This window comes from Sminthopsis crassicaudata, chromosome 6 (genome assembly GCF_048593235.1).
Source record: "Sminthopsis crassicaudata isolate SCR6 chromosome 6, ASM4859323v1, whole genome shotgun sequence".
Lineage (NCBI taxonomy): Eukaryota > Metazoa > Chordata > Mammalia > Dasyuromorphia > Dasyuridae > Sminthopsis > Sminthopsis crassicaudata.
In genome coordinates this window covers 194,849,077-194,993,255 of record NC_133622.1, presented here as the reverse complement: position 1 = coordinate 194,993,255, position 144,179 = coordinate 194,849,077, and the positions used below count along the sequence as shown (strand labels likewise).

The 144,179-nt window shown below is 37.9% G+C and overlaps 2 protein-coding genes across 11 annotated transcripts in view; one reads left to right on the top strand and one right to left on the bottom strand.

Annotated features, from left to right (window-relative positions):
• Positions 1-27,433: 27,433 nt before the first annotated feature.
• On the top strand, positions 27,434-123,055 carry PCGF3 (polycomb group ring finger 3). 10 transcript variants are annotated; one of them, XM_074274452.1, is made up of 13 exons: positions 28,344-28,655; positions 43,301-43,383; positions 57,194-57,284; positions 70,449-70,488; positions 71,178-71,330; positions 79,068-79,185; positions 83,197-83,293; positions 86,643-86,698; positions 90,717-90,827; positions 95,765-95,853; positions 104,166-104,303; positions 107,120-107,200; positions 108,981-109,398. In XM_074274452.1, the coding sequence occupies exons 6-13, from the start codon at positions 79,077-79,079 to the stop codon at positions 109,026-109,028; spliced, it is 729 nt and encodes a 242-aa protein (XP_074130553.1). In that variant the 5' UTR covers positions 28,344-28,655; positions 43,301-43,383; positions 57,194-57,284; positions 70,449-70,488; positions 71,178-71,330; positions 79,068-79,076; the 3' UTR covers positions 109,029-109,398. The 10 variants fall into 10 exon arrangements, with proteins under 10 accessions (XP_074130555.1, XP_074130554.1, XP_074130559.1 ...); XM_074274454.1 differs by lacking the exons at positions 28,344-28,655; positions 43,301-43,383 and adding an exon at positions 27,434-27,574; XM_074274453.1 differs by lacking the exon at positions 43,301-43,383 and having other exon boundaries at positions 27,434-28,655; positions 79,031-79,185.
• An 18,705-nt stretch (positions 123,056-141,760) lies between these two features.
• The window catches only part of CPLX1 (complexin 1), a 111,502-nt gene continuing 109,083 nt past the window's right edge, over positions 141,761-144,179 (bottom strand). The window contains exon 4 of the mRNA XM_074276647.1: positions 141,761-144,179. This exon is cut by the window's right edge and continues 1,407 nt beyond it. The gene's annotated coding sequence lies outside the window, so the exon portion shown is untranslated.

Sequence of the window (144,179 nt, the reverse complement as noted above, 5' to 3'; positions counted from 1 at the left end):
ACTGAACAGGACTAAGTGCTGCCATTGAACTCTGATCAGTGGTGAGAGTGGCAGGAGATAGATTAAAACTCCTGGTCTCCACTCCTCATTTTTTTCTCCAGCTGTTTTCAGAATCTGTCTCTATGAGTTCCAAACATGGAATTCCTTCCATTATCCTTTCCCCCATCCACCAGCTCGGGGAAAATTAGTGGTAAAGCTGTTTCTTTGCCATATAACTTCTTTTAGAGTTATTCACTATGTGATTTGTAGAGGTATAAAACACAGTATGATGCTTTACACATAGTAGGCCCTTGTTAAAAGCTTACTTACTTTACTTGACTTAAACAGGCTAGTTAATGAGACCGAATTTCCCAAAAATGGATTCAAAGTAGAGTGAGAAGCATTGTCATACCCCTAGATCAATTTTGATCCAGGTTTCAGTTTCACAAATCTAGCAAGCTCAGCGTACTTGGATGGGAGTGGGGGGTGGAGAATGGATAGTCTAAAAATATTAGAAGAGTAACCTCTGGTGGGCAGAGGGGATAATTTAGCTTTTGGGAAAGCCGGCACATGTGCAATAAATATAAAAATAGCAGTTTAAGAGTAGTGCCACCTTGTGGTCACATTTATTCATTATATTTCCTTGGAAGTTTATTGATAAGACTCCTATAAAATTGTCAAGTATAGACAGTTATTTCTGTTCTCGTGTCTCCAAGTATACATTCAGACCATTCCACTGTCATCAGAGCAAGGAATATATCTGGGGGTGTGCTGGCAAATGTTAACGATTAAATGAACAAGCTTTGGTGTATGATTTGGATGGAATACTATTGTGCTTTAAGAAATGACAAACAGGATAATTTCAGAAAAACCTGGGAAGATTTACATGAACTGTTCTAAAGGGAAATGAGAAGAACCAAGAGAACAGTGTACATAGTAACACCAATATTGCATGATTGTCAATTATGGATGACTTGGTTCTTCTCAGCATTACAATAATCTAAGACAATTCCAAAAGACTTTTGATGAAAAATACTATCTACCTCCAAAGAAAGAACTAATGAAGACTGAATGTAGATTGAAGCATATTTCTTCTTTCTTTCTTTATGGTTTGGAATTTTTGTATGAGTTTTCTTTTGCAACATAGCTAATATGGAAATTTTTGCATGGCTGCACATGTATAATCATACCAAATTGTTTGTATTATCAAGAAAGAGAAAGGGGAGGGAAGAAGAAAATTGTTTACAATAGTTTACATTTACTTGTAATTAAGAAAAACAGATATAAGTTAAATATAAAAAAAAATTTATATCAGTTCTTATTAGCTTTAGTTCTAATAATAATTATTACTATTTAATTTTAGAATCAAACAGTTTTTTTTTTTTTTTAAGTTTTTATTTACCAGATATTTGCATGGGTAATTTTACAACATTGACAATTACCAAACCATTTGTTTCAATTCCCCCCCACCCCAGATGGCAGGTCGACCAATACATGTTAAATATGTTAGAGTATAAATTAAATACAATATATGTATACATGATCAAACAGTTGTTTTGCTGAACAAAAAGAATCGTACTTTGAAATAGTGTACATTTAACCTGTGAAGGAAATCTGAAATGCAGGCGGACAAAATTAGAAGGATTGGAAATTCTATGTACTGGTTCATAGTCATCTCCCAGAGTTCTTTCACTGAGTGTAGCTGGTTCAGTTCATTACTGCTCTATTGGAACTGATTTGGTTCATCTCATTGTTAGAGAGGGCCTCGTCCATCAGAATTGATCATCAAACAGTATTGTTGTTGAAGTATACAATGATCTCCTGGTCCTGCTCATTTCACTCAGCATCAGTTCATGTAAGTCTCTCCAGGCCTTTCTGAAACCATCCTGTTGGTCATTTCTTACAGAACAATAATATTCCATAATATTCTCTATACCACAATTTATTCAGCCAATCTCTAAGTGATGGGGATCCATGTAGTTTCCAGTTTCTGGCCACCACAAAGAGGGCTGCCACAAACATTCTTGCACATACGGGTCCCTTTCCTTTCTTTAAGATCTCTTTGGGATACAAATCCAGTAGCAAAGCTGCTGGATCAAAGGGTATGCACAGTTTGATAACTTTTTGAGCATAGTTCCAAATTGCTCTCCAGAATGGCTGGATGTATTCGCAGTTCCACCAACAATGTATCAGTGTTCCTGTTTTTCCACATCCCCTCCTACATTCTGCATTACCTTTCCTTGTCATTCTAGCCAATCTGACAGGTGTGTAGTGGTATCTCAGAGTTGTCTTAATTTGTATTTCTCTGATTATTAATGATTTGGAGCATCTTTTCATATGACTAGAAATAGTTTCAATTTCTTTATCTGAGAATTGTCTGTTCATATCCTTTGACCATTTATCAATTGGAGATTGGCTTAATTTCTTATATATTAGAGTCAATTCTCTATATATTTTGGAAATGAGGCCTTTATCTGAACCTTAGACTGTAAAAATGTTTTCCTAGTTTATTGTTTCCCTAATCTTATCTGCATTGATTTTGTTTGTACAAAAACTTTTCAATTTGATATAATCAAAGCTTTCTATTTTGTGATCAATAATGATCTCTAGTTCTTCTTTGGTCATGAATTCATTCCTCTTCCACAGGTCTGAGAGGTAAACTATCCTATCTTCCTCTAATTTATTTATAATCTCATTCTTTATTCCTAGGTCATGAACCCATTTTGACTTGATCTTGGTGTATGGTGTTAAGTGTGGATCAATGCCTAGTTTCTGCTATATTAATTTCCAATTTTCCCAGCAATTTTTGTCAAATATTGAGTTCTTATCCCAAAGGGTAAGATCATTGGGTTTGTCAACACTAGGTTGTTAGAGTTATTAATTATTTTGTCCTTTGGACCTAACCTATTCCACTGATCAACTAGTCTATTTCTTAGCCAATACCAAATGGTTTTGGCAACCACTGCTTTGTAATATAATTTTAGGTCTGGTACAGCTAGGCCACCTTCATTTGATTTTTTTTTTCATTAATTCCCTTGAGATTCTTAACCTTTTGTTTTTCCATATGAACTTTGTTATTTTTTCGAGGTCATTAAAATAGTTTTTTGGGAGTCTGATTGGTATAGCACTAAATAAATAGATTAGTTTAAGTAGTATTGTCATCTTTATTATATTTGCTCGCCCCATCGAAGAGCATTTAATATTTTTCCAATTGCTTAGATCAGACTTAATTTGTGTGGAAAGTGTTTTGTAGTTTTGCTCATATAGTTTCTGATTTTCCCTTGGCAGATAGATTCCTAAATATATTATACTATCAGTAGTTACTTTAAATGGAATTTCTCTCTGTAACTCTAACTGTTGGACTTTGTTAGTGACATATAAGAATGCTGATGATTTATGTGGATTTATTTTGTACCCTGCAACTTTGCTAAAGGTGTGGATTATTTCTAATAGCTTTTTAGTTGAATCTTTGGGGTTCTCTATGTATACCATTATATCATCCACAAAGAGTGAATCAAACAGTTTTTATTAAGCATCTGCTTTGTGCCAATAGACTAGGCCAAGTGTATACAAAGAAAGGCAAAGAATAGTCCTGCTCAAGAAGAGCTCACGGTCTAGTGGGGAAGGCAACAAATAAGACAATTATGTACAAACCAGATATAAATATAAAATAATCACAAAAGGAAAGCATTGACATTAAGAAGGCTTAGGGACAACTAAGTGGTGCAATGGTTAGAGCACTAGCCCTGGAATCAGGAGGATCTGAATTCAAATAAGGCCTCAGACACTTGACACTACTAGCTGTGTGACCCTAGACATGTCATTTAGCCCTGATTGCTTCAGGGAAAAAAGGAAAAAAAAAATTAAGGACACCTAGAGAAGTTTTTGTTAAAGGAGATTTGAAACTTGAAGGAAGCCAGGAAAGCCAGAAAGTAGAGGAAAGGAGGGAGAGATTTCTAGGCATCTGGAATAAACAGTGGAAATGTTTGATGTGGGGAAATGTCTTATTTGAAGAAAATTGAGGAAGACAATCTTATGAGCTTATAGAGTATATGAGGGAAAAGGACATAGGAAGAATCTAAGATATTGAGGACTTTAAAAGCCAAACACCAGGTTTTTTATTTGATCCCAGAGGTACTAGGGAGCCATGGGAGTTTTTTGAGTGGAGATGGATTTATGATCAGATTTGAATTTTCGGCACATCAATTTCAGAGCTGAGTGAAAGGTGGACTATAATGGGGAAAAACTTGAGGAAAGAAACCAACTAGCAGGCTATTGCAATAATCCAGGGATAAGATGATGCATCAGAAGGGTTGTAGTGCCCGAGGAAGGAAGAGACTACATACAGAAGATATTAGGAAGGTAAAAATTGCATAACTTTTTCTCTGGCCAGATATGAGGAACCATGAATAAGACTTAGGCTGTGAGCCTGAGTGACTAGGAGAATGACAGTACTATCAAAAATATAGAGAAGTCTGGAAGAAGAGAAGATTGGGGATGGGATTAATTAGTTCATTTTTGACATGTCTTAAACATGTAAATTAAGAGTTTGCAGGATTATTTCATTTGAGATGTCTAATTGGCAGTTGAAGATGCAAATATGGAGGTTAGAAGAGAGGTTAGAACTGAACAAGTAGATCTGAAAGCCATATGCATAGAGAAGGAAGCATCTAAGTGATGGAAGATGAATGTAAAGGGAAAAGAGGAAGGAACTCTTAGAAAAGTGTTTGTTTTTTTACTGAAATGTTAGGCAAGGAAAAAAAAACTTGGTCAGGAATCAGATAACCAAAGTCATGCATTGCATCCTGGGCTAAAACCAGTTGTGTTGACTTTTGTTTTGCCACTGGATATGGATGACTTTGGCAGAGAGAATAAAGTTACGATACCTTGAAAAAAAGAAAAGAAAAGAAAAGAAATGTTAGGCAAGGTTCTCAGATGAGAAGTTGGTGTGGACGGAGCTATGGGAGATTTGAAAAGGGATAAAAAGTTTTGGAAAAACTATAGTGGTGAGAATGAATCAGTTAAGGATATATAACAAGATGACCTTGCTGCAGTCCAATTGAAATCATGATAAATAAACTTGCAGTGCACACTTTCATAATTTTTTCTACCTTTTTCTACCTTAGTTGAACAGCATATGAATAGGAGAGTACAGAGTGAAGTAGTTGGAGCTTAGCAGGGTAAGATCTTTTAGAGACTAAAGGGGCAAGGGACTCAGAAGAAAATGAAGCAGAGTTAAACTGCTTTATTATGAAGTAAAGATGAGGAAAGAAAGAAAGAATAACCAGTTGAAGAATGATAGACTGGAAAAGAACTAAGGGATAGATAAGAACAGGATTTAGGGTTGCAAGGCAGAAAGAGAGATGGAATAACAACAGATTATGATCAGATATAGGAATTTCATAGTTCATAAACATGAATGGAGAACATTTTTTGGATAATGATAAGATCAAAGGCATAACCATTTCTGTGAGCTACTAAATTGAAACAGTATTTAATGGGAAATAAGAAAGGTGAAGAACTGGGAGGTGAAAGTGTTTGAGGGAATATCAATATGTATGTTGAAGTCCTCTAATATGGTGACAGAAGTTGTTATTGTTTGTTCTTCATTCTTTAAAAGAACCATGACATCAGGGAGGTGATGCTATGACATGCAAGTGAGTGATATTTAAGTAAAATAGGTCTGTGCAAAGTCACCAGCCTCATCTTCTCCTTTGGAGCCATTTGGGTCAACTGGATACAAAATACAGATACAAGATACAGATCTGGGCCACTGAAGATGGTCCTGGATGTTGGGAGACCTTGGCTTTTTTAAGCTAAGTTCTTTAATAAGTCTCAGTTTGACTGAGACTAGTCAGTGATTAAGGTTATATAAGAAATGAGGCAGAGAAGAACCTTTTTTCCCTAGTCAAAAAAACCAAAATATCCAATCTGGGAAGGGAAGACCCTCAAGGTCTGGCCAAAACAGAAACAATTGCTGTTAACATTCACTTTAAATCAGTTTGGGCCCAAACCATGACTAATTGGCACTTGATCTGAGACCTATTTCTGGTCAGTCAATATGAGCCAGCAATTTGGGTTTAAAATATTATCCTTATGAAAGAAATCTAGCTGTAAAAACTCACCAACCTTACTTTCTCCTCCAGAGTCATCTGGATCCAATAAAAAGATATAGATCAGGACAACTGGAGATGACCCTCATAAAACCAGGTGCTAAACTCATTGAGAAAGGAAGGAATGTGAACTGCATATGTGTAGACAGTAGCTACCAGAATCTTGATTTGATTAGGTGATAAAGAGGGATTCATTTAACTTTAAAGGAGGAAAGATTGGTGACAGCTGGTAGGAAAGAGAACTAACTGGACGTGTCGTTGTGGAGCAAGAAGTTATTCACCATAATCAGTGAATCAATCAGGGGTATGTGGGAAAATGTCTCTAGTACTAGAAATTGTAACATTTAGGAACTAGCCTCAATTCAGGGAGTATGATGAGGCTGGACATCAAATGATGAGGTTCAGGTAGCAATTCCTGGTTCAAATTATGAAGCTCAAGATACATGTAAAGAATTCACAATGGCATTTTCTTTGCCAAAAGGTATCTTTATCAGGAGGGAAAGGGACCCATATATGCAAAAATGTTTATGGCAGCCTTTTTGGTAGTGGCAAGGAACTGGAAATTCCATGGATGTCCATCAGTTGGAGAATGGCTGAATAAGTTACGGTATATGAATGTTATGGAATTATTGTTCTGTGAGAAACAATCAGCAGGAAGATTTCAGAGAGGCCTGGAGAGACTTACATGAACTGATGCTGAGTGAAATGAGCAGAACCAGGAGATCATTATACATGGCAACAACAAGATTATGTAATGATCAATTCTGATGGATCTGGCTCTTCAACAGTGAGAATAGTCAGTCCAATTCCAATGGTCTTGTGATGAAGAGAGCCAGAGAGAGGACTGTGGGGAATTGAGTGTGGATCACAGCTTTTAGTATTTTCACTTGTTTTATTATTGTTTGCTTACATTTTGTTTTCTTTCTCATTTTTTCCCTTTTGATCTGATTTTTCTTGTGCAGTAAATATTTGTGGAAATATATATAGAAGAATTGCACATATTTAACATATTTTGGATTACTTAGTGTCTATGGTAGGGGGTATGAGGAAGAGAGGGGAAAATTGGAGATACAAGGTTTTGCAAGGGTGAATGTTGAAAATTATCTATGCAGGGCAGCTAGGTGGCTCCGCTCAGTAGATAGAGAACATCCCTGAAGTCAGGAGGACCCAAGTTCAAATCTGGTCTCAGACACTTAAAAAAGAAAGAAAGAAAATTATCCATGCATTCTTTATACCTAGATCATGAACCCATTTCGACCTTATTTTGGTATATGATGTTAGGTGTGCGGCAATGCCTAGTTTCTGCCATACTAATTTCCAATTTTCCCAGCAGTTTTTGTCAAATGGTGAGTTCTTATCCCAAAAGCTGGAGTCTTTGGATTTGTCATATACTAGATTGCTATAATCATTGATTATTTTGTTCTGTGAACTTAACCTATTCCACTGATCAACTTCTCTATTTCTTAGCCAATGCCAAATGGTTTTGGTGACTGCTGCTTTATAATATAATTTTAGATCTGGTACAGCTAGGCCACCTTCATTTGCTTTTTTTTTTTTTTTTTTTTTTTTTCATTAATTCTCTTGAAATTCTTGACTTTTTATTCTTCCAGATGAATTTTGTGATTATTTTTCTAGATCAGTAAAATAGTTTCTTGGGAGTTTGATTGGTATAGCCCTAAATACATAGATTAGTTTAGGGAGTATTGTCATCTTTATTATATTCGATTGACTTATCCTAGAGCACTTGATGTTTTTCCAGTTATTTAGATCTGACTTTATGTGTGTGAAAAGTGTTTTGTAATTTTCCTCATATAGTTCCTGACTTTCCTTTGGTAGATAGATTCCCAAATATTTTATACTATCAACAGTTAGTTTAAATGGAATTTCTCTTTATATCTCTTGCTTTTGGGTTTTGTTAGTGATATGCAAAAATGCTAATGATTTCTGTGAATTTATTTTGTATCTTGCAACTTTGCTAAAGTTATAGATTATTTCTAATAGTTTTTAAGTAGAATTTCTGGGATTCTCTAAGTATACCATAACATCATCTGCAAAGAGTAATAATTAGGTTTCCTCATCCTACTCTAATTCCTTTAATCTCTTTTTCTTCTCTTATTGCCAAAGCTAACATTTGTAGTACAATATTGAATAGTAATTACAATGGTCTGGTCTAGCTCCTCTGAAGGGCTCAGAATAAGTCCTTGTCAGGATAAGCAAAAGTCCTTGCCCCACGTTGTGGACGCCAATATGTAATGTGCTGTTGTCTCCAGAAATTGCCAATCGTTCTCTGGGAGGAGGTCTGCTGTCAACTGCCATTAACAGCTGTCAATTCTTACCTCTTGTAGAGACTCTTTCTCTCCTTCCACAGAGCCACCCCAGGTCTGGCCCAGACAAGACTCTCAGTTTCTTGAGTGCCGCCCTCTTTTATCCTCCCAGAGAATGGGTGTGGGATAACGCAAGGGCTTCTGGGAAGAAATACTTCAACCAATGAACTTGCTCTTCCTAAACATGTAAGCTCCTCCCCAAGAGTTCACAGGAGTAAAACTCCCCTAAAGGCCGGAACTAGAGAATTGTTAAGTACCGACTTAGCACTTAGTAAGAACCTAATATCTCATTATCTCATTAGCACTTAGTAAGAACCTAACATCTCCCCCTTTCTTTTGATTTAGAACATAGGGTGGTCATGACCTTGAAACATAAATCCATCAATATGGGAGGCATTATACATAATTATATAGATTACATAAACACATAGTAACATAGTAACATAATACATGCTAGAAGTATGTAACAAATAACATGATCAAATAATCATAAATTGAGAATTTATAAATGTCCATAAGTCCATTGTCCATTAGTCTCATCTTGTGTTAGGAAATCCAATGATTCCTGATGGTTTTTAACAGTCTTCTTATTAGCCATGCTCTTTCAGTGTCAGATGTTTCTTAGATTTTCTCCTTTGTTTTGAGGTCTTTCTCTTTTTCTGTCTCTCTCCAGGCGCTTGTTGCCACCTATCTGTTTCCTTCTTCATCTTTTTCCTTCTGTCTGTTAAAATATAAGCAAACCCTCTCTCCCAGGCAGTTAACCTATCTAATTTCCTTCTATTTACCACTTTCTAAATCTCTTCTCATCATCTGGCAATTACATTGGAGTTGTTTGCACTGGACACAGCCCTGTTGGTTTAAAAGGCCTGTATTCTCCCCAAATGTAATTCATTTTTGCAATCTGATTGCCTTTTGGCTGACTGATCAGGTAATCCCTTTCTGCCATGTAATGGTGATAGTGGGCAAACCTGTTTCATCCCTGATCTTGTTGGGAATAGTTTCAGTTTATCACCATTACATATGATGTTTGCTCATGGTTTTAAATAGATGCTACTGACTATTTTAAGGAAAAGTCCATTTATGCCTATGCTCTCTAGTGTTTTTTAATATAATGGATGTTGGATTTTATCAAATGCTTTTTCTGCATCTATTGAGATAACCATTTTTTTTTTGTTAATTTGGTTATTGATATAGCAATTATGCTAATAGTTTTCCTAATTTTGAACCAGTTTTGCATTCCTAGTATAAATCCTACTTGGTCATGGTGTATTATTCCAGGGATGATTTTCTGTAATCTCTTTGATAATGTTTTATTTAAGATTTTTGCATCAATATTCATTAGGGAGATTTGGTCTATTTCTTTCTCTGTTTTCATCCTACCTGGTTTAGGTATCAGTACCATGTCTGTGTCATAAAAGAAATTTGATAGGAGTCCTTCGTTGCCTATTTTTATATTATAAACAAATTAGAGTAACATAGGATAGTTTATCTTTCAGATCTTGGAGGCAGAAAGAATTTGTGACCAAAGAAGAACTAGAGATCATTATTGATCACAAAATAGATAATTGTGATTATATTAAGTTTAAAAGTTTTTTACAACCAAAACTAATGCAGACAAGATTAGAAGGGAAGTAATAAACTGGGAAAACATTTTTATATTCAAAGATTCTGATATCTTTGTGGCAGCCCTTTTCATAGTGGCTAGAAGCTGGAAGATGAATGGATGTCCATCAATTGGAGAATGGTTGGGTAAATTATGGTATATGAATGTTATGGAATATTATTGTTCTGTAAGAAATGACCAACAGGAGAAATACAGAGAGGCTTGGAGACTTACATCAACTGATGCTAAGTGAAACGAGCAGAACCAGAAGATCATTATACACTTCAACAATGATACTGTACGAGGATGTATGCTGATGGAAGTGGATTTCTTCAACATAGAGAAGAGCTAATCCAATTCCAATTGATTAATGATGGACAGAATCAGCTACATCCAGAAAAGGAACACTGGGAAATGAGTGTAAACTGTTATTTTTACCTTCTGAATCCAATTCTTCCTGTGCAATAAGAAATTCGGTTCTACACACATATATTGTATCTAGAATATACTGTAATATATTTAACATGTATAAGACTGCCCGCCATCTGGGGGAGGGGATTGGGGGAGGAAGGGAAAAAATCGGAATAGAAGTAAGTGCAAGGGATAATGTTGTAAAAAATTACCCATGCATATGTACTGTCAAAAAAAAAAAAAGTTATAATTATTAAATAAAACAAAAATTTAAAAAAAAAAAGATTCTGATAAAGGCCTCTAAATATAGAGAATTGACTCAAACTTAAAAGAATTCAAGCCATTCTCCAATTGATAAATGGTTCAATATGAACAATTTTCAGATGAAAAAATTGAAAATATTTCTAGTATATGAAAAGGTGCTCCAAATCACTGTTGACCAAAGAAATGCAAATTAAGACAACTTTGAGACAACTATACACCTGTCAGATTGGCTAAGAAAACAGGAAAAGATAATGCCAAATGTTGGAGGGGATGTGGGAAAACTGGGACACTGATTCTTGTGGGTGGAACTGTGTATGGGATCCAACCATTCTGGAGAGCAATTTGGAACTATACTTAAAAAATTATTAAACTGTGCATACCCTTTGACGCAGCAGGGTTTCTACTGGGCTTATATCTCAAAGAGACCTTAAAGAAGGGAAAGGGACTCACATATACAAAAATGTTTGTGGCAGCCCTTTTTGTAGTGGCAAGAAACTGGAAACTGAGTGGATACTTATCAATTTAAGAATGTCTGAATAAATTATGGTATATGAATGTTATGGAATATTATTGTTCTATAAGAAACGATCAATAGGATGATTTCAGAGAGGCCTGGAGAGACTTACATGAACTGATGTTAAGTGAAATGAGCAGAACCAGGAGATCATTATATACAGCAACAGCAAGACTATATGATGATCAATTCTGATGGATGTGGATCTCTTCAACAGTGAGATGATTCAAACTAGTTCAATGATTCAATGATGAAGAGAGCCATATATATCCAGAGAGAGGCCTGTGGGAACTGAGTGTAGACTACAAACATAGTATATTTACATTTTGTGTTGTTGATGTTTGCTTGCATTTTGTTTTCCTTCTCAGGTTTTTTTTTCTAGATCCAATTTTTCTTGTTCAGCAAGATAACTGTATATATATATATATATATATATATATATATATATATATATATATATATATATATATATGTATATATATATATATATATATATATAGAGAGAGAGAGAGAGAGAGAGAGAGAGAGAGAGAGAGAGAGAGAGAGAGAGTTTAATGTATATTTTAACATACTTAACATGTATTAGACTACCTGCCATCTAGGGGAAGGGGTAGGAGGAAGGAGGAAAAAATTTGGAACAGAAAGTTTTGCAAGGATCAATGTTGAAAAATTACCCATGTATATGTTTTGTAAATAAAAAGCTTTAATAAAAAATGAATAATATTTTTAAAAAATAAAGAAAATTATCCACGCATATGTTTTGAAAATAAAAAGCTTTTATTAAAAAAAAAAGTACCTTTATTTATAAGAAGTTACAGACAAAATGAAGAAGCAAAATAGACAACAGGAATGGTAAATATAAATAGTATCAAGAGGGCATATAGATAGCAAGGAAAGGGGTTTTTAATAATTAAGGGAAAAGACAAGCTCTCTAGGGGAACTATCTGTGAATGTATCCTTGGATTGTCCTTAGGTGGGTGGGCTCTGGGATCATCAAGCCTTGGATGATCCAGTGGAAGGGGTGAGGTTCTGTTAATGACATAGGGCTAGGACACTCTGATTGGCCAGGAAGGTAGGAAACTGCTTCCAAGCCTTCCAAGACTTGGTCTTCCAAGTCACCAAGGGGGTCAATTCTGTGTATTACAGGAGAATCTCAGGTTGTGAGATTGGATGCTTTGAGAGGGGACAGTCCAACTCAAATCTTCAGAGTAAAAAGAAAGGGAAAAAAAAAAACTGCACTTGGGTATTTCTGTTGTGTGGGGAAGAAATGGTTCTCTTCCATGAAATTTTTATCTGTGTTTGTGTCTTTGTGCATAATGTCTATGTCATGTCTATTTAATTTGTTAAAAAGAGAAAGGCCAACTTTCCTATAGACCCCAACTCAAAGTTGGAACTGCAGGAAAGAGTAATGATTGGGGAATTTGGCAAATGGTCATTTCAAGATTCCAAACCAATTCAATTAAATTGGGGCCTCCTAGAGGAGGATAGTGCAGAGAATGAAGATATTCTCTTTCTTCCCCTGTAACCCATGTGAGGCCAGAGGGAGAGAAAGAAATTAGGCATGATCAGTTAAGTGAAATTTGTTATTTGAGATATGATAGAAAAAGCAGTTTTATATTGGGAATTTAAAGCTGTATTTGATTTGATTTTAAGTTAAAACATAGGTTATTAAAATAAAGTTCCAGTAATTTATTTTAGGGGAGGTCATGTTTGTATCCCCCTAATTAGATGGTACATTGATTTCTAAAAGTATATTGGGTAATTTGTAAAATTACGAATTATGCCTTAAAATTTGGTCGGCTTTGCTGGATATACGTATAAGTTTTATGAAATTTGGTCCAAAGTTATTTAATTGTGAATCTTAAAGTTTAAAGTTGTTTTTCTTTTAAGTGATTTAAAAACAAGGGACAAGAAAGATTGATTTGCAAAAACAATTAATAGTTTAAATGGACATCTAATTAGAAGGGTTTTTGGTTTGGGAGCATGTTAGAGATAGGGAGAGAGTATGTTGGAGAGAGATGGAATGTGTTACAGGGGGAGAGATGGTGTGAGAGAGAAAATTAAAAAGAAATAGGAAGAGAGAGAAAAGCACATGTTGGAAAAGAGAAGAAGAGGTAGGTTGGACAGAAAGGAGCAAGGTCCTAGTGGAACTTGCCATTTGCCAGGGAAAAGGAGGCACCCCATGAGATTGGGGCATGTCTTTTGGCTGGTGTACTGAATCCTGGGGGAGTTGGTATCCTAAAAAGATTAGCTGTGAGAAGTGAGGGTCAGGAAGCGGTGGAAAAAGGGATAAGAGGATCTTGTAAGGTTAGATTTTCAGATGACAACCTGATTTCCCCCTCCCCCACTAACTGTGGCTGCTTTTTAACAAATTGCAGTTCTTTAGAGCTCCTCTCCTTGATCATTGAAACATTAATTGCTTATGTTGTTTAAAGGAACTGCCTACATTAACATCAAGTGATGTTAATAACTGAATGTTTTATTTTTGTTTCTCAAGTCTATAGCTGCTCTAAGAGGTTTGTTGGAACCACACGTTTTTGAAAGTGATTTATTTCTACTAAGGTGTCTCATCTGTCTTCAGCAAATTATTTAATGTTTATCTAAGTGCATAATGGTCTCCTTGTTTAAGGGACTTAACAAAAACTTAGAACAGAATTTTAATCTGATTTGATAAGTTGATAGATAGGGCTATTTCCAAAAAGTTTATGGGGATTCTTCAATTGGAGAAAGTTGACAACATTTTTTTTTTAAATGAAGAAATTGTTAATTCCCATAAGGTTCTTTTATGTGAAATTAAGATATTCTATAGTCTATATGAGTTTTAATTGATTGTATTTAGTCATCTTAAAGTTGTATCTGTTATTTAAAGGGACTCTGGGAATAATAGTTTTTGCCTTTGTCCCTTTGAACATGACATGCTTCTGTTATGGACAATATGAAATGTAGAGTTTTTCTATGTATTGGACATTTTAAAAACAAAATGATTTGTATAAGGTTGAACTTAACCATCTACTTAGTTATGAAAAATAAGCTATGAATCTCTTACTGTGACTCTTGAGAGCTAAATTTATCTGAAGCTTTGATTAATGAGAGTTGCTATTAGAGATAAAATCTCTTGGGACTGCAGCTGATATTTATTTGGAGTTTTAAATTCAGATATAACTGTCTGATTGTCAAGCCAGTGATCCACCATCTGAAAGGAATATGCCGCAAGCTACTCAGGAGACTAATTATTCCCAAGTCTGGCTTAGGATAGAATTGTTAAAACTAGGACAGTTACCTGAAGTAAAACTGAGTTAAGGATGTTTTATCCTATATGTGCTCTCAGGTCAAGACTTAAAGGATCAGTTTTGATACTATTTAAATCATGTGCCTAATTTTTCCTCTTATAGCAAATTTCTTTAAACAAAGCAAGTGGCCAGTGGAAGACACTGTATGTTGATGGAAGCAGGGGTAGATCTTAGGAGTCTCTGGAACCCTATCTTAGACCCCTTGCTTACTTATCAAAGATCTCTACTGACTTCAAATTTGTTTTTAATGTTTTGCACGATCATGGGGACTATATGGAAAAGAAGGGGATTTTTGACAGCCAATCTCCATTAAGTATGCAGGGTTGTTTCCTAAAGGAAGGGGAATTCACTTCAGGTGAAGGGAAATAGCCTTATAGGTCAGCTGCCCATGTTGCTGATTGTTTGCCCCTGACCATGGCAACTTTAATTCCCCAATTCCTGACTCCTGCATTCCCTCATATACCTCCCAGGAAAGTAAATTTTAAAAGGACTGTCAGATAGGCCTGCACATGTGCCCCTTGCAGGGGCTTCACACTGTGTTCGATTTTGTTAATACCTGTACTAATTGGGTAAAAGCTTTCTCTTGTAAGACTATAGGGTTTTTGCTGGGAAAGATCATACTCATTGAAGGGCACAGTGTTCTACCTATTGTACCTACTCTTTTGAGGAAACAAAAGCAAGAATTTTGGGAAAACATTCTTTGGTTTAGATGAGAGGCATTTATGATAGTTTCATCTCCCCCCAAGCTTTCCTCTGGGCGGGGTTCCGTTACTTTCCCTAATAGCCTCCACATTAACTCCATTTTTGTTTATTCTTTCTCTTTTGCTTATATTTAGTCTTTTTATTTTTAATATTCTTGTGAGAGTTGTTTCTTCCAGACTCTAAGTCGTGAAATTCCAACCACTTGGTCAACCTGAAATCACTTGAGACCGGATTCTGACATTCAGCACCAGACGTTCCTGCCTACAAGTCACTCATCTCCCCTCCTCAGCCCGGACCCCACTAGGCAGGGCCTGTCCTCCTGCATTTCCTCCACTGAAACCAAGCTAGACCAGGACCCATGCAAGGAGACAGTAAAGAACTTAGACTTTAACACCTAGCTATTCTTGGGGTGTTTATTTTACTGAAATGAAGGCTGGTCCAGAGACCTCCACAAAACCAGATTACAAAACACTACAGATTACAATTAGTACTGAAGAGGGACCAGCCTGAAGGCCCAAGTCACAAAGATGCCCTAGTGAAAGATTTATATATTGGGGTGAGAAATCTTCAAATGGATGAAAAAGAGGGAGAACTGAATGGGACTGATGGGATGAAGTTTTCTCTGTTTGAAACTAAGTCACATGATCTCTATTCTCAGAATGGGAAGATCAGGACTTGAACTCTTCTGGGTTGCCTGGAATCACATGGTCTCCAAAGGTCAGACCCCTGAGAAGTGACATGACCCACAGGGAGCAGACAACATTGGTGACCATTGGTCAAGGATGGTTACATCCTTTTAATCTATCCAATGAAAAGGCTTGGGTTTTTCCTATTTAAACCTTCTGAGAAGCTGGAAGCTGGTCAGGTTCCATGAGCACATGGCAGGAGCTGGGATGAGCCTCTCCCTGCAAGGACTAAATAAATGCTTTATCTTTGTACCTGAAGATGTCTCTGATTAGTTAATTTGGGAAAGGGGGTCTAGCACCCATCCCACACAACATGAAGTCACTCTCAGCCCCTCATTATAATTTTCATTCTCTAATTATTTGTTAATTAATAAACATTGATTCTCACCCTGGGAACGCCTACTATTCCAAAGGATGTATAAACCATGAGCCCCTCCTGCCATCCCCATCCAAATAACCATCTTTTTATTAAAATGCTGCCATTATCCTGTTGATAGAGTTGTGAACTGATTCAAACATTCTGGAAAGCAATTTGAAACTATATCCAAAGGGCAATCAAATTGTGAATACCCTTTGATCCAGCAATGCCACTACTAGATCTGTATCCCAAAGAGATCCTAAAAAGGGGAAAAGGACCAATGTGTCCAAAAATATTTATAGCAAATCTTTTTGTGGTGGCAAAAAATTGGAAACTGAAGGAATGCTTATAGATTGAAGAATGGATGGACAAGGTGTAATATATGAATGAATGGAATACTTTTATGTTATGAGAAATGACAAGCAATCAGATTTCAGAAAAACCGGAAAAGACTTACATGTATTAATGCTGAATGAAATGAGCAGAACCAGAACATTATACACAGTAACATCTGTGTGATGATCAAGTATGACTGACTTAGCTTTTCTCAGCAATGCCATGATCCAAAACAATTCCAAAAAACTCGTGATGGAAAATGGAGTCTGAGTTACACACCAACTATTTTCACTTGTGTGTGTGTGTGTGTGTGTGTGTGTGTGTGTGTGTGTGTGTGTGTGGTTTTCCTCTTTTGTTCTGTTTCTTCTTTCACAACACGACTTAATGTGGAAATAACTTTCCACTATTGCACATGTATAACCTAATCAGATTGCTTGCTGTATCAAGGAAGAAGAAAGGAGAGAAGGGCAAAATTTTGGAACTCAAAATGTTATAACAATTAATGTTGAAAACTACCTTTACATGTAATTGGAAAAAATAAAACACTATTTACATGAAAAAGGGATTTACCAAAATAAAGATTGAGTTGATTTTTTAAAATGCTGGTATTATTAATAAAATAATTATTGTCTTTGAACCAACTTAAATGCCACATAGGTTATCCTACTAATCCAACTATCCTACTATCTAACTATCCAACTAAGACTTAAACTCCTATTTAATAATGATAATGATAACCTATGTGGCATTTAATTTGGAGTTAACTGAGGGCATCAAGTAGTTATGTATAGCTAAAAATTTATATAAGAGGAGTAGAAATATATAGCATACCTCGGCAGGGGCAAGCCAAGCCCTGTGGAGCTATAGGTGAACAGAAAGGATGCCTAAAACTCACTGAAAGGTGAGCCCTAGAAAATGACATCTTATGATCCAGATTGTCCCGACAATGAACTATTCTTAAGTTTGACTGGAGGTTCATACATAATTCTATACACAGTTCATACACAAATTTCTATAGTTGCTACCTACCTTTTTCTGGTGGATGCATACTGTTGATAAGCCACTGAGGGTACCCAAGATTCTGCTTTACTAATTCCTTGTCTATTTAATATATGAAACATGCCTAGGGCAAGCAATTGACAGCTGTATTGTGGCCAAAATATAGTAAAGTAAAGTAAAACCGTTTCTTGATGATGTCATAGCCACCCAGACTTTGGTCTTCTTGAAGTGACTTTCCAAAAAGATGATTAGGAGGATTCTCAATAAAAGACTCTTGGAACAAAAACTGCTGGGAAACTGGAAAATAAACTGGAATCCATTATATAGCTATTAGATATAATTATCATAATAAACAGTTATCATAAACCCATAATCATAATCCTATAATCATAATTAATATATGAGCTCCTAGAAGGCAGGAATTATGTCTTTTTTTTTTTGGTATCCCTAGCATTTAGCATATAGTAACCACTTAATAAATGATTGTTGACTAATAAGCTCAAAATCATAACAGGTCATATCACTTAAAATTACAGGACAACGAGAGACCTTTCAGAACTATGTTGGGGGAAAGAACTTTGAACAAAAACAAGGAAAAAAGGTCATCATAGGAGACAATGAATAATTTTGATTACATGAAATTGAAAGATTTCTGCATAACCCAGGAGGAAGCATTCTGATAAACAGGGAAGGGCTGGGGTCATGATGTCTAAGATAGAAGGTCTTTCTCTTTATCTGGATCAACATGATTAGGAGGAAGAAATGGTTTTGCAGGATTGACCAGAACAATTAGGAACTGAGGCAAAACAATTCAGGGAAACTGAGGCAGGACAATTTAGGGAAACTGAGTCAGGATAATAAAAGAGAACTGTGGCATAACAAAATGCAAACAAAATCCAAACCAAAACAAAAACATGTGAAAAATGTTCCAAATCACATAATATGAGAAATGCAAATTCAAACAACTCTGAGGTTTCTTCTCAACTTTATTCAGATTGTCAAAGATGACAAAAGAATGAAAATGACTAAATGGTGAAGGGACTGTGGGAGGATAGGCACACCAATGCACCAATGGTAGAGCTGTTCTGAAACAAATGTTCTAGAAAACAATACCCCAAAGTCACTTTGCACAAAAAGCACACATAGTCTTTAACTCAGCAATACCAGTACATGGCATATATCCAAAAGAGAGTAATAAGTTCATTTAAGTTGACTTTATTAATTGAAAGCAGAGGGAAAGGACATGTATGTATATGTTTGTCTCTAACAGATTGTTCTTTTTTTTTTCCAAGTGCTTGAAACAAAGTGGGTGTCCATTAATTAGAGAATTGGTTACTAAGTAAAAAAATTGGTTAGAGAAGGGTATAATGGGGTATTATTTCACTGTAAGAAGTTAAGAATATGAAGAAATCATAAAAATGGAGAAATCTATATAAACTGAAGCGGACTGAAATAAGCAGAACCAGAACAATTATATTATGACCACTATAATACAAAGAAAAATTGAAAGACTTAATTCTTCAAGAATATCTATTCTATTGGGCTAATTAGATACATTCAAGGTTGATATAGAGAATATGAAAGGTGGAGGGAGGAAAGGGGGAAGAGGAAGGAAAAGCATTGTAGTGTGGAGAGATCTAGAAAAGCTTCCTTCAAAAAGTGAGATTTGAACTTAAAAGAAACCAGTGGAACTAAGTGGTAGAGGTGGAGGGAGGTAATTTTAGGCATAGGAGACAGTTGTGCAGAGGGATGGAGATGGAGAGTGCAGTGGAGTGTATAGTTAAGTATATAGTTAAAAGGTGGAATGTGTGGTGAGAAAATAAAGAGCAACACTAGACAACTCTCCCTTTTCTTTCCTTTTCTTCTTTCTCTTCCCTTTCCTCTGTCTACAGTACATCATACCATTACCTATGGGTGCTCTACCCAAAGGAATGTAAATTTTAGTCATTGGATATCTTGGAATTTACCAGCTAGGATCAGTCTTAAATCCAAATCTCTCTGGCTCACATTGATTGACTAACAATAAGTTCCAGACCAAGCCACAATTGGTCATTGTTTGGTCTTTGATTGGCTTAGAGTGAAGGTAAATAGCAATTATATCTGTTTTATCCAAAAACCCTGAGGATCTCCCCTTCCACATTGATTTTTTTTCAACTAGGTAAGAATCCATTCTTTGTCTCAATTCTTACCTAGCTTTAATCAGGAATCGGGTGTTTCAGTCATACTGAGATGTGTTAAAGACCTTAGCTTAAAAAGGCCAAGGTCTTCCACTGCATCCAAGACTATTTTCAGTTGTCCCGATATATATCTTGCCACTGGACCCAGATGGCTCCAGAGGGTAAAGTGAGGCTGGTGATTTTCCACAACCCTTCTCACTTCAATCCAATTCATTTTTATGTCATAGCATCACCTTCCTGGTATCCATGGTCCCTTTTAAGAATGATGAATAAACAACAACCAGCAACAGAAAGGGAGAAGGATAGAGCAAGTTATGAAGAGCTTTGAATGTCAGCAGAAGGGTTTACAGTTAGTCCCTTTATAAGGAACTACTGAAATTCGAGTTTAGGAGTAACAGGGGCAGACTTGCTTTTAGGAAAATCCCCAACCAGGCAGCTGAGTGGAGGATAGCTTGTAGTGGGATTAAAATCTTTCCCTGGCTTCATGAGCAAATCTACAGTTTTTGGTAGGACACTTGTCTCTTATAGTAGAATTGATCAAATTTGGCAATAATTGAATTGAGAGGGGAAGTGAGGAGTAGATGAGGATGACACATCACATCACAGGTTTCATGCTTGGGTCCCTGGAATGAGAATTAGCAATACAGAAATTAGGAAGAAGAAGGTTTAAGAGAGGGTAAATATTTTTTTTTTTCTTCCATGTGTAGTTTTAGATGCTTGTAGAATATACAGTTTGAGATACCCAAAAGGCATTTGTTGACATGGCTTTGTAACTCAGGGGAGACTGAATGCATAGACTTAAAAAATATCTTCATAAAGATGATTATGGAATGCATGAGAATGGTTGAGTTCTCTAAAAGAGAATATAGAGGTAAAAAATAGAAGGGCTCAGGACAGACAGGTTCTTAGCAGACACCTGTGGTTAGTGGTGCAACATAATTGCAAAAATATCAAAAGAAATTAATAAGGAATGGTTAAAGACACAAGAAGAAAACAAAATAGGTCAAATCAACAAGCATTTAAGTGCCTATATTGAGGATACAAAGAAAGTCAAAAACATGGTTCTTTCCCTCAAGGAATTGACAGGGGAGACAACTATGTATATATGAGATATGTAGTGTACAAAAGTCAATGGGAGGAAAGGCACTAGCAGAGATGGGGCCTGAAAAAAGACTCTAATAGTAGATTGGATTGGAGCTGAGTCTTCAGGGAAACCAAGAGGCAAAGGGAAGGAGAGAAAGCATTTTAGGCATGGGGGTAGTTGATGAAAAAGAATAGAGTCCAGGGATAGAGGACCAAGTGCAAAGAATAGCAAGAAAGTGAATTTGTTTGATTGTAGAATGAGTGGAAGGGAGGACAATGTAAGAAGACTGAAAAAGTAGGAATGGATAAGGTTTTAAATGTCTTTAAAAGTCAACTGGAAATTTTCTATTTGATCTTGGAGGTCATAGGGAACCACTGGAATTAATCAAGTTGGGAGGTGACATAGTCAAAAATCAGTTTGGAGCAGCTAAGCAGACCTGGAATGGAACTAGGCTTGAGGCAGGGAAGAGACTACTACAATAGTCCAGGCTTGAGGTGATGAAGGCTCATACGAGATTAATGTCAGTGTCAAAAGAGAGAAGTTGAAAAAGTAAAATTAATAGGATTTTGGCAATACAATTGGAATAAGAAATCAAGAATGACATTTAGGTTGCAATTAATTGATAATTAATTGGGTCATTGGGAAGAGGTAGTAATAGAGAAGTTGGATGAAGGAAGGATTTTTAGGGAAAGATATGCTGAGCTTAATTGTCTACACCCAGCTTAAGATGTCCAAGGATAGCTAATGTGGTAGAATTAGAAGTCAGGGGAAAGTTTAGTGATAGACTAATAGATATGAAAATCTTCCTTTTTTAGTTGAATTTTAGTTTGATCCATTTTGGTTGAATTTTAGTTGAAACCATTGGAGCTAATGTAATCACCAAGTGAAATCATATTGAGATGGAAGAAAAATGGGCCAAAGACAGAGACTTGGGGAACCCCAGTTAGTGGACATCCCTAAGAGACACCCATATTTGGTTAGCATGACCTGGAAAAAAAAAAGTCCAGCAAAGGCAAATGAGGATTGATGAAATATGCAGGAGAACCAGGAAAGATCAGTTTCATAAAAACCTAGAGAAGTTAGCACATTTAAGGGAAGAAGGTATTAGTAGTGCCAAAATGTTACAGAGATGTCAAGAAGTGGACTGAGAAAAGGGTATTAGATTTAGCAATTAAGAGGTTTTCATAACTTTGGAGAAAACAAATTGAATGATGAGGTTGAAAGCCAGATTTCCAGATATAAAAGAAATTGAGAGGAAAGTAGTCAATACCTTAGTGTTGACCTCTTTCTCAATTTTAGTAGAGAATAAATAAATGAGTGAAAAAAAAGTCAACTCTCAAGGAGTTCTATTCTACATTCTAATGGAGAAGACAACACTTAAAATAAGTTTCAGCTACAAGTGAGATGGAAAGATTCCACAGACCTTGTAAAGTGACCCTCGTCATAATTGTTTATTTTAGGGCTAGGAAGCAATTTAATGACCTCTAGAGAACCATGTGGTTCCATCCTCTTCAACTTCAAAGTTTATTTTAGATTAAAAATTATGAATTTAATCACAATCTTTCCAATCATGTTGTTAAATTCCTAACATTTAAGCAAAAATTGGGTCTTCTGCCTAAATTTATATTTATACTTATCTCTAGTTATCCCAAGCCTCTTTGTGGTTGAGGTGAAAATCAGGTTTACTGGAAACCTTTACATAATGAAAAGAAAGTTGACAGTCTCCATCATGTCCCTATTCCCAGAGTGTTTTCTTCCTTTAGCAACCTGAAATGGGGTTGATATTATTCAGCTTCTTTCTCAAAATTGGAAGCCAGAAGCACCTGAAGTGCCCGAGAACCTTTAGAGACTGAAAAGACTGTTGAGATGTCTCTCTTGCTCTTACCAATTCCTCTCTGCCTCTCACACAGGTGGAGAGACATAGTGAAGTTTTACTGATCAAAATTTACATTTCTTTGGGCGGAACATGGCAGGAAAGGAAAGGAAAAAAAGACAAGGAAGGAAAGAAGAAAAAAAGGGAGGAAGTTGTGTTATGTAGTCCCAAGTCAACAGCTTCATTTTCTCTTCTAGAATTATCTGGGTTCAGTATCCAGATATGAATCAGGAGTGGAAGACTTTGGCTTTTTTAAGTCAATATCTTAAACAGATCTCAGTTTGATTGAGGCAACTGACCATTTGGTGATAAAGATTAGGTGAGAAAGAAATGAAGCAAAGAATGATTGATTTTATTAGTCAAAAAAAAACAAAAACCAGTCAGGAATTAGAAGATTCTCTGGATTTCTGAAGCAATTGCTACTTATATTTATTTTGAACAAATCAGGCCCAAACAATGACCAACTGGGGCTTGGCCTAGGGCCTATTGTTGGCCAATCAATGACAATCAGTGATTTGGATTTAAGGTGGTCCTTAAGAAAGAAATATAGCCTTGGGGTTGAATCCTTGAGGTTCATTTTTCTTTCATAAGGACCACACCTTTCTTTCTTTGCCCTCCCAAAGGACTTAAAGATTTGCATAGCTTTTTACATCCTTATAAACATGCATTTTTTTGTAGGTAGATACTGGTGGTGTCAGCTTGGATCTTCTAATTAGAGGAGTCAGTAGAGTTCATGGCTCTTTTCTCCACTAAAATTCAATTCTATTTTTTCTTTCTCTTTTTGTTGATTCTTTCTGTTATGGTTTCCTCCACCTCCACTCCATTTCTTTGCTCAGCTGAGTAGGACATCCCTCCTGCCCCCATTTCTATTTCCTTCTAGCCCCAGGATTCTTTAGGAGATGACTAAATCTTCTCAGTCAATGGCTTAGATTAATTCAAGGAGGTAGAGAGGGTCTGGTTCTTTGTTATTGTTTGACCTTTGTACTTCAATTACACCATGAGGGTGGTGCTTTGATTAATTTGAGGATTAGACACAGCTATGAAAAGTCTTTAGTCTCTTTCTCTTCTCCAGAATCTTTGAAGTCCAGTTGATATAAATGATAAACTAGCTTATTCTCAGGAATTGCTATTAAAAGAAAAAAAAATGCCCATCCTGTTCCTTCATTATAATCAGGTCAGTTCTCCCAGCCTGTTTAGTTTTTATAGAATGATGTGAAGCCAAAATCTATTGTTAATCCAGCTATCTTGTCTCCAACCTTTTGAGACAAACTACAAGAGAACTCAGTTTTCCCAGATGGTCTAATTAGCATCTTTAAAGACAGTCACATCTCAATATACAACCATATCACTTTCTATAGTCCTCCTTTATTTCTCCTTTCAGCCTCAGAGTTACCAAACTCCTTCCTGGTCTTTCCTACTATTGCCTTGATCCTGATCTTCTCTTTCCCCCCCACTTCCCCCACCTCACCTCCTCCAAAAGCAAATTGCTCAATCACCTATGATTCTAATCAAAATAAATAGCGAATCTGTTACCTGTGATGCATGTTGCTGACATAATTTATGCTGAAAACCAAATCTCTGTTATATTTTATAAATTTTTTTTAACAATTATACTCCCCCAAATTTACTTCATATATTCTCTTTTATATCACCACTTCTGGTACCTTTATTACCACTTCACAATAGTAAGGCAGCAGTCAAGGTGACTGGCAATAGTCCAGGTTACACCTGGTGATTGTGGTCTTTCTAAATTAAGGTCTTTCCCAGATCTCAATTTGCCTGAGGCCACACCCAATCAAGACTAAATCTAGGTAAAATCTGAGTCAAAAGATGGCTCAATTTACCAAAGATATCAATCCCAGTGGGGAAGGACCCTCTAAGTTTGAGACCTAAGAGAAAACAATTGCTATTTACATTCTTCAAAATCTAAATAATGAACCACCCAAGGTTTGGGTTGGGGCTATTATTGGTCATTCAATGAAAACTAGAATGATTTGGGTTTAAAAGTGAAGTTAAGTCTCTCCATTTAAATCACAATAGGCGTCTTTAAAAGCCTGTCTTTTCAGAACTATAAATCAAGAAATCCAAAATGAAAATTGAACAAAAAAGAAATTGTTCCAGCTTTCTGGGGAAAAAAAATAGAAGAAAGAAGGAAGGAATTCCAATTAACTGATTCAATCAAGAAATCTTGGGTTCTGACCTTATACTTGGTATATTTAGGAATATATCTGTTTTACTAATAAAATCATATTCTTCTTTGATACTGAATTATTTGACAATGCCAAGGAGTTTAGTGGTAAAAATGCCTTTTTCTGATTCTTCAATAGCTGTGGCTACTGAGGAGTCAGGTGGTGTAGCACCTATATAAACAGATACCAAGTGGCATCTCCACAAGGAAGCAGAGACTGGATGGTAAATAATAGAATGGGAGGGATCAAGTGATGGGTTTTTTTTTGGGGGGCGGTTTAAGAATGGTAGAGACTAGGGCATGTTTGTAGACAGCACAGACAGTAGATACAGTGAAATTGAAGATAACAAAAGAGAAAAGGGATGACAACGAAGGCAATCTGCTCAGATCGAAGTTGTCCATAGAGAAGTTTGTCTCAGCAAGAAGGGCCATCTTTTCACCTGAGATCACAGTTCAGGAAATGTCTTTATGAGGACATCCTGTGAGAAGAGAAGAAAAGCTCTCATTGAATAGCTTCAATTTTTTCAGTTCAGTATGATTTAAGATCCTCAGCTTAGAGAATAGTGGCAGGGATTTCTGGAGGAAGTTTGTAAAAAGAGAGATTTAGGAAAGGTTGCTATAAGGTTCCAGTTGAGATTAATTCATATAAATTTCTAGTGGACCCAGTGGAACCTGGGTTTTGCATTTTGTTTCATTAATTGTTGGAAAACATCAATTCTTTGAGGAAGAACTGAGAATATTTTGGAGAGGTATTTAGGAAATAGTCACCCAGATTTCATTTGGGTACTAAAAGTAGATTGGATGAACCAGAAAGTTGAAGAGATTCCTGAATGGTTTGTAAATAGCAATGAGGAAAAAGTATTCTGACTCCCCTCCTTTAACCTAAGTCTATGTGTGTGGAAGGAGGTGAGAGTAAGAAGGTGGCAAATTCATCTGGTGGCTAGAAGGGACTTATTACCAGGCCAGTAAAAGAAGCACTCCACTAGACCCCCAAGAATGACTCAATTCATTTACACCGAATTTTTCAGAAATTTGCATTCCATAAAAGGGGAATATTGGCTCCATTTAATGGAGGAGTTGGCTCTGAATTTAAACTTCATACATCTAGGAAATGTCAGTCAGGATGTGGCACTGACCCTTAGGGGAAAATTTCAACTCCAACTCAAATGGTCATAAAGTCAAGAAAGGGAGCCAAATTTGGAAATGCTTCAGAAGAATACGATGGGCCAACTTACAGGAGAATATTCCAGTACAGGTTTTTTTTTTTTCCCCTTTTATAACATTTCTTGTATAGGTCTCCTTTTCTACTCACACAACTATCTGGTGCAGGAGCTCATCAATTCTTGCCTGGCCTAGACTTTTGAAATACATATATGCATATATATTTAATCTCCTTGCAATTCATTCTCTATCAAAGTGATCTTAAAACTCATCTGACAATTTTTTCCCCTCTCCCCATCTTTATGAACTTCAAAGCTGTCCCATTACCTCGGGGTTTGGCTTTTAAAGCCTTTTATAAGCGCTCTACCTCGTCAGTGTTCTTGTACCTCATTCTTTTCCATGTACTGAAAAATCTAGTGACACTAGCCTTCTTGATGCCCTAAGTCACGTGCAGGACTATTTCATCTCAACGCCATGCCTTTTCTCCCTGGCTCTTCCCCTGGGCTTGCATTGTTCATTCTCTTCCACTTCTGGCTTCCTTCATGACTCAGCTAACGTTCCACTTTTCCCGTCCCTTAGTAGGGGACTAGTAGGAGTGCTTTCCTTCCAAATTACCTTTTATCTGTAGATACAGTGGTTTGGAACTATAAGTTCCTTAAGAGTAGGGACCATGTTTTGTCTCTGTCTCCCCGGCCCCCCCAGCATTTAGCATGGCATTTATTAAACAACTAATACATGCTCCTGATTGATTAGCATTTACATAACCTGTCATCATCTTCCAGCAAGACTGGTTTGATGTGGATGTTCCACGCCAAAGGAATGCATGATACCAAAAGGTTTATTCACTATCCTTTGTATCCCCCATCCTCCCACTGGATACAGATTAGTCTATGAATTTTTAAAAAAGGGGAACAAAGAAGGAAGGATGGATAGATTGGTGATAACGGATGAGAGAGAAGGTAGAACTCCCCACTCTTTATTGTGCTTTTTGTTTTCAGCCGAGGAGAAACAGGGAAATAAAATCTACGACATCCAAGGACGTGGTACCGGCATCATGGATGCTATGATGGGCTCAAATCACTATCCTATAGGAATTACTTCTCATTCAGTGCTGATGTGATGTGATTACTGTTGATGTATGAAAAACAGCAGAGCACGGGACCAGGACCGGAGGGCGTTCAACCAGAGGCTGTTGGGCTTCACTTTAGTTCCTCACAAAATTCTGGGATGTAAAAGAGTTTGCGAACATTAGCGGGGAAGTGGTTTGTCAAGAACAGGTCATACCAGACAAACCTCATTTCCTATTTTTTTGACAGGATACCAAACTGGTAGATCAGGGAATGCTGCAGTCATTGACGAAGTCATGCTACGTTTGCGGAAGATGGGGAGAGATAGGCGAAGAACCGTCTCTTCAGAAGGAGTCGGAACAGTGGGATGGCAGCTACAAAGAGTGGGCGTTAATGGTTTCATGGACACTGGGAGGGAGCTCGAACCCTGCATTACTCGGTAGAGGTAAGCGCGGACTCAGGAACGGCTGGGATGCTCAGTCTAGTTTTGGGCGCTGCTTTTTCACCGGAAGCACTCCCAGAGGAAGGGGCTGAGGATGCTCAGGAGTAAGACTGGATGAAGCGGTTGCCCACGTGTGCCCAAAGCCTGCCATCTCCTCAGGTGTTCCGGGGGCTGTCAGCCGGGAAAAGGGGAATGTTCTGTGCACGTGCAGCCGGGGATCGCGCCCGTGGTCCGGCCCTTCCTCCAGCTCGGCCCGGAGGGTTGGGTGCAAGTGCCGGACGGACAGGTGTCACGGTGATGTAAAGCACCACGTGCTCCACGGCAGCCCGGAGAAAACCCAGGCCGTGGGATCCGCCTCCTCCGCCGTCTTCGGGTCCAGGCCAGGTGACCACTTGTTGGGGATGGTTTGGGGGGCAGCTTTACAGGTGTCCGTGGACCAATGACGAGCCCGCCGGCTGACAGTCCGTGGTTCTGCAAATTCTCAAATTGGTCCTTTCTATCCTCCGAGGAGTGGGGGGGTACTTTCAGCCCTCCCTCCCAAGGCCCCCCACCCCATCCTCCTAACATCCGGCGGGGGCCTCCGGGCTCCGGCCTCAGACTCGGCGCCGGGGGAGGGCGGACCCCAGAAGAACGAGGGTGGCTCCCCAGGGCCCCCAGGCTGCCGGGCTGGGAGGGGAGGCGGCGGTCCCGCCCCCAGAGACAGACTCCACGCCCAGCCAGGTGACCCAACAGCCTCCCGGCCCCAGCCCCGGGACTTCCTGGGCCGCGCCGGCGCCTTCGCCCCCGCCCCCGCCCCCTCCCTCGCGGCAGGCCCTCCTCGGTTCGTTCGGCTCCGTCGTCGCCCCCGCGTGCTGAGGGGCGGGGGGAGCCCCGGGTGCCGGGACGGCGCAGTGCGCATGCTCGGAGCGCGGCGCCCCCGACTCCTCGCTCGGCTGGGCTCGGGCATTTCCGCCTCTTTGTTTTAAACTCCGGACGGATTTTTTTTCCTCCTTTTCGGGGGGACCCGGAGGGAGCGGCGCCCCCTCCCCCTCTCCCCCTCCCCGCGCGGCCCCCGCGCGCGGCCCCGCCGATCGGCGACTCGCAGGTCAGTCAGTGCGCCGGCCCCTCGGGCCCTCCAAACGCGGCCCCCTAGGGCCCCGACCGCCCCCGGCCCGGCTCCCTCCTCGGGGCCACGCTCCCTCAGACCCCGGGCCCGGACGCCCGGCTCTGCCTCCTCCGCCTCGGCGGCCGGGGGCTCGGTGCCGCGGGGTCTGGGCGGGGAGGGCTCCGTCCGCCCGGCCCCCAGCCCCGGCGGGCCCCGTGCCCGGGCCCGGCCCTCGTCCCTTTAAATCCTCCGTCGGCGGGCCTCGCCGGCCTTCCGGGCCTGCTCGGCCTCCGCCTCCCTCTGCGCCCCAGTGCTCGGGAGGCCCCCGGGACTGCCCCCGCCGGGGAGGCCCTGGGGGCCCGAGGGGCCGGCCCGGCCCGGCCCTGCCCGCGCGGCTCAACTTTGTTGGGCTGCAGCTGCGGCTTCTCAAGGACGCCCTGGGGTGGGAGTGTGTGTGTGGGGGTGGGGGGCGAGTGTGCAGGGGGGACACCTCCTGCACTGGGCCGGCCGTTGGTCTTTCCCCTGCCACTGAAATTACCGAGGGGCAGCAGCCTGGGCGGGGGTGTGCCGGGAGTGGGGGGGGGACCCCGCTGTGGGGGTTGGTTAAGGACCTAATGGCTTAGGAACCAAATCTGCCTCTTTTCCATGGATAGACGCCGGCCACCGAGCCCAGAGCGAGGGGGTGGGGTGGCGTACACTCATTTGGGGGGGTTATCATTTTGGAGTAAAATTTAGCCCGATGGGGGGAAGGTGGAGCTCTCCAGGGTATGTGGAGGATGGGGCGCTTTCTTTCTCGCAGCTACCCCTTCAGGGGCGGGGGTCGGGCGTTCGTTTTAGTCTTGAATCCCTTCCCCCCAAACCCTTAGAATTTAACAGCTCCTAACCCCTTTGTTCGGGGAGTTTAGGGAGCAGAGAGTGAATGCTCTTTGGGTAGACGACCCTTATTCGGGGTGATTCCGACCCTTCATTGGTGGGAACATGAAGACCACAAAGGCGAGCAGTGAATGTCTGGCTTCCCCGTGTGCTGTGGAGAGACTCGGGAAGTGTCAGGTGTGGGAAGGGGGGCTCTGCAGGAGGCCCGAGTGAGCGTGAGGAGACCTGGCTGAGAGCGAAGTCGGGGGGCGGCGAGGGCAAGATCTCTCCCCGAAGTCTCCACATGTGTGGAGAAATGGTTTCGGATTCTTCGGTTATCTCTTCCCCAGACTCGAGAACTGTGTGCCCTGGAGGTGTTTAAATAGTTTAGGCAAATTGGTTCTGGTAGCTTGGCTTCATAGGATCTAGAACTTTGTCCGTATTTATTTATATTTTTTAGTTTGTTTCCGGCATACTTTTACATTTTATTTTTTGTTTCATGCAGTCTGGCAAAAACTCCATTTTTGACAGTGACTATGCCTTTTAATTAAATTAGCCACCATGCCTCCGTTTTTTATTTTTTTTTCCTTCCTCCTGATTGTTAGGGGATTATGGTTGAGAATACACTTAAAACATTTCTGGCTGGTACAAAAATTTACCTTTTAACCAATTTATTGAATGTGTCATAGCCCCCATTAAATTTGCTTATAAAGATTCTTTTTTTCCCCCACTAATATTGGAAGGTTTGACACACTACTGGTGAAGGGAAAGCTTTTTTTTCTTCCGTTTGTAGTTAGCAGAGGATCATAGGTCTGAATTGAGATGTGGAGATCATCTAGAACATTCCTCTCGAGGAGGAGACAGTTCAGACCCAGTGAATGAAGTGGCGGAGCAGTCTCCAACTCCGGTGGTCTAGTCAGCCCTTATTCTTGTACCACGATGTCTCTAATGACGTATAATTTTATTTTGTAATCTTTTAGTGTGTCAGTTTAAAAAAAATGTATAGCAAAATATAAATTAGGTAATTAGTCTATACGGGGTGTTCTAACTTTCAGGTTTAGAAACTGGTCACTTCCCCCCCCCCCCTTCCTTGTGATAAAGGGAAAAGCATCAGAACTACATGATTAATTTCCACCTGATAATTGTGTTCATCTTAAACTAAAATCTAATTCCAACGTGGTTCAAGTTCTCTTCTGATTTAATTTGATCAGGTTGCAAATTCTGGCAGGTCCTGACAACTCAAAACACATGTTGAAAATCAAGTTCCTTATTTTTCTTCTTAAAACTGTTTCTCCTTCCGAATTCATTGTTTCTGTTTGAGGCACCTCCTTTCACCTTGCTTCCCATGTTGCTGACCTTAGTCTTGTTCTTCCTCACTCTTCTTATCCAATGATTTGTGAAGTCTGGTGGATTCTGCATTTTAAAATCTCTGGCTTCCATTTCTCCTTATATATACTGCTGCTGCAGCAGCCTTCTTGCTGGTCTTCTGTCTCTACTTTTGACCCTCCTTCCTCAAACCCGAAAATCATTCTTCACCCACCCGTCTGCTCAGAAATCTTCAGTAATCTAGTATTGCCTTCTGAGTCCAGCTTAGTTCTTCTGTGTTGCTGTCAAAGCTGTCCAAAACCTAGTCACTCTAACTTAATAACTTTGCTTTGTATTATATTTGCCCATCAATTCCTAGTTTCAAGCCTGCTTCCAGAATGACTGTATTCCTATGACCTGCGCTCAGTGTTTCCTATTTCTGGAATGTTGTCTGTTTTCACCTAGACTTCCTGCCAGATAGTTGAAGCCTAAGTCCAATGTCATCTCTTCCCTGTAGCCTTCCCTCATTTGTATCTATATTCCCAACACCTGACATACTTATAATACACGAGGTGCTTAAATGCTTGTTGGTTAATTATCAGTGTGAAGACCTGTACCAGTGAAATCCGTGATCCAAAGACTAACTTTCAAAAGGTTGCTCACCAGCCGACTGGCACCATTGCTTATCAAGACAAGTTTATTTAAATATGATAGTGTGGAGGTGGCTGATATGTGTCGGTAGAAGAGTGTTTTAAATCTTGAAATAATATTTATGATCCTTACAAAAAAGGTTTGCCTCTGAGAGAGGAACTTGCCTAGTATTTGAGAACTCCAGTTCTTAAGTAAGTACGCTCCAAGAGAACTTTTCAGAATCGAGATTAAATCTTTGATTTCATTGGCATGGGGAACTCCTAGGTTCTTTATTAGTGCTGGTCCATACCTTGGACCATAGAAATTATGATTTAAAGAAGAATTGCCTAAAACACCAAGAGTTGTAGTGGTTTGCTCAGGGTTATACAGCTAGTATCTGTTAGATATGGGATTTTAATCCAAGGTTTCCTGGTTTCTGGATTGGCGGGCTGTGACGGGGCTGCCATACTGCTTATCAGAGCTTGTACAGAATTTAAATGAAGATTCTTCAGTTTTTAAAAATGCGTATTTTATATAGTCAGAATAAGCTTTTGCTTAAGTGATTGGAGACTGACATTCTGTGCCCTATTGAGTTGCCCCTCATGCATGAGAGATTATAATAACTGATTAGTCTGATTCTTCCCTTTGTAGGCTTTTTTCAGTTTTGATTTGTAGATTTTAGGCTTTGCTCTTGTTGCTAGAACTCTTTTCTCTCTGGCTACTGCAACCCCAGAATTTTCTGGGTCAATTGATTCCAGGAGGAAAAAGTAAGTATGTTGGACCCCATGAGATCAAAAGGGAATTCTTGTCACTTGGACGATCCTTAGTAGATCCCCTATCAAGATCCTGAAACAAAGGAATCTCCTCACAAGAGCATGAAGACTAAGGGAGAGTTGTCAAAGTTTTGTTAAGATAGACTTTTTAACAGTATACAAAAGCCTGCAGGTATGATAACTACAAGGAAACACATGATCTCCAAAGTGACAAGAATTCCCTTTTGGGAATTTTCCTTAAAGAACTGACCAAAACCTTATCCCTTTGATTCTCTGACCTGGTTGAGTGTCAACCTTGACTTAATGGGGCTGTTGTTCCCTATCCAGTATTTCAAGAATTGAAATTTACTCAAAACAATTTTTAAAATTTGGGTTCCCTTATAAAATATGTATTTATGAATAATGTTACAACTCTCATATAAGAAGCCCCCAATAAAACCTCACATGGGGTCATGGAGAGTTGGACGCAACTGACAACTGAACAGCACAAAGCTTTGAACATAGTAGACACATAAACATATAATTCATTGGCGTTGGGCTAATTGTTTTTTCTCCATCTGTAAAATGTGGAACATCATACCACTCTTGCCTCTTGTATTCTTAAGACGATTCATTGAAAGAACTTACATGAAGCAATTTGCTTTGTGCAAATATATATTAAAGTAATCAAATCAAAGTACATATTAGTGCCTACTATGTCAAGCACAGTGCTAAGTGCTGGAGTTCCAAAGAAAGTTTAAAAAAAAAAAAAAACAGTCCCTGCCCTCAAGGAGTTCACAGTCTAATGGGGAGGGAGAAAATATGCAGTTATTTGGAATCATTTGCAGGATCATTTGGAGATCATTTCAGAGGGAAGACATTTTGGTGAGAGTTGGGATTTTAGTTGAAACTTCAGGAAAATCTGGAAGCAGAGGTTAGAGAGAAAATTTCAGCTATGGGTAACAGTCAGGAAAATGAACTAAACTGGAAACAGAGTCATTAAATAAAATATGTGATATAAGAATCCTGGAAAGCTACGAATAGTTCTGTTTAGAAAGGACTTTAAAAGACATAGAATTTCCTGTTTGATCCTGGAAATAAAATTGAGCCACCACAGTTTGAGTTAGAAAGCTAACATGGACACATTTGTGGACTGACTGGAGTGGGGAGAGACTTGATGCAAGAAGGCTAACCAGTAGACTATTGCAATACAGTAGTTCAGACATGAGATGAGTAGGGCTGGTACCATAGTGTGGTGTATCAGGGCTGAAGGAAGTTTATAGAAATATTAAGTTAGAATCAGCATGATTTGCATGTGGAGAGTAAGTGTGAATGGGGAATTGAGGGTGACAGATTGTGAGCCTGGATATCTATCTAGAAGGATGATGTACTCTTGACTGTAACAGTGAAATTTAGGAAGAAGGAAAGGATGAGAATTTTGCACATAATTGAGTTTAAGGTGTCTGGGATATCATTTAGAGAAGTCTAGTAGGCAGTTGGAAATAGGAGACTGAAAATCAGAAGAGAAATTAGGGCTGCCTAAATAGATCTAAGACTCATCTGCATAAAGGTGATAAATTGATGGGAGTTGTTGAGGTCACCAAGTGACTTTGTATAGAGAAGAGAGCCCAGGACAGTCTTGGAGAAGTCCATATTTACTGAATTTGGCCTGGATGAAGATCTAGCAAAGGAGACTAAGAAGGAATGGTTAGATCAATAGAAGAAGGAGGAGATAAGAGAGAATTAAGAAGAGGATAAACAACAGTATGAAGAGTGTAGAGAGGTCAAAGAAGATGAGAAGAGGCCATTAGACTTGGCATTTAAGAGATTATTAGTACTTTTGGAGAGAGCAACTTCAGCCTAACTAGGAATCCTGAATCCCGCCTGCAGGGAGTTGAGAGGATGAGAGGAAAGGAAATTAATTGTGTAGTCTTTTCAAGGAAGAGATGGATCAAGTGAGAGATTTTTGAAGATGGTAGAAACATGGCAGCCTAGAAACTGCCAGTAGATAGGAGGAGACTTGAAAATAATTGTGAGTATATGAATGATTGAGGGGACAGTGTGTGTGCTGGAGAAGATGGGATGGAATGAGATCATATTGATTCCATTATGTAGAGAGATTTGCCTTGGCATTGACAAGGGCTACCTCTTCATCTGAGACAGGGTAAAGAAGTCAATATTGGGGGGAATGCCATCTTAGTAATATAAGATGAGCAGGGAGTGCTAGGAGAAATTTTTTTTTTTTTTTCTTCCCCAATGAAATATGAGTCAAGGCTTTCAAGATTGTGGAAGGGGAGGGAACTATAGAAAAGCCACTCTGGTGAATAGGATAAATAAAAGGATTGCCTTACCATAGTGAGGACCCAGGTAGTTGAGATTATAGTGACCCCAGTCAACATGATTTCCAGTGATTTTCCTCCGGTTTCATTTAGTAGCATGAGACTAAAATCAAAAGTAGAGGATAGTGGAAAAAATTCAAGACTAGGCTTAACATGGCAAAATTGGGCAACAGAATAAAGAGACAAAAGGATTTAAGAATATAATGTAGACTTAAAATGGTTCTCCAAGGGATCAGAATGGGAAAGAGAAGAGAGTTTAGCCAGTGGAAAAGTGATAACCTGAGAAAGCACTGAATAATGTTGGTATTGAAATGGAAGCAGATATTAGGCAGAAGGAAAGGTGGAATGAGAAAAGATTGTGGTGGAGTTTTAAAAAGTAAAAGTGATGTTAATTAGATGGATTTCCTTTAATGTTTACTGAACCACTTTAAGCCATTATTGTCTGTGATTGGCTTCATTCAAATTATAATCTATTTGAAAGTCCAATTGCAATTATCCTATTGTGGCAAAATTGACCTCACCCTAACTCTAGCTACTATCTTTCAATTTCTCTGAGTTTTGCTTTTAACTTAGTTATAAAGAAATAGCTTTTCTCAGTACATTACAATAGTAAATTATCATAGTGGATTAGATATGCACATTGAGGAAGTGGAGCCAAAATGGCAGTCCTAGAAAGCAGTAAAGGCAACTCCCTTCCATAAAACTCCAAAGTCAGGGCTGGGGGACCTCTCAGACCCGTACTGAGATACCACCAGATCCATACTGGGTCACCATGAAGAGACAGTATCAAGTGGCAGCTTGTTGCCTGCCATCCAAGTCTGGGTCATAAGATTCATGGTAAACTGAAAAGGTAGTTAGGTTTTTTTTTGGTATCCTGGCACTTAGCACAGTATGAGGCACATAGCAGACACATAACAAATGGATATTGATTGAATCAGGAATAAGTCAGATGACTCTCTGGAATAATAATTCTTTGTAAGTTTGTGTGATGCTGAACTTTTGTAGGAATTGTGGGGAGTGAAGGATTTAAAACAATGTGCTTATGTTATGGGGTCAGCCAGGTGACGATGGATAGAACAGGCCAGGAATCAGAAGACCCACTTAAAAATCCATCCTCGTTTACCAGTTTTGTGACCTAGGATAAGTCCCTTAATCCTGTTTGCCTCAATTTGCTCATCTGTAAAATGAACTGGAGAAATAAATAGCAAACCTCTATTCTCTTTTGCCAAGAAAGCCCCAGATGGGATCATGAAAAGTGCATGGATGCAACTGAAATGATTGAATAGTTCAAAACTGAGAAGGGGACCTTGAGCACTTGACTAAAAAAGGAAGTTTGGGAGGAAGCCACAGCAGCAGTATGGTTTCGATCTCGGGCACAAAGCTGCATCTCAGTTTTAGCACCTAATCCAACCTGAAGAGGAATAACTAGGTAGAAATCCCATCAAAGATAGTTCTCTTAGTTCAAACCAACATAGTTTCCTAGTTGGCTGATAGTCCAGCACTAGTCTAGTGTTGCTCAAATCCAAACCCAGCTCAGGATTTTTGCAGAACTTAGACTAGAATGTATATAGCAAATTTTGCCTCAGAATAGATCGCTTTGGGAGCACTGAAAGCCTGCAGGGCATGCAAGCACAGCTCCAGGCTGTTCCTGAAACTCTGAAACAGCACGTTGTACCCCAAGGAAGCAGCAATGAGATAAAATAATAACTTTCCACCAGAAGTGCTCCAGAGCCAAGACCTAACATCAAGTCTAAAGTCAAGAAATAGTCTGGGAAAATGAGCAAACAAAAAAGAATCCTACCAAAAGGAGCAGGGAAGCCCAAGATACAAATTCAGAAGAAAATGACTCCAAAAATACTTATAAGGCAGAACTGTCAGAGAAAGGTATAACTTGGGCAAAAATTCAGCTAAAATGCCTAGAAGAAATGAAGCAAGAGTTTTTAAATGTATATAAATGGAATGACAATACTTAGGAAAAATGGAAAAGAAATGAGAACTATGGAAGAAAGAATTAGAAAAGGAACAGCTTGTTACAAGAGATAAAAACTTTGCTAAAAAAAAAAAAACTATGAATGGATCAAAGAAAAGACAATGACTCCATGAGGCAACCAAAAATATTAAAACATACCTCATAAACAATACAATTAATCCTGGAAGAAAAATTACACCATCATTGAATGTTATGACAAATAAAACCTAGATTTTGTTAAAAGAAAATGTAAAAGAAAACTATCTAAATGTCTTAGAAGAGCAAGAATGCAAAGTGGAAATAGAAAAAAAAAATCTTCTGAAATCCCAATGAAAATTCCCACATTATATCTAATATCCAGAACTTCCAGGTCAAAGAAGACACTGAGCAGCTTGAAAGAAAGAATTGAAGTATTTATTGAGCCATAGTTCATAATCACACATTTAGCAGTTACTATAGTAAAGGAGAGAACTTGGAACACAGTATTCCAGAACACAAAAAATATAGGTTTACAGTCAGGAATAACTTAAAAGGAAAAACTAAATATAATGCAACATGGAAAAAATAGAACTTTAATAAAATAAGATTCCAAGCATTCCTGATGAATAGAGCAGAGCTACATAGAGACTTTGAAATTAAAATACAGCAGTGAAAAGAAGCATAAAAAGGTTAGCATGAATCAACAATGATAAAGTATTAAACAAGGACAAATTGTTTACATCCTAGGTTCAGGAGACCACACTATCTCTCCATACTAGAAGTCACTGAGGGAGTCTCAATGGACCAAACCTGGAAATGGTTCTTTTATGTCTTGATGATCTTAGAAGTGAATGCAAAGAGAGAGGAAAGGAAGACATTACGGGGTAGGAGTGAGAAAGAAAGGAAAGGTTAGTATATAGATATAGATAGATAGATCTATCTATATATATCAATATATATATATGTGATGGGATATTGTTATATTAGGGTATTATCTTCTTCCTTAACTCTTCTCTCCCCCTTCTATTCCTTTCTCCCCCATTCAATTATTGTCAGTTCTATCTTTGCCACACTTGCCTCTGGGCCCCTTCTCTGTTCACATGGTTAGTACCATTTCACATCTTCATCACTTCTTACCTGGACAATTGCTGTTGCTTTCTGGTTTCCTTCCGTCAAGTCTCTCTCCACTCCAACCTAGCCTTCACTCAGCTGCCTGAATAGGGATTTTCCTAAAGGCACATCTGTTCATCCTGTATGGACTCAAGGGGCTCCCTATAAATAGATTCAATGTAAAACCCTCTATAGCATTTAGCACTCAAATCATCTTCACCCTTCATGTTCTATATTTCTTTGACTGTCATGACATCATATTCTTTTCATTTTTCTCCTATGGCTCAGTGCCCCTGTTGTCTTTGATATAATCTTTTTGCTTATTCTTCTAATGTTGGTATTCTGTAGTGAGGTGAAAGTTACAGATTCCTCTCTAAATATGAGCTATTTAATTCTGGCCATATTCTCTTTTCTGTGGTTTATCTTCCACTGAGTGTATTGGACAGGGATTATCTTTGCTTTTCTTTATCTTCTGGTTTAGCACAGTGCTTAGCAAGTAGTAAATATAAATGCTTGTTGACCAACTCCCAAGATTTTGTCTCCCCTTTATGTAAATATCTTCTAAAACAGGGCTTCTTAAACTTTTTGTATTTGTGACCCCCTTTTTGGCCAACAGATTTTTTTTATTTTATATATATATATATATACATATATATATATATATATATACATTTTTTTTTTAATAATATTATCCCTTGTATTCATTTTTCCAAATTATCCCCCCCTCCCTCTACTCCCCCCCGATGACAGGCAATCCCATACATTTTACATGTGTTACAATATAACCTAGATACAATACATGTGTGCAAATACCATTTTCTTGTTGCATAATAAGCATTAGATTCCGAAGGTACATGTAACCTGGGTAGATAGACAGTAGTGCTAACAATTTACATTCGCTTCCCAGTGTTCCTTCTCTGGGTGTAGCTACCTCTGTCCATCATTGATCAACTGGAAGTGAGTTGGATCTTCTTTAAGTTGAAGATTTCCACTTCCATCAGAATACATCTTCATACAGCATTGTTGTTGAAGTGTACAGTGATCTTCTGGTTCTGCTCATTTCATTCAGCATCAGTTGATGTAAGTCTCTCCAAGCCTCTCTGTATTTCTCCTGCTGGTCATTTCTTACAGAGCAATAATATTCCATAACCTTCATATACCATAATTTACCCAACCATTCTCCAACTGATGGACATCCATTCAACTTCCAGTTTCTAGCTACAACAAAAAGAGCTTTGGCCAACAGATTTTTATGTGACTGAGTATATAGGTATATGCAGCCCCCACATTGCTCAGCCCACAGTATAAGAACCTCTGGTTCTAAAAACAAAACACTTGGTTTCACATCTCTTTGGCTTTTAAGAGGTGGAAGGGGAATCATGTCAGTGATATTACTCTTCTCCTGGTTTAAGATCTTGAAGTCATCATTGTTTATTAAGTTGAATTTCTTTTCTCCGTCCTACAATTCAACATACTTTGTACCTGTTGTAAGGGCCCATCGACAGAATGTTGAGTCATTGAACCTAGTGGATTTCTTTCCATTTCCACTGCCACTATCTTAGTTCAGCTTGTTACTCCCCCATACCTTCTCTTAATTTCTCTTAACCTTTCTTTTTTCTTTTTCTTTTCTTTTTTTTTTTAATTTAATTTTATAATTATAACTTTTTTTTTTTGACAGTATATATGCATGGGTAATTTTTTACAACATTATCCCTTGCACTTACTTCTATTCAGATTTTTTCCCTTCCTCCCCCAACCCCCTCCCCCAGATGGCAGGCAGTCTTATACATGTTAAATATATTACAGTATATTCTAGATACAATATATTTGTGTAGAACCAAATTTCTTGTTGCACAGGAAGAATTGGATTCAGAAGGTAAAAATAACAGTTTACACTCATTTCCCAGTGTTCCTTTTCTGGATGTAGCTGATTCTGTCCATCATTAATCAATTGGAATTGGATTAGCTCTTCTCTATGTTGAAGAAATCCACTTCCATCAGCATACATCCTCGTACAGTATCATTGTTGAAGTGTATAATGATCTTCTGGTTCTGCTCGTTTCACTTAGCATCAGTTGATGTAAGTCTCTCCAAGCCTCTCTGTATTTCTCCTGTTGGTCATTTCTTATAGAACAATAATATTCCATAACATTCATATACTGTAATTTACCCAACCATTCTCCAATTGATGGACATCCATTCATCTTCCAGCTTCTAGCCACTATGAAAAGGGCTGCCACAAACATTTTGGCACATACAGGACCCTTTCCCTTCTTTAGTAGTTCCTTGGGGTATAAGCCCAGTAGTAGTATGGCTGGGTCAAAGGGTATGCACATTTTGATAACTTTTTGGGCATAATTCCAGATTGCTCTCCAGAATGGTTGGATTCTTTCACAACTCCACCAACAATGCATCAGTGTCCCAGTTTTCCCACAGCCCCTCCAATATTCATCGTTATTTGTTCCTGTCATCTTAGCCAATCTGACAGGTGTGTAATGATACCTCAGAGTTGTCTTAATTTGCATTTCTGTGATCAATAGTGATTTGGAACACTCTTTCATATGAGCGGAAATAGTTTTAATTTCATCATCTGAAAATTGTCTGTTCATATCCTTTGACCATTTATCAATTGGAGAATGGCTTGATTTCTTATAAATTAAAGTCAATTCTCTGTATATTTTGGAGATGAGGCCTTTATCAGAACCTTTAACTGTAAAAAATTTTTCCCAATTTGTTACTTCCCTTCTAATCTTGTTTGCATTAGTTTTGTTTGTGCAGAAACTTTTTAATTTGGCATAATCAAAATGTTCTATTTTGTGATCAATAATGGTCTCTAGTTCTCCCTTGGACACAAACTCCTTCCTTCTCCACAAGTCTGAGAGGTAGACTATCCCATGTTCCTCCAATTTATTTATGATTTCGTTCTTTATGCCTAAATCTTGGACCCATTTTGATCTAATCTTAGTATGTGGTGTTAAATGTGGGTCCATGCCTAGTTTCTGCCATACTAATTTCCAGTTTTCCCAGCAGTTTTTGTCAAATAATGAATTCTTATCCCAAAATTTGGGGTCTTTGGGTTTGTCAAAGATTAGATTGCTATTTTTATTCACTATCTTGCCCTGTGAACCTAACCTATGCCACTGATCAACTAGTCTATTTCTTAGCCAATACCAAATGGTTTTGGTGACTGTTGCTTTATAATATAGCTTTAAATCAGGTACACTTAGACCACCTTCCTCTGACTTAACCTTTCTTTTTTCAATCCATCCTGCACGTAGGATCTTGATCTTGTCATTCTCCTTTTCATCCTGGTGTGCAAGGTTCCCAGAGCCTCTCCTTCTCAGCCCTACCTTCTACTATTTGTACATATTCCTTGGATTGCTAAATTGGATTCTTGGTTAGATACTTGCCCTTTCCTGGCATTTCTTTGGTAATACCATTCCCTTTGCCTTTATTGACTTTTCATATCTTCTAGTATTGATTCTAATTTTTATTATCTTTGCAGAGTTGGCATTTCTCTTCAAACCCTTTGACCACTTGTATTATTAGGGAGTGCTTTCTGTTATGTCACACATATATGACAATTCCTTAAATATCCTGCTTCCATTTTTTTCTTGCTAGAGATAATCAGATTATGCTGAAAGCAGCTGTTTCCCAAATTCCTGATCTTGGCACCACTCTTTCTTGATTTTCTTTCCTTTCATTAAAATAAGTGGCAAGGTTTTCTGCTGGGAAGACAGAGACAAATTCAGGGGAAGGAGAGCATAGGTAGTTTGAGAAAAAGTTTGTTGAGGAAAGTGAGATAGTTGATCTTAGAATGAGCAAAAGAATTATCACACAGCAGTGAGGGTTCAGGTATTTATTTGAAGATCATAAATGATCTACACATTTTGTCAAGCCTAGTCTTCTAAGTAAATTCCAGAGGAATTTCCTGTGTTCAGGTGGTTTCCTTTTGTTTGTTTGGTTTTTTTGGGTTTTGGTGTTTTTTTTTGTTTTTTTGTTTTTTTTTGGTGGTTCTCATTCAAAATAGTGAAGCAATTATGGTTCAATTATGTGTGTTTTACCTTTAGGGTTTTCCCATTTCATCATTGTTCTCTTCATAACTTTGTAAATGGTTTTGAGAGTGGTGGCTGAATAAAAGTCTTCACCATTTTTATTTATCAACAATATGATAATGAACTTCCTTGAACTTCTCTGAAAAGAGATACTTACTCATTGCCATATTTAAATAATCCTTTTAAGGATCTAAGAGGGTGTTCAGTCCACTAATGAAGCCTTTAACAATAAAAAAATCAGCACCATAATACAATGTTATCAGATAGGACCCTAAGGGAGAGGATGTATGTATATGTGTTGACATGATATTTGCACACATTTCATAGTTTTTAAACTGTGAATTCGTTCCTATTTAGTGGTCTTCCTAAAAGCATCTGTAATAAAATTCCATTTAAAGCAATTATCAGTAAAATACGCTTAAAGCAGGTTTTGAGACAGAGTTGCAATTACTTTTTGTTGCACTCCCAGAGAAGGAAGGTAAAGGGAGGCTCTGTTGTTTAATTGCATCTGACTCATTATGACCCTTTTAGGATTTTTGCCATTTCCTTCTCTAGCTCATTTTATAGGTGAGGAAACTGAGGCAGAGTGGGTTAAGTGACTTGCCCTGGGTCACACTGAATGACTGAACTTGGATTTGGACTCCAACCTTCCTGATTCTTGGTCCACACTCTCCTCACCGGGCCCCCTTGCTGCCCAGAGTGAGATAGGGAAAACCAGCCTATCAAGCTGCAGAATTAGAGGAAGCGGGCACATTGTACTTTGCCCCTTAGATTTCTTCTTACCTGCATTATTCTAGTGGAATTAGTCCTTGTCCAAAGTCTTCCCTTCGGTCCCTTTTGACTGTGAAAATAATCTTGCTAATTTACAGGTCTGACATGTCCTTTAGCTTCAGTGACACCCCACCATTACCACTGCCTTTTTCCATTTTTTTTTTTTTTTTAACCAGAATTGTGATTTTATAGGTTCAGGGAGTTTTGCTGGCATTAACTCTCACACATGCCAGGGGTTCATAGCTTTTGTATGTCATTTCCATGACATTTGAAATCTGATAAGGCTCAATGCTACTGATTTATGCTCCTGATATTCAAGATTGAAGAAAATGCTAAATTTCCCTTAGAGATTATTGAAAAATAAAGATGTAATTCCTTCCTCCATTTTCCATCTCCTCAACCTAAGTTTATATTCGCTAGGAAATCTATCTGTGAACCTCTGGCCTCTGGGTATCTGCATTTGCTGTGTAATTAAGAGTCTTAGTTGTCTTCCTCTGGGAAGGCTAAGTGACAAGCCCAGGGTCATGTAGCCAGTTTGTTTCAGATCCAGGGATAACTGACCTAGCTGTTCTTTTATAAGACACTCCATCTTTAACTCTGCATTTCACCTGCTATGTCCCCTGTTCCAGGAATGCTCTGGGCTTCCTGGTTTCCTTCAAGTCACAACTAAAGTCCCACATTCTTTGAGAAGTTTTTCCTGATGCCCATTTCCACTATAGATTATTTCCTTAACTTGTTGTACATAGTTGTTTGCATGTTGTCCTCTCCACGAGTTTATTGGGTATAGGAACTGTCTTTTTATATCCCTAGAACTTTGAGGAACACTAGGCACATAATGAAATAAACACCATCTCATGGACTGAGGCAGTTCTTTCTGATTCAGGGCCCCTCTTGGTTCTCCATACACTGTATTGGTGGTCAACAAACTACAGATAAGAGCCAGATCCACTCCGTATGAGTGACAAGGTAAGAATATTTTTTACATTTTTAATACAATAAAACTTTTATTTAAAAATGTAAAAAACATTTTAAAATTAGACTGTAAAAAAAGGGCAGCAGCAGGACTTGGCCTTCTGATCATAGTTTTCTGACCCTTGCACTACATTTAACTGCTTGTTATTTGTCTATAATATGATCAGAGTGGATTTGATTTAGTTAATTGATTTATATCCAGATTTGATTCATAATTTAAATCACTAGTTAGTAAGATTTAATTTAATATTTTTATTACATTAAACAATAAAGTGAATTTCTGCCATTAGATATAGCTTTAGTAATATTTTTATAATTTAGAACTAATTTTAGGTTTGATCCCGATTAATGAACCTCTGCCGGTTGGGTAAAAAAACCACTTATCCTTAAAAAAAATAGAGAAAACTATGAAAGTAAAAATCACCTTATTTAAGCAGAAATTTAGTTAGGATTGTGATGGCTTTTTTTTTTTTTTTTTTAAAGAGTCACATTAAAGGTTAAACTAAGTTGATATAAAAGTAAGGGGAGGGGCAGCTAGGTGGTAACAGTGGAGAGAGCCCCAGCCCTGAAGTCAGGAGGACATGAGTTCAAATCTGGCCTCAGACACTTAACATTTCCTAGCTGTGAAACCCTGGGCAGGTCATTTAACACCCCCCCCCCCTCCAATTGCCTCAAAAAACAAAAAACAACAACAAAGAAAAAGTACTCAGGTAAGCAGAGAAAGAAGGAAATAGGGCAAGAGAGAGTAAGGAGAAACATTCTCAGGAAATCTCATGACTTCTCATTTCTTTCCCAGGCCATCATCCCTACACTAGCTACTCTCTCCTCCATTCTCTATCATTTCAGCTTTACATAACCTCCTGAGTTCCTTTCCCTATCATTGCATTGCAGAATTTTTACTCATCTGGGCAAGGCAGCACTTTACTATCTTTATAATTAATTCACTCTTTCACTTTTCACACAGGCTCTTTCAAAACTTTTCAGCTTTTCTCAAACCTCCCTTGGTTCCCCTTTTTCTTACCTTGCCTTTTATTTTACTGAAAAATTTGGGGCCATTTAACTGAGTACTTCTTTTTCTCCCCTCCTCCTCATTTCATATCGCCCATATGCATTCTGTTCCTATCTCCTCCTTTACTTTTGTTTCACATAATGAGGTGGCCTTTTAGCCAAGGCAAAACATGTGATACCATTTCATTCTGTCTTCTCCCCCTTTCTTGCTTACCTTCAATCTTCGTGTGTACCACTTGCTTTCCTACTGCTTACAAACTTATTCATATCTCCCTCATTCCTCAAATACCCTAACTTCATCTATTCATGTGGCTAAACTTTCCCTCAGTAGTATTCTATTTTTCCAGTTACATGTAAAGATAGTTTTCAGTTTTCATTTTTGTAAGTTTTTGAGTTCTAAATTTTTTTTCTCCCTTCTTAGCTTTCCTTTTCCTAAGGCAGCAAGCAATCTGATACCTGGTTATATACATGTACAATCATTTCAAACATATTTCCCTATTTGCCATGTTGTGAAAGAAAAATTGGAACAAAAGGGGAAAAAATGTGAGAAAGAAAAAGCTAACAGAAATGCATCTGCATTCAGTCTCTGTAGTTCACCCTCTGGATCCAGGTGGCGTTTTCCATCCCATGTTTATTGGAATTGTCTTGGATCACAAAACAGCTTCGTCTGTCACAATTGATCTTTTCATAATCTTGTTGTCACTTTCTCCTGGTTCTGCTCACTTCACTCATCAGTTCATATAAGTCTAAAATCAGCCTGCTGATCATTTCTTATAGAACAGGAATATTCCATTGCATTCAAATTCCCAAACTTATTCAGCCATTCACCAGGCATGGGCACCAGTGGCTGAACTCCTGAAGAAAGCTTTCTGCACTCCTTTTTACTCCTCTTCCCAGCATCATCAGCCAAGCCTTTTGCCTCCAACATGACTACTCATTTAATTGTCACATCTGTGGCCTTTTTCCAGTGCTCATCCTTTTCGAAGTCTTTTGATACTGGTGACCCCCTCCTCGGTTTTCTCCTTTTGCTTCACATCTCCTCCTCACTTAATCAGCCCTTCTCTGTTGGCTTTATTGAATCTTCATACTGCTCATCATGGGATTCTGTAGTCTCTGACCCCCTTCTCCCTACTGTTCCACTTGGAGATCTCACCCCAGAGACAGGCTTTTCTGACCCTAGCTTCTGGCCTGACTGCCAGCCCCACTGCCCAGCTGCCTTTTGGACACCTCATGCTGGGCATCCTGTAGGTGTCTGAAACTCTGCTTGTCCCAAACTGAATGTGTCCCCCTTTCCTTCTGTTGTGGAGGGTGTCACCATTCTTCCAGTCACTCACTCACATCCTGGCTATCCTCCCTGGTCCTGCTTTCCCTCTCCCCCAGCCAGTGCTCATCAAGGACTCTTGGATTCACTGTCCTGCCCATTGACATTTTCACTCTCTCCTGATCCTGGACCATTGCCTGGGTCACTGTAGTAGTCTGCTCTGGTCCCTCGGCCTCTCCTCATCTGTTTCCCACTAAGCTATTGGCGCCAGCGGCTCCTGTCACTCCCCAAAACTCTCCCTCCCATGTGGGCCGACAACACTGTCACTCATCTTCCCTGTGCTTGGAGTGCTCTCCCTCATCTCTGCCTCTTGACCTCGCTGGCCTTCCTTGTACCTCAGTTAAAATCATATCTTTTAAAAGGAAGCCTTTGTGTGTGTGTGTGTGTGTGTGTGTGTGTGTGTATACACATTTTAATTCTAGTGCTTTCCCTCTTGTTTAACCCCAGTTTGTCCTGCCTTTTTTTACATATAGTTGTTTTTATGTAGTCTCTTCTCTGGCCTTGGAATTGGGAACACCCATCCTCATGAATTCAAATCCTATGGCAGACACTTAGCTGTGGGATCTTGGGCAAGGCATTTCACCCAGTTTGTCTCAGTTTTCTTCTCTGTAAAATGAGCTGAAGAAGGAAATGACAAAGCACTCACTATTTTTGCCAAGAAAATCCCAAATGCAGTCATGAAGAGTAGGAACTAAATTTCACATTATTTATTCAGAGAGGACTTTATCTTTCTTTGTACCCTTAGAGCTTACCATGCCACTATAGGCCTGAAGACATGTGTATGGGCTATAAACAATGATCTCTACTTGAATTTATCTTGTTCTTATGTATATCTGGGTAGATGGACTTCAAAGTATTTTATATAGTCTAGAGTTATTTTAGATGGAAGTTTTTCTTTCCAACTCTTCTATGTATTTTGTTGATTTCACAAAAGGTACCCCAAAAGGGGCAGTTTTAAGCTATTGATTATTAAGGTTGCTTTTACTTTTTTCCCCCAAAGCTATCTACTTTAAAAAAGTTCAAGAAGGCTTTTGGGATATTTTGTATAGAATATTTTATAGAAATGTTAATAATTTGGGCGGATTTATTTTATATACTACAAGTCTGCCGAGTTGTTGTTTCAGTTAATTTTTAATTGATTCTATAGGTGATTAAGTACACTATCATATTGTAAGACAAGCATTTTTTCAAGAATTCTACAGACCCACTGATGAAACTAGGAAAGGAAAGGATTTTATTTTATATTCTAGAAAGAACAGGTGTCTAGAAGCACTGCCTTTTTTCCCCAGTCCTGAAATACAATTTGATTTCCCCTTTGAATGGATACAGTAGGGCAGGGGTTCTCAAACTATGGCCCACAGGCCAGATGCATCTGCCAGGGTTATGGCAAGTGGGCTGAGGGGTGGAGATAGTGTGAATTTTTGTTTTTACTATAGTCCGGCCCTCCAACAGTCTGAGGGACAGTGACCTGGCCCCCTATTTAAAAAATTAGGAACCACTGCAGTAGAGGGTTCCGTTTATCTGGAGAGCCTGATTCCCTCACTTGAATGTGAGCCTCTCCCCTTGGCTGTTGGTCATCTTATTTGTACATAGTTCCGTCCCTCCCTTGATTCTCCTTTGGTTAGTACTTCAGCCCATCTATAGTGTCTGATTCTCCTCTATCTGTATGAAGCCCCACTTCTGATTGCATCTCATAGCATATTTCTTATTCTAATTTATGGCTTCCCTCTATAGGTTTCAGAACCTTTGGATTTCATGCTTGGGTTTCAGTTTCTTTTCTCTTAAATTTCCTAACTCTGGAAAATATTATTTGCATTATCTTCCAAAAAATTGCTAATTTCTCTTTTTCTTTACTAATGCTTATTCTCTCAATTTCCCCGTCTTATTGCTGTAGTCAGCATTTCTTGTATTTTAAATGGAAGTTGTGACAGTGCTTTCACTTGTTTCCCTTCTGATTTCATTGGAAAGGATTCTAGTTTATTACATATTTGTTGTTTGCTTGTTTTTCAGTCTTGCCCAACTCTTTGTGAATCTGTGATTTGGGGCAGATACTGGAGTGGTTTGCCATGTCCTCCAGCTCATTTTAGATATGAGGAAACTGAGACAAAGTTAAGTGACTTATCCAGGGTCACTCAGCTAGTGTCTGAGGCTGTTCTTGAACCCGGGAAGAGTCTTCTTGATTCTAGACCCAGTACTCTATCCACTATGCCATCTAGCTGCCCCATTATTACAGATAATATCCTTTTAAAAGTAGCTTTAAAGTGCTCTAAAACTTGGATCATCCTCTGAAAATGGTAGCTTTTGATTTTAGATATGTACTCTTAATCATTTAAAGAGGACTATTCCTGTGCTTTATAGTGCTTTTAATAGAATTGGATGTTGTGTTAATCCAGTGCATATTCTGTATTGATTGAGCCTAGAGTTTTTGTCCATTTTATGATTAATATTGCCAACCTTTCATTCCAGGTAGAAATCCAAACTACTAGTGAGTGTATCTTTTTTTTTTTTTTTTTTTTTTTGTATGTTTCAGATTTTTTGGAAATATTTCATTTAAAATTTTTGTGTCACTATTCATTATGGATATTGATTTATAGCAGTAATCCTCAACATTTTGGTTTCAGGACTTTTTTCTTGAGGCTGGGGTTAAGTGACTTGCCCAGGGTCACACAGCTAGGAAGTATTAAGTGTCTGAGACCAGATTTGAACTCTGGTGCTCTGTCCACTGTGGCAGCTAGCTGCCTCTCAGGACTCTTTTTCACCTTTAAAAATTATTGGAGACCATGTAAACTCTTAAACATTCATTATTGAGGAGTCACTTTTTGTTTATATGGGTTCTATTAATATTTACTTCATTAAAAATTCAAATTGATAAATATTTAATTCATTAAAATTAACACTAAAAACCCATTACATGTCAACAAATGATTTTAATGAAAAATTATTTTCAAAACAAAAAACTGTGAAAAGGATAACATTGTTTTACACATTTTTGCAAATCTTTACTGTCTGGCTTAATTGACTTCTGCTGTACTTATGTTGCAATGTGTTATTTTGGTTGAAGTATGTGAAGAAAATCTGGCCTTACACAAATTCATAGTTGGAAAAATATTTTTTTAATAGACAAATATAACATTTTAGTTGTGTTCTTTTTTTTAACAAAAAAGTTACAAAATTATTATGAAAATAATTTTTAACTTACCCCTTGAAAGGGTCCCTCTGTGTTACACAGAAAACTGTCATTTTTATTTTTCAATTCCATATCTATATCAAAGGAGATATTTGATAAGATCTCTTGTACCTTTTGAAAATCGTGTTTAATATTGAAATTAATTGTATTATGAGTGTTAGAATTTACTTGTGAATCTATCTGACCCTGGGGTTTTTTCCTTTGGTAATTTGATTTCCTTCTCTGAGATTGGGTTGTTCTGTTAGCTTGGGTATTTTATGCTTTGGTAAATATTCGTTTATTTAAATGTTTTAAGTTTTATTGACATGTAGGCAATATATGAGGCAGTATAGTTTCTAATTTTAAATAGCATAATTTTTAAAAAAATAAAGATGAAAATAATTTGGATTTTGAGGTTTTATATGGGGAGTACATTGTGGCAGATGCAGATAAAGCTAATCAGGAAGATTTAGGTGGCTTGTTTTATAAGGCTTGTTGAGAATTCCTTTTTCACTTTCGACTCTGGGAATTCAGTTTCCCTCTTTTTAAAAATCAAATTAGGTAATAGTTGATTTGATTTTTCAAAACAGCTCTTGCTTTCACTTATCAATACAATGAGTTTTTTCCATTAAGAAGCTTCTTTTTGAAAAAAATGAGAAATCAAATGGAGACTAAATAATTTAATCCTAAGGACATGATAGGTCAAAGAAAACATCATAGAAATGATCATTTTACTAAAGATGGCATTGAAAATGTCGTAAAAATGCCAAATAAGATGACATAAAAAATGACAATGAAAAAATAGAATTTTTAAAGATGACCAAAGCAAACTTTAGGGGAAAATTTATATCTCTAAAAGCTTATTTTTTTTTAAAGAGAAAAGAAAGAAAAGTTCAATTAATGAGGAGTGCAACTAAAAAAAACTAGAAAATCAATTACCACCCCCCCCAATTTTTTCCCCTGAGGCAATTGGAGTTACTTGCCCAGAGTCACACAGCTAGGAAGTATGAAGTGTCTGAGGTCAAATTTGAACTCGGGTCCTCCTGACTTCAGGGCTAGTGTTCTATCCAGTGCACCACCTAGCTGCCCCTCCCCACATTAAAAAAAAAAAAAAAACAAAACACTCTTAATTTTCCAATCTTTTATCTTTGTCCTATTCTTATTGTCTCATGAAATCATTGATTTTTGTTACATCTGCTATAGTTTTCAGGGAGTCTATTTGTTAAGTTAAGGATTCTGGCTTTCTCTGCTAAGCTATATATTCTCTTTCTAATTCTGCCAGAGCTAAATGGCCTTCTACCTAGTTACATGAAGCTCTAGCTTCATCTTCACCCAAAATCTCCTTTTATTCTTCTGGTTCCTAGATTTTCTTACACCAGCAAATGTTCTCTTTATAGCATTCTATTATACAATGCTATTCCATCTCCTATCCTCTTTACTTATGTTCTTTAATTTACTTGAAATATATCTACTCACTAATCCTTGTCTTTATCATATTTTCACTTCATTTTTCACAATTGTGGCCATATAACATAACATTTTGCTTGTGTAACTGCTGTGCTTAAAAACTTAAAAGAGATGCTCACTTTGTATTGACTTGAGTATAAATTCTTGGTACTGACTTTGAAAGCGCCTGCTAAACTGGCCCAAACCTTCCTGTCCAGCTTTATCAGCCACAATGTGCTCCCCAAGATCTCAAAATCCAAGTGATTTCCGTCTTTAATTTCATTTGAAATTGCATTTCTATTAAGAGTCTACTATGTCCCAACACTAATAAATAAACTCACTATCTGTATCTACTATAAATTTCTAGCTTATATTTTATTCCCTTGAAGTCCTCCAGTGCTTCAATGTATTCTGGTTATCCAGGTTCTAGAAGGATTTTTATCTTCTACTGGACAGCCTGCCTCTCATGAGAGGATAAGCCAATGTAAGTGGAGGCTCGTCACCAAGTTATTTGCAGGATGACAAATTTTTGATGAACAAAGAGTTCCAGAGAGTTCTCATACATTTCAGGCATCAGTCTTCAGACATCCAGGACCCAATGCCAAATTATATTGTAAGACAAATCAGAGCTCAGCTTCGGCTCTCTGGGCCAGCAGAACCCCTGCTTGGAAGAAGACTAACTCTGGCAGGCCCAAGGCCAAGTGCTTTTGTTGGGGGCATTGCTTCTGGGGATTCAGCGCCCTGACATCCTTCTGCAGTCCTCACGAAACCAGGTGGTGGGGCCACTTTACCGCCGCTCCCCATTCTACCACATAAAGACACTGAGATCTGTCGCTCCTCATTGCTGTGCTTAACGTCAGTGATTGCTAAGGCAGAAGTCCTTTCCTTTTATCTGGCCAGAGGAGTCCCCAGGTAGGAGGGGTTAAGGAACCAGAGGGCCACGTTGGACAGGGCGACAAGGGCTTGAATGTTCTTTGAGCAGTCAGGTTTTCTGCACTCTAAGAGCATCAGATGTTGGGGGAAGAGATCCAGGGCTTCAGGTGGTACGATGGGAACTTCCTGGGGAACACGGAGGGGTGAGGTCAGTCGCATTTTTCACAACTGTCTTGGGTCATGGTCTTGTTAAAGGAACTGTCTCACAGGTGATTATTGTTTCAGTATTGTTGCTACCTGTGGCCCAAGTTCTCTTGGTTCACAAAGGAACCTGAGGGCTCAGTAAACTCTGGTAAATATAAGTGCCTGTGTTGGCATTTAAAGCATTTCTCAATCTGACTCCTCATGTTTCTTCACACTTCTCATCCTTGAAGGCCCCTTCTACCCTCTGGGCTCTAGCCACGCCGGCCGTCTTGCTCAGCTTCCTCCATCTTCTTCCCTTGCCTCAGCACTGACTGTTGCTTCCTTCTGGAGTGCTCCCCTTCACCCTTCCATCTTCTGATGCTTAGCACACATGCCTTCATTAAGATTAGACTTGAAGTTCCACCTCTGCCAGGAGGCCCAGCTGTACTCCTTGCATGCCAGTCCGGCCTCTTAAGACTTCTGCTTAAACTGAGGCCCAAACATACTAAACCATTTGTCCAGTGCTACCGTGTCAGAAGTGGGATCTGAACCCAGCTCACAGGACTAGAACAGAGCTGGAAGGGGCTTGAGCGCCATTGAATCCGATAAACTCATTTTATAGAATGGGGCTTAGAGAGACTGACTGCACATTGTTGGAATTAGGATTTAAGGGAGAACTGGGAAGTTGAATGACCTGCCCTGAACTTCCACAACTCACCAGAGGGGTTTGAATCCAGGTCTTCTTGACGTTATCATTACAAAGATCTCCTGTTCTGTGCCTGTTAAGTGATTGTATAGTGGGGTTAGGTGGGTAATACATAGGTTGTTTTGTAAATTATTAAGAATTAGGGCAGCTAGGTGGTGCAGTGGATAAAGCACCAGCTTGAAAGTCAGGAGGACCTGAGTTTGAATATAACCTCTGACATTTAATACTTCCTAGATGTGTGACTGAGCAAGTCACTTAACCCCAATTGCCTCAGCAAAAAGTATTTCTTTATGCAGCTTAACTTTGCTTCTTTGCAATCTCCATCCATTGATTCTGATGTGGTCCCTTGGGGTAAAACACATTAAGTTTCCTTTCTTCATATGACAGCCATTCAGAATATTTGAGGACAGCTATCATGGCCCATGATCTTTTTAAATTCATGTTAAACATATCTAATAAAATAAATCAGTTAAGGAATTAGTTCTTTCTGATTCAGGGCCCCTCATGGTTCTCCATACACTGTATATAGTGGTCAGTAAACTAGCTGAGGGTCAGATCCAATCAGTTTTAAATGAAATAATCAAGTTATTAATTAAATAATTATTTAATAATAATAATAATAATAATAATAATAATATATATATATGTATATATATATTTTATTCGATTGAACCCAATGCTCTCATCTTTTGAAATCCTGACTGTCATCTGCTGTATTATCTATCCCTCCAAGGTTTGTATCAGGCTCACCTGAAGGGGATATTGTCTGTCTTTTTCTATGTCACAATGCACTGTCGCTCAGTTCCTCTCCATATCAATGATCAGTAATCTGTTGCCTCACAGCAGCAGGGGTAGGGTTAGCAATCTATCACCATTGGCCATGCATAGAAATAAATAACAGCAGCCATGGAAATAACAAGATTGCCCAAGGAAAAAGTGGAGAGAAAAAGAAGAGAGGGCCAAGAAACTAAAGGGGATGCCCAGACTTCGGAGACTTTCCTCTCTATCCCCCTTCACTTCATTGTAGTTTCCAGTTTTTATCAGTTACTCCCTATTCCTGGATATTCTCTTGTCTTCTGGCTTCCTAGAATCTATTGACCTCAGATTAAAAGGAATTTTTTCTCTGAAAAATTAAAAGATTTGGTACCATAGGTTAGATCCCTGTTCACTTACTATTTAGGTGCCATTAGGTATATTACAGTCTTCTGGGCCTGTTCCTTATCTGTAAAATGAGGGGATTAGAAATGGTGTTAGATCTCTTCAGTTTGAAAATCTATGATTTGATAATACTTTTATCTATCTCATCCTTCATTTTAAGACTTTTTATGTATCATGAAGTTTCCCAAACTTAAATCTTTTTTTTTTTTTTTAATAATTTCCAACATTCACCCTTGCAAAACCCTGTATTCCAAATTTTTTCTCCCTTCCCTCCCTCTTCTCCCCTAGACAGTAAGCAATCTAATATGTAAAACACACGTGATTCTTCTACACACTTTTCCACAACTGTCATGCTACACAAGAAAAATCAGCTCAAAAAGGGAAAAAAAATGAGAAACCAAAAAGCTTTCAACTGTAGAAACTCAGTCTGCTTATAACCATATTTAAAAAAAAAATTCCAACTCACTAGTAATTAAAAAAAAATACAAATGAAAGCCATTCTGAGAGTCTACCTTACACTCATCAGAATGGCAAAGATGACAAAAAAGGAAAATAGTAAATGTTTGGGGCTGTGGGAAAAAGATATATTGACACATTGTTGGAGGATCTGTGAATGGGTGCAACCATTCTGGAAAGCAATTTGGAATTAAATAAGAAAAGTCAATGAAACAGCAGGCCCTTTGACCCAGTTCTAGGTATTGCTGTACCCAAAAGAAATCACAGACACAGAAAAAGATCCTATTGCAGCACTTTTTGTAGTGGTAAAAACTGGAAACCAAAGGGATACTCATCAATTGAGAAATGGCTGAATAATTTGTATTTGATTGTGATGGAATACTATTGGATTGTAACATTGAAGGAAATAATTTCAAAGAGACATGACTTCTTTTTTGGAATGAAGCAAGTAAAGTAAGGGGACCCAGGAGAACAACTTGCCCTAGTATACTAATAATAATAGCTAAATGTACGTAGCACTTAACTGTATAAAGCTAAGCACTTTACAAATCTCATTTGATATTATAACATCAACATTAAAAATAATTTTGAAGACTTATAAACTGAATAATAAGAGGAACTAGGAGAACAACTTATATAAAAGTACTGTAAAGACAGCTTTTGAAAGCTGTAAGAACTTAAACCATTCATGATTCCAGAGAACCAGTGAGGAAGTGTGTGTGTTTGCATATGCATGTATGTCAATGGAGGAATTTGCATATATGTTAAAAGAAATGTAGTTTTTCTTCCCCCCCCCTTTTTTTTTTTTTCTTAAATGATACATGTAGGAATGAAAAAAAGATTCCTGTTAAAAATAGATGGACAGTGCTACATCTGTGGAATATTTTATATACTTTCAGATAAAGCTACTATATTGTTAATTTTGCTTAATTGCTTTACTTTGTTACAAAAAGACCTTATAAGAGTGGTGTTAATCTGTGTTTTTAATGTAAAAACAATACGTCAACAAAACTTTAACTGATCAAAAAGAGATAGCCGTTTCACATTTGCAACTATCATAAAATTTAAGAACATGTTGAATGATAGCATCATGGACAATAGGCCATAACACTGGGCCAAATTGAAAATTTTCTTCCATCTTCAACAAAAAAAGACTTCAACAGAAGTCTTTTTAAGTTGGAAGGAAAATGAAACTATCACCAAAATAAAGTCAAAATTCTTCAGTAACTGAAACCTTATCTGGAAAATAGATAATTACAGCAGTGCCCCTGTTCTGAATAGATAGGTGACTCTGAGAACAGAATATTGGATATGTTTTTTTGATACTTTTGTTTAGTTGAATAAAGCCTTATTGGGTGTAAACAATTATAGAATGGGAGAAGTGGCTAAACAGTTAATGAGAGAAGAAAGGGGCATTTCAATGGACCCCAGATTTAGTGAGTCAATTTAGTGATATACAATCTGAGAAATGGCCATTCATGAGCAGATAAACCTAAGAGCCTGGGAACCAGTTTTCTCTAGACCATTGCCCTTGCCTCCAGTTTCAACCTTTCCACCATCATTAAGGAGAGCAACCTTTGTGGGACTGGAACCCAACATCTTTAGTAATACTGGCCATTGCCCAACTAACACTGCTTCTAAGAGGCAGATGAACCCAAGAGCTTTGGAAGCAGAGTACCACCTGGACCCCCAGCACTGCTGAAGGCTTGTCCTTTGTATCAAGCCATTGTCCTTTAGAGATGTGACTTTAGAACTTCTGTAGATATGTGGTTCCTGTCTACTCAGCACACACAGTTACTGAAGATCTAGAAAATAAGTTTTTGATACCAAAGTCGTTGATACCTCTGAAATGAAGAGGATTTTATTAATGGCAATAACATTAGAGAAGATTCTGTTACCATTTGTTTTTTACTACATCACATCAAGAATCCATCTGACTTTAAGCTGAAATCTCCAACTTGTGCTATCTTAGAACATGAGCTCCTTGAATATGGGGATTGTCATGTTTTTTCATTGTGTGTCTCTAGCATCTTGTACAATTCTTTGCACAGAGTAAGGTTTAATGAACACTTTGTTTTATTTGGCTCAATTCCTTGTACATAGTAGCCACTGAATATTTCTTGAATTAAGTTGGCTCCCTGTAGGTATTTAAACTTGGCAATTTTGAACGACCTAAATGAGAAAAATTAGAAATGTGAACAGGTGCTTCTTTGATATCTTGGTTGTTCTATTATAATCTAGATCAGTGATGTCAGGCTCAAATAGAAAATCACTATTTAACAAATAACACAATTTAATGTTAAAGCAAATAAAATTAACAAAACTCACAACCTTAACAACTGTGTCACATTTTTATGTCTTTCTGAATGTTTCCCAATTACATTTTAATCCATTTGGCAATATTTTGGCAAGGAGTTTGAACTCTCTGCCCTAGACTGTAAACATTTTTCCTCTGCTTGGTCTTTCATGAATACATACTGCAAACTCACTTGAGTAATTATGGATATCATTTAGGAATCTCTCCTTGTATTCTGAAACTAGATGGAAAAAGCATAATGTCATCCACAAACAGGGTCAGCTCTCTGTTGAGAACTACTTATCATCTAACTACATGAGCCTTCCTCTATGGCAAACACTTTTGGCGATATAGATCTCCCATTTTATGCATCATGCTTGTTTTTGCGTGAATTTTGTATGATTTTGACAAATGCTTGATAAGGTACGCTATCAAATTGGATGTTTTTAAATAAACACCCAGTGGGATCTTATATTCTTTATACCTTTCTGTCACTATGTTGCTATAAATATGTAGACTCCTATATAATGTTTTTTAAAAATTTATCTGTTCTTTCATTGATTTTTAAATCCTTCATCAAAAATATCTTCAGTTTGTGTGTTGACTATTTATAAAGATTTCCTAGAGAGGGGAAAGTAAACATGAATTGCTAGTTATTGATAGTTTTTCATTTGCTTTTTCTATAATAATTTCTATTCTTTTTAAGCATTGGATATTTTTCATTATTTCAGATATATTAAGAATCCCTCCCTCAGTGCCTTCAAATTTACTTTCTGGACTGAATGTGTATTTATTTGGTCTAGTATAAGACTTGCTCTGAGCTATGTATCTATAGGGATATTTCTACTACTTTGTAGAGCATTCGACTTGTTCTCCTTGTCCCCAGTGGACAGGCAAAGGAGTAATGGAAATAAGCTTGAGGTAAAGGTGGTACTGTCCTAAAGTGAAATGGATAATTTATTCTCCCTCACAATGGGCTTTTACATAGAGCGTATACCTCTTTGAATGCATGTTTACGACTTAGACACATGAAATAAAATATATATGGCAAATGCTTTCCTGTTTGTCTTAATAGGAAAAATTATTCATAACTTGAAACATACAAGGTTTAGAGAATGTATTTTCATAGTGCGGGATAGTGTCATATTTATATCATGCTGTCATTTATAATGGTACATTAATCTCTTTCAGCTTGGGAAGCTGCACAAACTATCATAAGGCTGCGTGAAGTGGTACACTGTCATCAGTATTTTTACAAGTAAAATGAAGACTAGTTTTTAAAGTAAGTTTATTTTTCTTTTTTGAAATATTAATTTAAACTTCTGCAAATTAGAGATATGTGATGTAGCATGTACTTGGCAAAGATCCTAGAATCTAGTGTAGCACATTTGTAGTATTGCCACCAACTGTGCAGTCTTTCCCTAACCCATGCTCCAATCAGAAGGAAGGTAAGTGCCTAATCAGGTAATATGCATTAATTGAGCTCTTCTTGTGTGCCAGGCCTTCTCATACTTGGTACGTAAAGGCACAAGTGAGACAGCCTTCCTTTTCCTTTAAGGACTTTAGTTCAAATGAGGGAGACAACATTCACACATATCATTATAGAGAAAGTAAGGACACAAAGTAGGTGAGGGTGGGAAGGGAAAAAAGAACAGAAAGGGTATAAGGAGAAAAGTGGCCTTGAGCTGAACAGGGAGATCGGAAAGGTCGTTTGAGCAAACATTGTGACTGAATGAAGAGTCAAATGTAAAAGACAATTTAAAATGCCAAACTGAAGAATTTCTCTTTGATCCCCAAGACAGTGGGGGGTTTCTTGGACAAGGAATCTTAAAATCCCTTTGATGGCTGCATGTTGGATGGATTGGAGTGCGCAGGGTATCGCATCGAATAGGCAATTGCTGCTCCAAGCACAAGATGACAAGGGCCCAAACTAGGCTGTGGCTGTGTAAGTGGGGAAAGTGTGTGAACACAAGAGATGTTCTCAAGGTGCAAAGGGCTAGATTCCCTCAATCCTGATTGGATCTGTACAGTGAGTGGGAAGGAAGAGGGAGGGTGGAAGCAAGACTGGAAATCAGGTTGGAAAGGGGATAGTGTTTTTGACCGTTATTAGGAAGTTTGGCAGTGCTGGAGAGAGAATGGGGCCCGAGTACAGTCACAATGACCGGGCATAACATGATGGTGAGTAGGGAGGCTGAGAAGAAAGAAGAGAGCTGAGATAGTTCATGAGTCACGATTAGGAAAGGAAGCAGATATCCTAGGAGAGGGTGATGGTCTGGTGAAATAAGGACAGGTGAGAGATGGCAGGTTCACTGTGAGCAAAGAATTAAGTCTGGAGATAGGGAATGATGGGATGTTGTCATGTGACAAAGGACTTTCATCAGGGAAATGGAACAGCTGTTGGCAAGCTCCTCATGGGTCATCATGGCAGACTCAGAGGTGTGGCCATCTCTTTATGAAGCTGAGGCAGAGTGGAAGGAATATAGAGGGGTTGAGCAAATCAAGGAGATGGGAAATTAGGACATGTCAGTCATCCTCTGTAGGAGAGCACTTGGGATGGTGATGAATGCTGAGCCAAGTATTGAATTCTTTGAGAGAATTGGAAAAGTGTGCCCAAGTCAGTAAATATCAGTTGTAGGATTCAGATTAGTATGGATATTAGGAACCTCACCGTAGGAGCGAGTGCTGAATGATGGTGGCAGAGGGAGGGTCTGCCTGCCTTCCCCACTTAGAACTGTGAGCAAAAGTACCACCAGTACTAGAGAGTGTAATCCTCATCCAGTGTAAATCTGAAGCTAAATCCTCATCCAGGAGGTACCTGAACTCATTAGGACCCGAAAATCACTAGAATAAGAGTCATAGACTGGGAATTCCAGAGAGTGCAGTGAAAGGAATAGGCAGATAGAGAATGAACATAGTATGTCAACATTGAGCTCAGTGGGGTTGAGAAAGTGGACAGCAGGGCTGTAGACTAGTCTCTCTAAACGGATTTCAAAGAAATAGGAATATAGTACCTGATCTCAAGCATTTTATGCTTCTACTTATGAGAAAAATGCCTCAACATATAAAAAAGATCATTGAGGTATTGATTGAATGGCTGTTATATTCCTATGGCTTATAATGGGCCCTCAGGAGAATATCAGAAAGAGAAAAGACATCTCTCTCAAGAAGATATCTCTGGCCTCTTAGGTGGCCCACTTTTTTTATTCTTTGGAGATTGTGGTACTTTATGATTCCCAGCCATATTAGCAACACCTCAACCCCCCAAACAAAAACCCAACCCTGTAATAGATAATTAAAATCAAGCAAATATTGCAAATGACTCCCATGGTGGCTGTCTTACAATGTATGTTATTTTGCATTTTGAGTCCAGAGATGGGTAGCTTTGGTTGAAAAACTGGTTATTATTTGTCATATAAATAGTTCTCCTGACTGCTCCCTTCACTCTGCATCAGTTCATATATGTTTTCTCAGATTTCCATTTATCCTTTTTGTCATATCTTGAAGTGCGATAATATTCCTTTCCATTCATCATCTCATTAGCCATTCCTCAACTGATGGCTACCCGCTTTATTTTTAATTCTTTACTAGTATAGAAAGTGCTGCTATAAATACTTTTGTACATATGGATCCATTCCCTTTTCTATCTCTTTGGGGTCTATGCTTAATCATGCTTATTCTTGAATAAAGTATTCATGATATGCAGGCATGAGACTTAATTTTTTTTAGTCCCCTTCCTATTTTCCTACTTTTTTTTTTTTCCCCAATCCTCAGTTCTTGCCTTTGCATTGAAGTCACTGATTCTCAAGATATGTGTAATGTGGACTTGGTTTAGAGATATTTTTTGAGTTACATATATAATGTTTCTATTTCTTCATTCTCTAAAGTCAGTGTTACTGCAGAAGCTGCAGTTTTCTTCAAGGATGTTTGTTTGGTTATGTACATGCAAAGTGATAGTAATGACCAAGTAGTCCCCCAAAAAGATGCCTATTAAAACTTATTTATTTTACTAATTTATTATTAACATTGCTAACGAAAACTTGTCACCTTCTGTTTAGTTGCAACTTATTTCTTCATTTGGTTTTTAGCAATATTATTATATAACTCTTTTTCATATACTCTGCAGTCCTTTACAATCCCCTTGCTTTACCTGATTGCTTAATCCCATCTCAGTTTTTCACTTTAGAACCTATAGTTTTTTTTGAGATCATCTCAAAACAAACCCTTCTTTTAACACTCTCCCTCCACCTTCCTTAGTACCTTGACTCTAAAATTACCTTCTGTTTATTTTGTATATAGTTTGGATATCCATATGTCCATATTGTCTCCCTCCATAGAATTTAAAATCTTTGAGGGCAATGTCTGTCTGATTTTTGTCTCCAGCTTATTAAGTGATTGTTGATTTATTAGCCAAAGATCTCATATCTAGTGTCAAAAGTTAAATTAAGTTCATCAGTAAAATAGCTTCATGACCCATTTTATGGTTTGTTTGTTTGTTTGTTTGTTTTTAATCTGTTTTGTTTTATGGGGTTTATGACCTAAAAAGTGGTCAGTCTAGTGACCAGCTTGCTAATTAGCATCTTAGCACTCAGATATGTTGGTCCTAAAATAAGAGGCCTAGTCTTTTTTCAGGTCTATTTAAAGTCTTTGCTGGTAGAGAGCTCTGGAGACCCCAGAGTATCTTCCATCATGTAAAAAAAAACAAAAAAACATTGAAATTGAATTTGTTTTGGAAAAGATACACTAATAGAATTTTAAGAGTTAGAGAAGCTGATGTCAAGATGATGGAATGTTAACCTGCGGTCCATAAACTAATTTTTTAAAAGTATTTGAATAGTTATTTCCCTAGTTTCCTTTATGTTTCTACTTAATACGTCTTGTGCATTAAAAACAGTATTCTGAGAAAGGAGAATTAATTTCACTAGACTGACTAAGGGATCTGTAATATAAGAGGTTAAAGACCCATAGTCTAGACCAACTCCATAGCTGATACATGAACCTTCTTCAAAACATCCCCATATTTGAACAGTGTTGAGGAATTCCCTGAGAAAGACCAGTTTATATAAGCAGACTAGTATTTTATGAAAAAAACAACTTGAGAATTTTAATCAATGCATTGACCAGCTTCTTCCAAAGAATACATGGTGAAGAATGTTGCTTACCTTCTGACAGAGGCCATGGATTCAAGATGCAGGAAAAAAACCTCAAACCAAACTCAAGTTTTTCTTTTTTCTTTTGTCTTCATTGGAGGAGGGAGAAAGTTTTGCCAATAAAAGAGAGTCTTTGCGACATTTAAAAATTGCATGAAGGAAACAGGAAAGTTCAGATGGAAGTATTTGTGGGTTTCATGTGCTTACCTCTAAAAACAGAAGCAGCTGGATTAGATTAGTGGACAGGGTTTGGGTGTTAGGGAGATGATGATAATGGTTGTGGTGTAGACCAGGCGGTAGGATGCCATGAAGCAAGAAGTCAAGAACCACAAGGATTGAGAAAAGAACATTTGATTTGGCAATTGAGAGCATTGCTGTCTTTGAGAAGAGCAGTTTCAATTGACTTAGGAAGGTTGGAAGCCAAATTCCAGAAGACAGGAAGTAGATGCCCTAAATGATGGCTGGTTTTTCAAATGCTTGGCAAAAAAGGATGAGATGGAGGGGGCAGTTTAAAGTGGGGGTCGAGGTTGAGGAGGCAGTTAGTGGTGTGTTGGTATTTGGCAGTGGGTGATAGGATAATGGGGAAAAGAATTTGAGAGTGGAGGATAGAGTAGAGATTTGGTTCAGAAAGGAGAGAATAGCCAGTGTTTTTTCAACCTTTAAGTTTCTTTGCTTCCTTTTTAAAATTCAGTGGCAGGAACTGGACTTAGAGCTCTATTAAACATATATAAATAGTGTGAGATAGTATCATTAACCTGTACTTGTCTTTTTAATATATCTTGGTATCATGTTAGCTATTCCCAACATTACCGACTCATATTCAGATTATGACCTTTCAGACTGACCACACACATACAGCCAGTCTTTCTTGATCTTGGCAGTACATTGTAGTGAGAAGAGTCTAGGATTTATAATCAGAAGCCCTTGGATAAGTTTCTGGCTCTGCACTTAGTAGTTGTGTAGATAAATCATTACCTCCTTGGAACTTTGATTTCTTTATCAGTAAAGTGGGGATAATAATATTAGTACTAATATTAGTACTACCTGATTCAAATAATGTCAATCACTTCCTAACTACACTTGAGTTGTTGTTGCCTAATGTTTGTTTTTGTGGACTTTCTGTCTCCAAGTGACACTTCTCTGTGTTTAATTCTTAATGATTTGATGTAGTGAGTCTTAGGTTTTGGTAGGGTAATTTTTATTCTTTTATTGGCAGTGTTGATAATTAAATATAATTTTGAAATTCATTGAGACGGGTCTCAGTTCCTTTATTCAGCTCTTAAACTTAGATATTAGATAGAAAGAATGGGTCTCAAGTCTGCTTTGCTTTTTACTTTGGTTGTTGATTGTTTCAGAGAAGCCTTACTCTTTGTGATCCCATTTGGGGTTTTCTTAGCAAAGAATAGTTTGCCATTTCTCCAGCTCATTTTACTGAGACAAACAGGATTAATTAGCTTTCTCCCTCTTGTTCTCTCCCTCTCTACGTTTTTCCCTCTCTCACCACATTTGAACTTGGGTCCTCCTGGTTCCAGGGCCAGTGCTTTCTTTACTGCAACACTTACCTGCTTCTCATCCTATTCTTTTAACTTAGTAATCAGTTGCCTTCTCCTTGGGATCCTATTTTTTAAACTTCTAGTGATTAAGTTGAAGCTTGAAGTCATAATTTCATCTATTGCCTCTCAGTTGTCTTTAAGTTGTAGTTTCACATAATTTATTCTTGATTATACCTTATGGCTTTTTACTTATTGAGCATTTGAAAGGTTTGGGTTTTTCTTATGTTCTTTTACTTTTTTTTTTTACTCGACATAAAAAAATAAAGTTTGAGAATTGCTATGGCTAAAAAAATTAATTAGCTTGCAAATAGATTATTTGGCTTTAGCTTGCTTCTAGGTATTAAGCTTTATTATTAATAATTATTAAGCTTTTCTTTTTTCTTTCTTTCTTTCTTTCTTTTTTTTTTTTTTTTTACAAAGTATTTATGTTCCTTCTACCTTTATTACTTTTCTTTTTTTTCCCCCCCTGAGGCTGTGGTTAAGTGACTTGCCCAGGGTCACACAGCTAGGAAGTATTAAGTGTCTGAGATCAGATTTGAACTCGGGTCCTCCTGAATTCAAGGCTGGTGCTCTATCCACTGCACCACCTAGCTGCCCCCCTTTATTACTTTCTAAAATGATACATTCATTTTTAAAAAAATTATTATAGCTTTTTATTTACAAGATATATGCATGGATAATTTTTCAGCATTGACAATTGCAAAACCTTTTGTTCCAACTTTTTCCCTCTTTTCCCCCCACCCCTTCCCCAGTGATGGCAGGTTGACCAATAGATGCTAAATATGTTAATATAATATACATTCATTTTTAAAGCACTTTGATATATGCTACTAGTTTTGCTAATGTGAGTACAACCAGATTTTTAAAAAGTATTCTTTAATTCTTAATATCTCAAATAGGTGGTAGCTGATTCCAGAGTAGACAAGAATTTGGAGTTAGAGAATATCTGGAGTCAAATTTTTATTTTGCTATTGTGTAATTCTGGTCAAAAAGCTTCTTTTCTCTGAGTCATCTGTAAAATGAACAAATTGATCCAGATCTCTGGTTCTCAAAAAGGTGGTCCAGGACCCTTGGAGGTCCTTGAGGTCTTTAGAAAGTCTAGTAGGTCAAAACCATTTTCACAAGAATAAGGCATATATGTAAAAGCTTTTGGAAGGTGTGGTCCTCGTTTTTAAGTCTCAGTGGTCTTGAGACAAAAAAGCTTGAGAACTGGTCACTTTTAGCCTTAAATCTGTTACCATCTATTTTCCTTTCCTGGTCATTATTCAAATTGACTTAATCATTTTTATATAATTTTATTGTTTATATATTCATCTTTAGTGGTCTGGTATAATTATCACATTCATTATCTCATTTATCTTTTCATTCTAGAGGTTTGGGGTTTGGTCATATTATGGCCACTAATTTGTTCGTGTTTAGTCTCTTATATAAGAGACAGAGATTGTTCTAGAGATTGTAGAATTATGTTCTTGAGCGCCTTTGCTTTCTTCTCGCCTTCAGGCTTTTCTATATTTTTTAATTCAGAAACTTGTGAAAATTTACTTTCCCTAATTTGCATTTGTTTCCATTAATTTTCCTAATTGCAAGATCATGGAACTTTTAGAGATAAGGAACTCCAATCTCTTCATTTCACTGATGAAGGAACTAAGGCCCAGAGAAATTAAGTAACATCTAGCAGTTAGGTGGTCCAGTGGAGAGTTGGACCTGAAATTAGGAATACCAAAGTTCAGATCTGCCCTTCAACATCTATATCTGTGTGAGTGACCATGGAGGAATTAATTTAGCATCTGTCTGTCTAAAATAGTAGGATCATGTGAGGATAAAGTGAACTTTAAAGTGCTAAAAATGCTATAATTTTTATTTCACCATCACCATTACCATCACTCATTCCTGTGACTACAGCTAACAGGTGACAGGTAGGATTTAAATCCAACTCCCAAATCCGTTTTCTTTTCTCTCTGCCAGTTATATTAACTTTTTTCCTTTTTTTCCTTTTTTTTTCCTTTTTGCTTTCTCAAGATTTTGAATTTTGATTATTTCTTTGTAAACTTTCATCAGCTTCTAGTTCTTCAAGTAAATCTTCCCTTTTAGAAGAGCATTTTTCGGGATTGATTGTTATATTTTCCGCTTTTTTTTCCTCAGGGCAGTGTAAATTTGTCTGATAATCTGGGGATTATGAAATTGCTTTTCTGGCATATACTTAGGGCATTTAAGTCCCACAATATGACTATATACTTTTATTTTTCTTTTGTGATTTTTAACAAGCATCAGGTAGAATGAACATTTTCATCTACATCTGTTTTCTAAATTCATAATTAATTTAACATGTAACTTTCAAAACTGTCCTGTTTCTAGGACTATCCTAATCTAAGGCATATCAAGCCAACCAGGCTTTCTTCCTGAAGCAAAGGTAACAATCTTTTCAGTAACATTATTCTTCTAGTGATGATGTATAGCTTCAAGTCTTCAGTCTTCAAAAAATTGAAGTTAGGGATCACAGAAAAGTGTGGTGAACATAAGATGACTGCAACTAAGTATGTATAAGACATTAGTTATGTGGAAATTGATGAAAGATTTGCAAAACAAACCATTTCACAGCCAGAGTGAGCAATCACTGATGATAGTCTGGCAAATATACTGAATGGACTCCTGAAGTGAATTTATGGAGGATTTAGGGAAACAATCATTCAGGATGAGCAGGCGTGAATGAGTTATATTGGAATCATAAGGAGCAATACATTGTTGAAATCACAGATCTCGTGCTGTATTGTATAATAGATGTTTGGGACCATTTTACTTTTCCATTTTCTTATGCAGTGAAATTTTTGAAACACTAAATTTTCAGTTATATTTTATCTTAACACAATTCCCAGAAATTTATAAGCACCTAATACTTTGTCATCACCTTTCCCACTCCTTCCATTCTCAACTCCAAAATCTGCTTTTTATACACTGCTTAGCACTGCTTCTGTTGGTCATATTTTGGAAGGAATATCTTGAAACTGCTGCTGGAAGTATGCTGATAAATTAGATGAGAGAAGAGAAAAGCTGTTATTTGACTAAACTCTAATTGGTAGATTTATAGGTATGAGAGAATTAAATATAGCCTTTCACTAATTTTAATAGCAAGCCCTGGTAAAACTTTTAACACGTCATTCTGAGAATGTTGGCCTTGTACCTGTATCTACTCTTGGTGACATCTTTCTCACTTGAAAATTTTCAGCCTTCACTGTTAAGAAATTTGTTCAAAATTGTATTTAGGACTTTAGAATTGGTACATTTCAAATTTTATATTTTTCTGGAGAAGTATGTTGACCCTATTATGGCAAAAGCTTTTTAAACTTAAATAAAGCAATGAAGATTGCTTTATTTGACAAATTTCACAACAGAAACTCAATACCAAAATTTTTTTTTTTTTTTGAAAATTATAAAACTAATTCCATAGCACCCTTGTGTGAAATCTTGTAGTGTCACTATCTACCTGTCTGTGAGTTACAAAAGCCAGCTCTTAAAATTACTCCTCTAGTGAAAGAAGGGAGAATGTAAATCCAAATGATAAATAACATAGAGACAGCATAATAAAACTCTGGATTTAGAAGCAAGAGATCTTGGTTTGACTCTGTACTATTTAATAGGCACTACAAGCAAGTTTACTTACATGGAGAGCCTGGGTTTTTATCAGCTTTATAATGTAGGCAATAAAATATACTTCTTACCACACAGTGATTGAGAATAAAATGCTTTATAAACCTTAATGGGATGTGCAAATATGAATTTATTTTGAAATTTCATTGCTATTTCATTTTGTAATGCTTTGTGTCAATGACAGAGAAGAGGAGAAGGGAGAGGAGAGGGAGGTGGAGAATGTGTGTGCAGGCACATAAATTTTCATCAAATTCTGAGAATGCATTTGAAAGAAATACATGGAACCTTGTGATTCAGGAGGAACTAGAAAAATATCACTGTGTTCTCCCACTTAACTCATTTTTAACACTGATTTAAGTAGTGTGGTGTCGTGGATAGAGGGCTGTCTTAGAAACAAGGAAGACCCAAATTCAAGTCCCTCCCTTGGTGTATGACCATAGACAAATCACTTAATCTAAGTGTTCTAAACAACTCTCTAGATAACAATGTGCTAACTGCATTGATTGACTTGAGTTTCCTTATAGTTCCCTGTATCATTGAAATTACAGATTCATTTCTTATGCATAAATGAAGTGAGATTAGCTCCTGGAATTTCAAAAGTTTGACTTACCACACAGAGGTATTAAAAACTTGGATTCTCCTGTTTACTAGTTGTAAGGAGGTGGAAGTGATCTGGGAAGAGGATTGGAATATTCCTTGCCATTGTAATTTTCAGATTCTTCCTCTGCCTCTCACACTCAGGAACCTGTCCTCCCTTGAATTCATTCAATCTCTATTCATCACTCAGTCAAAGTTTTGATTGCTGTTGTCTACCCACCTCTAGGAACATTCTTCTCTCTCAATGAATTCAGTAGCTGGCTTTCAGACTTTCTTTCCTCCTCAAATCTTGCCCTCATGTTAGGACTTCAACTTACCTGTTATGATCCTAACCTCTCGATTCTTCCACTTTGTGTATTTCCCACACAGTCTGTTCCACTCCACCTCAGCTACACAGACATACCTTTGATTTTGCTGTCATGGACAAATATCCACATCCATGTTCATGAATCCCGAAATTCCTTTATCAGATCAGTCTGCTGTCATCCTTCTCTGCCTTATGACCCCAAACCTTGTTTTTCATCCTCGGTGTGACTTCATTTCCTCCCCTCTTCCTTTGTTTCCTGGACCATCACTCCTTCCCTGGTTGCATTCTTCCTTTCACCATTTGGATGACTTGATCATTTCTACATTGTTTAACTCTACACTGCCATCAGACTTGCGTTACTGTCACCCTCTTGTGTTATCCCTTCTGTTCACATTCTACTTGAACAAACATGGAGAAAATCATGAAAGTATTCCTATTTAAAAAATACAATTTATTTAACATTAAAAGAACCTGTGTCCATTAGAAATGTATGTAGCATTTTAAAACCAGTGGGTTTTCTTCCCCTTAGATTCTTAACTTAAGAAGCTTGTTTCATTTAATTAAAAAAGCTGAGGCCATTTAGAGATTACCCTTCTTGCCAAGGCTAACCTTTCTATATGCACAAGTGGTCCCAGTCCATCTCTTTCACGGCAGATTGCCCCTGTTATCATCCCCGCTCTCAGCAGTCTTCAGTTTTCCCTATTCATTGTCTGCTTCCTTCCACATCCCATCTCTCCAAAATCTCACTTGATCTACTCTCCATGTAGACTCCCATTGATTCAACTCTGATCTCTATGGGTCCAGCCCTAACCTCTACTCTGCTGTCTATAGCTGCCTTTCAGACACCTTGAATTGGGTGTCCTGTAGACATTTTAAAAGTAGCGTGTCAAGCTGAACTCTGGTGACACCTCTCTCCCCTTTTCCTAAAGGTACCCCTGCCTCCCAGTCACTGATTACCAGCCAAACTGTCACTCGTGACTCTTTGTTCTCACTCCTTACATCAAGCTGTAGTCTCTACCTTCTGAAACTTCTCTTGTGATACTGCCCATTCTATTCCATTACCCACTCAGCTATCAAATTAATCTCCCTCAATCATGTCACCTCCACCTCCCAATATTGGTGACCCTCCATCACCTCTGGAATCAAGGACAAAATCTTCAGATGGACTCTTAAACAATGGCCTCCTCCTCCTTTCCTTTCTGGTGTTTTAGGACTTCCTCCCTTCTAGTCTCCAGCCTCCTTGAGGTCTATCACACTGTGTCCATTTCCTATTGAGTGTTCCCCTCTGTCCCCCACATCCTTCATCATCTTAGCCTCTGAACTTTCAAGTCTCAACTTGGGGTTCATTCAAGAAGGCTTTTCCAGTATATATATTCCATTATAGTGCTTTTTCTTTGAATTTAGCTACAGCCTCACCTGGACTTTTCCTGCTTATATATAGTTGTTGACCTATAAATATAGCTTTCCTGCTATATTTTGAGTTCTTTGAGAGGTTTTACTTTTTGATCCTTCTTTGAGTACTCTTTTTAGTGCATGGCAACTAGTAGTAGGAGCTTAATAAATGCTTATTGATTGACCAAAAGTCAATCAATCCTAAAATCCTAAAAGATTTTGAAATAATTTAGTATCGGTATTTAGGTAACAGAAATTATAAAAGGAAGCTGATCTTTCCAGTTTTAAATACAATACAATACAATATAATATAAATACAATAAAAAGCTTACTATGTTAGTTGCTGTTCTCAAGGAGCTTTTATCCTAAGAGTGTACATGCATATAAATGAGCTGACTGTGAATTAAGGAAAAGTTTTCATTTGTATTTAAAATGTGTTAGAGGGAGACTTAGTGTGATTTTTGCCTTCTTACTCCCCTTCTGTATGATTTTTCTTTTTAACACATAGATGTTAGGGATGGACAGTTTTTTTTTTTTTTTTAATAATAGCTTTTTATTTTCAAAATACACAGATACATTTTCTTTTATTTTATTTTACATTTGCTTATTTTTTTATTAGAGTTTTTTATTTACAAAATGCATGGGTAATTTTTCAGCACTAACCCTTCAAACCCTTGCAAAACCTTCTGTTCCAATTTTTCCCCTCACCCCTCCCCTAGATGGCAGGGAGACCAATATATGTCAAATATGTTAAATACAATGTATGTATATATATCCATACAGTTATTTTGCTGCACAAGAAAAATTGGACTTAGACATAAGGTAAAAGTAACCTGAGAAGGGAATCAAAAATGCAAGAGGGAGTGAAAATGCTGTGTTGTGGTTTATACTCATTTCCCAGAGTTCTTTCACTGGGTGTAGCTGGTTGTCTTCATTATTGAACAAATGGAACTGATTTGGTTCATCTCATTGTTGAAGACAGAGCCATGTCCGACAGATACATTTTCAACATTCATCCTTGCAAAACCTGTTCTAAATTTTTCTCCCTCCCTTTCCTTCCTCCTCCCGTAGACAACAACTAATCCAATATATGTTAAACGTGTACAATTCTTCTATACATATTTCCACATTTATCATGCATCACAAGAAAAATCAGAAAGGTTTTAAAAAGGTTTTAAAAAATTAGAAAACAAAAAGCAAGCAAAGAATGCCAAAAAAGGTGAAAAAATTATGCCGTAATCTACATTTAGTCCTTTCATCTTTCTGTGTGCAGATGGTTCTCTCCATTACAAGTCTGTTGAAATTGGCCTGAGTGGTGGACAATATTTTTGATAACTCCATTGATAACTATATAATGAATGTCAGAACTTGAGGATGGATTTCCCAGCCCATTGGTATAAATTCCCTTGTGGTGTATTTGTGAGAGGCCAGTAAGAGCTATAGAGGACAGGCAAATGTATGTTTAATGTAACCAGCATTATTGAAACAAATAGCCATTTATGACACCACAGATCAGTTAAAAAATTGTATTATTGAGCTGGAAAAGAACCTGATTTTTTTTCTCTTAATAAAGGAATGTTTTTAGGTAGGCCTGACTATCCAGGTCCTACATTGGCTTCTTTAAATCAGAAAGCTCTAACTCATTTGTTGATAGAGGCATATAAAATAATAACTTTGATTCTTCTACCTTAATGATTCTTACATGGATTTGGGGGTATTATAATCATAATTACCATGTATTCTCCTAAAACTGCTATGTAGTTTGTGAAGTCTAAAACATATTTTTGTATTGTGCTTCTCTACAGGTTTCCAAAATGTAGCATGAGATTCCAGTCTGTCTGCTAGGTAAATATAGAAAATTAAATAAACTTTGAACATTTCAAGGTTTATTCTTTTAATTGAATGACTATACATGGATTAAACATACTGGAGGGGGGAAGGGTGGGCAGGGAGAAAGGGCCTATCTGATAAAAGATTTTTTAAAAATTTGATAATTAGAGAAAAATATGTATTTCTAGTTCTATATATTTAAAGACTTGAATTATGATAATACATTCCCAGTTTAACAGATAAAAGCAAAGTCATATCCTTTTGGATTCTACACTAAATAAGTATTTACCAAACTCTGCTCTTCTACATGTAAATAAAGATTCTCTGGGGGGGAAAAAAATTTAATTCCAAATATTATTTGCCCCTCAATATTAAATGTGGCTTTGTGCATTTGCAAAAAATGGTTATTGTGTATGCCCATGCTCTGTTTTTTGGTATAGAAATTGACCTACTTTCCTATTTTATTTCCTAAACTTTTTTTCTTATTTATTGAGCTTAAGAGAATTTCTTGTTCAAGTTAGCTTGAGTCATACTATTTTAGCTTGGTTTTCTCTGAATATTGGAGGTAGATTACACTAATCCTATAAAGTAATGGTTATAGTAAATTCTTTTCAACTAGAGGAAAATAAAATTTTAGAATTGTGGTGATATGTGTTAAAACTTAAATGATTTAAGATAAAATAATGGGTAAATGTCTTTGTTAGAAAATGGAAAATAAACAAGGGACTGAGGAAAGGAGCAAGGGTGAAGAGCCAGAATACAAACTAAGACAGACTACCCGGGATAACAGAGTAAAGCCAGTAGCATAAAAACCCAATGAGAAGACAAACTGAAGACAAAGAAAACATCTAGAAGAGGTAAAAAGAAAAAAACACACACACATTCAGAAGATAATGGGGAAAATAAAAAAAGAAGAGATATTTCTTTTGCTCCTCTTATTGGGGTGGGGAGGGGTGGTTGTTTTGTGTTTTGGGAGGGAGGTAAGGAGGGTCACACAGTATTTTTTTTGCTTTTATTTCCATATTAGCTCTGTACCTCTCTTTCCCCTCTTCCCTCTCTGTCTCTCTCTTTCTCTGTCTTTGTCTCTGTCTCTTTCTTTCTCTCTGTCTCTCTTTATCTCTCCTCTCATTCTCTCTGTCTCTCTCTCTCTCTCACACACACACACACACACACACACACACACACACACACACACACACACACACACAGTTGAAATTAGGCAGTCAGGTGCCACCATGGTACCCAAAGCACTAAACCTGTAAATAGTAAGATCTAAGTTCAAATCTAAATTCAGACACTACCTATTGTAAGTCACTGACTCTCTACCTACTTTAGTTTTTATTTTCTTCACTTATGAAATGGAGATAATAACATCCCCTATGAGATTAATTTTAAAAGACTTTTGCAAACCTTAAAGCAATTTGTTCAGCTCAGGTGCCACTCTTGATGTGAATATTTATTGACCAGCCTAACTGAAAACGATCTATTTTTCCTTAGATTTCTCTCAATCCTTTGCATCTTACATTATTGCTCTTCACAATCTATATTCTTTTATATTTATTTTTATCCCATAAGAATATGGTGCCCCTCCAGCTAGGAACTGTTTCATTTTATTTCAGAGGTATCAATGTTGTAAATTGGAATTATTGTATACTAGGAAATTTATCCGTGTGTGTGTGTGTGTGTGTATGTGTGTTCTTCGTTGTTACTTAACCTTGTAAAACTCAGTTTCCCTGATTATAAAATGGAGACATTCAAACTTGTACTACCTGACTTCAGAGTTCATAAAATGTTAAGTGTTTTTATGTGTTGAATTATCATTTTAATAGCATCATCAGAGCAGTGGTCCTAGGACCTAGGACAGCCAAGTTGTCATTCTATAATTTTTAATATTTAGGTAGATAGATGAATTGAATTTTTTAAATTGAATTAAAGTATTGGCATACAAGGCTGTTTTCTATAAGCTCATTGAAGACATCTTTGATACCTGGTTAAAGAAGAGAAAGTTGTAAATTTCCAAATTAACATAGAAATCAAACAAGATGTTCATAAATAGTTCAAAATAGAAATTAGATTTGTGACATCACTCTGTCTCCTGCTTTGCTATTGTGTCTCCCCACTTCCAGAGACACATACATTGGGAATTGAGCTTTGAAAGGGGTTATTATTATTTAGTAGTAGTAGCAGCAGCAGTAATAGTATCAGTATCCTCAACATCTAGGTTAGTTATTTTCATACACTAGAGATTTACTAATTATTTGTTTTGGAATTGAACATAATTAAAGAATGTTGTATGTTTTATAATGAGAATGAGTGACATAGACCTATAAGATTGGTGCAAGAATTAAAACCCAGAATGAGTTTAGTCTGGAGAAAATTGCTGAGAACAATAGACCTCTTAAACTTGGATCAGAGCCACCAAAAAGGATTAAAAGGACAAGACCATTACTAATGAGATGGTGTAAAGTTAATAGTAGATGGGGGAGGGGGAGGGAAGCCAAATGATTCATGATAGAAAAAGCATTGGCCAGGGAGTCAGGAGTTAGTAAATTCAATTGAAGACATTTTTAATAAGTGTCTTTACTGTAGAAGGTATATTGCTAGAAATGGGGTGAAATAAAGATAGATTTGGTAGAGGAATTAAAGCAATAACAAATACATGTACTATAGAACCTGCAAGTACATAGGAAATTGTTTATAAAGAGATCAAATGTTGGATACATTTTTATATGGGAATAGAGATCAAAGTATAAATAAGTATGACCACCAGAGGTATCTGAAGATCTGTATAGCCGAGGAGACAAAAGCAGAAAAGCTTGATGGGGTTAGGTTAGTGTAAAAGATGACCAGTACTGGAAGGCTGGGCTCTAGTCTTTCTACTTCATAGCTAGCTGTGTGGCTTCCCAAGCCTTAGGTTTCTCACTGGAGAGAGCTGGCTGGAAGCAGAGACCCCTATTGAGGATCTAATAATGATGGTCCTGACCTAGACTGACGGAGGCTCTCTGAATAGACAGAGATGGATCGTGCAAGAAACTGAAGATTATTACATGAGCAGCACTTGGCATCCAATTGATACTCAGAAATGACCTAGAAAACAGGATAATGGAAATCATCAGTACAAGCATGGAAGTTAGTAGGAGAGAGTGAGTTGGGGAGGGCCGGAGGGGGGAGTGAGCAATAACACTTTTAAAAAATTTTGAATAAGAAGTTTGCAGCTGGACATCTAGCTTATGCCCAACAGGCAGTTGGAGGTTTGGTACTGGAGTTCAAGAATGGAACTATATCTAGCCTGATAGATAAGGTAGAAGTGAAAACTGAACACAGTTGATTTTTTTTTTCCCCCTTTTTGAGTATATTTGGAATGCTTAGGGTGTCATTTTTCTGTGTGGCCTTTAACACTAAATGATTAACTGTTCATAAAGTGCATTTAAAAGGGGAAGAGATAAACTGCTATCAAGTATTATCAACAGCAATTTCCAGCCCTTTGGTAATGGCTAATGTGATTTTTTTTTTTTTTTTTTTTTCTAGTATTGACATGTTAGCTTCTAGTTAACGTGCTGTACATTTACTAAGCCTTCAGTGTTCTTTCTGTTCTTGTCCTTGTATGCAAAGCAGGGTTACAGTGCCATCTTCCGGCTACAGGGGCAGGCTTTGGCTGTCTTCTGAAAGTGCTTAGACTTCCAGGCCTCTACAAGTATTCCTAAATCCTAGAAAAATTGCCCTCGCTCCGTTAGAGACGGGTTAAGCCTTTTTGCAGTCGCCACAAATAGGCCTATCTTTCTGGCACAGGTCAACACTCTCATTCCTAGAATACATTTTTCCTTTTCTTCTCCACTTAATTTTCCCCAACATGTAGGGTCCCCCAGCTAAAATGTCTGCATATTTCTCTAAATTCACTAGCTGTTTTTTCCTTGACTTTTTTCCACTGTATTTTGGGAATACTTATGTTTTTAAACAATTTTCCATTGAGCTCTATGAGCCCCCTATTTTCTGTGTGTCCAGATCAGGGTTATAGACTTGGGGGAAAACACCTCAGAGGTCATCTAGTCCCACCGATTCCCAGGATTCCCTGTACATCCTCTCCAAAAAAAGTGGTCACTCAGCCTTTGTTTTAAGACTTTCATTGGCGGTTTCCTCTGCCTCCTCCTGAGCTATGTAATTCATAAGTTTTCCTTTAAATTCAGTTGAAATTGATCTCATTATAACCTCTGTGTGTTCTTACTTCTGAATTGAGTGAAGAAGCCAGCAAAGGCATCTTCATTGTTCCATGCATTTCTGGAAGGCATGTTTTTACTCCCTTTTCTTCTCCATAGGAAATATTCTTCGTTCCTTAACCAGACTTCCAGTACGTGGCTAAATGTTGTTTTTTATCATTCTAGTCTCTCCTGGTTCCTTCCAGCTGGTCAGTGTCTTTCCTTCCCGACTTCTGCCTCCCCGTACAGATGTTGGCAGCCCGGTGGTTCAGTGGATAGAGTGCAAACGACCTTTACTTTTACACACATTGAACTTGTAAAACGGCCAAATGAGAAGTTGCGCAAACCTAGAACTGAATGAAATGGACAGCCTTGAAGAGAGTTTTCTGGATGGCAAGTCAGCTTAATGCACACTGCCCTCTAGTGGTCAGATAGTATTACTGCTGTAAGAACTGAAATCAGGGGTCAGCCTCTAAGAAGAATCTTTGGGCTAGACCGGCTCTTGGAAGGAATTTAGACTGTCTTCTTGCTTGGACAGGAATGTATATAAAAGCCATGGTTTTATTTTATAAAGACTTTTGAAAGACTCCCATGAGCTATTTTAGTTTCATGGGAATGTCAGGAAATGCTCTTGGTTCACATCCTCTTTGTCAGTAGTCATGCTTCTTGCAGTAATATGCGTCTCTGCAAATGGTTCGTAGTTCAGAATTGAAACTGAGATTGTGCATGTCAGATCTGATCATTTGAAAGGAGCTCGGTTCTCAATCCCATCCCTTAATCCAGATCGTGTATCTAAACGTCCTTAGCAAGTGGTTCCCCTTTGGCTTAAAGACCCCAGTGACGAGGAACTTGACCTCACTGCGAGCTCTCGTTGCTGAGACATTTTTGTCCTTATATTGAGTTATAACCCACTTCCTGGCCTCCTTTTTCTCTCTGGAGCCGAGGGGAAGAGGCCTCATTTAGGTAGGGCTGATATTGGAGAGTAGGGCAGGAGCCTGGAGTTCAGGAAGGAGGTCACAGCTGGAGATAAATGTTCGGAAAGTATCTAGAGAGAGTGGAAGCCTTTCAACTTTCTAGGTCTGTTGACTTCCAGGCTAGTGAGTTTCGCCACTATATCATATCTTTTACAGAGAAAAAACAAATCTTTTATGTTTTTAGACATTATGTGAGGTGGATTTAGGGAAGAAAAGTCTGGTACTAATAGCAACATATAGTTTTTTACTTTAAAACTTTTTGAAAGGCCAGTGGAAAGAACAATGAATTTGTTATACATTCATTGAGAAGACTTGCTCATAGTGTGAACATGGGTTAAAAATCAGTTTTTCTGAACATTTTGGCCTCAGGTCATGGAATCGGTTGTGACCAAGTCATGCTCAGTGCTCAAGGCTTGTGGTATTGAAGTCAAATAGAAATGGTTAAATCATAAATCAGTGTTTAAATCTATATTATATTATTTATTTTGTTAAATTATTTCCCAGTTACATTTTAGTCTGGTTTGGCTCCAATGGGGAGTTTTGCCTGCTGCAAGGGAGTTTGACACCTCTGCTTGAGGCGACTCTCTAAGAGTCAGTAGCAGAGAAGCTTCCAATCTGCATTGTTAGTACAGGAGATTTCTTCACCAGGGAATTCTCCATACTGGGCACAAGTCGCTGATGGAGGGACGGCAGTGTCTGACTGTCTGCTCTTTGGAGTTTTTGTGAGCAGATTCTGAGGCCGACCCTCCTCCTTCCACCTCTGGGTAATCACAGGAGCCTGCTGCTGGTGGGTCTCCCTGCCTCAGGCCTCTCCCTTCCTTTCTCAGTACATTCTTGGGGCTCCTGGGATCAAATAAGAAGTACTCTGGCTTTTAGAGCCCATGAACACCTGATCCCTTCTTCCTTTTCCAGTCTCGTTCCCTTCTGAGAATTCCATGGTTCCAGGGTCATTGACTGATTGCCAGGAGACTCCATCCCTTGAGTTATTGTACCTGTTTGGCTATCTCCCTGGTCTGCAGTGCCCCTAGTCCTCCCCTCTGCAGCCTGGCTTCCTTTAAAACTTGTCCTACCTTCTGTGGGATGGCTTTTGGTTTACCTGGATATGCCTTATCCTTGTTTGTATTTCTCCCTCAAGATAATCTGGGCTCCTTGAGGGCCGGCCAGGAGCCCCTTTTTCACCTCTTTTCATTCTTCGCTGTTAGCATGTACCTAACACATAGCAAGCACTTCAGCTTGGTGATTCCAGTGGGGGGTGGGGGTGGTCACAGCAATTTTCTTAATACTCTGGTAGGTTAATAGGAAGTTCTAGTCAGCACAGTACACAATGAACTATCTTGAGTCAGGCAGTTTTGAAAGTGGAATCAGAAATGATTTTAAAATGGGTGGGACTCAGCAGGGCGTGAAAGATTACAGTGTGATGTAAGGAGAAGACAGGCTAATGGAGGAAGCTGACAAGTGGGGAGGGGAGGGGAGGGCAGGGAAGCAAGCTAGAGCATGAGGGAGAAATCCCTCCTGTTGGAGGGAGGCTGCTCTGCTCCCCACTCCTGCCCTCAGGTTGGAGTTGTTGGAGAGGGACTACAGATGGGGTAGGGGGCCATGGCAGCTGTGTTCTTCCTGCTTCCTGAATCCCACAGTGCTGTAGGAGGATGAGTGGTAATCAGGTCCAACCTTTATAAGCTACACAGGTTTCCCCATACATCCTCAAACTTTCTCCTTGTAGCCCCCTTAAAATGTATTTTCCTGTGTGACACTGTGTCCTTTAAAGCCTTCCCCAAAGAGTCTCTTCCTTTCTTCACTTCTCCTTGTTCAAGCCAAAAGCAGGGACCTGAGCATTTTGTGATGGGCACATTGTGGCGCCGGGCTGCTGAGTGCCAAGGACTGGTCCAAGGCCCAAGACCCTTACTGCCCTGCCACCTGTTCGAGCAAGTTCCTTAATGTAGCCAGGGTCAGGTTCAGTTTTCTCGTCTCTGTAGTGGAGAGAATTATAGCTGTTCTGCCCATGTGCATGTTTTCTTCATCTCTAATTCTGTATGTAGAATTTCAATTTATAATATAGTTACTTGTGTATGGGTATAAAAAAGTAATTTGAAAAACAGAACCGTGTAATGCAGTCCCAAACAGCTTCTCAAGGGTAGAATGGCCTTGTCTGACCTGGAAGGAGTGCATCTCCCTTGTCTCAAAGCTTCAAGTGCAATCTGAGAGGGAGTCACTTCTCCAGGCTGCTGTAACTGGGATTACAGTCAGATCTGGGGATTTTTGAGGTTTCTTTCACATTCTAGAATCAGCACGCCACCCTGTGGTGTCCCCTGCCAGGATTCCTCCAGCTTGACAATTAACTGCACCATGTAGTTTGCTCAGCACCTGTCCTCTTCTTTCCTTCCCACAGTTCACCATTCATGTTGGTGATTATCATGTTACAGGTGAATTTTCAGGAGAGGAGAGAGGAAAGGGGGTTTACTTGGCAAAAAAAAAAAAGGAGGTGACATGAAAGCAAAAATTATTTTTTGATTAAAAAAAGATAAAAAAAAAGGAAGGTGAATGACCTGGGAGGCTTTTAGTTGATTGAGGAGAACCTTAAAGGAGAAATTTTATTTGATCATAGATGGGCATTATGAAAGGGAGAAGAATGAAATTGGAGAGGAGGCCGATTTTTCTTTGTAGACCACTGTTTTATTTTGTCCTGGATTTAAATAACTCATTATGTTAATGGGTTCAATTTCAAGAGGGCCATCTACCTTCCAACTAAGGGGGGAAAAGACCAGCCTTATCTTTATTAAATGCCATTGGTTACAAGAGCACCAGGAAAGAGAAAGTCATTGGTTAAGCGGATGGCTTTTAAGCCATCTCCACTTTGGAGAAATCATTTTGTCAACACATCTTACTGATGTTTTGTGCATTCCAGAAAGCACACAGGCACATGTCTGCCATATCTCTTAAAGTATTCAGTAGCTATAAGTTGAAATTAAGCAAAATTTAGAATTGTTATTACAATGTTTTTCAAAATGTTGTGAGTGATAACAAATCTTTTCTGAAGTTATGGAAGAACACAGATTTTTTTTTTTTTCTGAATTAATGAAAGAAAAAAACACTACTGTTTTGATAAATGTTGATTTGATTGATTTGATCTTTGATGTTCTTTTCTCAGTGTCCCAGATAAGATATCTATCTCTTTCATACTGCTTAAAGAGTTTTGCTAATTTTTGTGTGCATCTAACTAAAGTCTGTTTCTTTGGTTCTTTGTGGTAGAAGACTGGCATACCAAGGTAATAGTGTTGAATAAGATCAAGTAAAGAGTCATTTGAGTATATTTATTAAGCCATTTCACATAGATAAAAAGTAAACTTTTATTAATGCTCGCTAATTTTTTGTTTTTGTTTTTGTTTTTTTCAGATTTTAATTTTTTTTTTTTTCCTCTTTCCTCTTACAGACACCAAAGATGTTGACCAGGAAGATTAAGCTTTGGGACATAAATGCCCATATCACATGTCGCCTGTGCAATGGATACCTAATTGATGCTACAACTGTAACGGAGTGTTTGCATACCTGTATGTATAGAACTTATTTTAGAATGTTAAAAATTATAAAAACTCAAGGTCTCTAATTTCTGGCTGAAGCCAAATATGAAAAAACTACCATTTTAATTCCAAAGTATTCAGTAGAAAGGAGGGAAGAAGAGTAAAATTGGTTTTATAGAATTTTAGTAGTAACTTCTAGAAGTAGTAGCAAATGGAAAAATAAATAATTGAAGCAGTGTATTTAAGAAAATTGAATTATGTAATAAAAAGGTTTATTTTTATAATCGTTACAGAAATTTAGAAATTAGAGATACTAAGTTACTTGGATATAAAATGTGCAGAAACCATAATGCATTAAATTTTTAAAAAATTAGTTAAGCTGTAATGTTTAAACAATTTCCATATAAATTACTTATGGGAAAAACCAGCCACAGGCAGTTAGACCAATTAGTTATCTTAGTACAGAAGGTACATTCAGAGTTGACACATGGGAGATAGCAGAGACTTAATTTTTATAGAATTAGTTAATAGACATGGCCCTTTATTAGATCACATCAAATAAGAATCCTGTATCCATTTTTTAAAAAAAGTAGATAAATATGATATATTAGGAAAAAATAGAACACAAAATATTTTTGAACTGATATGCCCATCAGAATAATTGTTACTCACCACTTTTGATGACTTAAAAGAAAAGATTGAGGGCTTATTGATTCAAATGTTGTGACAAGTGACCAGTGAATTAAAAGGACTGGCAGTATGATTTTTGTTCATAAGAAAAATTCCAGAGAAACCCTTTCATGATAGTCAAAATAAAAACTATAATAAAGTTAGAGGAACCAAGGATGTGGTATTAAAATGTTTAAGAGCAAGCTTTCTGAGATTAATAAAATTGTACTCCAAGACGCACTGCATTATTAACATTTTCTCCATTACTTTTTAAGTATTGACAGTAAATCAAACCCTGCTTGATAGCATTTCTCAGTTTCTGTCATTTAAATGTATAATTGTTTCCAATGTATAAGTGCTTTTATTGAAAATTTTTAGCAATTGTTTCTAGCTCCCACACACTCCTGGTAGGAAGACTTAAGCTTCACATTGAGGAATAGAAAACATGGTTCTTACCTTGGAAAGGCAAATTTGAAACCTTATGTTTTTTAAAGCTATTCTTGTCATGTGAACAAGGGGAATTAGTCATAATTTGATAAGATCCAGGGTCAACAGATTTGTTTTGAATCATTTTGATAGCACATATTTATGTAGCACTTTACAGTCAACCACTTATAAATCTTATGAAACCCTTATAAAACAATCAATGCAAGAATTATTTCACCTTTTTATCGATAACATTTTCAAGATTAAATTGAACCCTCGCTTCCTTAGATATCTGGAAGAAAGTGACTATTGAATAGTCGGGTATTAGTTGGCATTGTTTCTTTGACTCTTGAGTCCAATGTTCTTCACTCTATATCATATTGCCCCCAAAATTTAGGAACAAAATATATTAAATATGTATTTAAAATTGCCTTTTGAATATAAAAAATGATTTTCAGATGCTACACCCAGTTAGTTATTTTAAAAACAAAGGTTGAGAGATTAGGAGAAGAAAAAAATCAAGGCTGTATTATTTGTGAGCTAAAAAAAAAAATGACCTCCTAAAAGAATTTTTTCTAGTGGAATAGATTTTTATTTTCCTAAACACACACATGCACTATTAGATATGCTTTAATACAAGAAAGAGTCAGATGCTGGGGTTTTTTCTCCTCTCTGTTAGCAAATGAGGAGGAAGAAGAATATAGATACTTCTTATTAAAACCAAAAATAGAATTCTGGGAGGCTAGGACAATCAATAGGATTTTTTTGTCTATGATTTGTCTAAAAGGTTTTTTTTTTTTTAATTATTGTTAGAGCAAGGTACATGAGTTAATATAAAGTATAGTTTGTGGTGAGCATGATGGAGAAATACCATATCATAAGATAAAAGAGATAGAAAGGAACTTCAGACTCTTCAAAAAGACTTATAAGATAAGAGGCCAAATGAAAATGCCCTGAAAAAACTAAGAGTAGAGGCAACCTGATGTAAAGAATCCCCTATCCTAATTCTGACTCATCTGCTAGTCATGGAATTTTACCAGATGATTTCAGAGTTCTGCTTTAGCTGTGACATCAGTGGTAGGAAAAATGGGCATACAGTGCCATTGTTACTATGAAATGGTCTCCAGGGGGAATTTAGGGATATTTTAAAGTTTGCAAATGACACTAAGTATGTGGACAAAAGCCTGTGAAATGTCATATAAGTAGGATCCACGTAAAATTGTCCAAAGTTCATTCCTTGGATCAAAAATGTCAGCCTCCTATCCACACTACTTCTAGTTTAGGCTGAACTAACTTAAAATGTAATTGGGACATTTTTAACAAATAAAACAAAAATAGAATAAAACATAGATAAAGTTAGTTATGTGGTTTTCTAAATTCCCAGAGGGATATATGTAGTAGTGCCTGTTTCTATTTGGTTTAGACACCACTACTTTATACCACCTCTCTCTCTGCACTATTTCTTCTGCCTCAATGTCATTTTAATCGTAATAAGTAAACCGTGGTGGGTCAAAAACTCATTAGAAATAATGCACCCTGCCTTCTCTAGGCTTATAGAAAAAACTTAAGGTATGGAAAAAGATAGGCGTCAGGAAATTTTTAGATGGGTTGAATGCATTTATAAGTGGCCATATAGGGACAGTGCTGGAGAGCCTTGAATTCATTTTGCTAGCAGCTGGCTTTTTGCCTTGGCTGTTCTGGATAGCAGCTGCATCATGTAACTCAGCTGCTTAGAACTCTATTGCCTATTCTTAATTTGAGTGGATCGCAAAGAACCACCTGTCTCATTGCAGGAGTTCATACTAATACTCATATCACTGACCCTGATAATTTCATATGAATGTAAAATGGAATATAAATACTCTTTAGTGTCATGTTTACATAAGTATTTTGATGCTTAATAAGCCTATATGTTTTGATCATTTAAAATTTCAGCTTGTCCTGCAATTGAAAAATTTTTTTGGCATTATCTTAACTGAAAGATAGATGTCACTGTTTAACTTTAGAATGTAGTTCTATAATCTTCTGTATTCTAAGTGGTATGTGCACTAAGGATTGTTTATATGCCGATGGGTCATACATCTAAGGATTCTGGGGAACATTGATTTTTAAAAGGAAATTTTAAAATGTGATGAAAACTCATCTCCCACCCCTACCCTGCAGAAAGTGAAAATGGAAAGAAAAAATAAATTAGAATTTTTTGGGGGGGTAGAAATTGTGATTGAGAAAATTTAACTCATTCAGATATATCTTTTTGTTATATTTTTAGGTGCTGGTGGAGTAGCTTGTTCAAAATTATTTCATTTAACCTATACTCAGTTTTAACCAGTCTAGAATATTCTGATGCCTGATTCTGGAAGGTGAAATCAGTACTTGTACACACCTTGGCCAGAGCTGTTAAGTCTGGCTATACAAAACCAGGACCAGCTGCAGCATAAGGTGCTTCCCTGCAGCCAGGCTACCCAAGGGTGTCAGTTTGAGCCAGTATCCACACCAATGAAAGAGTCCTTTAAGTTAGTTCAAAGGAAAGTCTTAATCTAAGTGAAAAATGCTTTTTAAAAAATTCTTAAAATGAAAATGTTCAGGTTTTGAAATTTCAGTCCCATTGCCTTATAGCCCTCCTCCTCCTTGCACCTGAATCAATTTGTCCCTTCTCCTTTCCACCGCCCAAACCCAAAAATGCAGGCAAAGCAAATTGAGTGAAGGGAGGAGGAGGGCTTTGCTAGGGATCCAAACTTTGTGTCTATTGTTAGGGATGATGGAGTGAAAAGTCATAGCTTCTCCGACTCCAGGAACAAGGTGTGCATGTGAAAATGTGAAGAATGAATGTTTCAAATCTTTAGCAATACATATTATTTTTAGGCACTTAAAGATAAAAGAGTTTATATGAGCACTTTCTGTTTTGGGAATTTCGTTTTCTAACTTTAAGTATGCTTTTGAAAACAGTCTGTAGAAGTTGCCTGGTAAAGTATTTGGAAGAAAATAACACTTGTCCTACGTGTAGAATTGTTATTCATCAGAGTCATCCGCTGCAATACATTGGGTAAGTACACATTATAAGAGAAAGAAGAGAAAATTTTCATATTGGTATGGTAACATCGGATTTGTGAGGTAAAGTTGTTGAGGCTTTTCTTTGTAGGCTAATAATACTTACAGGTGCTATTTTGTCCTGGTGTGGATTAACAGGGCCTCAAGCATATGCCAAGTGTCCCTGTTTTGTTCTGCTGCTTTTAGGAGATGGCACTATAGGTTATGAAGACTCTTTGCCAAAGGAACTACACAATTTATTTCCTTTGAAATAAAATAGTCTCTGTTCACACTCTACAACTATTTGTCCAAATGGAATTACTGTATAAATTGGAAAATTGAATTTAGGTTTTCACATTTTAAAATAAATCAAAAAATATTGATTTTTTTCAGAAATTAAATATGGTTAAATTTATTTTTGCTTATAATTTTTATGTTTCACAGTATTTAAAATTTAGTTTAAAAGGTGTAATAAGTTTTGAGAAAGTCACTTAGCTCTACTGCCCAAAGGGTTATTCAGTAATTCTTGTCTGTAGTTATAGGCAGCTTATTTTTTTATACTCCAAAAAGTGGGCAATTCTTAAAACTCTGTCCTTTATTTTTGGTCTCCCATTCGTAAGGGGAATGACAGTGAAAGTATCTTCATACATTTACCTGTTGGACATAAAATAGTTTATGAAATATTAGGGCAAGACACATGAGACTCATGCCCTCAATTTCACAGCTATTTACTAACCCAGCAATGTGATTGGCATTGAAGGACTAATTAGATTACAAAGATTTATCTTTAAAATATTGGTGAAAGTTAAGACTTCAAAATTTCATACATAGATCTTTACCTCTTTTAAAATACAAATTTTGGTGTTATTTTAAAAAGTCAACTACATAGAGCTTTTTATTTTTGTTAAATCTACTTTTCATTAAGCTAAAGGTTGACCCCTTTCTGCTTTTCTCTTTGTTGCTTTACCTTTTGGAGTATGGCTGAGACTTTTTTTTTTTTTTTTTTTTTTTAAATTTTTTATTATATATATATTTTTTTATAATATTATCCCTTGTATTCATTTTTCCAAATTATCCCCCCCTCCCTCTATTCCCTCCCCCCGATGACAGGCAATCCCATACATTTTACATGTGTTACAACATAGTCTAGGTACAATACATGTGTGCGAATATCATTTTCTTGTTGCACAATAAACATTAGAATCCGAAGGTACATGTAACCTGGACAGACAGATATTAGTGCTAACAATTTACATTCACTTCCCAGTGTTTCTTCTCTGGGTGTAGCTACCTCTGTCCATCATTGATCAACTGGAAGTGAGTTGGATCTTCTTTAAGTTGAAGATTTCCACTTCCATCAGAATACATCCTCATACAGTATTGTTGTTGAAGTGTATAATGATCCCCTAGTTCTACTCGTTTCACTCAGCATCAGTTGATTTAAGTCTCTCCAGGCCTCTCTATATTCCTCCTGCTGGTCATTTCTTACAGAGCAATAATATTCCATAACCTTCATATACCACAATTTACCCAACCATTCTCCAACTGATGGACATCCATTCATCTTCCAGTTTCTAGCTACAACAAAAAGAGCTGCCACAAACATTTTGGCACATATATGTCTCTTTCCGCTCTTTAGTATTTCTTTGGGATATAATCCCAGTAGTAGCGCTGCTGGATCAAAGGGTATGCACAGTTTGATAACTTTTTGGGCATAATTCCAGATTGCTCTCCAGAATGGCTGGATTCTTTCACACTCCACCAACAATGTATCAGTGTCCCAGTTTTCCCACATCCCCTCCAACATTCATCATTATTTGTTCCTGTCATCTTAATGGCTAAGACTTTTATTCCAGAGGCAGCTCTTATTTTTGAAATCATTATCAGGTTCCCAGGTTGGGTAAAAAACTTTTCTGAAGTTTTTTGCAGTATTTGCAAGGAAGGTAGGGTTATATTAATTGGTTCAGAGTATTTTGTGCATGCCTAAATACTAATAGCATTAGATTATTGTTGTCATTTTATGTTGAAGTCACTGTGGTTAAGTGACTTGTCGAGGGTCATACCTCTAAGAGAGGTGTTAAGGGTCTGAAGTCAGATTTGAACTTGGGTCCTCCTGACTCCAGAGCAGTTGTTCTATCCACCATGCCATCCAACTTGCCAATAATAGTTTTTAAAACAGCTTTTAGACATATTATAGGGCCTGAATTCATGTTGCCCTAATTACAAAGTTTAGTACTTCTCCTTAACATTATTATATTTCACAAAATTGTCAAAAAAATTTATTTGGCAGTAGGCTTTTACTAGTGCCTGCAGTTAAGTGATGCAGAAGGAGGACCTGGAGTCAAAGGTGGGCTCAGATACTTAGGATCTTGGTGACCCTGCACAAGTCTCTTACCTGATTTGTTTGCTTCCTTTCTTCGATTGTAAAATGTGGATCATAACACTACTTATGATTTTTGTGAGGATAAAATTAGATGTTAATTGTAAAGCACTTAGCACATTTTCTAATACAAAGTAGACTCTATATAAATGCTTATTTCCTTTCCCTTCCTCTTTTTTCCTTCATGACAATCACATTTTGAAATTCCATCTGAAATCTGACAGGTCATGATGGTACCCCCTCCATTATTTTTTGTTGTGCTTTAAAATAAATTGTTGATAGCTTATGGTGGTTTTTAAAGCATCATTAAAATTTTACCCAGTATATCTCCAGCCTTCCCAGTGAACTATCCCATATACATATATATGTATTTTAAACAATTGTTTTTCCCTTTCAGAACCCAAAATAATTTAGAAATTTATGATGTTTCATATTTTTATACTTTTCTACAACAATAAATTTTCATATGTATGATCCCTAATTTATATAATGTATATAAAGGGTATTCTGAACATATTATAATTTTTAAAAATGTGTTTATGACTTTAGTATTTTAAAAATGAGAAACATGATACATCCCATTGGATTCTTTCCAACACAAAAATTAACTACTTCCAAACATTTGTGATTTTGTGTATTGCGCAGTACAGGATAGAAAATGTAACTCATTTATTCATTCATTCATTCAAATTCATTCTATTTATTTATTCATTTGCTCTTTTTAAAATTATTTTTATAATTATAAAAATTGTTTTGACAGTACATGTGCATGAGTAATTTTTTTTTAAAATAACATCCCTTCTATTCATTTTTCCAAATTTTTCCCTCCCCTAGATGACAGGCAATCCCATACATATTAAATGTGTTACAATATAACCTAGGTACAATATATGTGTGTAAATCCAGAGAAAATGAAATTTAAAAGAAGCACTTCAAGTGCCATCTTAATGTAATTTCAAATGTTTTTTTAATTTTTTTTTGCCAGTCATGACAGGACAATGCAAGATATTGTTTACAAATTGGTACCAGGCCTCCAAGAAGGTAAGTCAAAATTTAGTTGTAAAATGGATATATCACTAATAGCAGTAATACAATGGCATTTCTTCTATCACTTATTTTTCCTCTTGTTATTTTAGTCTTGTAAATCAAATTATTATCAAATCTCTAATAATAAATGAAATTTTTTAAAAACCTCTTATAATTTGACTTTTGGCCCGAATTTGACACTTTTCCTCCATGATCTGCCTTATATTCATAACCTCTTCTCCATTCCTACCCAAAGACGACCTTTTGTATGATCATATATCCAGGAATGTTCTGTTTAGGGTTTCCTTTGGTCAGTCTGACTTCCACCTATTCCCCATACCATCCTGCAGTGCAATCATAGGTCAGCCTCATTGTGTTTTCCCATTCCAACTCAACAAATATTCCTTCAGTGTTAACTGTCTGCAAGACCTTGAGTGAGGGGCTAGAAAGAGGAAGCTTGGAGTCTTACAGGGAACTAAACTATGCAAACAGAGGCTAAGGGCAGGGCCATTTTTCAAATAGGTTTGTATCTCATAGTGGAAGAGAAAGCAGATAATTGTTGCATGAGAAGTAATGATGAAGATTTGTGTAAGCCCTACCATTTGTGAAAAGAAGCAGATGATCCTATATTTGTTTGGTGGGTTCTATGTATCACATCTGGATCCTGTCCTAGAATGCAAGTTCAGTTAAAACTCATACTCTGGATTTCAGCTCCTTTCTTCAGCTACCTTCTCTCTTTCCTGTGGCTGCTTTCTCTTCATTGATGAGCTCTTTGCACAGCCTCCATTTTGAGGAAGGACACCTACCCTTCTTTCATTTTCTGAATTTCAACTCACCACCAGCACCTCTTCCCTAGCCCACCCCCTGCTTTTCAACTTTTTTTTATATGTTGTCTTCTCCTGAAGTTGAGTTGAGGGGAATCTGAGACTATAATATCTGGTTATAAGCATGATAACACTATCTATACTTTTGGCCATCCATCCAGACCTACACATCTCTCTCCATCTCACTAGGACAGGAGAGACTTCTTAGATAAATGAGTCTTATTCAGAGGGGAAAAAAAAGGACATATTAGAACAAAATTTACTTTTATTATAATTTTTCAGAATTTGGAAAGAGAAGAAATAATTACTTTGAGCTTGATTCACTCAATCCCTCAGTATACAGAAGCATTTTCACTCCCCACCTTTTGTCAGTTGGCCTGTAGAACAGCTATGGAGTTTTTATTGTTTTCATTTGGAATTGGAAAAATGTATTTGCCTTGAATTGTCATTCTACCTTTTTGGTTCTGCTAACTACCAACCTTGCATCCCAAAATAGAAATGTAGGAAAATCAAAGGCATCAATATCCAACCAAGTTGACAACATTTTTCAGTTTTTATTTGCTCTATTTTTTTCTGTTTCAGATTCTCTCTCCGCATTCTCCCCCATTCCAAGAGACTTGTTCTTGGACAGCTGCACATAATTACATTTTAATTTAGGGAGCTTGCAAGTTATTTATTTGCCTAATCAGACTTTGATTTTTATTTTATATATATATATATATATATATATATATATATATATATTTTTTAGCTCCTTCTGTTTGTATTTAAAAGTCATAAAATTTTAGAACTGAACCCATTTCCCAATGGCTCATTTATAATATGAGCCAATTGACAGCTCTATTTCTTTATTATTTAGTTTCTGAGCATTATTCTGACAGAAAGGAGCTTGTTTGGCAAATGTTAGCATATACTTTGGGGCTTTTTTTCCTCTGATAAATTTTTACTCATTTGAAATTAAGTACAGAAATGTAAAAAAAAATTTTTTTCATGTACACAGCACAACATAAAGAGGATTCTATCTAAAACAATGGATTTCCATTCCACGTAGTTTGCTTTTTATTTTGAAAGCTATGAAATGAATAATACACATCATTTTCTTTCTTTCTTTTTTAAAAATTAATTAATTTAATTCATTTTAACAAAAATTTTATGTATAGGTAATTTTTCAGCACTAACAATTGCAAAACCTTTTGTTTCAACTTTTCCACTCCTTCCCCCAGATGGCAGGTTGACCAATACATGTTAAATATGTTAAAGTATAAGTTAAATACAATATACAATACACATCATTTCTTAAAAAAAAATTTATTTATTTTATAATTATAATTTTTTTGACAGTACATACGCATGGGTAATTTTTTTTTTTTTTTTTACAGCATTATCCCTTGTATTCACTTTTCCAAATTTTCCCCTCCTTCCCTCTACTCCCTCCCCTGGATGACAGGCAATCCCATATATAATAAATGTGTTACAGTATATCCTAGATACAATATATGTGAATACACATCATTTTCAAAACTACTTTGCTTTCCTGTGCTTTCTAAATATTCTTTTATTCTCTGCTTTGCATTTTTATTCTCCTTTTCTCACCAGTAGACACAAATATGTGTAGATAAGTAAAACTTGGCTACGCATACTTCTATTTGTTAATCCTTCCTCTGGAAGAAGCCATCTTCCTTCATAGTCCTTTGTAATTGATTTGAGAATTCGTAATATTCAAAATTAATAAGCAATAAGTCATTCCAAGTTTTTCTTAGAACAATGTTGCTGTTACTGTGCATCATGTTTTCTTGGTTCTGCTTATTTTACTTTTTATTAAGTTTTTATTTTACTTTTCATTATTTTATGCAGGTTTTTCTAAAATTGGCCAGCTTGTCATTTCTTATTACACAGTAGTGTTCCATCACAGTCATATACCACAGCTGCTTATTCAGCCATCCCCTCAGTTTCTTCCCTCTCTTCTCTTACCCCTCCCCTCCTTTTCTTTTTTCTTTTTCTTTTTTTTTTTTAAGGATCATTCACTACCTAGTTTCAGCATCTAGGTGAGTGTTTCATTTTGACTTCCTTTAGTACTTAGTTCTACTAGCCCTTAAGACAAGGAGGAAGATTTTCTAAATTATCAGGGACATTTCTCATGCGCTTCTTTATTTTTGACTGTGCCTTGTTCCCTTTTCTTTGATCAACTGAGAAATAGATATGATTATTGACTAGATGCATGAGAGCAAGTTTTTTTGTTATTATGAGAGTAAGCTTATTTGAGTTTCACTGAAATTTGCCAGTCGTATACCAGTTGATAGAGTACATTTTCAGAACAGCAAGCAGTGACTTTGTTTAGTAAACATCAAAACAAACCAAAGGGAAGAATGAAATGCATGGACACCTAATAAATAATTCAGAAGCCATCTGACTGAATAATTGAGAATTGACTGTTTATGCACACAAGCTGACATCCTCTCTTTTTTCTCTGAATTTTCACTTTTATGAATGTTAGGGGCTCATGTTACAGTAATTGTGCAAAAAGTTAGAACAAATAAGTCCTGATTGGCTAGTAAATTACTATTTACAGAGTAGGTGCTTAGTAATCCTGATTGAATGAGGTGGCCCAGAAGGAAATTGTTTTAACAAACAGCTATTTATCACTTGTATATCCAATCAGCACTTTTGGGAAAGCTTTCAGTTTTCTGGACTGTTAGGCATGCTACATGGGAAGGGGAAGAGGATTGTTTGTGGACATTAGATTAGATGCATTTAATTTCAGAACTGGAAGATGGATGGATCATCCAGGCCATTCCCCTTATTTTACAGATGAGAAAAACAGGCTCAGAGAGGGGAAGAAGTTTGTAGTAGTCTCACAATAATTTGAACGGCTGCACATAATTTTTTATTTAAAAGGAGCTTATAGGTGATTCATTTATCAAGCATTGATTTCTCTAGCACCACCTAATAAAGGGTTTAACAAATCCAAACTCATTCAGGAGTGAACTGAATCAGGACTGGAACCCTTAACTTCTGGCTTCTCATCTCATGGAAGAGCCATCCATGTTCAATCAGACTATCTCTCTATCTGCCTGTCTAAATAATCACTTTTCTTCAGCTGACATTTCTGCTTTGTTAAAAGATCATACTGTTGATGGGACAAAGTTTTAATATGATAAACACATTCTATTAGCCTTGTTAAAATAAATGATAAATGTTGTTTTTAATAGCGGAAATGAGGAAACAGAGAGAATTCTATCACAAATTGGGCATGGAGGTGCCTGGAGACATCAAAGGGGAGACTTGCTCTGCAAAGCAGCACTTAGACTCACATCGGAATGGTAAGTTTTCTTTCTGACTAGTTCTTGTGGAGGTCAGTAATATTGATCGTCTGTCTAAACTCTGTCAAAAGAAACTTTATTTGATGCTCAGATATTTTTCTGAACATTGATGGGTACCTATGAAGCCTGATACAGATAATGATATGAACATAATATACACATAATAGCAATAAAGAAACATCATGAAGGGCAGGACAGGTAGAAGTTGAGGATGAGAAGGTATTTTCTATTTAGAAAATGAAAGGGAAATGATGACAACAACTGATATTTTGTTAGATTGTATATCTCAGGAGGAGGAAATATACAGAGTTTGGTGAGAGAGGGTCAGTGAGGAAGTGTGTTCCAGAACAGGTATTCTCACAGAAAATGATGAGACTTGTCTTTTTTATCTGCTGTCCCTGAAGTTCCTGTATCCTTTATACCTGAGACAACATAGATCAATAATACCATTCTTTCTAGGAATAAAATCTCTTTTCTGGTCTAGATGATTTTGCCCTTCAGCATTCACATTTCACTAATCTTATTCACCTCTTATTTCCAATTTGAGGCTTAAGCCCCTTGGACTTTTCTGATTCCTGAACTGATTTGACTTCTTGGTTTCAGGTACCTTTTATACCTGTTATATTTGAACTCTAATAGACTGTCTCAGATTACCATCTCCCATCCCTCCTACACACACCATTTTAATTTGGATGGGTTACCTTGGAGGTCACCTAGTCTAATCTGAATAAAAATAACTATACCTGACAAGTGGAAATCTAGCTCTTGCTTGAAGACTGCAAGTGCACAGGGGAACCCACTACCTCCCAAGGCAACACATTCTAATTTGAGATTTTACTTAATTATTGAGAATCTTTTTCTTGCTTCAAGACAAAATTTACCTCATTACAGTTTTTACTCATTTTTCATAGTTCTGCCTTCTGAAAACAGAACTAGTTTAATCCTTCCATGTGATAGCATTTGAGGAAACTTCTTTCGCTCCAAGTCTTACTTTCTGTAGACTGAACATCCTCAGTTCTTTTAGCTCATAGGAAATCAGCTTGAGATCTCCCTAAAATAAGATTGCACTCACATAGCATATCCCTGATTAAGGCAGAGGCCATTGGAGCCACTTACTGTCACCTCCCTCCTCTTAGGGATGGCACCTCTGTCAGCTACCTTCTGATAAGTAGATGTTTTCTAGAATTTATAAGGAACAGGAGAACAGACACAATCATTATGGATACACATGGCGGGGAAAACTTTCTGACTTGAGTGGCCCTATAGCTAATTTGATCCTTAATCAAACTAAAGTTCTCTAAATCTAGCACAATTCATGCTTCTGTTCCGTGCCCCAGTGAAAATGATTGCTTCTCTTTAGAATAAAACTCCCAGTTTGAGGATTTGCCCAGCTACTCCTTGTTTATTCATTGTTATAATCCAGTTCAACCCTAGCTAGTCAGGATGCCTGATGCTCAGGGAACCTTGTGATGTTTCACTTTGCCATTTGTAATGCTGTCTTAGTTAACATCTCTCTCCTCTAAAGGGAAAGCCAGGTAAATACAAATCAGCTACCATGTTCCCATCACCTCAGAACTACAGATGATTAAATACATATAGATCTAAAGATAATTCTGAGATCTCATCAGTGTGGATACAGATTATAAGACTTTAGTCCTCTTCATCTTATACTATTCTTGTCTCTGGAGAGGAGTGTTTGGAGTCTTTCCTGTGATTCAAGAATGTATGGATATAGTTCAGTTCTTCCAGTTTCAGTGTATCAGTTTGCTGATCGTAGATAAAGATGTCATATTAAAATTACGATGAAATTAACCTATAACTCACCTGTTCTCCACGCTCTATGTGCTCCCCCTCCTCCACTTGTTGCCATCACCTTCCTGATGGAAAGTAAAGGGGCCACACAGAATCAAGGCTTGTTTTTATTTTTACCCATTTCATGGACTGCTCTGGTCACTACTAGATTAATTACTTGACAAATCACCTTCTGGCGATTAGCCTCCCTGCACTGAGTAAGACAGAAACAAAGGAGGTAGAATTTTAAAGAGCTTGTGCCAACTCATGCAGCCTTTGAGAACCAATGGTAGCATAGACCTTTTTTTTTTTTTTTTTTTTTTTTTTTTTTTTTTTTTTTTTTTTAATTATAGCTTTTTATTGATAGAACATTTGCATGGGTAATTTTTACATTATCCCTTGCACTCACTTCTGTTCCAACTTTTCCCTCCACCTCCTCCCCTAGATGGCAGGTAGTCTTATACATGTTAAATATCTTAAAAGTGTATCTTAGATACCATATATGTGTGCAGATCCGTACAGTTCTCTTGTTGCACAAGAAAGATTGGCTTCAGAAGATAAAAATAACATGGGGAAAAAAACAAGTGCAAGTAATTCATTTCCCAGTGTTCCTTCTGTGGTTGTAGCTGATTCTGTCCATCATTGATCAACTGGAAGTGAGTTGATCTGTCTTTATGTTGAAGATATCCACTTCCATCAGAATACATCCTCGTACAGTATCATTGTTGAAGTGTATAGTGATCTCCTGGTTCTAGTGCAGAAATTTTTTTTTCTTCACAAATTTATTTATTTTTCAAATAATAACTTTTTACTTTTGAAAATAAATGTGAAAATAGTTTTCAACATTAATCCTTGAAAAACCTTGTATTTCAATTTTTTCTCCCTCTTTCCTCCCCCTCTCCCTGCCCTAGACAGCAAGCAATCCAATATATGTTAAACATACAATTGTTCCAAACATATTTACACATTTATCATGCTGCACAAAAAAATCACAATATGTCCTATAGAATAAGTTCTATATAAGTTAAACATGTGCAGTTCTTCTAGACATTTCCATATTCATCATGCTGTGCAAGAAAAATCAGATCAAAAGGGAAAAAAACAGGAGAGAGGAAAAACATCAAGTAAAGAAACAACAACAAAGGTGAAAATGTTATACTTTGATTCACATTTATTCCCCATAGTTCTCTCTCTCTCTCTCTCTCTCTCTCTCTCTCTGTCTCTCCCTGTCTCTCTCTCTCTCTCTCTCTCTCTCTGACTCTGTCTCTGTCTCTGTCTCTCTGTCTCTCTGTCTCTCTGTCTCTCTCCCTCTCTGTCTCTCTCTCTCTCTCTCTCTCTCCCTCTCCCTGTCTCTCTCTGTCTCTCTCTTTCGTTGCAGATGACACTTTTCATCACAAGTCTGTTGGAATTGTCTTGAATCACCTTATTGTAGAAAAGAGCCAAGTCTCTCAATTTGATCATCACACATAACACAATTTGTTACTGTGTACAACATTCTCTTAATTCTACTCATTTCATTAGCTCATTGTAAACATTAGCTCATGTAAATCTATATATTCTTTTTTGAAATCAACATGTCATCATTTCTTATAGAAATAATATTCCATTACATTCATATGCTACAACTTATTCAGCCACTTCCCAATTGCACATAGTGTAGAAATTTTTAACAGAAGTCGTCATTCAGCATAGTGCATATAAGAAATCACTTCTGTTAAGAAAGAAGGAAAAAAAGGACGGAGTGAGGGAGATAGGGAGAAAAAGTTTTATGGGCATCTTTTGTTTTTATGTTATAAAAACAATATATCATAAAAAATGTTTTTTTATATCATAAAACTTTCTCCCAGTATCACTCCCTTTCTCCCTTCAAGAGAGCCATCCTATATGACAATAAGTTTTTTTGTTTTGCTTTTTAAATAAAGAGAAAGAAGATGAAAAGAATCAATAAAAATATTTAAGAATTTTCTAGATAATAGGGTGGAGCTTCTAATTCTAAGAATGTGAGGATAAAGGGAATTATGTAGATTTCTAGAGATGAGTAATATGCTTAGGATTTCACCATAATGAGAAGGGAGAAATCATCAGCTTTTACCATCATGTGGTCACATAGAAAGATTAAGGATCCTGTATAGACTGCTAAGGAAGTCTGCCCTTCTCAGATAGTCTAAACTTTCTTTTGCTTTGACTTTCAGTGAAAGAGTAAAATTTCATATTTTCATTACTTACTAGATACATTTAGTACTAAATCTTCATTGATACATGAAATGAACTAAATTAACTAATTTTTAGAAATTAGTATATAATTTTTTTCCCCCTTAATTTTTCTGCCTCTTTTTCCTGGGTGAATAATGATTGATTTTGTTAAATATTAACTCCTGCAATGTTTTATTCCTAAAGGCAATACTTCTTTTTCATAATAGCTTTTTGTTTTTCCAAACATGCAAAAATAGTTTTCAACATTCACCTTTGCTAAATCTTATGTTCCAGTGTTTTTTTCCTCTTCCCACCCCACAAGACAGCAAATAATCCATTATAGGATTAGACATGCAGTTCTTCTAAACTTATTTCCATATTTGGGTAATTTTTTTTTTTTTACAGGAAAGGTTTTATTTTATTTTATTTTTTTCTGAGGCTGGGGTTAAGTGACTTGCCTCCAGGGTCACTCATATTTGAACTCTATTTGAACATATTTGAACTTTATTTTATTTTTTAAACAACAGTAATAAAAATTATCTAACATCTTTTAAGACAAAAAAATATAATTTCCTCTTAAATGTTAACAATCATGTTAGATGTAATAGTTGACAGTATAGAAAAGAATTGTAGGATCATATATCTGTGTCTAGTATGTGTAAGCATGTCCACATTTTCAGTCTTAGCACACATGTGCTGTTTAGGACACTTTTTATCTGATTTTAAGTAACTGGGGCCTGGTAAAACTGTAGTTTTAAGGATGTCCATGTTCTTTTAGAATCCACTGGCCTAGTTATTTGCCTTTGACTTTGTATGCATTCTATACTCTGCTTAGTATTTTTTCTAGACTTTTTAAGTGTTTTGATATCACTTTGACTTACACTGCATAGACTTGAGTAATGAATAAGGCATTTTGGATTTCATCAGTAAAGTATTTACCTTTGTATTAAAAGGTGAAACAAAAGCCGATGACAATTCCAACAAAGAAACATCAGAAGAAAAACAAGAAGAGGATAATGACTATCACAGAAGTGATGAACAGGTAGGTTATCTTTTCATCAATATTAATGTCTTAAAATGCTTTGGTGCTGGTATTTCTGTTTCTGGCCATGTAACTTTTACCACATTTTAAAAGTTCACAAGCACATTGGAAGCCTGTGGCTTTATCCTGATAGGTTTCATTCTTAACACATGACAAAGTCATCTGCACATTGAATTCACAAAAACATTCTATTACTAGACTCAGGTAGATTTTAAATTGAATTAGGTGCTCAGGGAATATCCTAAATTTTTTCAGATTTCTCTAATATAATGTCAAATTTAGGTATTCTCATGGTGCTTTTACTATAGTAAACGAAAAAGTAGATACAGATCCCTATATCATTGTCCATTATACAATCACGTTAGATTGCTGTGTTAGGTCAGAAGACGATTGTGTCTGGGATTAGAGAAAACTTCCTGGAATAGGTAACATCTGAGTTGTGACCTTAAAATAATGAGTAAGAATACAACTGGTGACAAGAGACAAGAGAGAGCATTCTAGCTGTGCATAATAGGGAGAGCAAAAGTGCAGGAGTTCAGTCATATTTTTAACCTTGTTTATCTTATGGACCTCTTTTGTCAGGCTATCAAAATCTATAAACTCCTTGCTCAGAGCAATGTTTTTAAGTGAATGAAATAAAATGCATAAGATAATGAGAAATCAGTGTATTGAAATGCCACTTTTGAATTTAAAAATTCTCTCTCTGTGAGTAGCTCTGGTCCAGGGTAATAGGAACTAAATCTAGAAAGATGAGTTATATAGGACATAGAGTCTGGGGGAAAGGGTTTCAACTTACTTGACAGATTGTGGGGAATTGCTGAAGTTTTTTGAACAAAGGACTAACTTAATTACACATTTTTAAAAGCAGGATTACTCTTACATCAGTTTAAAAGTTTGGAGTGGGAAGAGGCCTTGCACATAATGAACACTTAATAAATGCTCTTATTGGAGACAGGAAACCATGTTGGAAAGTTGTTAACATTGTCTGGGTAGGTAGTAAATGAGAATCTGTACCTGTACCAGGGCAGCTGGAGTGGGAATAGAGAATGACTCCTTTAAGGCAAGGCATGCAGGATATGTACTAGAACTAGCTTGTTAAACTTACTTTTGGGTATAGAGACCAAGAGCCAATTGTTAAATTTTTAATGTAATTATATTTTGGAAATTGACAATTGCTACAAATCAGGATTTGATTTAATATTTTGTTGATTGTCTAGACTGAAGAATGTGACCCCCCAAAACCGTTAAATATATTGATTAAACTTAAAGATTTATATGTGGGTTTTGGTTTTGGTAATGTTGGGGGTTTGTTTGTTTTTGAGAGCTGATTATTAAACATTTACCAGCAAAGCCACGAGGATATGTTATAAAAGTTGAATGAACGGCCCCTTTGATGGGAGTTGAGAAAGGAATGGATGGAATATGAGAAGGGAATCCTAAAAGATAATACAGAATCAGAATTACAAATATAGGAAACTGGATGGTACTTATGTAGACAGAAATCAAGGAGGAATAGGTTTAAAGAGAGAAAATAAATTCAGTTTGGTACATGTTGAATTCCAGGAACCCTAGAGTATATTAAGATTTCCCAGAGATACTTTGGGATGAAAATCTAATTTCTGAAGACAATGGGTCATAATGAGTTAATAGAGAGAGGTCATAGTTTAAAAAAGATTGCCAAGGGAGGCAACAAGAAGAGGACTGAAGACAAACCCTTGAAGAACACTTAAGTACTTAAAGGAGCCATGAAGAATAGGAAAAATGGATAATGGAGACAAAGAGGAGAGATTGAAAGGTCAAGAGAGTGTAGCATCTCTAAACCTGAGGAAGAAGCAGGCTCCCCAAGCACTGACTGACTACTCAGCAGTGTAATAACCATGGAAACAGCCGCAAGGTCTGAGACGGATTGGGTGCAGAAGCCCTCTCATTAGGGTTGTGGAAATGAGGGCAGGGGTTGGAAAGAGAGTGGAGGAAGGAAGGAAAGGAATTAGACTTGGGTATGTTTTTCAAGACATTACCGGCAGTAAAGGAAAAGGGTAGATATAAGACAGCAGCCAGTTCAGTAGGAGGGTCCAGAAAGACTTGGCTAGGTTTGGAGGTACCTGACATGTTCTTGCAGTCAGAAGTGGAGGAAGTATCCCCAAGAGAGGAGAGTAAAGGAGAGAGTGCTGGAGCTAGGTCTTAGAGAGCAGAAGGAAAGGGACTCATGGTAGAGCTGGAAGGAATGAGTCTCAGGAGGAATAGCTCACTTTTGTGAAAGGTGGACTAAGGAAGCTAGGAACCAGTGTTGATCCATTGTGATGTTGGATATAATTGTGACCCCTTTACTGAGAAAAGCCTAGGTTCTAGAGATACTGACTTGGTGATGTTGGGTGAAGCCATTTAACCCCTTCTGCCTCAGGCTTCTTATTTGTAAAGTGGGGATCATGTAGCACCTACCTCACAGGGCTGTTGTGAGGGTCCAATGAGATAATGTGTGTAATGCTTTGCAAACTTTAGAATACGCTAGAAATTTGAGTTATTTCTACCGTCTAGAATATTGTTTCTCAAATTGTTCTGTGGTCCCTATTATTTTGCACAGTATGAATAAGGATTTTATGAGAAAATTTGATAGTAGTAATACTCCTCAAATCAAATATGAAGTACTCACTTGGTAAATTTTTTTTGGTTATAGAATTTACTAATTTTTTACATATCCTGGAGGTATTTCTTACTAAATTTACCCCCTGTATTTGTGGGCTCCTTCAATATATTTCATTTGGAGCCCTAAAATGCTCAGTAGCCAAATAAATTGATTGCTGCTGTGGAAAATAGAGAAATCATGTAATTATGAACATAATCAGAGTGTACAGAAATCCATATATTTCCAGATATGCTGATGATACCACAAGCATTCAGAAAATAATGGTTTCTTTTGTGACATAATCATAGCTCTTTGTATTAATGATCAATTTAAAGAAAGCTAAAGCCATATCAGTCTTCATTAAGAAAAACAAAGTCTTTAAAAATATTTAAAAGTACTTTATTTTCAGAACCAAAAGGACTCATTTTTTTTACCTGGTCATAACATTATCTAGGAATATACAAAAAAATAAAGTCAAAATCTAGTAAAGATTGTGGTTTTGGGAAAGTTGTAAAGCAAAATATTACTCCAAATTACTCCAAATCTGAGTCTCTAAAAAGCATGATATCCAATTCACAATGGTTATGAGTCTTAGAAAGACAGGTACATCTTCTTGAATGCCTTCATCATCTTCTTTGAGTTTTATTTAATACTTTGATCTATTCTACATGCTGGGGATCTTCTTGCATTGTGTGTATTTCAGTAGGGCATTTGAGCTGTCTCTACATCAGTTATTCTTGTTCTTACTGTGTAACCAATCTATCTGGTGACTTCTTTTTCTCTGCTTCCCTTACATAAGTTAAGAATGTGTTGAAGCCATGTAATGTACTTCATTGCACTTTGGGTGTCCTTCAACTTCCGTTCTTTGAAGACTGTGTTAATCCATACAGCCTCACTGTGGTGAACCAGATGGACTTTTGGTCACTTTCCTTTTGTGACAGTGTACTATGGTTGTGGAATGTTATTTATACTATTAAACATGATCAATGTGAGCAGTTTTGTTTTATTGCAAAGGAAGGCTCTCTGATGATGGGAGAGAGGAAGTGGGTAGATTGAAAAATGAATCTGGCATAAAAAAGCCTTCTATAAATTTAAAAAAAAAATGGACTTTTGGTTTGGAGAGAAGCTTTTGGTCATTACAAGTGCTATGCATGTTCCTCCTATTATTCAGTTCCTGGACTCACCATTCACTCGATGGGCCAACCACAGATAAGATTTCATCTATCCTCAGTGCACATTAGGCCAAGTTCTCTTGTTAAGAGGCTGTGCAATATTTCTGGGCTTGCCCTCGGTATTGTGTCTGCCTTAACTTATACTCTACCTGCTGGTGTGGTCTGACCGTGCTTCAGCCCACCTGCTGCCTCTCCTCTGGGACCTTCAGTTGCCTGTGTGTGCTTCCAGTGCATTAGACACTCCTTTTAGCTTGCTCTGTCCAGATTGTACCAGGTCCTATCGTGAGAATTTGAAAAAGAATTTCTAAGCTTAATAGAAGCATCAGGATGTTTTTTCAGATAGGAACATCTGTAATACCTGAATCATTCATAGGAAATTCTGATTTCCTTTGTACTCTGGACACTACATTATGGTGGTGACTAAAAAAATCACCTTTGAACATGTTTCTCCATTTTATACTATACTTGATACTAATGACCCAAGTCATTGAATGAAGTTATTATTTCTTGCTAAAAATTTCAAGGAATATTTTCTAATTTGGGGCATCTTTTTACTTTAAACCAGTACTTGATTCAGTCATTTTTTTTTTTTTTTAAGTCAATGAATAACACAATGGGATTTTGTATTCTTTATCATATTCAGTTAAGGATGAGGCTATAAGATGCTCCACTGTAGAATATAGTTAGCAAAAGCTTGCCTGTTTGCCTCATTTTTTATCAAGTTCGTCTCAATATTTGTAAGTTATTTTTCATAAAAATTTTATACAAATGGAACAGAAGGCACACACAGATCAAATCACCCTTTTTACGTAACAATAAGATAATAAATTTTTGTCAAGTTTTTGTTCTCTCCTTTTTTGAGGTACCTTGAAATTGGTATCCTAACACCCTCCCAAGCATTAAGCTTTTTGGGTATGCTTTGATGATCCAGCTATTCTTCTTTTATTTTCTTGATTAATAATAGTGCATGAAAAGTTATGCTTTCTAAATATTGTGGCTTTACTGTCACTATGTAGTGAAAATGATATGTTTATAAAAAAGCTCTATAGCTATTTTGCATTTTTAATAAATCTACATTTTTAGCTTTTTAGTTTTATCAATACATGGTCAAGATGATTATATTTAGTTGGGTTTCTCACCAAACTTTTTGTCTAAAGCTGTTTGCCTCTCCACTGATAATTGCTATTTTATGAGTCAATGCTGCTTATAAGCTTAAGCCATCCTCCTACAATGTATAATTTAGTCTATTCCAGAAATGAGCATCACCCTTAGTGACTTTATCTTTGCAAGAAGAATAGGGTGATTTTTAGGATTTTTGTTTGTTTTATCAATTTGTTGACTTTTTTTTTTTTTTTTTTTATAAAGGAAATGGTAAATGTCTAGGTCAATGTATGTTGTTTATCCAGTCCCCATTTTGAGGCATCAGTAATTTGTTTAAATGAATTATGCATTGCCTCAGTTTTGCCATATCTTCATCCCCTGTTCATCCTTTAAAAATTTTTTTGATACTAATTTTGTTGTGATTGAATTGGTAGCCTGACTCTATACAGACAAATAACTTAGAAATAATTCACATAAGGAACTAACATTAAAATATCTTTTCAAGTGTTATGATTAGCATGGCAATATCAATGAAATACTAAAAACAAGACCACTAGTCTGTTAGTGATGCTTTTTCCATTACACTTTACTGAGTAGAAAACAGATTGATATAAACAAGTGTGAATGATGATGTGGCATATCTGAACTTTTAGGAAAGTCTACAGTTGATAGACCAGTGTATCAGAAATGGACTTATTCTTTGTAAAAAGAAAAATATAGATTCAGCAGCCCATGGTACAGAAGTAGGAAAACCACAAAAACAGGTTTGATACTATTTATAGCTTTAAACACTGTTTAAGGGCATTCATAGACAAGTGGTGTAGGGAAAATTACCTCCTAGTGTTCTTCACCCAATCTTCTTTGTGAATTAACAGCAGCATACATAATACATACCATATATTTTGAAGTGTAAATCTACACTGTATAGAGTTTAAACTGAATTTTTGTGCCTGGTCACAGCACTTATGCTTGTAGATCCCCCCCTTCCCTCCATTCCTGTTTTCACTCATGACTGAAAGCATATATTTTTTGGAAAGAGAGCTAAGAACAGTCAATTAATTTAATTTATGATGCCGGAAGGATAACCCAGAGGGAGTTGGAAAGGATACTTAGAGGTCATTTACAAGATGACCAATTTAGAGATTCTCATTTGACAAATAAGGAAATGAATTCACAAGGAGTCAGTAGAATCCAAAGCCACTGAAAAGATCATCCTGTGTCAGCTTTTTTGTTTCTCTCTCTCTGTATTTGTGTGCGTTGGTGAAACATAACTAAACCAGGGCTGCTTCACTCAACCTGTCTCGCAAACAACAATCAGATCAAATTCCAAGTTATTTCTATCCAGTAATAGCCAGAAGATTGAAGGTCTCTTAAGGTTTCAGAAATGAATTCCTAAAGCCCTGAGCTCATTCTTTTTAATGTGTTTACTAAACATCATTATGGGAGATGTATTTTTTTTAAATTTCTTAGAATTGCTTAAATTTTTAAAAATATGATGCCAAAATGGTAGGGGGAAAACTCATTTGCATTTTGAAATCACTTCCTGAAGAGCTCATCAGTTTGTGAAAGCACTGTTATTGCCTCTTTCAGCGTGAGTCTGTAGAGCAATGTGACAGATGTCAAAGTAGCTCAGTACACACATTCATAGTCACCTATCTCATAGTGCTAGAATGCATTTACCCATAATTATGGAAGGACCATGAGGCAGAGGAAGTAGTACAGTAGGAAGAGCACCAGATTCAGACTTAGAGGTTCAGGTTTCAAGCCCCCCAGCTCAACCATTTATTACTTTATAGATTATTTCCTTTATTTGTAAACCCAGAGAGTCAGCCTTTGGGTTCCTTTCAGTTCTAAGCCTGTGATGCTGGAATCCTCTCCCATGCAGTAGCACTTAGAGAAGCTGATAGGAAGCCTCTAGATGTACAAGTGAATAAACCTTGTCAGATTCCATTAAAAGTTAAGACACAAAGATGGCGAATGACTCCTCCATCCCTGCCCTGAGTTCTGCGGCTAGTATTGTGCAGACTGAGTGAGCCTCCATTTTGGAAAATTACATATATATTCCTCACAAAATGGATTTATTTCTATATGAGGGGAAAGTAATTATACACACAGTGTATAAGTGTTTTGCGTTTTGTCCCATTTAAGTAATGTTTAGCAACCATTTAATATTGCCATGGTATGTCCTTCTCTAACTCTTTTATACATTTTATTTTCCTATATTCCATCCCATTCTAATAGAAGAAATTGTTAGAATAAGAAATAATTGTACCTCCTTCTCATAGTGCCTCTTTACTGATGCTCCTTAAAATTTTATCCTGCCACTTATTACACATAAAGATTAGATTCTGACCTCCTACCCATGAAACCCCATCAAGTGTTAATTTACCCATATTATCTCATGTCATTCAGCTTAATGTAGGTTCATTAATTTGTTTATTCAGCACTCATTAGGGCACTACTTTTTCAAGATACCAGAGAAATAAAATGCACTTGTTTTTTTCTGTCATTCTAAAGATCTTTCCTTAGCTTTATGAAGTGAAAGGTGAGAGGGGGGAAGGGAGAGAGAACCAAATTAGCATGTCCTTTTATATTTTAGCTCTTGAAGCCACCCTCCTCTCACCTGTTGATTGGTTTCCTCTTGTTGCATTTTGTCCAGAACATTATTTCTTTTAGCCCATCCCAATTGATTAATTCTGATTCCAGAATTATGTTCATTTTTTTCCCCCTTGGTTACTTATTAGCTATCATTGTTCTAAATGAGTATGGAGAAAGAATGTGAATATAATTTAACTTAGTACTGTTATTTTAGAGGAAATTAGATTAACCATCTGAGGAATCACAATTATTTTTGCTAGTGAAGGCACACATTGAAACATATAAAAATTTTTTTGTAGTTAATCTACCTAGTATAATTATATGGGACTCACTCAGAATTTCCATTCCTTGGCCAACACACACATACTAGATAGATAATGCTGTATATTCTGTTGTTATTTTCATGTTTCAGTCTCTTTACTAAATTCAAAGTACAAACTTGGAACAGGAAGCAGGTTTAACTTGTATTTTCCCATGGCTATTTATTCCCTTGTGGTTCCTTTGGTGTAGTGATTGTGACCCAGGGAGGAATTGTGAAGGGAGGAAATGGTGAAACACGAGTAAATAGGAAAGTGTTGGATTTTGTTTTTCTGGTTGACAGTCAAATCTCGAGTGCACTAACTGAATAGACATAAAATCATCACAGATGGAGTTACTTTGCTTCAGTAATAAGGTAAAGGACAGTTGTAGTGTTCATGGATATCAGAGTTCTTTGGTGTAATTTCATTTATAGATAGCTCAGAAAAGCATTTCCAGGGAGAGCCCAGTGGAATTCCTTTTAATGAGCTCTGCCAACATGTGTGCACTTTCTCTTGAAGGTAAGCATCTGCCTGGAATGCAATAGCAGCAAATTACGTGGATTGAAACGAAAATGGATCCGCTGCTCAGCACAGGCAACAGTCTTGCATCTAAAGAAGTTCATTGCCAAAAAACTTAATCTTTCATCTTTCAATGAGGTAAAATGGGAAATTAAGTAAATGACAACACTTGTAAATGCAGATACTTTTTAGAAACAGCTTTTTCTTATTTTGTTACAAGTTTCAACTACAAATTTTTAAGTAAATAGCTTTGCATACATCTTGCCATTATAACAGGGAATATACACTGGCATTATAACCGCTCCCAACATTGCAGTTATTGGTATGGGACTGGCCTCAGTAGATGTGCAAGTACTTTTTAGCAAGAAGCATCTCGAAATAAGGCAGTAGAAGTAAATACTAATTGTCTAAGAACTTAATGTTTATAAAAAAGCTTTATTTTAAATCCACTGAACGAGGACTTGAATATATTTTATAGTTAAATGTTATACAGTAAACTATTCCTTCCCTCCATTTTTTTTTTTTTTTAAATTTTAAGACATAATAACAACTTATTCTGAACAAGAGCTAATTGAGACAAAAAGGATAGAGCAGTTAGAAAGGATGAAAAGATATTTTAGTGGTTTGGGAAGGTGTTTAATATAGATCCTTGCAAAGTTCAGCAAAACTGAATTGGGCTTGAAACCCACCAACCCCCTTCCTCAGTGAACTGTACAGTGAATAACAAAAGTATACTAAATACTTGTCATAAAGCATTGAAGTTCCAATGGTGATAGGTTTGGGAACCATGTACGTATGTAATAAGTGATTGAAGATTATCTTGGGTATTTAGCCCAGGAAAAAATCAGACTGAAAGTAGAAGTGTTGAGGGGAGGTATAATCACTAATGTAAAACATTGGGAAAACTGCTATGTGGAAGGATTAGATTTATCATGGGAGGGTCAAAGTAAGACCAAATGAGTGAAAATTACGGAGAGTCCTATTCTATTTAGTTCACTCTTCAGAAGATCTTTCTAATAACTACAGCTAGCTAATAATGGAGTGAGCTTCCTGAACAATTAGTAAATTCACTATCACTGGAAGAGTATAAGCAAAAGCTACATTGGTGAGAGATGCAAGTTGGACTACTAAGCTTATTAAGCTAGAATTGAAATCATTTAGAAGATAATTAATTGTGAGGCTTTCTGCTCAATATTACAGTGGGTAACTGAGATGTTGAGATTTTTCTACCCAAAATTTCAGAGATAAATGACATTCCCTTTAGCTCATCATTAAATAAATCTATACTTTAAAAAATACACACACACACACACACACACACACACACAGTAAAAAATTTCTTTCCTGAAACTATGTGCATAATCAGGTAGCACAACAAACTGGTTTGTGTGTGTGTTTTGTTTTTTGTTTTTGAAATATTTGAGGATATTCTTAAAGCACCCTTGCAATCAAGTACCCCAAATTTCTCGGGTTGCTATTTCCTTACATAGGTAAAACATTGAATAATTTTTTTTTCTTTAATATATTTACTTACCTACCTCACAGGGTTGTTGTGAGGAAAGCATTTTGCAGGCCTTAAAAGTGTTATATAAATGTGAGTTAATTATGTTATTATTAACATAGAATGTTACAGCATAGTGTAGTGAAAAGAATATTTATTGCACATTAGAAAACCTGGATTCTAGTCCTGGTTCTACCAGTAACTTGTACTAATGTGACTTTGGAAAAATGAGTTCCTTTATCAATGTCTGTTTTTTCATTTACAAGATGATGTATTTGAATTAGATATGAATTCTAATATCCCTTTCAACTTATCTATGACTATGGCTCTGTGATTTTACTTAAGTTATTTACAAGTCTTCCAAAAGTTTATTTGCTTTATATACAACGCCTTGTTTATATACAGAGGCCTTGTTTCTTAGAGGAAATCAAAAGTATCCTGAGTTGATGAAAAGGAAGCAGGGACTAAAGAAAATTTTTCAGGGAGAATGATGAGCTTAAAGAGGCCCTGGGGTGCCATCCTGGAATATGGTGCCCTCCCAGAAAGCATATCCTGTAAGAGAATCTGCTATTAATAATGTCGAATATCTTCCAAATACAGAAGAAGGGGCTTAGCAAAAAGAGAGTATGGGGGGAAATGGAAAACAGAGTCTTTGTTGTGTGATATTTGGGTTTACTAACAACAATTTAAATATATTCTTTGGATTTTTCTGCTTTCCTTTCCCCTGTAAGTAATACAAAGAGACATTTTACATGTAGCTCAGTTTTCCCTTACATCTATAAAATAGCTGCATATGGTGATTAGAGGGGGAGATTTAAGTAAAATTCTTACAAGTTTTTATCATTGCCATAAATATTATTAGGTCACTAATAACCTCTCTTAAGTAGATACCCTCCTCACCATATAGGAATGACTTCCTTTTCTCTGGGTTGTCTCATGAACTGCATCAAGAGCCAGCCTGTCAGAATCACCAGAGGTTCTGCTTCAGATCCAGACTTCCTCTGTGACTCTGGAGAGCCCTGCCCCTCTCAAGCACCTCCCCTCCAACCCCCACCCATCTCTGGGAATAACAGATAAAGCCACTTGCAGCACTTTCTGCCCTTAAGTCACAGGTTTAGACTGGCTGTAGAAAAGCGTGCGGCCAAATTGTCCAAGCCTGTCTCTGGGCATCAGGACAGAGGCTATACTTGCTTTGCTTTACCCTTTAAAAAGAAGGTTGTAATCACCTGATATTGGAGACATGAAATCATGATGTCTCACAAATTATGTGATGGAGAAGCCTCAGCATCTCAGTGTTTTGAAGACTGTTCTTTAGAGTCCACTAACACAGAGTTTTTGTCATTGATAGTTTTAGTCTAACTTATTTATAATAGGTAGTAATGTGTGTTCGTTGACTGGTGTGTTTTGTCATTTACTCTACCCTAAATTAAAGTATTTCTTCCTCTTCTATTAGCTGGATATATTATGCAATGAAGAAATTCTTGGCAAGGACCACACACTCAAGTTTGTAGTTGTTACTAGATGGAGATTTAAGGTATGGCCCGGTTGTTTTGTAACAAGGTGTTTTAATAGTTTCTTCTATGAATAATAGTCATGTGTGTTTATGTAGCCCTTTCCTCTCAGGGGTTAAGATTGTCTGCAAGTATTAGAATGATGATTTGAATATACATAAAGGATCACTTTAAAATAGAAATTTCACAGCAGCCTTTTAGGTGGTTTTCAAAAAACATTATCCATACTTTCCTTGAGCCCCCAAATTAGTGCTGTTAGATTTGGGGACTTGAAAGAGAATTAGTCAAGGGGCTAATTATAAGGCTAAATTGGTAACAGATCTTATGTCTAGCCCTTTCTCATTCTTTTCATCCTGGTTGGCTGAGTAAACATTAGGAATATGCTTAGAAAGGACAGATAGAGTTGGGATAGAGCTTGGGATTCCCACCGTGAAGGAATGAGGTTTTTTGCAACATGGTACCTCATTATTTTTGAGGACAGAATTCTCCAGTGAGGGAACTGAAGGGTTCAGATAATTTCTATTTTTGGAGTATTACAAGTTGTAGCTGGCAAGAGTTGGTTACCCCAGGAGAAAAGTACTTTTAGGGTGTGTTATCCCATGGATCATCAAAGGTTAGTCAGGGTTAGCTCTGTTTATTGCAGAGATTTAGAGCTTAAGAAAAGGGTCCCTGTGTGCTGTAGTCCAGAAGTATTCTGGGGGTAATTATCGCCATTGTGGCAAGGTGTACAAAGAACTACTCTGAGGGACAGTTAGGAATAGCTGCTGGGCACATCAGTGGTCAAAAAATTACATCTACTTCCACTGGACCAATTTGTTTTCAGGAATCTTAGACCCAGAGCAAAACACTTATCAGTAGAGATTCCTGATTGAGTAGCCAAGCTCCTCTGCCTCCGACTACCTCTGTAGGAGCTATGAACATTTGAGAGGCACAAGTAGGACCCTTTCCTTTTTCTCCATCCATTCCTTCCCTTTTACATGAGAATCCCACACACCCTTCCAAGACTCAACTGGGGACAAGTTTGCACCTCGTTGACTCACAGCCCAGTTGTCTTTAGAAGCTTCTCCTGGCAGATGAAGTACAAAGAGGAGCACAGAGATGTGCCCTGCCTTCCCACACAGAGCCCCTCACTTTTCTACTTCCACCTCACACAGACAGCCATTGTCACTGCTTCCCAAAATCAATTATACCACTATCATCGCCTTAAGGAGTTAGGGGGAAAGTATAGGAAGCTGTCAGGTGTAGCTTGGGTCACCCTAAAAATACCGGAGCAAGAGGGTAGAGGCAAGAAGGAGCTCCTGAGTCTAGTGGTGTCTTGAAGTCTGGCTTCCCTCCTGAGCCTGGGAAGAGGGCAGTATGGGCTCTACCACTCAGGGACTCAAGGACAGTCAGCGGGGTCTGCAATAGCTGGTGGATGGACCAGGGTTCAGATTCTGGCTTTGCCATTTACTCCTCTGTGACCTTGGGCAAGTAATTAAACCGTCAGCCTCAGTTTCTTTATTTGTAAACTGAGTGATAGACAAGAAGATATGGTTCCTTCCCATTCTCAGCTTGGGATCTCCCCAGTCCACAAGGAATGTGTGGTGAAGGGACAGCTTTATTGGGCTTCACAACTGCAGGGAATCAAGAATGCATATGTCTGCATAGGCCCAGATTTAATCCTTTATAGCCAAAGCATTTTTAAGCAGAACCCTTTATTCTGTTCTTTCATTATATAGCAAATAACTACTTTTATTTTGTGTTTTTGTTCTGTTCTCTTTCTCCATTAATAACCTAGCTATTTGGGGGGGTTTGTTTTTACAGAAAGCACCTCTCCTGCTACATTACAGACCCAAAATGGACTTGCTGTAAGAGACCTTTAGTGTCCTTTGGGACAGAGTTTTTTGCAGAGACTATCACCAAGCACCTTCTCAGTGCATCACTTAACTCACATCACATGACCCAGTAGAATTGTTCTGGAGGACCAGTGATCTCACAGCACACCATACTTCAGAATCTTTCTTCTGGGTGACGTGGGAACCCGATTTCTGAAAGAGAATATTTATACCTTTTGTACGAAAAAAGAATTCACAACTCAACAAGACACTACCAGCACTAAGTTTACAGATTATGAAAACACTTCACAGTTTTATGTAGCTGAATAGCATTCGTCTCTTTGCTGCGATTTCACAAGACAGATTAATAAATGTAATAGTGATATAAATGTCACTTTCCTGACACCAAATTACTTTTGCTTGCTTTCCATGTCTTGAAAAGTGGAATTAATTTCAGTATATTTTATGAATTTGATTTCATTGTTTGCCTCAATATTTTGGCTTTCATCCAGTCCTTCCAAAGCCACTGCAAATCCCTTTTGGTGGTGATTGACTATATTTATGTTGCCTTTAACTTCCTGAAGACTTAGATTTTTATTAAAATTTTATTTAATAGCATATCAATAGGGAATTCCATTTTATAATTTAATCATGGCATTAAAGTTTCCATATTAAATAAAAGGAAGATAATAGTTCCCCCAATTTGCCTCTATATTTTGCTATATAGCATAAAATATCATCAGATCACTTAACAAAAATACTCACAAGTGCTTAATATGTTACTTGAACTTATTTTAAGGTAGACGTGTCATACAGAGTTAGAGCTTGCAGAAATCTATTCTTATTTGGGAGGTAACTTTTGTTTTAAAAATGTATCACTAGTCATGAAGACAGTGCAATAGAAATTTTTTTGTTCTTAGAGCTGAGTGTTATATATTGCTTTTAGTAGTTTTAACAGTGGCTTACAGAAAAATTCTAATTTTTATTTAATCATTTCTATGGAAAAAAATTATGTAATATGTTGATATCATTATTGTCCACTTGTCCTTCCCCACCTTTATTTCACATATGCTTTAGCAATCCAGAGACATGATGCATTCTTTTTGTTATTTAGGGGCCTGATTTAATTGATAGTGTTTGAGTAGTGACTACGAAGTTGAGGAGTTAAAGCTTCATTGAGATCTTAGCTTAAGTTAGTAACTATCAGGCTGGAAGAAAGCAAAAACAAAAACAAAAACAAAAACCTCCTGAAGGCTGTACCCAGCTACACAAAGAGGAAGTAGAGAAATGAGGCAATTTCTGTCCATTTTAGGCCAGACGAGGCCAACATTTTAATCTGATTTGCCCCACATGATTGCCTTGGTTCTTTGCTTTGTCTTGTATGCATGTGTGCCCAGCCTATATTCTCTAAGGTAAATGTTAAATCTAGAATGATTTCTGCAAGCTACACATTATAACTGCTGACTGGTATAGAAAGAGATGAACAAGGACTCAGAATGAATCCTAATCATTCTTGACCGATAGAAGTTGCTTTTTTACTTGTTAAGCTGAAAATGCCAGTCAGCATGTGGTTTTGTTAAACCCTTTCTTCTCCAAAACGTGGGTATCTTTGGCTTTATACAGAACAGTATCTCCTATTTGCCAACATACAAACATTGTTCATTAAGACAGTAATTGCGAGTATGATTAAGTAAGAATGAAAATGGAGCCATTTACTGAAGTAATCTATGCCGAAGTTACCAAGTGAGCCCCCCAGATGCAGTTTTGGACACATCCTTCTGCCCTTGCTCCCCATTTCTGTTGTATTATGAACTGGAGAAATCCAATTTTAAAACAACCATTAATGCCATCAGCTGCAAAGAACCTGGAGAGCTCGTCCAGTTCACCCTTCTAACTCAGTGGTAGCAGACCGAGGCTGAATCCAAGCAGAGCCTGTTTTCCTAGGATGTTTGGTCTAGCAGGTGTCTTTGGCAGTGCTGGCACTTAGGAAACTGTAGCTCCCTCACCATTTGTTTCTTTGCTAGCTGAGTTCATGATTTCATTATTGAAGGTAATATAATTGGACGCCTTCATATGCCTTTTTTTTCCTTCCCATTTCACATTTTATATGCATGAAATGGAAGGAATTAATAGTTAATGCAACTTCATTCTTAGCTACAAAAACAGCTAATTAAATTAATTCAATCCATTTGACCATAAATAAGGCAATTAAAAACCTAAACACAAAAGTATTAATTCAGACTATTTAAAACCAACTTCTTTATATAAACTAGTTAAGTTCATTTCTAGTACAGTTTGAATTGTTGACTTGCCCAAGTTCATAGCCTGATGACCCATCTAAATCAGATTTACCATGTGAGGGTTTAATGATTAGATATGTGTATATATAATAAATGTTACCTGTCTACCTCAAAATACATCATTTGCTGAAGCATCCTACAAGACGAGAAATTACTGCAATGCAATTTTAAGCAAAACATTTAAAACTTGGGTAGTTTCCTGTGTGATGAAACTGAGAAAGGATTAAACAGTATCAACATGCAAATTCAGATTAAAAATAATTCACAGTCAGTTGTAACTTGGCCTCATAACAATCTGCATTATACATACATATTTGTAAGTTTGTAACTATCTTTAAAATCACTTGAATTTGCTATGGTGCTATGTCAATGTTTAAATATAGGTAATCTATGTATAGATATGTAGGTAATATATGGAAGCCAGTATTAACATCTCTTAACTGGTTATTGATTATTAATTATTGTGTTTAACTCTGCTTTTGTAAGTGTGTTAACCCGATAAAACCTCAGTGGCAAAAGTACCTATTTTTCTAAAATTGCATCATGTCAAAATCTCTTCGCAACAGGACTATTTTCCCTGGGGAGTTTTCTGCTCCATTTGGCTTAGCTTATTTTACCTTTCTATAGCGAGAGGAGCTGTGCCTAAGTAAATGTCACCGGCAGAGGGAAGTCTCAAAGTCAAATTCTACTTCCCTTCTGAGGATTTTCAAAAAACATTTCATTCAAGGAGGAATTGGTTAAAATGTATATTTTTTTCCCCCAGAATGAAAGCCAGGCTCACTTTATTTGGATAATCATTCAGATTTGTTCAGTACTTTCATACTGGTGGAGTTACTGTGAAGTAGTTTTCACCACGATTTAGCTGGTTAAAACAGTTGCAGCTCAATTATCTTGTTGAATTATCTTCAGCAGCAGTGAGACAGATTCCCCAGGCATTAGTCTCACTAAATAGAGTTTTCGTTGAAAATAGAGAATTCAAATAGAATATATAATATTGAATTTAAGATTTGGGGGGTTTAAAAAAAAAAGAAGAAAACTTAACTTTATAAAATTATTTATTCTATTTTAAGCCTTCTATCATAATTTACCATCCAAATATTTTGTTTTCCATGGTCCAGCTTTATTTACGGGCATATAAAATGAAATTGTGAGATGTTTTACAAGCTTCTTTTTACCTTGAGTAGCTTTTGATTTGTATGTTTTTGTTTATATGGATGAAGAGCATGACTTCTGCTTCTGTGCAATAGGTTCAAACGTGCATTTATTAGACCTATGTTGAAATGGCAATGTAGCATCTACTCACTGCTGAACTGAAAGGTAATTAATTGTAGGTGGGATTTTTAAAGTTTGTACATCCAGCTACTTGGGTTTGTTTTTTGTTTTTTTGTTTTTTTTCCCACATTTTATTTCTTTTCTAATTGTAAGAATGACATTTTGAGATTAAAATTGTGTGTATGTGTGTGTGCGTGTGTGCTTGTGTGCACACACGCGCACGTGTGAAAGAACTACCTGTCAGCAATATTTAAAAAATAAATGATTGGGCAAGAAACCTTAATGTGAAGTTTGGACGCGTTCTGCGAGACTGGCCACCTGTCTGACATTGCTTTGTGCCATTGTTATGTCTGGTATCTGTGTACCATCCAACCTGGGAATATTTGTTTTATTGGTTGTGCAGTTGTACACAATGCTACAACCTCTGGGGATATGGGACCATGTAAAATATCAGACTGTAGGATGATGGTGCTATTTTTTTCCAGCAGGCAATGAGTCTTTGAAAGCTTACTTGACTCTTGTCTTTATAACAACATAATTAGTCTTTGGAAATTCATTGGATTTTTTCTAATGGAAGATGAATATAATTGTATTTTACAATAATTTGAAATTTACCATTGAACTAAATGCTATATAGGATCAAGCCAACCAGTTTATACATCAACATATATGAATATTTGATAAATTTATACTTAAAAGTATTTTAAAAGAAACTTAATGCAGACAGCTAAACTGTATATTTTACAGAAAAAAAATTCCACATTTCTGTATTTCCTCAGGTAACCACATAGTTCTACCACCTCACAGGTGTGACCTTAATATGTTTCTTTGATTTAAAGGAAATTGGGAGTCAAGATTTACAAATCTTCATCCAAATTATGCTTAGATCTTTATATTTAATTTTTTTTCTATTCTATTTATTAAACAAGTTTAGAGAGAGCGAGAGCACTGAACTATTTAGACATAAGATTGGCATGGAGTTTGTTTCTTTTGATAAATTCTCATCTCTGAAAAGATTAGGTTAAAAAAAAAAGTCGTGGGGAATAACATTTTGTGCTATCATTACATTTAATTCCTTCAATATATAAGCTTACGTTTGAAGAATGAGCTAAAAGTTAAATTTAGCTTAATATGTATGTAGAGCATTGGTGTAAATGAGTATCCCAATAACTTATTTGGGCAAAAAAGAAAGCAGTTTCTCAGATGAGACAGATTTAGAGTTAGAAGACTAAATAGACATTGCAACCACTAAGCCTTTAACATCATTGTGTGGTGAAAGAAAGACCTGGAACAATTGCAGTATATAGAAATGAGACTACAGATCTTTTTGACTGTTTCATTTGAAAGTTTACATTTTTTATGCTTTGTGTTGCTGTGTGATTTTTGTACTCTTGGTGGCTAGTTTTTTTTGTCTAAAAATCTTTTTGGAATATTGCTTAATGTTTTGATTTTATGATAGTGAAGCTTGTATTCAGTGTTTTGCCAATTAATATTATATGCTTGTAATAAAAGCAAAAGAAAAAGCTCACTAAATTTCTGTCAGGCTGGAACTTTATTATCCAAAATTTGTATCACAACAATGATTTCCTAGTATAATACAGTGGTAATATGAAAATGCTTTTAGCTGCCAGTATAAACTGTTCCCAGAGCCCTTGTCCTTTAGTTCAGTCAGTATTTAATATATCTTCCACACCTCTGTGATCACACATCTCGGCCCGCTTGTCAGTCTTAAGTATCGTTGCTGCTCACTCTTACCATTGACATTTTAAAATCTGAAACATCATTTCAGTTAGCCAAATGTTTGTGCCAAATGCTTGGCAGAAATTGTACATGAAGTGACAAATATTGTTCATCTGTTACATGGAGAAAAGAGTAGAATTTGGATGCTTTGGTCTTTGGTTTATATACACCACTGAAAATAAATTCTAAAAAACAGTAATGGTAGCATTTCTAATTGCTCTTGTGAATATGCTGACCTATTTTGTCACCTGCACTGAACAAAGGAGAAAAAAACTACTTAGACCATATCCTTAATTTTCAAAGTTTAACAAATAATAAAACAATATTGTTTGCTTTGGCAGAAAATTGCAAAATAATAAAGTTAGTGGCAAGAGAGAATGTAATGGCTCCTTACGCCTTCCTTCTTCAAGGCTTAGGGGCATTAACCAGGGTTAAAAGTAGATAGCCATATTTCAAGCCAATTCCTTGATGCTATCATTTGGCTGATTTGGCAAATTCTTTGCTAGCTCTTAAAGTTATCAAGATTTATGTCTGGAATTCTGTGTAAAAAGGGTTTTGATATTCTAGGATATCACAGTAAACTACAAAGCAGATGTTATGCTGGGTGTGTTTCTTTGCAGTATCTGCATATAGCAATGTAAATTTTCAAAAATATATCACTTTTGCTGCTTTTCTTCATATTGGGAGATTCAAAAGAACTTATTTTCTGCTACTGAGTTGCTATTGTAAAATAAAATGGTCACCGCTGTGGTCTTAAGCCTTTAGACATTCTGTGCCCCTCCCTCAACACATACATAGGTAACATCTACTAAATATTAATATTAGTGCTGATTATGTGTAAAGAGAGAACGAATCTGTTATTAGACATTTGCTTTTTATTGCCCAAGATGATGATGGCCCTGAAAAGATTTTTTTGTTTTGTTGTGAAGAGCAGAAAAGGACACAACTAATAAAGTTAGCAACATTCTACAATCCACATTCTTCCATCCCCCATATTTTTGTTTTGCAATTATTAAATTATTGTTCTCCCCTATAGACCAATGCATTTTTATATGTAGGAAGCCTTTTTGTTTGTCCAGCATAATTCTGTGTGTGTATAAGATAGTTAATTGTACATATAAAATAGAACTTAATATAAGAGTACATATTCACAGAATACAACATCTACCCATGATAAAAGCCTGGTATTGGTGTCAATTCTGAACCTGTATACACTGACACTGTAAGAAGGGTCATCTCTCTGACTTTTCTCTCCCTGTCTGACTCTCACTCCATACTCTTACAGCTAATATCCATGATGGCATTTGTTGCCATCCATTTTTCCTTGCTGATTCTCAAGGGAAATTATTGAACACTATTTCAGTGTCCTTAACACTGACGTTAAGGAGAGTATCTATCAACAGCTCAGTTCACTATTGGGCTGTGACCAGAATCATCAGTGTAGAAATGTACAAATCTGATTGGTAGACATTAGCTACACCCTCCACACAACACAAATATACATACGTTATGCATGTGTCATGTATTGAAGTATAACTATGCCATACAAGTCTCTTTGTTGCTGGGATGATCAGCTTAAATCCTTTTGCCTATGACCTACAAGCCATTTCCTCAGCAAAAAATAAAATGTACCTTTAATAATGCGTATTTGTTGGCAGTTTTTTTCCATGTCTATATGGCACGAAATCTGCTCAGGTTTATATTAGAAATGATGTGCTTATATACCTCACTTCAGGAAGGGATAAAGAAACCACCCTCGGCAATTGTTGTGATTGTGACCTTTGAAATACCAAGTTCAGAAAAACAAAAATACAAAAAAAAATGTTTTATGAGTTTCATGTTTTGTATTGCTTTGTGTGTAATATATATAATGTGGCAATTTAATTGTTTCAGGCTTTAATTTGGACATAAAATAAATTATTTGACCATTACATTTTATTCCTATGATTTTTATGCTGGTTACAAAGTGCAAAAAAAGTCTGAATTTGATTTTGGTGTCAAATCATAGAATTATTGTTGCTAAAAAAAAATGTGAATGAACAGTTGCTTCTTTACGAAAACTTGTTTTCTTTGTAGCTATTTAGCAAGATAGAAAAGAGTCCACCTGATATTGGGGAGGAACTGAAGACTGGAAAATTTTTATTTAGACTTTAATTGGGAAGAAATCTTTTAAGGGATCTTGGTCAGGCACAAAATTCTAATAACTGAAATTGTTATTAAGCATCTTCTCTGCGTGAGACACTATGCTGAGCACCAGGAGATTTGATTTAATGCCAAAAGCATTTATTAAGTGTTAGGCACTAGAGGATAATCAGGACACTTTGTTATTCATCAAGGTAAAACTGTACAGCTCTGGTGAATTTGATTATTTGGAAATGGATACAAAGGTGAATGAAAAAGCCTGTTGCCCCAAAAATCTTACAGTCTAGTGAGGGAGGTGCCATCAAATGGGCTAGAATTATAATACAAATTAAACCTTGAGATATTCTGAGGAGATAAGCTAGGGCGTTTGTTTTAAAGGAGGAGAAAACAATTCCATTTGGGGGAAGATCTCTGTAAAGAGATGGAGAAGAGTAGATAGAGATGGGGCAAGGGTAGGGGATAGCAAGAATAAAAATGAGGTAGCAACAAATTTAGGGAAGGAAGAATAAAAGTTGCAGAACTGCTTGCATTACTGTATAGCACATTGCAGTTTCCAGACACTTTCTCCTGAGTACCCCAGTGAAGTAGGTGAAGAGACCAATTGGTAATTAATATTGGCACATTTAATTTAGTTGGAATTTTCCTTCATTATAAGAAAATAACCTTATTTGGATGTTCTTAGATTGATAGCATTTTAAAAGAAATTCTACTTTTTCATTTCAGAGAGTATTCTATCCATCTTCTACAATGATTTTTCCCAGTTTAACCAATTGATTTCAGAAAAAAGTCAGAATTAAATCTGTCACTGTGGTATAGTAATTATTGCTCTTAATGACACTTTGAATACCCACAGAGAATGGATGGAAGTAATTAACAGTCATTGTCTAATATGTAGCAAATAAAAAAATCAATTGGAAAGGAGTATACAAGTAGCTGGAGAAGAATAAGGGAAAGCTTTATGAAGAAAAAGTAGTACTTGAACTGTATCTTAAAAGAAAAAAGAATTTTGCGGGGCTAAGGTAAGGAGGGAATGCATTGTAGACATGGGGGAAGACCTGCTTAAAGACTTGGTGATGGGAGATGGACAACTTTGTAGAAACAATGTTATATTTGATCTTAGTGACAATATGGAGCCACTGGAATTTATTGAGTAGGAAGGATGATGTAAGCCTAGCACTTGAGGAAAGTCATCTTGCAGGTATAGGGGACCATTGCAATAGTCTAGGTAAGAGATGGTGAGGGCCTGAAGTTGGTGGCTATGTGAATAGAAAAGATGTAAGATTTTGCAGGAGTAGAAATGGCAAGATTTGGCAACCAATTGACTACATGCAGGAGGGGAGAAACAATTTTAAGGAGTTTAGGAACTGATGAAACTGAATGGTCAAGTTTTCAACAGAAATAGGCAAATTTAAAAGGGGAGAATTATAGGAAAACACTATTTTGGACATATTTGAAATATCCCCAAAGCGTCTAGTTTAAAGTATCTAATGGACAAGTCAAGATTGAAGTTCATGACAGACACTGAGGCTAGTTGTAATAAATCTATTATGTTGTCTGCATGAGTGGTAATAAATCCACGGGAGCTGCTGAAGTCATCAAAAGAGTAGAGAAGATGGCCCAAGACAAGACACATGATATAGATTTCATTTGAGTATCTCTTCTAGTATTTCCTGGTATCTTCACACTATATTCTGAAGTGTGTCAACAATTTCAGAGTTGAGTAGCTTCAGTTATCTGGTAGTTTTGTTGTTTGTCTCAGTTTAGGACATTTGGTCATCTTGGCATTCATTGTTTCAGAAGTATCAGTGGCTAATGTAAACATTTAAAAAACTATATTGAAGCATGTATAAAGGAGGGAGTATGATGAAACTCCAGACTGAATTTCTAAGCCATTAGCTATCTAGTAAGCAAATCAGGTTATATTTTGGAACTTCAGTTTCTTTCTATGTCAAATAAGATTTCATCTAGATCATTTCAAGCTCCCTTTTAGCTCAAAAAATTATATAATTCTGTGTAGTACTTAGTGCTTGAATATAGATTTTCTCATTTTTTTGTTTTTTCCCCAATTCAAGTACTAAAGTATATTCAAGGCACCACTATTCTAGACTCTGTGGACATAGTAATAGTCCCTTGCTTCAGAGATCTTACATTCTAATGTAAATGCTTTTCTAAGAACCTAGAATAAAACCCCAGTATAGGCCCTGTGATAATTGCTGGTTTCCTAAGTCTAGCTGAGGTTACAGTTGAGCTGATAACATGAAGATTTTTATAGTTTATTTTTTGAGGGGACAAGGGAAGGGTGACACAAAAATGAGAGGTCAGGATCAGACCAGGGTAAACCAAAACCAGGTACAGTGCAGGGAAGAATCAGTAAAGGAGTAAGCTGAGTATGTAAGGGATTGAATTGTCTTAGGAATTGACTTGTTCCCCTGCTTAAGGCTAGAGATCACTCTAATGTTTATGCACACCCCAGTGATGGAGGATAAAAAGAGACATAGCAGTTGGCCAATAAGTAAGTGGAACTTGTCTCCGCTACATCTTGTGCTTAACACTATGCCTAGTTCATAGGAGGCGCTTAATGGAATTTTGACTATGTTCCAAACCTTTAGCACGCGTGAAAAAACATTGACAGGGGCACTGAGTTGAAATGGTTAACTCCATTTGAGTGACCACTGGCATGAATTCTTTAGTCTGGACTTGTATTTGGGCCATCACTGTGTATTGGCTCTCAAGGCTCTGCTTATGAATACTGTCATAGTTCTTCATTTTTCCAGTAACCTTCTAAGAAAAATGGCAAGTTTTTTCATAATCAAAACCTCAAAAGTTCTGTAAAGTGTATTACATTTATGATCTCATTGGATCCTCCCAACAATCCCATGAGGTAGGTAATACAGGTGCTCTCATCTGTATTTACAGATGAGGAAACAGATGGGGAGGGGGGAAGGGAGGGAGGCAGGCAGATGTAAGGAAATGAGAATTGACTTCTGGTAGGAGATAAGCCTTGAAGGATGCTAGAGATTCTGTGAAGGTGTTGGTGAAGAAGGAGTGCCTTCCAGGCAAGAAGGACTGCCTGTATAAAGACTTGGAGTGGAGGGCTCCAGTGTCTTATGGGGAGAACATCTAGCAAAAAATTTGACTTGCATGAACTTTCCAGGACAGGAGCTGTGGAATTGCTTCCCATGATCCTTTAGGTTGTAAAAGCCTCTGATTTGGAATGATTAGCCATCCTCCTAATCATTGTAGCAGCTCATTGTTTTCTGAGCTTTAGAGTATACAAAATACTTTGCACATTTTATAATTAGCCATCATATAAGGTCCTACTAACAATATCCAATAACATGATTTTTTTTAAAGGGGAACTCTGTCACAACAGTGATTTATTTTAACCCCATGGTCAAAAGGAATAGGTGTGCTTAAAGAATTGGTCTCACAAAATGAATAATTTGGAAAAATGAATTAAAAAAAAAAAAAAGAATTGGTCTCACAGGGAGGAAAACTTTTCTTTCTTTCCTCAACATTGATTTTCCAAATATCTATCTACTCCATAAAATGCTTATTCACAATGTTTCCTATAGCTGTTTTAACAAAATTTTAAAAATAGTTAATATTTGGAAATGTGGGCTTATTTAGAAATAACTTCAATTTATTTTCAAAAATTGCACTGTAAGTCTGTTTGCATGCGTTTTCATTTGTTTTTCTAGGGCTTCAAAGGGCATCTGACAAATATATGGAGGTCACAAGCTACCCTACTATGGCACAAACCTTTATCTTATGACTTCCAACTGCTAGAAGCAGGAAAGGGTAGAGAGGGTTCAAAAAGGATGCATTTACCATTGAAATAATGACAAGGCATTATTGCCACCCCTCCCTTTTACCCCCTCAAGGTTCTTTGATGTATTCTTTGCCTAAAATTTCAGGTAGCTTATAGTTCAGCCTGATGCATAAGAACTTTTATCCTAGGACACACAAAATGATGCCAAAAAAAAAAAAAATACACAGAAAGCCACTGTATTTATACAATGTAGCTACATCATTTGGTAGCAATAATAATAATAAGGGAATTAAAGGTTGGGCTGTTTAGATGTACATAAACAGACTTTCCAGAGCTGCAGGGTTCTATTGAAAGGAATGTAAGCTCCCCAAGGACAGGCACCCTATCCTATTTGTCGTTTGTACCCCTCGCATCTACAAAGTGCTTGTATGCTCGGCACTTAATAAATGCCTGTTAACTGATGAGGTCTCATCAACTCTCCTTTTTTGCCAACACATTAGCTCTGCAGTCATAAACTAAGGTCTTGTTTGGGAGCTCAGTTCAGGAACTTGGGCTTTCCTTGCTTTTGTGAGTGGGAAAGGCCGATGCAGCAGCAGATTGCTCCTGGCCTCCCAGAAAAGCCCATGCTTTCCTCACTGGGGTAGCAGCACAGGTTTTTGCATGCACTCCACAGCTGTCTCCACTGATGCTGCAGAGTGAGGTATGGATTAAATCATATTCTCTAGGAGAGTGTTGCTCTTCATTTTAATACTCTCAGGCACTCCTCAGAATTAAAGGCTCTGAGCAGCAAATTACTTCTATAGGAATTGGTTGGGGTGTAACCTAAAACAAGAAAAAGAACTCAATTCCAGCCAGTCCCAAAGCTGTCATTGCACATGCTAGCTCCATGTTGCCCAGCTTATTAGGATACACTGGGTTTAATCCTCTTCCACTCATACCCTCATTTGTTGCCCTCCTCTGTGAGGAAATAGGAGCAGGTGGGATCAGAGTAGAAATGAAAGACTAGTAACTTACTTGGTACAGCATGTCATCGTGCTGCTGAGCTGCCCTGGTCCTCCCCGGCCCCTTGCCCTTCCTCTTGCCTTAGATGAGGGGAAGATGCTTTGAACATATGTCTGTTCCACCTGCAGGGTGCTCCTGCCTTGGCCTTGCTGCTGAATTTGGGATTGGCCACCATGAACTCTGAGGATGCTGAAACCCAAAGAGGTCCTGCTATCACAGTGCTGACAGGCCCCAAGGAACAGAGTGGAATCAAGCACCAGGGACGGGCACAAGCTAAGGCCAACACCAAGAGTCAAAAGCATTCTCATCCAGTGATGGAGCAGAAGTTGGGAACCCAGGCATGGGCAGGATCCCAGACTGTGTAGGGAGCAGGGCCAGCAACTTGTGATGGCTGGAACTCACTGTCCACCACCTCCTCACGGACTCTCGCTACGTGTGGGCCTAAGAGTGTTGTGTCTCAGGCAGCAAGGCAGCAATTGGATAGCCTGCTAGATAGCCTTGGTCTGAGGCTACCCATGAGTTAATGAACTGACCTTAGGCCAAGTCCAATTTTCTCCATCCCTCTCCAGTACATACAGGCCAAGGGGCCTGCAAAGAGGTCCCAGGCATGCAGAAGTCACAACTCCTGGACCAGAGCCAGGATACACGAGACAGGGAATGAAGGCCCAGAATGCCAGACACTGGGGGAGGGGTTCCTCTGACAACCAAATCCCGTAAATACTTACTCTCTGCTATCACAGAGGTCCAATTCAATTCCATCCAACAGACTTTTATTAGATGCCTGCTGTGCCCAATGCACTATCCAATTCCTGGGGGTAGAGACGCAGAAAACCAAGAAGTCCCTGTTACCAAGGAGGGGGTCATCCCAGAGCCTCTGAGCTCTGAGCAAACAGCCCTTTACCGGGAGGAGTGGCCAGGGTTACACAGCACGGGGCTCTGGTCACTTTGCAGCATCCCTGTGGGCTGAGATGGAGTTACTGTAAGCAGTCCTCCTGTGGTCTCCTCCTAGGGCTACCTCTTCACACCCACACACATTACACACACCTCTCCCCTACAGATCATTCTCTAGATTTTCCCCCACTTTGTCACGCCTTCTAGGGGAAGCAGGTGTGTTGTCTGACCTCCAATCCCTGTCTGTAATCATAACTCTATACAAAGTGGGTAAAAAGGAGGAACTTGACCCCCAATTCAGAAAAAGACCCATGAAAAACCTGGAGCTCTGAAGACCCAAGGGAACCTCCTTAACGACTGCTTTTTTTTCTTTTTTTTTCCGTTTTTAACCTTTCATACAGCAGGAAAGCAGGGAGGAGAAGCATAGTTTAGATGCTATTCAAAAAGATGGAACATCCAGGGCCATTATGAAATAGACCAGTTTCCTCACCCATCCTTCCTGGCCTCCCCATCCAGTACTGGGTTTCCCAATTCCATCTCAATGTCTCTGAGGTTGAGGCTTGACCCACTGGGGATTTTGAATGAGGATCCCTCCATTTCCCCTTAGGATGGGGCTGCCTTCTTTCCTTAGCTCTAATTACCTGCTCTTACCAGCTCCTCCCACCCCAAAAGATATGGCAGTTTTGCCCTAGGGTGGTGTGGTTGGGGAATCAGGAAGAGAGGACAGTTGCCCTCAGGGTGTACTCCGTCCTGTAACTTGTATTTTCAAATGTTCTGCATCGACGGTGGGTATTGTGTGTGTTGGTCGGGATTCTCCCTCTACCACTTCCCTCATGCATTCTTTCTACTAGTGGGCTTTGAGAATGAATTGTCTGCCAGACAACCTTGGCCCAAGGCCACCAACCCACGAGTTGATGAATTAAACCTAGACCTAGTTCAAATTTCTCCATCTCACCCAAGGTGATACTTATCATTATGGCAGCCTCTTCTGACCAACCCCACACCACCAACTATGCATTGCCAGCTAGGAAACTATACATGGTCACAAGGCCTAGAGAAGCTATTATGGGCTCAAAAAGAATCGTTTCTAATAGTAGATGAACCATTAAGTCACTTAACACCTTCAGCTCTTGGTTTCTACATCTGTAAAATGGGGAGTCCAATAATACATGCATCCCTTGCCTCATATCTCCAGGGTGATCTTGGGGAAAGTGTTTTGTAAGCCATAAAGCACAAAACAAATGTTCTTGGAGTTTGCAGGCCGTAACATATGGGCAGGAGTCGGGATTGGGAAGGGAATGCTAGAGTTTTATAGTTTCCTTGGGTGGGGAAGGCAGAGATGAGCAGTAAGTGCCTGTCATTACCTGTGTGACTATGGGTCACTTAATTTCCTGGGTCTCACTTTCATCATTTATGAAACAGGAGGGTGGGATTCAGTGACCTCTGAAGGCCCTCCCATCTTGACAGCAGAGAGAATGCTGTAGCTCATCTTGTCTCTTTGCTCTAACAGGGTTAGAACTCTCCTGATGACACTTAGCAGTCCCTTGATTCTATTGTAGATTCTCATTCACAGCATGAAGTTACCAGTGAGTCTAATGAGAAAGCCATTCTTAGACCAGTGGCTTGAGGAAGGACTCTGGGAACTGAGGAGAGAAGAATAACAGGCAGAGGCTGCCCACCAGTGATGCTCACTGACGTGGGCTTATAGGGGCCAAGGAGACACTGACACTCATACACAAGCATAGGAGTCCAGCTTTATTCCAGTGTATATTAGACTGCACTAATGCCCATGCATGGAAATCCAGTGTACATACAGCAACAACATTGGGACCTGGAACAGACCAGGGATCCGTGTCTCTGACACAGATGATGTAAAGGCCCATGTACCAGGGATATTTGAAATGCAGTCCCAGAAACCCAGTGTCTATACATCAGTGACACACACACACTGCCAAAGGATCCATGGTGTTATTCTAAAGAAAAAAAAAAAAAAAACCCTAATGTGGTCCAATTCATTTTACAGATGAGTAAAACAGACCCAGAAAAACAAAATGGATCGCCTATGGTCCCCCAGTTAGTGACAGAGCTAGTTTACCGAAGTCCTCAGAATCTCTCCACTGTGCTATGGCAAAGTGGGCCACCTCTATCATATAGATGCTGGGGGTGTGGACATTTAGGGAAGGTCACTTAATTTCCAGCCCCGGGAGCTTCTTGATCCCACCTTTGAGGGATGGTCACTTTCTGAATCTAGCCTCAGTTTCCACTCTTGTGGGATAGGGTTCATCCCTGACCTTCCTGCCTTGCAGGATTTGAGGCAGCCGGCACCGCCTGAGCAGTGGTTGCAGTTGTGCTAGGAAGGCTCTCAGGCAAACATTTGCAGGATGTTTTTGGAACTAGCTAATCCCTAGCTTAAGAACACCTGAGCTGGGCAGTTGTCAGGCTTCATCTACCTGGGGAGATTTTTTTTTCCCTTTAGAAAATAAACATTCTATCCTTTGTTTTTTAATTAATGAGACATGAATTCCCAACCCTCAGCCTCCTTCAGAGAGTTTATGAGAAGGGGATGACTCAGTTCCAACAAATCTTTGCTGAGCTCTGCCCTGACACCCCAAGATCATCCTCTGCACTGCTCTCCCCCTACCCAGGTGGGGTCCGTGCTTTGTAACATTACTCTTCAGGAGATCATGCATTTCTCTTCTGTCTCTTCATGGTTCCCTGGCACAAAATATACACAAATGAGGGTGACCTATAGATGGGAAAATGGGAAGAAATCCAGACCCTTCCCCCCAGGGAGCCACATTCTGAGGGGGAGACGGTGAAATGATAAGAAAATCCATGGGCATGGTCTGCAAGGAGGATGCCAGCAGAAACTTAAAGAACAATAGAAATAGGAGCTATCATTATTACAGGGCCACTTTAGTTACTGACTTTTCATTAGAGCTTCATTCCTTTGGGATAAACATTGCTCCCTCCCAACTCCTTCTTTAAAATGTGACTCCATCTTACCCTAAAAGGGAGTCCCCTATAATACAGAAGGAATGAGTTTAAGGAGAGGACTTCTTCTCATACAGGAAAGGACTCAGGGAGCCAGGGGGAAGTTGATGAATTGAGAGAGAGATTGGAAAAGTACCAGAAAGAGACTGAGATGTAAAGGGGGGGAGAGCTAAAAATAAACACACAGGACTAAGTCTGATGGACATATCCCTGGGTGCTTAAAGAAGTCAAGTTTAGAATCATTCCCTACAGGAGGAGTCATATCTGGTGGAATTGAATACAAATAATCCTACATTTTTCCAACTGTAAAATTTGAATTTGAGACCTAACCGAGGCATCCGGGGAACCCTTCGAAGTATTTCTCCTGCCTACCTCATTGATATTCCAGCTATGCATCCATCTCTGTGTCCCACAAAATGTCAGCATTAACCCCAGGTCACAGTGGACTCAGTGTAAACAGGTCCAAGCGGTAGTTTGGATAGCTTCAAAAGGTCAAGTTAATGTCATGTTCATGACTGTGAATGTCTGTGAATATTTTAGCTTTTGATATATTTTTTTTTTACATTCTGATCTTTTAAGGTTACTTTCAAGTACAGAAATCTAGGGGTTTTAGTGAGCTATAAATTACACAGTGTGGCAGAGGAGCCAAGGAAAGAAATGAATGAATGAAACGAATGAGTGAGTGAATGAATGAAGCAGAATGCATTTAATAAGCACTTACTATGTTTTAGGTGCTGTGCTAATTGTTGGGGGCACAAATTTATCAAATCAAGTAGCCCCTTCCCCTGGGGAGCTTACATTTTAACAGGGGAAGATAATATAAATAGAGTAAGTTGGCCAGGCCAAGAGTATTTTAGTCTGAAAAATTACAGGGATGCTGAGTGGAGCAATAAGGCAGAACTAACCAGTTCAACTACGTACCCTTTGGATCTTTCATCCTCTGACTTTTGACCATTTTTGTCTTGCCAATACTCCCATCAACAGACCCTCTACAGGAAAAATGCTTATATTGCTATTACAGTTCCTACATCAGAAGCCCCCAACACGTGGGTATCAGAATAACCTGCGGTCTCCTTGTCATGGGGAACACCTACCAAATACAGGTCAGCCCCTTCTCTGACTCGAGTCGTCTGAGAGCATGGAGAGCTTCTTTAAATAGCCGGATATGGGACAAGAAGGGCTTGAACCCAGGTCCTTGCCTCCCTAGCCAGCTCTTTCTACTCCCCCATGCTGCCTCCCATAGATTTAAGTATGTAGTTGGCGGAGGAAGGGCTCTGGTTATACTTGAGATTCAATAAATGGAGTCAGAAATGAGGAGGGGGGCGGGTTCCAGACTTTGGGAGACTTTGTGTAGCAAAAAAAGGGCAGTTTGGAAGTGAAGAATGGGGAGTTCATATTATATAATACAGTGCTGATGCTCATTGACATATCTTCAGACTCTGAGATTCAAGATTTCCACGATTTTAAAGACATTTCTATCCTCTGGGCCATGTCCTGAGTAACTCAAGCCTTCCTTGGATTCATCATTTCGATCTATCACTCTTCCCTGTTGGACATTTGAACATCACCTTTTATGACCAGAAATGCCTCCACTTGTACCCCTTGCTCCCCTCTCAGCGCCCAGCATGACAGGCAAGCCTGGCTCGATGTCACCTCGCTGATGCTTGCACTAGCCCCCATCCCTACCTGGTGGCCAGGGTCTTTTCCTGGGAAGTGGGGCAGCAGCAGGGGCGGGAGGTGTTTGTCACTTGTGTATCCCTGTGTCAGCGCTGGTGGGAAGGAGGGAAGGGAGAGGGAGGGCGGACAGGAATCGACCCTGGCTGAGTCACAGGGAATTCTCAGCAATGTGCTAATTGTATTTCTCAGCTCCTGGGGAAGCAATTCTGGGGCAGGTTTGTCTCTGAGTGATGGATCAGCATAAGCAGAGTATGAATCATCAGACCTTTCAATTGCTGTTAGAATTCTTGGAGATTTAGCTATTTTCATCATTAAAACAACACTTTAACCACCCCTTCTATTGAAATGTGCTTAGTACAGGAATTAAGGTGGAAACCACAGCTACTCCTATAATGGACAAAGCCCTTAATATTCAGTCACGAATGAGGTCCTTCCAGCTGTCCGTCCTTCCCGGGAGAGACAGATGATGGATATCAGAAAGGTCAACTCAAAGTCGTGGCTCTAGCAGTAGCCTTCTCTGATTCCTAACCTAGGACTAAGACCCAAGAAACAGCGTAGGAAAGTGGAAAGAATCAGTTTTTCAGACTGGGAGACTTAGGTTTCAGTTTTTTCACTGACACATACCAGTTGTGTGTCCCTGGACAAGTCACAGCCATCCAGGGCTTCAAACAAGCTCTTTAAGGGACAGAGCAAATGCTGACCTTCGTTTGTAATTCATGTGTGTCTGATAGCACTCCACTTAGCAATGCTGGAGTGTTTGCCTTTGTCTTCCCGAGTAGATTAAGGCAAGAAGGTTGAGTGACTTGCCCAGCATCATGCAGCTTAGTAAGTGTCTGAGCCTGGATTTGAATTCAGGTTTTCTTGATTCCAGGCCCAGTACTCTATCCACCGAGCCCCCCTCACTGTCAGAGGGGAGGTTATTTTAATACCAAATTCCCTATATCAATAGAATCATGGTTCTGGTCCAAAAAACTTTCCCCCAATCCAGATAATTTTGCCCTAGAGGCACTTCTTTCTCCCCCAGGGACAGGGATTGAGGGGAGGAGACAGGTGTAACAGGTAACCAGGAGGGGTGTTTGAGAATTATGGACCAAATTATGGAACTTAGCTACTACTCTTGGTCACTTAGCTCCCTAGTTTGACTGGTGGATGGGCTGTAAAAAAATATAAATCTACAGCCATGCTGTGGTTGATTCAGTGTGTAGCAGGGGAGACAAATGACCCTTTTAAGAAAAATTTCTAGGAAACAGGACTGGTAATTAGTCCTTCTCCCTTTAAACTGCCCTTCCTTCCAACTTCTGCATTTCTGTTGATAGTACCACCATTGTCTCTGTTATCCAAGCTCAAAACCAGGGGACCCTCTTAGATTCTAAATTCTAACCTATCACCCTATCTAACACCCAATCAGTTGCCAAATCTCACTGACTCTCTTTCCATAACCTTTCTCCGCTATGTTCCCTAGTTCCCATTCGTTGGCCTCCACAACCCTAGCTCAGGCTGCATCTTCAGAACTTCACCCTCTATCCTCACATCATCAGTAAGGTAAGGACCAACACCACCCACTAGTGGAAAGAAAAATCAATAGGATGTGATTCTCTAATTTAAAGGGGCATTCACCGCTACCATTACCAACTTCAGAAATTCCTCTGCGCTTCTGCCCTTCCTTTTCATGTAGTCATAATTACAAGTGTCCTTGGGGACCCAATCACCAGGTGATTACTGGTCCAGACATTCCACTTCTCTTCCCTGTCTGTCTGTTCCCGCTCCCACGTTGCCTGTTTGTAGAGATTATAGTGAACGAAAACTCCCTAATCCTCCTCCTAACTTCTCCGATCACAAGATTCAAGAGAATAGGTCCCCTGAATTAATTCTTCTGACTTCTAGATGTAACCCCTATATTCTTTTCTTCTACTCTTCTGATAAAGTATCCTTCTGCTGAAAGAAAAAATCCCAGAGCTCTCATCTCTGTCCACCTTAACGCCATGTACTTTTACCACCTTCTCTTCCTTCCATGCCCTTTGGAGCTCCACATTCTGTCATAAACGATGTGTAAACCCCCTCCTCCTATCTTCTTTCCATTTTCTTGTGCTCAGGGAAACCTGATTATACTTCATCTCTGACACCTTTCCTTCCTAACACACACACACACACACACACACACACACACACACACACACAGAGAAAGACAAACACTATATATATATATAAAGAGAGAGAGCTACTAAAAGGAGTCATAGATTTAGAGCTGAGTGGAACCTCAGAGGTCATCACATCCAATGCATTTTACAAGTAATAGAATTGAAGCCCAAAGGGTCTGTCCAAATGGCTTTTCACAAAAATAACCCGGTGGTAGAGCCAAATTTTGAACCCAGGTCATTGCTTTCCCCTTTGTCATACTGGAATCAACTGTTTCTTACTCCCCACTGCCAGTTCCAGATTCTCCCTTGGCCACAACCATCATATAGCATAAATTTAGAGCCAGTCAATTAAGTACCAGGTTCTGTGCCCAAGCACTAGGAAAGGAGCTCATAGACCCTCTAAAGCTGGAAGGGAATTTATGTGCCCTCAAATTCTACAAAATTGAAATAGCTTGTCCATGGTTACAAGGTAGAAAAATGCTTGCAACCTTTTCTTTTTTTGAAACTCACTACATCTGTCTATAGCACCAAGGTTCAAATTTTTGTTACTATAATTCCCCAACCTTCAAGTCACTCTCTATCCTTTCTCAAGGAAGGCACGACCTAACACAGTTTTCCTCTTCACTCTCATAATTGGACATTCATTATATACATTGGGGTCCCATCAGTCTAGACTCCCAACCTCCTCAGCAACTCTGATCTATACCTTCACTCCACTTCCACCACTCACCAAAGGAATCACCCCAAACCTCCATGATTTTGAACTCTGAAATTCTTCTCTCATATTCAACCTCTCCCTCTGTTTTACTCCTTCTATTTTATTCTTCATCTTCACATCAATCTCCTGGCCTTTCATCCCTCTTTGTCTTCCCAGTTCATTATCTGTTCAGGTTTCTCTTTTTTTCCTTTATAGTCTTGATTTCAGAATTAATGAGTTCAACTATGTACCACACTCTACCTTTGAATCTCTAGTCCTCTGTTTTTTCGCTATTTTTGTCTTGCCAATACTCAGTAATCGATCATCCTTGTCATTCATCTTCCGTATTCCCACAATCATGCTGCTGAAATGCACTGGAGAGAGAGAATTACACGGTTGTGCTGAGTGGATCCATTACAAATTCATTTAGCCGATCTCAGCAGCATCTTGGTGACTAGGAGACAATCTTTATTCTTTCCTGATTGACTTTAGGCTCTCCCTGCGAGCTCTCTTCTTACACTCCCAATTCACATCGGTTATGGAGACAATATCCCAAGGTCCCTCATCAGGCTGGGGTTTTTTATTTGTTTTATTTGTTTTCTTGAAAGCTATTGAAACGCTCCTCAACGTTTAGTTGACTCAGGGACCTCAGACTCTGGCCTTTATTGTAGCTTTCTGGTCACCCACATGTAAAAACAAACAGGACTAGGGAGGACTAAGGCTTCAGCCGGCCGACCAGAAGCATGACCAACAGTGGCTTGGGAAAGTGACTGCGACCACAGCAAATACCCTTTCCCCACCTCGATTGTCCTTCCTTGCTTTTTCTTTCTCTGAATGACCTTTCCCTGTTATGGCTAAATATACCTCCTTTTGTTGATGGGCCACAAGTGTGTCATTTATTTCATCATCTCAGACCTCAGCCACCAGAGGGGCTTGGTCCACTCTTGGTCCTATTCCACTTCCACTACGTCCCTATCTCATCAATGACCTTGATTCCTATTTTGCTAGAAAATTAAGGCATTCTGGTACAAGCTTTCTCTCCTTCTCTACTCCATACCTCAAAATCCGTCTACATCTTGACCAAGGTTTTCCTACTTTATTCCCAGTTCTGAGGTAGATGTGAACATTCATCTTACCAAATTAACCCTCCTATTTATACTCTCAATCCTAACTCCAGTCTCCTAGAAGCAGTTTATATCTTCAAACATCACTATTTCTTTATCTGATAATTCTTTCCTCATTGCCTACAAACCAACCCAGATCTTCATCCTTAAAAAAAACAACCCACTATTAATAGACATTACCATCCCCTTGAGGTACCCTTCTATACCTCCTTTTCACTGCCAAACTCCTAGAAAAGGTTACCTATCTATCCTCATTACTTGAAGTCTCCCCCCCCCCCCCCCCAACATCATCATAAGTCCTTGCAATCTGATTGCTGACCTCAGCAATCTACACAAACTCCTTTGTTTTTGGACATTTTCAAATTCTCCCTTTATCTTCTTCCATACTCCCATGATTCTCCTTTCTTCGGTTTCTCCTTCCACCTATCTGTTTCTTATTGTTCTTTATTATATCATCAACCACATCCTACCTCAAAAGCATGATGTCTTCAAGTTCTGTCTTAGATCTGTTTTCCTCTGAACTCCATCCCTTAATGATCTTATTGGCTCATAGAGGTTCAATTATCTATACTCAAATGACTCCCAGTCTATATCTTTATCCCACATTTCTTTTTTTAGACTCCACTTTCAAATTGCCAGCTAATTGCTGGATGTCTCCATCTGTACATCTCATTGAAATCTCAAATTTCATGCATCCTAAGCAGATTTCATCATCATCTCCACCCACCTCAATCCTTTTCTACAATTTTTTCATCTCTCATTTGAGTACTAGTAAGAACTTCCTAATAATTCTCCCCGCTTCTGTCACCTATTTGTTCTCCAGAGAGCTGCCAAAATAATCTGCCAAAGGCATGGGTCTGCCCATGTCACTCCCCTGCTTATAAACCTTCAGTGTTTCCCTGTCACCTCGAAGATAAATTAGAAGCTCTTTTCCCTGTTAAGGGAATCTGGATCCAGCCTACCTTCCCAGACTTATTTCAGTTCTAGCTAAACTGGAAAGCTAGATATTCCCTAAAGTCTATTTCCATATCTAACCAGAAGTATGCCTTCCTCATCTTCACTTCCCAGAGTCCTCATCCTTCAAGGATCAAGTCAGGAGCTGCTTTCCTTAACCTCCACAGTTGTTAGGGATTTCTCTTTCTCCTCAAATTGCTTTGTATTTATTCATCTGTGTATGTGTTTTACTCCTAGTAGAATGTAAGCTCCTTGAGGGCAGGGATGGGCTTATTTTTATCTTTTTTTATTCCCCCGGGCTTAGCACAGTGCCTTGCTTATTTTAGGTGCTTAAATAAACATTTGTTGGGTTGAATTATTGAATTGCCTCTTGCCTGAACTATTATAAAATCCTTTTAACTAGATTGTTCAACCAGGTGGAGTGGTTAGAGCTTGGTCTTGGAATCAGGAAGACTCAGCTTCCTGAGTTCAAATGCATCCTGAGACATCCACTAGCTGTGTGACCGTGGACAAATCACTTCACCCTGTTTGCCTCAGTTTCTCATCTGTAAAATGAGCTGGAGAAGAAAATGGCAAACCACTCAAGTATCTTTGCCAAGAAAACCTCAAATGGGGTCATGGATTCAGACAATAAAAAATTCACTCTGTATTCCAGCCAAACCAAACCATTTACCATATCCTTGTTCTTGCCTACCCTTTCCCTCCTCTGCATTAAGAATAGTCATTCCTTTTGCTGCAAATGTGCTCCCTCCTGATTTCTGCCTGCAAGAACCATCTTTTCTTTCAAGATTCTATTCTTCCACAAAGCCTTCTCTTACTGCTCTAGCTGAAAGTGTTCCCTCCCACAAAATTTTCTAGGGAATTCAACAAAGTAGGAGAGGTAATGGGGAAAAGCTTAAGAGGAAAAAGAAAAGTCTCCACTTTATTAAGTAGTAATAATGTTTAATAAACTAGGGACAGAGTTCAGAGCTAACTAATTAATGAGAGGTGCTATAATTCTAGTAATAAAGAGATATCAGAACATACTCCATGAATACCTTAGAATCCGGAATTAGAATGAAAAAGGAAAATGAACCAGTAGCAGATGAGAGATGACCACTGTACTCTTATGTGACTGTAAGGATAATCCCCTACTACATTCGTATCAAATTTATTTGTATCCAATAAGTTATATTTCTCCCGTAGACTGTAAGCTTCTTATCCATTCAGTTGCTAAGTCTTGTAGTTTTTGCCTCCATGGTATCTCTCTCCCCACTCACACGGCCATCCCCCTATTTAAGGCCCTCTTTACCTGATCCACAAACTATTTAAAGCATCTCTGAATGCATCTTCTCCCTTTAAGACTCTCCCCTTTCCATTCAATCCTTCTCATAGCTAATGAGGTAGTTTTCCCAAATCTCTCCGCTGCTGAATAATCTCCAATGCCATCATTTTACCTCCAGGATCAACAACAAATTCCTCTGTGTGACATTAAAACCCTTCCACAACCAATCTTCCTAGCTTTATTACTTTCCTCCATTTACTCTGGTTCAAACTATGTTTCCAACCTTATTATATATTACTCCCTTCAAGCTCCCTACTTTCAAACCAAATTGACTTTGTGTCTCACAGAGAGATACTATTCTGGAAAATCCTCACAGTATTCTGAAAAAAAAAAAAAAAAAAAAAAAGCTATGCTAGAAAAAGCACTGAATTTTCACACCTTTAACTCAGCAGTCTCACTACTGAGCACATCCCCAAATGCGGTCAGAGATGGAGAGAAAGGTCTCTTTTAGACCAAAATAGTCATAGCAATGCCTTTTTGTGTGTGGTAGCAAAACACTGGAAACAAAACTGGCAGCATTGAATGGCTGAATAAATTGTGGCGTGCAGATGTATCCAATTTATTTTACTATAAGAAACAACAAAAATGAGGAATAATGAGAAGATGGGAAAGTTTTGTTTAAGCCAATAAAGAAGAAAATAGGCAGAATTAAGAATGCAAAATGTGCGATGACCCCAATAATCTAAAGGAAAACAAGACCCAAAGAATTCAGGTCATCATGATGACCGATCTTGAGTAATGATCATCTTGGAAAGAGATGGTGTACTAGGAGTATGGATTGTGGTCAATATGCTAGTTTGTATTTACATACGCCTATATCTTTATAACAAAGAGAGGGTTTTCTTGAAGGGACAGTTTTATTGGGACAAAATAGCAATTAAAAATATTACTAAATAATTTGTTTTTTTAAAAAAAAGAAGAAAAGTATTTTATAACCCTCAAAAAAAAGTGACTTGATCACAGAACAGAAAACAAAAGGAGGATGGAAGACTCCCCAAATGCTCTTCAAGTGATTCACTTGTGAATGATGTCAGAGAGGAAGAAGAAGGAAGGAGAGAATCTAAAGAAAATTCTGTGGCTAACAAGAGCTCCCCACTGAGCCCCAACTTTAAAAGGACTCTACAAAGGTAAGACCAATTCAATTCAATTCAGCAATCATTTAAGTGCTCCCAAGGAGGTGGCTTTCTGCTGGACAGATATAGCATGATAGTTGATTAAACTAAAGCAATGCCATTTGAGGAGGGCTAGAACAGGAAAACCCAGAGTGGTTGGGGAAGGTTTCCATTGGGAAAGGTCACTGGAGTTGAAGCTTGGAGGAAATCCAGAAAAAGGTGAAAAAGCATTCCAAGAAAGGAGAAAGCCTGTACAATGCTCAGAACAGCCGACAAGGGGATTTGGCTGCAAATCCTATCACTGCAATTCAGTTCAGTAACTCTGAGCTTTGTCCGATCCTTTCCTCAGCCCTAGGACTGAGGAAAAATTAAGTAGTCTCTGCCTTCAAAGAGCTTCTATTTTCCTGGGGATACCACATGTGTACAGAATGATAGAATTTAAATTCCCAGCCAAGCAGTTTCTGTTTTCCCTCAGAGGCAGTAGGAAATCAAAGATTTTTGAGCAGGGAGGCAACAATTTCAAGTTTGTCTTTTAGGAATATCCATTTGGCAAACGTGGGGAGACCAGATTGATGAGGGGGAGAAAATAGTGTCAGGGATTCCAATTGGAGTCATTCTAGTCCAGTGAGAGGTGGTGAGGGACTAAACACTAAGGGTGTGGGCCCATCCAAGGAAGGGATGAGGGTCTAAATACTAAGGGAGTGATGAGGGACTAAATACTGAGGGTGTGATGAGGGACTAAATACTGAGGGTGTGGGCGCACCAAAGGAAGGCAGATGGAAACGTTACATCCAGAAAAGACATCCAGTGGGAAAGAATACCTCCAGTCGTCAGATTTCTGTGAGAAATGTGGCAGGCCCTTTTCTTTCTGGCCTACATTGCATGTTGGGGAGCCCTGACGGTGGTTCTAGGGCTCCTGTGTGTAAGGTGAGTGGAAGGGCAGGCAGGAAAGCAAATCCACAACCAGCCTGTAAGGAAAAACCATAGAGAGAGAGGAAGATGTGTACTAATGAATGTTGCTATGAATTAAGTAACACTTTCAAAAGAATTCATCATATTCTGTGCTATTAACCACAACAGCAAATTTATACATTTGAAAAATAGTGACACCTCATTATTCACTCTGAATAATGGATTTATTATTATTTTAGTAATTATTATTAATTATTAGATTATGGATTAACTCCTTATAATAAATATTAATCCATCCCCCTAACCTGTCTATGGCCCACAGGGTGGTAACAACTGGTGGAAGGATCAGATTAATGATTGGTGGTTGCTTTTATTTTTGGTCAGGCCTTGCAATTACAGAAGTGCTGGGGAACTTCCGGCATGGAAACTCCCTTCACCGGTGTTTAGAACAGAACTACCTACTGATTGGAACCCAGGCTTTCCTGACACCGAATCAATCTGTTCCACCAAGCTGCCTCTCATCTGTCTTGTAACTCCGCCAAAGAAGTGTATCTGGTAGATCAGCCCGTCTGTTTTTCAGTCAGAACTGCCCTGAAGCAATCAGTGTGTACTCTAGTCTTGTGTTCTTGACAAATTTACACTCCTGTTTTCAAGAAGAAATCTGTGGGCGTGTGACTCCTTAGATGCCATCTGCCACAATAGCGCCAACATCTGAAAGACCCGGGGACTTGCAATCTGCTGGAGATTTTGGTGAGAATATCACTGACACTTCTGACGGAGAAGTCAGGAAGTCGTGGTGACAGCCCCTGTGCCAGTAGGAGTGGGCTAGAAGGCCCTGGGCAACAAATGACCCTCTCCTTGCTTTGCGTGGGTACCATCTGGTGGCATTATTTTCTGTCCTTAGATTTCTTTTCATCCTTTGCGTGGAATCTCTCTATTTCACTTATCTTTCTCCCATGTACCATCGTTATTTGTGTATGTGACTTTCCATCCATTAGAGTGTAAACTCCCTGAGGGTAGGGAAGATGCCACATTTTATCCTTGTATCCCCAGTGTTTCCAGTTTTTTACTAGCGCAGAATGCCACTGTAAATAATTCGGTATATTCAGCCTCTTCTTCCTGTCTTTGATTTATTCTTAAAGAAATAGGAAAATCCCTGAGAGTGGGATGAGGGGAAGGAGAAAGGACATTTCTCAGTCAGTTCCATCTAAGGAAATATTTATTTTCAAAGCTGTTGTAGGGCCCAAGAGACAGCCAAGTAAATATATAAACACTGTGTTTATTAACTGCCTACTAAAAGTTCTGAGGGTATGAGTACAAGCTTCCATTCTAAACGGAGAAGACAATATATAATGAATAACTGAAAATGTTGGTGAGAGATGATTCCCATCAAGGTGAGAGGAAAGCTCACCTGGCAGAGCCCAGTGTTCCAAGGCTGCAGTGTAGAGAAGACCATAGCCAGCCCGGGGTAGAGACTGTTAGGAGTGACCCTAATAGGGAATTTCTAGTCGAAGCTTAAAGGGTGCCATCCCAGGTGGTGAAGGCAGTATCCCTCAGCCTCCTACTTTGATGCATGTAACTACCTGACTTGAAGCTCTTGCTTGGTCAGTGAAGGTAACAGGTGAGCTCTGGAGAAAGAAAACAATTCTTCTGAAATGTCTGGAGGAACTGGGCAAGAATAGACAAGAAGAGAGGGATTGGCTTCCAGTTCAATTTTTCAGTGATAGACTTTAATCATTATTCAAGCCGAGACACTGAAGCTTCTCCACCTCCACTGGAAGTCAAATGATTTATTAATTAAATAAAATTTTTTTTTGAGGGGAAGCTAAGTTGGCACAAGGGATAGAGCACCCGCCCTGAAGTCAGGAGGACCCGAGTTCAAATCTAACCTGAGACTCTTAACTCTTCCTAGCTGTGTGACCCTGGGCAAGTCACTTAACCCCAATTGCCTTAGCAAAAAAAAAAAAAAGAAAAAGAAAAAGAAAAAACATTATTTTGAGATTTGGTCTCAAAAGCTGAAAGTACTAAAGTCGCTCACACTCTTAATCCCACTACTAATCAACGTGGCACTTTTGACCTGTTCCATTTTCTACCTAAGCCAATTCACCCCTTCGTAGGCAGCCTAGCACCCCTTGGAGACTCATCCTACTGGTACTGGACTCAGTGTGGAAACCTGATCAATTGTAGACCACTGCAGCTCAAAACTCCTAAACCCCAGCAACCTACTGGCCCCAACTTCCCTATAGAAGGGGTTAGAGACAGGCACCATCATGCCCAGAGGGCTTATTTACATTTAAAACAAGAAATTCAATCGGTGGGAAAAGCTAGAACAGCTATTTATAGTCCATCAACATCCAACATTGATTCTAGAGAGAAATCTGAGCCTAACGGAGAGATTTAAAATTTTTTTTATTATTTTCATCTTTATTGGTGAGAGGGGATCACCTAATTTATCATATATTAAAATGCAGAATTTATATTCCATAGAAACCATAGTAGACTGAGGCACATTGATTTTTTCCCCCCTGAGGCAATTGGGGTTGAGTGACTTGCCCAGAGTCACACAGCCAGGAAGTGTTAAGTATCTGAGGCAGATTTGAACTCCTGACTTCAGGGCTGGTGCTCTATGGTACACATTGATTCTTGCACATCCTTTGTATATCTCAGAGTTGTTTTGTCTTTTTTTTTTTTTTTTTTTTTTTTGAGTGTACGAAAGAGAACAATTGTACTTCATATGATTATAATCCTCCCAATATACCCAACATCCTGATGGACCAATTTTTTTATTGGAGACATTGCCTGCTATGTTTAATTGCCATTGAGTTTAGTGCAATGAAAGAGTGCTATTTTTGAAGTTAAGTTTAAATCCTATCCATGCCTCTTACCACTGGCATGATTTTGTGCTACAATCTCCTTATTTGCAAAAGTGTAGGACTGCATTAAATAATCCCAGGAGTGACTACCAGCTCTAAATAAGTGATTCTAGCACCCAGCATGCTAATGTAGCTGAGAGTTGACAAATTTATCCAATTTCAAGATTTCATTTCAGAGGATCCTTTTTTTTTTCTTTTTAAAGTAAAGCTTTTTATTTTCAAAACATATGCGTGGATAATTTTTCAACATTAACCCTTGCAAAACCTTGTGCTCCAATTTTCCCTCCCTTCTCTTACCGCCTCCCCTGGATGACAAGTAAAGGTAGACATTTTAGATGTAAAAATTAGACAAAGGCATCCTTGGAAAAGTCTAGCCTATCATCCCTAGAGTTACCACCTAAGATCTGGGGGGTCAAGAAATAATGACCCAATCTGAGCCCAGACAAGGCTGGGGGCCCTCTGAATATTAATTGGTCCTCACCCAATTGATCCCTTCCATGTCTCCCCAGATCCCAGATTTTTTCATCACATTGTCTTCAAAATACACATTGCTATTCCACCAACCCTATTTTATTCTTTTTTTTTTTTGATAAAGTGTACCCTTTCATAGCTATTTTAGTCATGAGTTCAATCCCATGAAGCTTCAGCAGTATCTATAAAGTCATATTTGCTTCCTAGTATTAGATTCTCTGGTCCAGCTTGTACTTTGTAATCTATATTAAACATTTGCTCTGGGTGGCCAGAACTTTTTTGATTTTTGTGACCCCCCCCTTCCCTCTCAGTTCAAGGAGCTATTGTAGGAATTTCTGCTTTCAAAAATAAAGCTTTTATTGTTAGTTTTTCCTTTTCCCTCTAAGAGGACCCTGACATCAGGGAGGTGATGCCGTGAAATGCAAGTGAATTGGATTCAAGTGCAAGGGCACTTGCCTCACTTTCTCCAGAGCCATCGGGGTCCAGTGAATAGATATAGAATAGGACGACTGGAGATGGTTCTTTTCAACAATGAAGTGATTTGGGACAATTCCAATAGATTTGTGATGGAGAGAGCTATTCTGCATCCAGAAAGGACTATGGGAATTGAATATGGATCACAGCATAGTATTTTTATCTTTTTTCTTGATGCTTGCTTGCTTTTTTTCTCATTTTTTCCTTTTTGATCTGATCTTTCGTGTGCAGCAAGATAAATGTGGAAATATGTATAGAAGAATTGCATATATTTAACCTATATTGGATTACTTGCCATCTAGGGGAAGGAGTGGGGGGGAAGGAAGGGAAAAAATTTTGGAATATGAGGTTTTGCAAGGGTGAATGTTGAAAACTATCTCTGCATGTATTTTGAAAATTAAAAAAAAAACTATTATTAAAAAAGAAGAAGAAGAAAAGATATAGATCAGGACCAATGGAGCAAGTAATAGACCAATCCCTGACCTGGGATTTGGATTCATTTATCACTTATTAAATATTGGGACTCTAAATGATTTAGGAGAAACCTCTTTCCTAAAGAAAAGAAACATTGCTATTGAGCATAATTTATCATAATCATTTTTTGCTTTCTTTTTTGGAGCTAATAGTTTTCTTTATAATTGTTTGTAACCTCATAATTTGCATCTTTAAATTTTGACAGTTTTTTCTCCTTTGGTATCTCTTTGCAAGCAGTCTGACTTGGCTTTGTCCTAATTCTCACCATTCTAAATGATAGTAGCTTCGGATAGTAAGTTTAGGACATTCTCAGGATAATTATTGGTACCGAATTGGATCAGCTGTTTCCAAAGATCACTGAATGCATGTCATCCTTTGGCTAATTATGAGAAATTGCCCACTATAGGTGTTCTTCCTGAGAAGAGGCAATTATTTTAGGCCCCTGAGTGTTGAATTAAAACATGAGTTGCTCTGAAGGCCAATTTGAAATCAGAAAAGTCTCCGTGTCCATACCATTTAGTTCTCTCAAAACTTCAATACTGTTCAAAAAACTAGACTTTTTAAAAAAACAATTTAATTTTTAAAAAATGTTTTGAGTTACCCTGGGTCCCAGCTCACAATAGTTACCCATCTGCATTTATACAGGAGTTTCCTTATGAGATAGATTATTGAATGTATACACTATTGAAACACAGATCTCTGTCTAATTATCTACTGTCATTGATAATCCAACTTCAAATTGCATTCCAGCTGATGATTCATCGGATGGCCTTCATACAAAACCGTTTCTTATCTTAGTGTTTGTTCTAGGACCAGACGAGGAGCTCTCCAGGGCTGAAAAAGTCTGATCCACAGCTGGAAGTATCCCAGGGTAGCTTGGGCAGCTTTCATATTATCTGTACTCACTATCCATCTAAGTTATGGCTAGCTTATAATTGGCCCCAAAGCTGGAGCATATGTGAATTGTGTACTGGGTTGACTTTTGCCTTTTAGCTGGTATGGCAGCAATATTTGCCATTTAACTATCCTTTTAGAGAGCATTTGTTGCTTAATATTGGGGAAGAGAGATTGATTGCTTCTTCCACCTTTAGAATTAGCCCCTTGAATCCAAGCTAGTATCTGAGACCAAACATCCTATTGCTAACTCTCTCCTAAGCTGTCTTTTGAGCATTATTGGCCTCTATTGCTATTCTTAGTTTTGTTTTACATGCTTTTACTTATTTATTATACCTTGACAGTATTTGTTTTAGCAGACTTTTTTTTTTCTTTCAAAATGTTTTATTTTCCCAAATACATATAAAGATAGTTTTCAGCATCCATTTTTGTAGAAGTTTGTGTTTTACATCTTTCTCCCTTCCTGGGTCACTCCCCCCCCCCTCCAAGACCAAACAATCTGATATAGGTTAAATATGTGCGATCCTTTTAAATATATTTTTGTATTTGTCATGTTGAACAAGAAGAATCAGACAAAAAGGAAGAAAAAAAAAAACAAACCCAAAAAGGTGAAGATACTATGCTTTGATCCCCATTCAGTCTCCAGAGTTCTCTCTCTGGATGTGATTGGCATTTTCCATCCCAAGTCTATTGGGAATTGCTTGGCGGACCTTTGTGGTTAGTTCCCTCCTTCCTTTTACTTAGATTCTCAGGATTCTCAGATTTTTGTGGTTAGTTTCCTCCCTCCTCCTCCACTTTTAAGTTAAAGTCCTTTTAATTGGATTTAATGGGATGTCCAGGATTCTGGACAAATATATATTTTTACTCATTAGGTTCACTCTCATTAGCCAGTATTCATAAGTCATCAGAAGAGGTCTTTACTCTTTGTTGGAAATAGTATAGTAGCATTCTTGGTCCCCAAGGGTTGCACTAGATGCCCTCCGAGGTTGCAGGATTCCACAGTTCTGTACCTCTGTCACTATAACCATCCCACCTCCTCCCTCCTTAGTCCTCCTCTCACTACTACAGAAGGGACCATATTCCCCCCCCATCCACCAACCACATGCTACCCTGTTTTCTTCACTCTTTCTCAGGTAAATCCTGTCTCTCAGCCTTGACTTCAGGATTCTGAGTGCATTAATCCGCCTCCTCCTTTAGCCTCTGTACCTGTTTTCTGATCCATTATATAAAGAAATCCAATTAGATGACGCCTAAAATCCATGCTCCTTAGTTATCATTCCATGATCCTTAGTTTTTAAAAATGTTTTGAGTTGCCCTGGGCCCCAGACAAGTCACTTAAATTTCAGTGCCAGCTCGTAATTACCTAACACTAAAAATTTCAGAATTGCTGCCCATCTGCATTCATATTTCCTCATGGGATGGCCGTAGCCTGGCCAGGACACTCTAGACCAAGCACACAAGCGGCTTAAGTCGATGGCCTTTCTATCTGCCCCTGGCCCCCTCTCTGAGAAAACAACAAAAACCACAGGAAGTGAGATCCTATAATTCTTTATTGGCCGCGATTCCATTGGAAAAGAACATCACATTAGTCACCACGTCATGCAAGAAAAGCAGGCAAAGCACCATGGGGTGGACATCCACATGTCTCCACTGTGCACGGGTGGTCCTTGGCCCCCCACCGTGCACGGGAGGGGCTCCATGCATCTGGAAACTGGGAGGACAAGCTCATTGCTATTGGGAAATGCCCCGTCTACTCAAAGTTTGCGTTTGTGAAAACAAGCGTTTTTGGAAAGACATTCCCCTCCCACCCACCCCCACTCCCCCCATGATTTATTGACTGACAACATGATGCATTTCATTTGGGGGGGACGGGATAAAATGCGCAGAAACACAGGATAGGGACACACGGGATGACAAAGATCACAATCACAACCACGGCCAGTCACGAGAGCAGGTTCCTAAAAACATGACACGCACACAAGGGAGCGGCACAGGGGTCAGCAGCATTCGTATGTCTCTCTCCCCCCTAGAGCTAGAAAGAGGGAGGGGATGGGGGAGATACTTGGCTAAGACACAGAGCTAGAAACACAGACAGAGAAACTCCAAAGTTGAGTTAGCACATGGTCTATTCTCCTGTAATGTAGAGTAGCATTCGTGATTAATATTGCAGTCTGATTTATATGGCTTTCTCTAAGGATCGATGTAAGGTCATGAAGGTCAGTGCCAAACGAAACTATTTGCCCTCCGAGAAGTAGAGATTTGGATAGCGCCTTTATCAGGACAGAACGGCTGCCCGTTGCCCGATGGATCACCCACGGCGGCCGGACCCCGACTGTCTGAACAAAGGCTCACCAAAAACAGAATACCTCGCTTACCTGAGATTCAACATAGTATATGGAAACCAAATGGAAATGGAGGACAAAATTAGGGTCAGAATTCAGCCTGGGAATCCTACACCTGCCTCTCGTCCCAGGGCACAAAGGGCAGAACTGGATTTAGCCAAATTTTAGAAAGGATTTTAAGGGTGTGGGCCAAATTAGTCTCGATTCCAGGAGCCCGTGGTCTTCTCCAGCTTGGATGTCTGGGGATGAATCACCTCGCGTGGCCCTGTGACTAAAACAAGACAAAATCCCTTTCCCGTACTCTCGATTCTTTCCATTCTCCAAGAGTGGGGACCGACAGGCCAGAAATTGGCTAGTATTTTCAGGGAGGAGGTGGACGCCAGATTGGCTTTCTCTGGAAAAGACCTGAGAGAGGAGGGCTTACAGAGAAACTCCACAATCACTTAACAGACGGTCAGTTCTTCTGTGAGAATGGTGAGTAGCATTCTAGCAAAGAAGTGCGTGCGTGTGTGTGTGTGTGTGTGTGTGTGTGTGTGTGTGTGTGTGTGTGTAAGAGAGAGAGACACAGACAGACAGAGAGTTTGGGAAAAGAATGAAGCTCAAATCATGTGAGATCCAGCCTCGCTTGAGGGACTCGAATAGATTGCATGATGTATTTTCTGCACAAAGTCCTTTCCAGGTTGTCCCAGAAGGCACAGTGATCATTCAAACCCCAGGAGGCCTGTGGTGTGATTTCTGAGTTCAGAATTGTTTGGAGAAAAGATGTCCAATCAAACCGGGCCATTGACTTTAACCTTATCATCATTCTTGGCCCCGGCGGTCCAGAACTGAGAGTTTGAATGAAACAGGGCATCCTCCAGAAGCAGCCTCTCCCCTTCCCCCATTCTCACTCCTCTCATGCACATGATCTGATGTGGCAGGGACAACTCACCCTTGCAATGGCTATGAGGAGAAAGATGGGGTGTGGGATAAAGAGCCCAGAGGAGTAACCTTAGGGCTGGAGCTTGGCTACAGACCTCCGTGATAGATTATCCCACAAGCCTCCCAGAACAACACTCTTTTCCCCACCTCCTCTCCAACCCAAGACACCACTGTCTTGCTCCTTTACCATGAGCACTGCTTCAAAGAAATTTGAAAAGATCAAGATGTGACCTGATATAGGTCCCTTACCACTTGCCCATCTCACCCCTTAAAAAATACTTATTTTTCCTTTCTAGTATAGAAGAAATTTGCTATATTATAGCTTTCAAGCCGAAATATCCCAGGGCATGAATGGAGAGAACCTAGGAGTGAAGGAGATAGACAGAAAGATGTGGATGGGAGAGACGGACAGAAAGACAAAGGTATTTGGTAAATGGATGGATGGAGAGATGATGTACCCAGAGATAATGGGTAAATAGAAAGGCAGAAAATGGAAAGATAGACAGTTTTAGGTCATTTGTTAAAATTGAAAAGTCCACTGGGAAAGAAGTGATGGATCCTGGAACGTCAGGTGGAGAGTAGGGGTCTTGATAACCATCATGTCCTGAAACAGTCTGGAGAGCATTCCCTGCTCAGAAAGAGGGTCCTGAGCCCTGAATCTACCCTGGAGGGACTGCAGGGCTTACAC

Excerpts from the sequence above, each read along its gene's own strand:
- PCGF3 (XM_074274454.1), top strand. The coding sequence starts at position 79,077 with ATGTTGACCAGGAAGATTAAGCTTTGGGACATAAATGCCCATATCACA. Across the intron at positions 86,699-90,716 it reads GGTACCAGGCCTCCAAGAAG|CGGAAATGAGGAAACAGAGA; the intron begins GTAAGTCAAAAT and ends TGTTTTTAATAG. Across the intron at positions 95,854-104,165 it reads ATCACAGAAGTGATGAACAG|GTAAGCATCTGCCTGGAATG; the intron begins GTAGGTTATCTT and ends TTTCTCTTGAAG.